Raw genomic sequence first — 144,179 nt, forward strand, 5'->3', positions numbered from 1 at the left:
TATTTTCTTTTTTTGAAAGTCAGAGCGAGGAAGAGACAAGGAGAGAGAGATCTGCAATCTGCTGGTTCACTCCCCAAATGGCTGCAACGGCCAGGGCTGGGCCAGGCCGAAGCCAGGATCCAGGAGCTTCTTCTGGGCCTTCCATGCGGGTACAGGGGCCCAAGTACTTGGGCCACCTTCCACTGCTTCCCCAGGCACATTAGCAGGGAGCTGGGTCGGAAGTAGAACAGCCAGGACCCAAACTGATGCCTATATGGAATGCTGCCACTGCAGAGGGTGGCTTAACCTGCTCTGTCACAGCGCTGGCCTCTGCTATTTTAATTCTTAATATATTTCTGACTATAGAGTGCTTTTTTCGTTTTTGTTGTTTCACTTTTTTTTTTTTTTTGACAGGCAGAGTGGACAGTGAGAGAGAGATACAGAGAGAAAGGTCTTCCTTTTTGCTGTTGGTTCACCCTCCAATGGCCGCTGTGGCCGTCGCACCGCGCTGATCCAATGACAGGAGCCAGGTGCTTCTCCTCGTCTCCCATGGGGTGCAGGGCCCAAGCACCTGGGCCATCCTCCACTGCACTCCTGGCCACAGCAGAGAGCTGGCCTGGAAGAGGGGCAACCGGGACAGAATCCAGTGCCCCGACCAGGACTAGAACCCGGTGTGCCGGCGCCGCAAGGCGGAGGATTAGCCTAGTGAGCCAAGGTGCTGGCTGTTGTTTCACTTTCAAAACACGGAGAGTAGATTTTGGATTCTATTATCTGAAACATCAGGTCCTTCCTTTTGTGCTCCCTCCTCGTTCCACTTCTCTACCATGTACAGGATGTGGCACAAGGCCCTCTCCGGGAACCAAGCAGATCCCGGTGCTCCGCTCCTGGGCGGCCCCGTCTCCAGAACTGTGAGCCAAAATTACTCTCTTCTCTTTACAACCTGCCCAGTATCCGGTATTCTATTACGGCAACAAAAAACAGACACCCAAGTAGGAATAGGAGGGATCCAAGTTTACCACTTCTAACCTGAGAAGAACAACAGGAGTCATTTAGAGAAAGAAATATTTGTCCTGAGGCCAGCAATACAGCCATTTGGGGAGTGAAGCAGCAGATCGAACACTTATCTCTCTCCGTCTCTATCTGTAACTCTGCCTTTCGAATAAATAAATAAATCCTAAAAAAAAAAAGTATCACCTCTCATTGATGACTAAGAAGTCATTTGAATCTCAAGTTCTAAACTTTAGAAAAAGAATGATCTCCAAGGGCAGAGCATTGTTAATGATTTTTTTTTTTATTTTTTATTTTTTGACAGGCAGAGTGGACAGTGAGAGAGAGAGACAGAGAGAAAGGTCTTCCTTTTCCGTTGGTTCACCCCTCAATGGCTGCTGCGGCTGGTGCACTGCGCTGATCCAAAGCCAGAAGCCAGGTGCTTCCTCCTGGTCTTCCATGCAGGTGTAGGGCCCAAGGACCTGGGGCATCCTCCACTGCACTCCTGGGCCACAGCAGAGAGCTGGCCTGGAAGAGGAGCAACCAGGACAGAATCCGGCACCCCAACTGGGACTAGAACTCAGGGTGCTGGCGCCACAGGCAGAGGATTATCCTATTGAGCCGCAGCGCCAGCCAATGATTTCTTATATTTAAAATATGGGTTTTTTAGGGGCTGGCACTGTGGCATAATAGGTTAAGCCTCCGCCTATGGGGCCAGTATCCCATATGGGCACCAGTTTGAGTCCTGGCTGCTTCATTTCTGATCTAGTTCCCTGATAATGGCCTGGAAAATCAGTGGAAGATTGCCCGGTTCCTTGGGTCTCTGAACCCATGTGGGACACCTGGAAGAAGCTCCTGGTGCCTGGCTTCAGATCAGTCCAGCTCTGGCTATTGCAGCCATTTAGGAAGTGAACTAGCAGATAGAAGACCTCTCTGTCTCTGCCTCTGCCTCTCTCTGTCTATAACTCTGCCTCTCAAATAAATAAATCTTTTTAAAAATATGCTTTTAAAAATTTTACTTATTTTCATTTATTTGAAAGGCAGAGTGACACAGAGAAAAAGAGAGAGAGAGAGAGAGAGAAATCTTCCATCCACTGGTTCACTCCCCACTCCCCACATGCCCCATAGACTGGGCTCAGCCAGTCCAACACCAGAAGCTAGGAACTCCATTCAGGTATCCTACATCAGTAGCAGAAACCAAGCAGTTAAGCCATCACCTGCTGCCTCCCAGGGTGCACATTAGCAGGATGCTTAGCCGGAAGCGGAGTAGCCAGGATTTGAATAAGGCTCTCAAATACGGAATGCAGTTATCCTCAGGGGAGTTCCAGCAGCTGTGCCACAATTCCTGCCCATAAAATGCAGGTTATTTAATCTTAAAGATTAAAGTTTTGAAGAATGTTGCTTCCCTGAGATCCCATTTTAATTTATTAATGATAGTCTCCTGATGGCTGGGGCCAGCACTGTGGCATGGTAGGCTAGGCCTCTACCTACAGTGCAGGCATCCCATATGGGCAATGGTTTGAGTCCCGCTGCTCTTCTTCTGATCCAGCTCTTTGCTTATGAACTGGGAAAGCAGTGGAAGATGGCCCAAGTGCTTGGGCCCCTGCACCCACGTGGGAGGCCTGGAAGAGGCTCCTGGCTCTTGGCTTCAGATTGGCCCAGCTCCAGCCATTGTGGCCATTTGTCAAGTGAACCAGCAGAAGGAAGACCTTACTTTCTCTCCCTTTATCTGTCTATAGCTCTGTCTCTCAAATAAATAAATAAATAAATCTTTTCAAAAATATCCTGATGTCTATCTACTACGGTTCAAAAACCCAATATGAGAATTATGGATAGGATTTGTGGGCCTGCAAGTCTAGCATCATATTTTGTTTAAGCTGAAACCTTAAATTTGAGATGCTGACTTATGATGTAAGGATGAGCAAACTCTTAAGCAGCAATTGCAAAAACTGGAAATCAATCCTGCCATTCAGTCCTTTAATAACTCAGCCAATCAGCCAGTCACTCAGAGTTGCACTGGCAGAATTCCCTATTAGAAGTACCTTCTCTTTTTTCTCCTTCTTGTTATATGAAGATCAGAATAAAATACACATCCAAGATGTCACTTCCAAATATCTTCAGCATATTATGATTATTGATTACTTTTTAATTGGTGGCTCACAGGAATTATATGCTCTGTTCTTTGTCCACAAATAAGTCCTTTCAGTCTAGCCAGGGGTGAGGTAGGAAACAATTCTAGAGTGCAGAAGTCATCAAGTATGTTTCCAGTGGATGCATAATGTGGACCTCCCAGCAATCTATAGCCAAGGCCCACCTTGCCTTTCTATAATGAAAGGGCAGGAATATAGCCAACATTTCCTTTCTCATATAAAGATGCTGATGAGAATTTTGTGGTTGCCTCCATACAACTGGCATCAATATTATATTGATTTACATTCTTTCATTCGAATATATGCCTTCAATGCCATTTACCTTTAGTTCCAAAAGAATACACATTTCTTGTAGAGTTTGGGAAAGTACTACTTTGTGGATAGGACTTTTACAAATATTTAAGTAAATGTATTTGACAATTCTAAATGTGACGTGTGAAGGGCACTAGACAGTAAGTATTTGTTGAATGAGTAAGTGGATGGGTGAGTGACTTTGTCCCTTATGTGTTCCTATGTTCTTTCTGCTCATCAGCTCCCTTGGATTGTAATCTGGTACTCTGCTTCTGTGTCTTCAGGAAGAGAATGGCCTCTGCAGTGGTAATGCAGCCCTACTGGCATAACAATTGCATTTCCCATAGGAATTTAAAAGTTGGCATTATGGTCTTATTTAAAGATACAGCTAGATTTAAATGCTTCTCCACAGAACCTAGCCTAGTGCCTGAAACTTCACAGACACATAATATATATTCAATGACTGTTCTCTGCTGTAGTCTACCTCATCGTCCCTTTCAGTCAGGGCACCACAGAACACATTCTTCCTTTAAGAAACTGGATAAACAGTCTTCCTAAAAATAAAAAATAAAATGAAATCGAGAGGGGTGGGTGGCTTATCAAAGGAGATACAGCAGATGGAGGTATGCTTATAAGCCTGCTCTCCATCTTCCTTCTAAATATATGTGTTCCACCAGGCCCTGGGGATGGAGCCATTTCAAGTGTGGGTGTGGGGCACTGGTTCAAAATAAACTATACAGCATGAGGCTGTCCTTAATGTCTTTACACAAGTGAAAATGGGCTGAAATGAACAACAGGGACACTCTTTATGGGAGACGAAAAGGAAAAGACAGCACAAATTGAACCACGTAACTTCTGGAATGGAGAAAGGGACACGGCCACTGTTGCCAGGTAGCCCCTACCATATGTGCTAGGACCAGCACATGCACTGTTCCAGTCTCTGGGTGGATAGCCAAGGGGGATTTCTCTCTTTCTGTCTCCCATAACAAGAATTCCCTCAGGCTTAGTTCCACATCTACCTAGTTCTTGCAGCAGCGCGGGCCCATAGATGCCAGAAATCTGAATCAACTGCACGTATTTGCCTTATGCAAAGGAAGCTTGGTCTTGGGTCATTATTTAAATATTATAGAATGCTTTCCACAGAGCCACTGAGTATCCACTGAACACAGACTGTGATGACACACAGTGATGAGGAGCCCCCGACACCGTTCCAGCACGTGGGCACTGGAATGAAGGCCCCACCTTGTTGGGAGCACATGACCTGAAAAGATACTCTAGAAAGAAAAAAAGGAATGAAGGCAGTGGGAAGCATCAGATGAAGGCTGACCTTTTAAAGCAGAAAAGAGAGTTGAGAAATGCAGCTTCCTAACCTTTGCCTTGATGTAGCTAGGGAATGAGGAAATGGATGTAGGCAGTCACATGACTCCAGATAATATTCTCTGACGACCTGAGTCTGTCCTAGCTCCAGCTCATTTCCAGGGAGCAGAAGTAATCTCCCTTCAACAAGGGCTACACCAAGAGAGTGAGGTCAGGAGAGAGTCCAGGACTCCCTCCTCCTGACTGACACCGCCAGTATGTTGATAATCAACATCTCTAAGAAGGATCCTGCAGCTTAAAGCAGTGTGGCCTTACCCGGTAGACCACAAGAAGGTAATATGAAAATAACCAGATAGCACAACCCTTAAACAACAGGAAAATTCATTCAATACAAGGCAGGAAGTAATCTTTTTGCAGAGGATAATATTCATTAATTGGACTTACATCATCATGTAGTGTTAATATTTAGCTAAAGTAATCTAACCAGACAGCTATATAATTAGGCTACGATCCATCAAGAAACATAAAGGAAAAGAGATACTTTACACGTGACATCCCTTATTTTTAATCCACTTTATGATACTTTTCACGTTGTACTATAACGGAGCTGTGTACTTGTCTGTATCTCCCACTAGGCCGTAGGTTCCTGAAGAGGGACCTTGGTCTCTCCCATACTCTTTGGTATTAAAGGTACCTGGGACATAGGAGGTCATCAAAGCACTGTTTAGAACGAGTGCCTCCGTGGAAAGTAAATAGATCGAAGTTTATACCAAATTCCCATCTGCAGGTCGTTAATGGAAACCTGGAGGAGAGACTGGGCGGCAGGGACTCAGCAGCGTGAATGGGAAAGACGGCTCTGATCTTAGATGCTCTGCATCAGAGCTGCAGTGCACCACTGAGCACAAGACCGTCCAGCCACGGACACAAACCGGGGCCAAAAGTCCAGTCCGGGCTTCACTTACCAAGCCACGAACCCCAACATTGCTCTGTATCTGCCCATAGGAAACAGGCCTACTTCCAAATTCCTACAAACTAGATGTGGCCCTGGTTTAAATAATGAGTAAGCTCTGATTACATCCCCAGGGACAAGAAAAATTGCCCTACCCAATCAGCACCACAAAAAGTGGTAAAGGAAAGTGAAGCCTGGGCCCGGTGCTGTGGCCTAGCGGGTAAAGCCACCACCTGCAGTGCCAGCATCCCATATGGGTGCCGGTTCTAGTCCCAGCTGCTCCACTTACAATCCAGCTCTCTGCTATGGCCTGAGAAAGCAGTAGAAGATGGCCCAAGTTCTTGGGCCCCTGCACTCACGTGGGAGACCTGGAAGAAGCTCCTAGCTTCGGATCGGTGTGGCTCTGGCTGTTGCGGCCAATTGGGGAGTAAACCAGCAGATGGAAAACCTCTCTCTGCCTCTCCTTCTCTCTGTGTAACTCTTTCAGATAAATAAATAAATCTTTTTTTTTTTTTTTTGAGTGAAGCCCATCTATTCTTGAGAACACTGAGATAGGAGATTATTTTTCCTCTGGATTTTCAATGTAGGGTGATGGACTTTTAAAAACTTATTTTTAATGTTTAAAAAAAATGACCCCAGAAAGTGCGTTATGAAGTCAGAAAATGCCTAAAAGAACTGGAAGAAGCCTTAAAGGTCACAGAATTGCGTTGTTGGTAGAGTTCACCTGGTTGAATAATTCTATTAAGCGATTTGCCAGAGTGTAGTCTGCAAAGCTAGGTCCAGTTCTTCCCGCCAGAGCCGGGGTCGTCACCATCATCAACACCGACTGCCTACCCACTGTGTGGGAGAGGCTGAGACATAAAGACCTAGTGTCCATCAAGGGCATTACAATGAGGTCGAGAACACAGGAAACCCATGTACTCAACGATAAGTAATAATAGGAGATGGCATATAAGCAAAGTCCAGACTCCAGCTGCTCGCGGGAGCCGTGACTCCGAGGTGAGTGTAGGCGTGGGGTGGAGTGCCCTCGTGTAGGCTGACCATTCTGGAGCCACCAGAAGCAGGTGGCTACAAAGTCCAGCTGAGGCCCAAGCCGAGCTCAAGGTCACAGAAGCAACGTCGACAGAATCCACCCGAGGACCCCGTGGGCTCACGACCCTCATTATAAGGACGAGGGGGGGGGGGAGCCTGAAGCCCACAGGGCGGGGGCGGGGTCTGAGCTGAGGAGGCCCAGGGGCGGCGGGTGACCTCAGCCGACCCCGCATTCTCGGCCTGAGGGGCCCGGAGCGGAGGTGCGGTGGGGGGAGAGGGAGCCGGAGCTTCCGGGGCGGGGCGCGCGGCCAGCGGGGCGGGGCCTGGGCCCCAGGCCCGCCCACGTCAGGCTGCGTGACAAAGGGGCGGGCCGCCGAACGCGGCTGCGGCGGCCGCGCGCCTCGCAGGGGGCGGAGCCGCCGCCGCCGCCACCGCCCGCCGCAGCCCTGTTCGGGATTTGAAAGATTAAAAACTCCCGGTGGAGAGGGCGGCGGCGTTGGATGTGTGGCGGAAGCGCTGGGGGCCGCGGCCGGGCCGCCGGCGGCGTCTCCACAGCATGAACTACGCGGGCCGCGGCTCCCCGCGGAGCCCCGAGCATAACGGCCGGGGCGGCAGCGCCTGGGAGCTGGGCTCCGACGCGGGGCCGGCGTTCGGCGGCAGCGTCTGCTGCTTGGAGCACCTGCCCAGCGGGGACCCGGGAGACGGCAGCGTGCCCCTGACCCTGCTGCGCGGGGAGCCCGGGCTGCACTTGCCGCCGAGCGCCGACGACCACGACCCCCACCTGGCGCTGGACCCCTGCCTCAGTGACGAGACCTATGACTTCAGCTCGGCCGAGTCGGGCTCGTCGCTGCGCTACTTCAGCGAGGGCGAGAGCGGCGGCGCCTCATCGCTGCACCCGTCGCCTCCGCCGCCGCCGCTGGGCCCGGCGAACTCGGGGGGCGGCGGGTCCGGGGAGAGGAAGCGCGCGCGGCCCGGCGGCCCTGCCGCCCGGCATCGCTACGAGGTGGTGACGGAGCTGGGCCCGGAGGAGGTGCGCTGGTTCTACAGGGAGGACAAGAAGACCTGGAAGCCATTCATCGGCTACGACTCGCTCCGCATCGAGCTCGCCTTCCGGACCCTGCTGCAAGCCACCGGGGCCGGGCCCCGGGCCAAGGCCCCGGACGGCGACCATGTGTGCGGCCCGGCCTCCAGCTCCGGAGAGGAAGACGACGAGGACCGCGCCTGCGGCGGCTTCTGCCCGCGCGCGGCGAGGCACGAGCCCGCGATGCAGGAGCTGGTGCCCATCGAGCCGGTGTGCGTGCGGGGCGGCCTCTACGAGGTGGACGTGGTCCAAGGAGAGTGCTACCCCGTGTATTGGAACCGTGAGTAGCGGGACCCTGCGGAGGGGTGGGCTGGGGGGCCTGGCCGCCGCGGGGAGCGAGGCGCGGGAGGCCTGGCGAGGGAGACGGCTGGTGATGGGTCGAGGAGCAGGTGGCAGGACCCAGGCCGCCGGGGTGGGGGTGGGGGGTCGGGAGATGAGGATCCCGCTGGTGCGTGTGTGGTGGTGGGCTGGCGGGTAGCGCCTCCTGCGTGCCCTTCCCTGGGGGGCGATGCAGGAACGGATCCCCGGCCCGGAAGGTTGCGTTTCTTGATCCCCACCTGGCGATCTGCTTCGGTCTCGTGGAGCCCGCACTGCCTGGGATTCAGCAGCAGCCGGTGCTCCGGCGTTGGGGGGAGGGCACCGGTGAGAGGATCTGCGAGAACCTGCAGTGCTGTTGAGGGAAGGGAAGATTGATCCCTGGCGGGAAAGGAAAGGCGATGGGTTTTCGCGCCCCGGGCGTGCGGGAGAGGCGGGCAGCGCCGCGGGAAGCGGTTCTGGCGAGTGGGTTCGTTCGCCCTGGGGAATACGTGTTTTGGCCCCGTTGCATATTTTTGTTTTTGCCTCGACCTCCTCATCTGTAAAATGGGGAGATATGTACCTACCCCAGGGGGTTGTTGTGGAAAGTGAGAAAAATACAACGTGAGGGTTTGCAGCCCTGCCTGGCGCCTATGTGCGACGTGAGTGTTAACGTTATTCCTCAGACAGCGGTCGCTAGGTTTATAATTCAGAGTAATGAAGAAGGGCAGAAGTGCGTCTGATTGCCCGCAGCAAATACTGCAGAAGCAACATGTTAACAAAAGCTGTCGGCCACCAGTAACTTGTAATGTACAGTTTTAATTTTTGTGAGCCTGGCGCCCCAACTCAAATATCTTCGTCGATTGTCACTACTCTTGGGCCCAACATGTGTCTTACAGGATTCTGCTTTCTGTTAATGAGACGTAGTGACGGCTTATTTTCCCTTTTGTATGTTTGGCAGCTTACGGTTGGAGTCCATCACCCTTATCTTGGACTTCTTGTAGGGCCTGGAGCAGTAGATATTCAACAACTGGGGATGGGATTGCATCAGTGATTCTGATCGTGTTAAAACATTCATATGTGAAGCACCAGTTACTCAGATAGCAGTGGCAACCTGTGCCGTGGGATCAAATAAGCATAGGAGGACATTCAACCACTTAGGGCACTTGAAGATGCCACTGCAGGCATTTGCTGCTATGTTTTAAGGTCAGGTTCATGTGGGATCTGTTCCATGACTCCTTCCTTTTGATTATACGCTAAGGACAAGATACACTTGTATCCATTCATGGAATCCTCCGATTCTGTTTAAGTTAATTGTGTGTGCATAACAGAAGCTTGGGAAGGCTCTAGGAAAGGTGGCATAAGGAAAAATCCTTACCCAGCCAGGGTTTCCACTTACGTGTTTTCTTCAAATGAACTAAGCATCACTGTAAGGGTTTTTGTGTGTGTGTGTGTGTTTTTTTTCCTTTTTTCCATGATCATAGAAGCACAAGGACTTGGTTTAGCCACAAATTTGAATAAAAATGCATGCCATCTTTGAAGCAAGGACAAGAAAACAAGAGATAAATCTTACCTTAGGTTAAATAAAGTATATTCACATAGAGTAATGTGTGTTCTTTTGAGCTATGATAAAATTGTAACTACGTGCATTGTCCGTCACTGTTTACAGAGTGATTTTTGGACACTGGTTCTTTCACAGTGATAAGAAGTTGATGTTAGCATTCTGTGTATGAGGACGTGGAGTCAGTGAAATTAATGAACTCGTTCAAGGTCACTCAGCTAGAAAGTGATGAAGCGGTTCTTTAGACTAATGGGGGAATCCAGGGCAGTATCTAAGGGTTTTCTCCCCTTCTAGGGTGAGGGTGTGAGAAGAATTTTCCTGAAAGGTTGAAGAAGGGCGAATTGGTTCCGACACAGGGAGGGAGGGAGCATTATAGCCAGGTGGAGAGCGAAACGCAAGGACACAGGTGCATGAGACCGCGCGGCATTTTGAGGAAATAGGGGCTGCCGCTGCAGGGGCTGAGACAGTGGGACGAGTTTAGGGTTCGACCTCCACAGAGGAAGGTGTATGTGAGCGCTGGTGTTTGGTCCTGGGCAGGATGGAGATTGTGTAGGGAGCACCTAGACATGAAAGATGCATTTGGGAGAACAGCTGGAAAAGGAATAGGGTGCATGTGGAGTTTGGACTTCATCTTGTGAGTCACTGAGAACCAGATAACTGAAGGTTCTCTCTTCCCTAGGCGTGAGGAGTGACTGGGTCAAGGTTGGATTGGAGGATTAGAAACAGAATATCGTTAGAATGCCACTGTTGTAAACCAGTCCGGAAATGGTGCAGCATGCGAAAGTTAACCTGAAGGTAGTTATCTCAACTCTTTCCTAAAGCAAATAACCCTTAAATTATTATTTGCTAACTAGCATAACACCAGCAGCACCTATTTTAGCGCCATTTTAGCATTTCCTAAATAGTTTCCTGGAGATGAACCTGTGAGTGCCCAAGGCCGTCTTACCTGGTCTACGGTGGAGACAGCCTGCTGTCTGTGGTGTCCTGTAATGTACCATTTCTCACAAAATGCCAGTCGACTTTGTTCTGTCTCTTTTTGTCTCTGTATTTTCTAAGTTTTCATGGCTTCTTGGGAGCGTTCAGTCCCAGTGTGGTCTCTTTGGCTTTTCTTCAAGTGGAAGAATGGTCTGCAGCCTTTGACCTCCCTCACAGCCCCATTCTACTTTTCCTTCTTGATCTTTTTGGAAACTTTCTGAATAGTGGTAATGACAGATTTGTACCAGAAAAGTCCACTGTGTTTCTTGGAGGATGGTGATAGGGTTCCATTAGCCATTTAGATTTTTGTCACCTGCTTTAGCCCTCTGCGTCTGGGTGTCAAGACCAACAAGTTAAGCTGTGCCTCTCTTAAAAAAATAGTAGTAATAATTTACTCTTCTTTTTGAACTTTACTAGCAGATAAAATTTGAAGTTAGGGCACGTGAGTCAGAAGAGGAACTGAATTTGTCTTTTACAGATATGAAGCCAACATTATTACATACTTTAAAAAAACTAGTTGTAGGAAATTTATTTTTGTTTTGTATGTTGAGATCCTCTTCTGACTGCATGTGGACATTTTAGATAAATACGGATCCTTGCTGAGTAATGGCTACGTGAACTCTCATGTCTCTGGTGTTCTTTCTGAGCTGCGCATGCTCACTTGGTAGGCTTGTTCTGAGGATTGTTACCTGTAACACACTTAGAAAAGTAGTTGCCACACAGTACTAGGTAGGTGTTAATTCTGTGTGGATCTCATAAAACCATACCTCTTATTTGTAGAATCTCACGTAAAGATTAATAAGGTTAGCCAAAGTAAAATTGTTGAGTGCTTAGCTTTTATTATCCTGTACCTCAAAGGTGAAAGAATGTTTATACAGAATATGGGCAAGGAAGTGGCCAGTAGCCGATGGGAAGGCTTTTTTGTGAGCTGACAAGTCTTTAAAGCGGTGCTGATGGCAGCGATGTGTGCAGTATGCACTGGGCAGTATGTAATTTCCATCCAAAGACTGACTTAGTAAAGTCCATTATTGACAACTTTTCTATGAGTGTGTAGTCTCCAGAAGCAATCATTAACTACAGACCACATTTTTCTTCTCCCTCCATCTCTAACCCTACATTTCTGGTATACTTATACGGCCTACTTGCATTAGTGTAATTTTAAACCATTTTCAGTTCTAAATATTTGAGAAATTTACCATTTGTCTTCAAGATACTGAAATGAAACATATTCGCAACAAGATGAGTTGGAAAAATTCAATTTTTTCCTTCAAGTACATGATGTTTACTAACTTGCCATAGATGTAACTGTGTTACTCATTCAAGAGTGAGTAACAATGCTTTATGTGGCATAGGGCATTATGGGAAAATAATGGAGTCCTGGGCAGTAGAAGGCACTCTTTCTTGGTTAGTTTCTGCCTCCAGTAAAGCAGGACTCTATAGAAACCAGGCATCATTGACACACTTGATCCCAAAAATGTTTTGGAAGCTGCAACTCTTTTTATCTGCATTATCCTCCGCTAACCCAGCCTGGAAAGCTGCCTTGGGTTGCATTGGAACCCTGACTGCTCGGGGTCACAGAACTTTGACAGAAGTCTCCTGAGAATGTACCACCTCCCTGACCAAGTGGGCTTCACAGTGCATTTTTCAGTAAGCAGCTGAGACAGTGCGAGCACACTACCTGGCCCAGACATTCGGGGCTTCTTCTCCCTTTGCCATGTGCCATTAGTTTACAGACTGATCAAATACCAATTATCCACCCATCTTGTTTGTGGATGGCTCCTGTGTAATAATACATGTTAAGCAAGAGCTTTATACAAATGTTTAATTAGTGTGCTTTTCTTTCCTGTTTCTGGCAAATTCTTTCTCTTTCTTCCTTTATTATTTTGTTATAAAAGAGATCCTGTGTAGTCTTCCCTCTTCCAGATTTTGTTTCCTGGTTTTTTTTTTTTTTATCACCACATCACTCCCGATAGTTTGTGTTTTGCTGTGATCTTTCATGTCTGGAACCCTGCAGCTGATCCTTTTTCGTAGAGACCAAAGGAAAAGCTGGATGTGGCCAAGGAATTCGCTGACTTGTGAACACTAGGGGGAGAATGGAGGGGGCACAAGGAGAAGAGGGAATAGGTGCGCTGTTCACAGAAGGCCTCAGGTGAAGGTTATTGGCAGAAGAGCCTGGAGGTAGGTCTGAAGTCCCTGGAAACTGGGGAATCTGATCTAAGTCTAACTTTTCATGGATATGATTGAATATAAACTGTACGTGTTATCGAGGACAGTTGTCAACACTGATATAGATGCAGACAGTCCCTTCTTTTTTGCCACAGTACATTCCTTTTTCTTTTTTGGATAGGCAGAGTGGACAGTGAGAGAGAGACAGAAAGGTCTTCCTTTTTGCCGTTGGTTCACCCTCCAATGGCCGCCAAGGCTGGCGCACCGCGTTGATCCAAAGGCAGGAGCCAGGTACTTCTCCTGGTCTCCCATGGGGTGCAGGGCCCAAGCACTTGGGCCATCCTCCACTGCACTCCCGGGCCACAGCAGCAAGCTGGCCTGGAAGAGGGGCAACCAGGACAGAATCCGGTGCCCCGACTGGGACTAGATCCCGGTGTGCCGGCGCCGCAAGGCGGAGGATTAGCCTAGTGAGCCACGGCGCCGGCTTCACAGTACATTCCTAAAAGCTCATTTAAAAGGTAGACTGAAGAAGAGCATTTTGGAGGCCGGAACTGGCATAAAGGGTAAAGCCACCTCCTGCAGTGCTGGCATCCTATATGCGCACCGGTTTGATTCCCGGCTGCTCCACTTCGGATCCAGCTCTCTGCTGTGGTCTCGGAAAACAGTAGAAGATGGTCCAGGTCCTTGGCCCCCTGTACCCACATGGAGGACCCAGAAGAAGCTCCTGGCTTTGGATTGGCCCAGCTATGGTTGTTGTGGCCGTTTGGGGAGTGAACCTGCTGATGGAAGACCTCTCCCTGTCTCTCTCTCTCTCTCTCTCTGCCTCTGTAACTCTTCCTTTCAAATAAATAAATCTTTAAAAAACAAAAAAGAAGAGCATTTTGTATCTAAAATATAAACCAAATTCTAGTTTGAGGCTGCACTGGCAAAAGGAAATTATGTCCTCAAAAGATGTTGAATCACTAACAAATGAGTGGATTAGTGGAATGAAGAGCATAATACAGATGCTTTTGATTACCCCTAAATTAGGGGACAAGTGAAAATGAAAAGTAGCAATTGCATGTGCCAGAGAACTGAAGAAAACCAAAGAAAATTGGACATGATCATGTAAAAGTAATTGTTTTATATAGCGCTTTCCATTTTTATCAGGTTGCCAACGAGAACAAATTATACACTCATTCATATGTATTATAATCTACAATTACATTAAGCTACATGTGGATAATCTTTATAATCATTGTTCTTGTATGTTAAGGTCAATTCTTTTAAATAATTGCTCAGGGCCAGGTCAGCCTTCAGAAAGTATGTTGTTATTGATATTTCTGTATCCGAAGGCATCAGCTATCTGGGAATCTTAGAGAAATATAAATTTCAACTGAAAGGATAGCTTTTTCAAATAGTTGGGGGTTAAGCTTTTATGAGCTAGGATATAATTTTAACCATATGGGTAGACATCTGTAGTGTGGCACTGGTATTGTGGTATAGCGGGTAAAGCTGCCGCCTACCATGTCAGCATCCTGTACAGGCATTTGTTTGAGTGCTGGCTGCTCCACTTCTGATCCAGTAGTCTGCTGATGGCCTGGGAAAAGCAGCAGAAGATGGTCCAATGGCCCAAGTGCTTGGGCCCCTGCACCTATGTGGGAGACCCAGATGCAGCTCCTAACTCCTGGCTTCAGCTTGGCCGGGCCCTAGCCAGTTCAGCCTTTGGGGAGAGTGAACCAGTGGATGGAAGATTCTTTCTCTCTCTTTTGTCTCTCTCTAACTCTGCCTTTCAAATAAATAAGATAAATCTTTAAAAACAAATCTCTGGTGTTAGTGGTTCTGCCTTTGGCTGCTACTCAGTGGGTCATCATTGTGAACATTGATGCAGAATAGCCCTTGAAACAAGTGCTGTGCTACAACTTAAGATTTCTAATTTTACACCATTGGTCGCTGAACAGGGAGCAGAGTTGGAATTACTTCTGAGCCTTAGCCGTAGACATAGTTAAGTGCAGTCCCAGCCTTGTAATATATTACTTATTACAGACGATCAACTTTTAGTTCACATCTTGTTGACTGAATTCATTATTTTCATCTCACTCTGTAGAACTGCTTCTGGCAAGGCCCACAGTTCCCCTTGTCTACCTGATTCACCCACTTCGACCTTCAGTAAAAATTGCATTTTAACATCTGATGTGCATTTTATTGTTAGGTATCCCCAAGTCTGTTTATAATTTGGAAACAGTCTTTACTTTGAATCAAAGGAGAGTCATCAGAAAGGGAAGTCTACTTCAAAGAAAACCGAAGAGATTGTTGAGCACCACTCAAACCGAGGCTAGCTCCTTGTGGCGGCCCAGGCATGCTCAATGGCAGTCTCCCAGCATGGCTGTCTGCTGCTGAGATCAACTCTTATTATATGGCTACCACTGAGATGAATGCCCGTGTCTATAAGGCTGATCAACAGATGCATGGATTTCTCAACATTGTCTTTGTACAACCAATCACTGTTCACGTGTCCTAATTTAGATTAGCACAACTTACCCATAGTTCTGCTCTTTGCCTTTACGTAGAAAACATTGATACCTCATATCTTAGGGTATCTTTTGGGATATAGTTGCAGTTTATTCTTTAACTGATTTACATGTTAGCATGTTACGCTATTTGTGTAAGGTAACATTACCTATTACACTCTTTTTCTTTGTTGTTGACATGGTGTGGAAGGGTATAACTATATCTCCTATATAGAGAATGGCCTGAATCCTGAAATGCTGGATTGACGTGTTTGGAATTCTGATTGCCTGGCAGGACTCTGCCTCTTGTGGAAAGAGCTACAACCATCAAAGATGATAAGCTACATGTAAAGGGCGGGCCTGGTTTACAACATTTGTTTTCAAATCACCTCTCACCCTACCACTGCTCATCAGTCTTATCTCTGCCACCTCCATTTCCGTTCTTGCTGGTTTTTCTAGAGAGGCAGAGTTGACAAGAGTTTAAGAATGTGAAGGAGCACTGGAACCGGACTACCTGGGCCCACATTCCAGCTCTGCCATTGACCATCTAGGTGACGTTGCACAACTTCAGTTTTCCAATGTCTTAGTTTCTCCTGTAAAATGTGGGTTACTCTGTCTGCCTCTTAGGGTTGTTTAGTGAATGAGTTAAAATATTGAAAGATCTTGAAATATCCCTTGATGAATAGTAAGTTCTGCATAACTGCTCACTGTTAACGACTTCGCCGTTTTCCTGCATTATAACCCACTTAACATTCTTGGCTCTCCCATTTGAATTTGCAGTCTCTTTCCTGACATGGCATTTTCTTGGCCTGCTATCTTGGTCATCAACTCTCAAATAGTCACAACCCTAGAGTTTCTATAACTGTTGCCTGCCTTTGTGGGGAGCTGTGATTTTATTCTTGTCTCTTTGGTTCTGGAAAGATCTGTGCTGTCTTTGCTGTCTTGCGTCTTCATGGTGCAGACCTCAGAGAGGTACACGGGTTATTCTCTTATATCTTTCCCATAGATGCATTCTGAGTTCTTGAACATCTACTTGCTTTTGGTATGCAGATCCTGTTAGCAAATGTAGGCGGTACTGACTCTACCCTCAGAGCTCATTTAGATCATCTCTACCAGCTACCAACGTTTGTGATACAATAGAGAACTTTACAGTTTTCTAAAAGGCTGCTCAGTTTTCAGTTGAGGCAGAGCCAGTAGTGTTCTTGGTTTTCTGCCATGTTGGCAAGAAAAATGGCCCACAATTCCTATTGTGCTGAAGGAGACCTCAGCATGAGAACTTTGAGAGATTCCTCTGAATTGACCTGTGTTTAAACCAGCAGTAGCGATGGCAGCAGGGTTCTGGCCCCTAGTATAAAACCTGACTTTAAATAATCTTGAATCTAACCTTAGTGGGGAGTTTGAGGCAACCTTCTCTTACCCAGAATTAACAGTAAAAGCCACATGGGCTCAAGAGAACAGATCTTTGTTGTTAAATTCCCTTAGTTTGAATCCTTGACTTAGTGTAGCTATGTGACTTTGGGACTACATAATCTGTATGACACAGTTTCTCCAATGTAAATAGGGATCATTCCTGCCTCAGTGTTATTATTAAGATGATGATTATTATAAAGATTGTATTGAAATTCGTATATATGGAATGCTAAGTGCAGTACTTAGTTCAATAAGTATTACCTATTATGTTGAAACCGGGATGACATACTTGCTTTGGAACTACAAGCCTGGAAGTTAAGAAGTGTATGGTAGGGACCTGTGCTGTGGCATAGTGGACTAAGCTTCCACCTGTGCAATTTGGGCACCAGTTTGAGGCTCAGCTGCTCCTCTTCTGATCCAGCTGTCCGCTAAAGCAGTAGAAGATGGCCCAAGTGCTTGGGCCTCTGCACCTACGTGGAAGATGTGGAAGAAGCTCCTGGCTCCTGGCTTCAAATTGGCCCAGCTCCAGCCATTGCAGCCATTTGGGAAGTAAACCAGCGGATGAAAGACCTTTCTCTTGTCTCTCCCTCTGTCTATAACTCTACCTCTCAAATAAATAAATAAAATCTTTAAAAAAAAATGAAGTATATGGTAGTCCTGTTTTAATTTGTAAAGAGAGTGGAAAGCGATGGTGCCACTAAAGTTACTGTAGCCTAAACTGATGGCCATAGATACACATACATTCTCACATACACTGTTGAGGGGATTTTCGTAGATTTAAGGGAACATAGAATCAAAAGATAAAATAAGCTTTATTTCTTAGCCTAAGCTCCATCAAGTTCAAGATACTTTTCTCAGTGATGATACCAGCCTTTTAGTCCATCCCTAAAGAATTAAGAGTCCTAGGAATGAAACCATGTCAGTGCAGTCTTATGTGTATTATTAACTAAAGTAAACTGGGGCCTTTTCAAGATCAGAAAACAAAAAGGAGTCAGAAGCAGACAAATCAGGACCATGATGATTTCCCATCAAAGCTATAGCACAGTTGCCCTTGTTTGATGAGAGGAATGAACAGGAGTATTGTGAAGTTTTCCCAGGTATTTTTTGGTTTTTGGTTTTTGCTGAAGCGTTGGCTAATTTTCTCTGTACATGCTCATAATTAACAAATGTTATTCTTGTTTAGCTCTCCAGAAAATGGACAAACAAAATACCTTCAACATTAAAAAAAACACACACACAATTGCTATAACTCTTGCTCTTTTATTTTTTTCTAAAATTTATTTATTAGAAAGGCAGAAGGGTTGGGGGGGGCCGCCTTGGTATAGCAGGTAAAGCTACCACCTACAGTACCAGCATCCTATATGAATGCCTGTTCGAGTCCTGGCTGCTCCACTTCTCATCCAGCTCTCTGCTCTGGCCTGGGAAAACAGTAGAAGATGGCCCGAGTCCTTGGGCCCCTGTACCTACATGGGAAGACCCTGAAGAGGCTGCTGGCTCCTGGCTTCTGATTGGCACAGTTGTGGCCAACTGGGGAGTGAACCAACAGATGGAAGTCCCCTCTCTCTGCCTCTGCCTCTCTATAACTCTGCCTTCAAATAAATAAAAAATAAATGTAAAAAAAAAAAAAAAAAAGGCAGCGATAGACAGAGGGATAGACAGAGATCTTCCATCCACTGGTTCACAAATACTCAGATGGCTGTAACAGGCTGGACCAGGTCAAAGCTAGGAGCCTAGAACTCCATCTGGGTCTCCCATGTGGGTGCAGGAGCCCAAGCACTTGGACCATCCGTCATTGATTCCCCTGGTGCATTAGCAGCTGGGACTTGAACCAGCAGTCATATGGGATCCTCGCATTGCAGGTAGCACCTGCACCACAACACTGGCCCCTGTGATCTTTGCTGTTGACCAGTCTGCTTATGCTTTGAATGAACCGTTCCCACCTTTTGGTAGCCATTGTTTTGATTATGTGTTGTCTTCAGGATCATACTCATAAAGCCGTATTTCATCTTTTATAATTTTTTCAAGAAATGCTTTAGAATTTTGATCTCAATTGTTTAAAATTTTAATTGAAAGCTTTGCTGTTGTCTACAAGTTACCTAAGCATGAGCATCTTGGCACCCATCTATGAAGCAGGGAGTTTTATTCAGCTTTGATTATTATATCAGAATATGTAAGCTGAACCAACTGAGATGTAAGTGGTGTTGAATATTGTTTCTGCTGTTAATCATAGATCCTCTTCAATTAGGCACAAGCAAGTTTAATTTTTCCTTGCAAATTGATGTGAGCAATCCATCCCTGCACATTGTATCTTAGACATGGTCTCCTCTTTCCTTTGTAAACTGCTGATTTTCTTGGGAAATAGCCCCCCCCCCCCCCACTTTTCCGAAAGAATCATGATTTCACCATCCTCGCCCAATCTTCACCATTGTCTGGTGTTTGTTCTGACTTCAATTTTAGCAGAATTCATGTTTCTTTGATAGTAGTTTTTTTCAAACTGATGTCTTTCCCTTTTTAGTGTCTCATCCTAGATCCTATTAAAATATAACAAGTCAGTGTGAGTTTTTTGACACACAAAAAATGTTGAAATCTGTGCATTGTTTTTCTTAGTGCAGATTTTCCACAAAGCTTTTGAAGACCTCCTGTCCATTTCCATGTGCTCATCTTAAACCTGCTTAATCACCCAGAGAGTTCTGGGAACCACAATGAAGTGTCCTATTGCAGGATCCTTAATTCCTCCTCTAGACTCCAAGTTTGAACAAAAAGATGCCTTTTTCAGATGAGATGAAGGCAGGGGAATGCCCTCAGCCTCTGAATTGCCTGTGGAGCAGCCTCCTTTATTAGACCATTAGTTTGCAGGTTTCATGGTCCAGCTGTTGCTGGGAAGATTGTTAGAATTGTAGATTCTCAGATTTCATTCCTGGAGTTTTGATTCAAGAGATAAAACCTGGGGCCTTAGAGGCATCCTTTTTTAATAGATATGCCAAGGAATTCTGATTGCAGGAGTTTTGTCAGTCTCACTTATTAACTTTTAGTTCTGAAAACCCTAGCCCCATCTATACCAGAGGTAACCAGTTCAGAGGCCAGTCTAAGATTGCATTTCAAGAGTTTCTAGAGGAACTTAGCCTTCAATGGTATGCTTGTCTCACCTGTGGTCTACCTATCACTGCATTGTCATTGCTTAGGTGAGATAGAGAGGGAAGATTCAGGAAGGCTTCAGACCTCCTCCAGCCTTTTCCAAGCTTGCACCTAGGAGGGCCTATATTTTCAGGTTTCCCACCCTTCCCCACTCTTTCGTGGAGACTCCTGGGAAGATCTGGGAAGAACCTGTAGGGGAGGTATGATTCCTTTTGTGTCAGAAGCCCCAGAGTTGTATATTCTCATTGTAGCCCACACTTTTTCTCGCCATATGTTTAGAATTTTACCTGAAGTCTTTTTACTGACTTGTGTGGCACCTGGTGTCTTCTCTCATTAAGCATATTGTCTCTCCCTGTCTGCCTTAGATACTGTATTAGTTGTCCTGTGAACTTAAGCTGTCTGAGCATCCCAGAGAAATTAAAGTTTTATGAATTAAATGTGGGTTTTGGGGAGGTTTGTTTTAAGGGAAGAGCAAAGTTCTTTAACCTTTTGATAACCTAAACAAATGCTAGGATTTGTTTGTTTTTGTGAGGATTACCCTAGGATTTTCCAAATTCATCTTGAGTTTATTAGTTAATTGCAGAAATTCTTGTTTCATTAGATGTAGTGTAGAAGGTACTTATTAGTCCTCTCAGCCTTTCTGCTATTGTTACCATACATTTTATTCTATTCTTATGTTAGAAAGCCCAAAACACATTCTTGGGGTTTTTTACTTTAAGCAGTTGCTTTAAAAAAATAGAGCAAGAAAGAGAAAAGATCCCCCAAACTTCATTTTTTCCCTCACTTTTGAAAAGTTTGCACTGAATGTAAATCAGATTGGCATTTTTGTTTTCTTCAGAACTTCAGACATGTCACTCCATTGTCTTTAACTTGTATGGTTTCTGATGAAAAGTTGCTGTTATTTTACCTTTGTTCTTCTAGATGTCATCTCTCTTTTTCCCAGTAACCTTCTCCCTTTGTTACTGACCTTCAGCAATTTGGTTAGCATGTAGTCATAGTGTGGTTTCTTCATGTTTCATCTCTACAGGATGAGTTAGGGATCTGGGAACTGTGAGTTTACAGTGTTCTTCAGATTTGTGAAATGCTTAGCGCGATCTCCAGATCAGTCTCCGTTCACCCTGCCACCTGTCTCAGATTCCTACTACATGTGAGTTAGTCTGCTTGATGGCAGCCCATGCATTCTGATGTTGCCCCACAGCTCCGAACTTCTTCCATTTTTTTGCTTGTGTTTTGTTTTAGAAGTGTTGCTGTTATGTGTTTATTGCTGTATTCCTGAATGAGTTTGTCCTGTTGGTTTTTCATGAACTTGAAGAATTTCACTGACCACTTCTTCTGTGACTTATGATCTACTATTGGTCTCATTTGGTATACTTTTCATTTCTAATACTGTGTTTTCCATGTCCAGAAGTATCATTTAGGTATTTCATTTATCTTTTCCCTTCCTTATGTTCATGCTTTCCTCTGCTTTCTTGAATCTAGGAAGTGTAATGGTTTAATGATTGTTCTAACATCTTTTTCCACTAATTTTACCATCTGTGTTTGAAAGTCAGTTACAGAGAGGAGAGAGAGCTTCCATCCGGTGGTTCACTCTAAATGGTCGTTCACAACGACCAGAGCTGGGCCAAGCTGAAACAGGGAACCAGAAGCTTGTTCTGGGTCTCCCGTTGAGTGGTAGGGGCCAGGGATTTGGGCCATCTTCTGCTACTTTTTCCAGGTCCGTTAGTAGTAAGCTGGATTGGAAGTGGAGCAGCCAGGACTTGAACTGCTGCCTACATGGGATGCCGGGGATGCTGGCAGTGCTGCAGGCGGCAGTGTAACCCACTGTGCCACCAGTACCCTGGAACTGTTTCTATGGATCATGTTTCCTCCTGGGTGTCAGTTTTGTTTTCGTGCCTCTTTGAGTACTAATGGGTATTCCTTAGATTCCTTTCATACGGTGGGGCTTTGTTCTCATGCAATTCAAATTAGTTGAATCCTATCAAGGCCTTTAAGCTGTGCTGGGGTCCTCAGAGCAGCTCTAGTATCCCCACTACTGAGGGAATACCTCTCCCAGGGTGTTAATGCCCCATGGCTTGCTTAGGTCTCTGTAGCCTGCAACTTGAGCTATTCCCAACTCTATGTCAACTTTGGAGATAATTCCACAGTCTGTTTCCAGTGGTTCTTTTCCCTAACTGAGGTGGGTTTTCTCCTTCATGTGCACAGATGAGCCGAAACTCAACGGGACTCTAGAGAAATCTAAGGCGCTTTCTTTCTGTGTCTCCCTCCCCTTTCTGGTATTTCCCCACGAATTCTAGCTACCTTGGATCCTCTGATCTCTGAACTGTTTGACAAGTCAGCAAGAGTGTCTGGTTTTCTGTGTGTTTAAGATGAGGCAGTAAATCCAGTATGTGTTACGCCAACATTGGAAATAATTGATTTGAACGGAGTGGGAATGCTCATTTATGAGCATTTTGCTTTACAGAATAAAAGCTGGAAAGCTGTTTAAAAAGTATGTATTCTGGACCCTGTCTGTAGAGACTGATTTATTAAGTTGTATAGAAAGGAATGGGAAAAACCCAAGTATTCTGATAATCATCCAGGTATGTAAACCACCACAGAAAACACGTAGAGAGGCCAGCACAGGGGATAAGCCACCACCTCCAATACCAGCTGCTCTACTCCCAGCCTAGCTCCCTGCTGATGTGCCTGAGAAAGCAGCAAAAGATGGCCTAAGTACTTGGGCCCCTGCACCCACATAGTGGACCTGGATGAAGCTCCTGGCTTCTGGCCCTGGCCTGGCCCAGCCCTGGCCATTGTGACCATTTAGAGAATGAATCACTGGTTGGAAGATATCTCTATCTGGCTTTCTCTATCTTTCTCTAACTCTGACGTCAAATAAATAAATGAATGTTACAAAGGTAGAAAAACATATCATGTAGAATATAAAGAGAAGGTAGACAAGTTTGAACGGTACTCTGCTGATTTGAAAAGTCCAACTATGTTAATATGAGTGTACTTGAGAAAATTTGTGGGAAAATAAAATTAAAATTTTTAATTCGTTTTTTCATAATAGACTTTTTCTGATAAAGTATGAAAACTCCTTATATTCTGCCCTAATCTAATATTTATAAGAAGTTGGGATGCACGTGCAGACACCAGGAGCAGGAATGCACAAAGGAGACCCTATGAGGACACAGCCCCTGGTGACCTCTGCTAGCTAAGCAAAGAGGCCTCAGAGGAAACCAAACCTGCCAACACCTTGAGCTTGGGCCTGCAGCCTCCAGAACTGTGAGAAAACGAATTTCTGTTGTTGAGGCCACGCAGTCTTTTGTTACGGCAGCACCAGCAAACCGACGCACGACGTAAAGCATTCAGCTAATTTTACAGTTACACTGCTGAAGAACTAAGACGCCTGTGTCCCAAAGCCCTAACAGTCTTTGCTTCTCAAATCAGAAGAGCTAGCAGTGCTGAGGGCATGGTTTCACTGTCCAAGCCTGCTCACATTTGGGAAATTGGCTCACATTTGGCACGCACTGACGTTAGCTCTTACAGAGAGAGATACAGAGAGGTCTTCCATCTTCTGGTTCACTCCCCAGCATCCTGGTGTTCCTGGTGTGCTGGTTACTTTCAGGTGTGATCCCAGGCGTATTCTGAAGTGTAGGTTTTTCTTTCTAAGATAGAATTCTGTGTCATCACTGGCTACACTCTACCCTTACACCTTTACATTTGCCACCAAGCTAAATGAGGAGTAGGATGATGATTATTTAATTACTTTTGCCCCACATTATTACTTCAGATTACAGATCCTGTCTAATGAATGAGCAAGTAACTATTCAGGCATTCAAGTGTAAATTACCATTTTGATATCTAGTTCCTAATTTATTATCTTCCATTCTTTTTTCTTATTAAACATTAATACAGTTTTTATCACCCACCTGAGTACCATCATTTTTTTAATTACTAATTTTATTGCAGAACATTTCAAACATATGAAATTATAAATAACATAACCAGTAATCAGTACACCTTCACCTAGCTTAAGAAATTAAACTTTGCAAATAAAATCAGAATTTACTGGACTGGCTTTGTGGCGTAGCAGGTTAAGCTGAGCACCGGTTTCTAATCTGACTCCCTGCTGATGCATCTGGGAAGGCATTGGAGAATGGCCCATGTATCTGGGCCCCTGCTACACATGTGGGAGACCCAGATGGAGTTCCTGGCTCCTGACTTTGGCCTGGCCCAGACCTGGCTATTGAGGGCCGTTTTGTGGGTGAACCAACTGGTTAAATTAATGGCTGTATCAAAGTCTTTGAAGACAGCTTTGAACCAGTTCTCTCTGTCAATCTGCCCTTCAAATAAAAAAGTAAATCTTTTTTAAAAGATAAAATTTTCGGGGCCGATGCTGTGGCATAACATGTTAAAGCCCCGACTGTAGCACCGGCACCAGTTCAAGTCTCAGCTGCTCCTCTTCCACTCCAGCTCTCTGCTGTGGTCTGGGAAAGCAGTGGAAGATAGCCTAAGTGCTTAGACCCCTGTACTACTTGGGAGACCCAGAAGAAGCTCCTAGCTCCTGGCTTCGGATTGGCTCAGCTCCGGCCATCAAGGTCATATGTAGAGTGAACCAGCAGGTGGAAGATGTCTCTGTCTCTCTCTCCCTCTTGCTTTGTCTCAGTCTCTACCTTTCTCTGTAATTCTTTCAAATAAATAAAATAAAATTTTTTTTAAATATTTTTATTTGAAAGAGTTACAGAGATACAGACAGAGAGGTCTTCCATCTGCTGGTTCACTCCCCAGATGGCTGCAACGGCCGGAGCTGCGCCAATCTGAAGCCAGGAGCTTCTTCCAGGTCTCCCACTTGAGTGCAGGGGCTCAAGGACTTGGGCCATCTTCTACTGTTTTCCCAGGCCATGGCAGAGAGCTGGATTGGAAGAGGAGCAGCCAGGACTAGAACTGGTGTCCACATGGGATGCTGGCACTTCAGGCCAGGGCTTTAACCCACTGCGCCACAGCGCTGGCCCCTAAAATAAATCTTAAAAAATAAAATGAAATTTTCTCTGGCTCCTCCCATTCCTCTCTTCTTTCTAAAGTAACCATCTTAAATTTGATGTTTAGTCCCATGAGTGGTTATTTATTTTTATTATTGAAGATGGAGAGTTCTATTGCTTAACTTCTGAAATGCCCACATTGGCTGTGTCTGTGCCAGGCAAAGCCAGGAGGTGGGAACTCAGTCTTGATCTCCCACGTGAGTGCCAAGTACAGAATTACTTGAGCCATCACCACTACTCCCCAGGACCTACGTTAAACAAGAAGCTGGAGCCAGGACTCGAACTCAGGCACTCCAGTATAGAGCACTTCCCTCTGAACCACTGGCCAAGACGTGTTAGCTGCATGTTTTTTGGGTTTTTATGCCACTGGTGTTATTCACTTGTTGTAACTGTATATAAACAGCTCCATCCAACCTGTGTTTTTGTTGACATTTAAGATTTTGAAATTTATGCTGACACATATAACTGTAGCTGTTTGGTTTTTTTTTCTCTGCATAGTGGTATTACATTGCATGAATCTTTATTTTCTTCTTTGGAAATTTAGATTGTATGCAGTTTTTTGCTGTTATAAACATTGTTTTAATAAACATTTTTCTATATGTCTCCTTGTGCAAATATGCAAAAACTCCTCTATATTTTATACCTAGGAATGGAGGTGGAAAGAGCTGTCTCAAAAGACTTTGATACAGCCATTAATTTAACATAGCTCCATCCATGTTGAACTAATCAGTGTAACTTCTTAAACTCATCTGGGAGTGAAACATTGCCAGTGAGCACAGTTGGTGGTGGGGGGTAGATATCTCCCATGGTCAAAATCCATTCAATCCAGTTCTCTCACTGCAGCATCTGGAGTTTCTGCAACAAGGCTCCCTTTCACAATAAACTAAAGCAGTTGGTAAAAAACCTGAAGTTATAGTCAGAATAATTTGTTTAATAAAGAAAGTGCTACATACTTTAGAAAGGAGTCTGTGTAGTAAGGGTTGGACTGTTAGCTTTTGGGACACTTGATCATTTGGAATATTACATCATCTTGATAACTAGGGCATTAGACTAGTCTTTATGAGAATTCAGGCAAAGAAATTATATCTGAGTAACTGAAACTATATATAAAAATTATATATATACATATTTTAAAAACATGAATTATTTTTACATATGAATTTAGTATGTATTACGTGTCAAGCATTGAAGTAAAAAATTCTTAGTTTGGCTGGTTAAATGTACTTATTTTGATACACAAATTTAAATATACTTCCACAAATACCAAGTTACCTAGTCCTTTCTTAATAATACTGAACAGCTTTTTTTTTTAAGTCATGTCTTCATATGTGCCAGGAATCACTGCCAATTTGGGTTTCCAGTTCAGAGTCCTGCTGCCTCTGGTGTTGCACAGGCTGCAAGGAAGAAGGGAGAGTGGTATTACCATTGCCTGCCATCCTCACTACTCTTTAAAAAAATGCAAATGTTTATGGGATATAGGTTCTGTCCTAATACAGAAAAATATGCTGGATGGCCTACATTATAACTCAAGGCATTTTTCTACAAGAAAACATTATAAAAGGGTGATTTGGTGGAAATGGTTTGAGTAGGCTTCTTATACACTATTCATAGCATTAATTCTTTAAGAATTATATTCAGAGTTTCCAGGTTATAAATTTACCACAAATCTTAAGAATGAGTGATAGCCTTTTCCTTAATTTTCAGCCTTTTTGTTTTCTAAATTCCCTTTCTTGCTTGCATATCTCCTTCTCCTTTTCTTGTATCGTCTTATCTCATTTTTTAAAAGATTTATTTATTTATTTAGAAGGCAGAGTGACACAGAGATAAAGATTTCTATCTGCTGATTCACCCCCAAATGCCCTCAACAACTGGGGCTGGGGCAGGCTGTAGCCAGGAGCTTAGAACTCCATCTGGGTTTCGCATGTGGGTGGCAGGGACGCAGGTGCATTATAGCAGGAAGCTGGATGGGAAGTGGAATAGTTGGGACTCACCATCAGTCTGATATGGGATGCTGCATTGCATGCGGTGGCTTAACCCACTTCACTGTAACACTAGTCCCTACTTTGCTTATTTCTTAATGCTTGCTGGTTTTTTTCTTCCTGTGAATACCAGTGCTCCACCAATTCTTACTTTCCCCAGATCTGTGACTTTCTTCCTCTTGAGGTCTAGTATGGTCAGAGTTAGGCTGTAGGTTTTCTGCAGCAGTGACCAGTGACCCCAGTGGGTCAAGCTAAAGGGGCATGGCTAAGCCTGAAGAACAGGTCCTCAAGCCTTCCTCTCTCAACATAGCATATTGCAAAACCCAGTATGAATATAAAAAGTGCTCAAAATAGGCCTTTAGAACTCATAGTTGTTTCCTTTAACTCATGTGTAAGAATGGACTTTTATACATAAATATCATCATTATGAATTTTTCCCTCCCTACACATCAGATCCACTGAAGTACTTGCATAAGTGAAATGTTCATAGTGGGAATGGATGTCAGGATTATTTTCCAGTCAGGAAGAATCTGTTTTCCTTTTGATTACAGTAAAGGCCTTTCTTTAATCATGACTTGTCTAGCATTGGTTTACATTGTGTATATATGCTGGAACATTGCACTGTGCCCCATAAAATTGTACAGATGTGTTAATCAAATTTTTTCAAGTTATAATTAAGAGAACATTTTCTGGTACATAGGTGACAGTGATTAGGCTTGTCTTTACATTAAATTTACATCAGCTTTGTTTAGCCATTTTTAATTATTCAGGGAGTTAAGGAGGCTGAACCTGGGCCCTCCAGACCCTGTGATAGACACCGTTGTGACAGAGCTGGCAGAGCTTCATGATGTCACCATTACCCAGGACTCACTCTCTCCGTGTTCCGTGGCAGTTAGAGGCCACTGCTGTGTTCAATGGCTTGACCTGGTATTCATTTTCCAGGAAGAAGGCATAAATTGATTTCCAATGAATATTGTTACAAATAAAAAAGTAATACTGTGCTTCTGTGATCCCAACATATTCTTTATATACATTAGCTTTGTGAAAGGTTTCTCCTTGGTGCCTTTCTCCGTGGTCCATCATGTGACAAATGTCTCCAGATTTTGCCCATTCTTTTTTTTTTTTTTTTTTTGACAGAGTGGACAGTGAGAGAGGTAGAGACAGAGAGAAAGGTCTTCCTTTGCCGTTGGTTCACCCCCCAATGGCCACTTCAGCTGGCGTGCTGTGGCCAGCGCACCGCGCTGATCCGTAGCCAGGAGCCAGGTGCTTCTCCTGGTCTCCCGTGCGGGTGCAGGGCCCAAGTGCTTGGGCCATCCTCCACTGCCTTCCCAGGCTACAGCAGAGAGCTGGACAGGAAGAGGAGCGACCGGGCCTAGAATGCGGTGTGCCGGCGCCACAGACGGAGGATTAGCCTATTGAGCTGTGGGGCCGGCCATTGCCATTCTATTTCTACAAAATGAGGTGAGGTTTAAAAACTATATATGTACAGGTATACATCAGTTATTATTAGATTCTGCTACACGTAATAAAAAATCTAAAATACTAGTGGCTGGGACACAAATGGGTGTATTTCTGTCCACATAAGAGAAGTGTGGGTACCTAGAGTCCCGTAGTCAGGAGCAGAACCTCCTTCTGTTATTCACAGAAAGAGTAACCATCTGTGTAGGTGACTTAGTCTTTTCAGGAGTTCAAGGTGTACAGGTGGCAGAAAAGGAGGAGGAGCAGCTGGAAAAGCTATTCTACCTGGCAGTTTCTACTGGGTCACATGGCCAACCCTAGCTGCACAGGAGACTGGAAGGAGGTTAGAAGTAGCCCTTTAGGAGCCAGTGCCGTGGCGTAGTAGGCTATGCCTCCACCTGTGGCACCGGCACCCCTTAAGGGCACTGACTCATGTCCCGGGCTGCTCTTCCGATCTAGCTCCTGGCTTTGGATCAGTCCAGCTCTGGTTGCAGCCATTTGGGGAGTGAACCATCAGATGGAAGACCTTTCTCTCTGTCTCTCCCTCTGTCTGTAGCTCTACCTCTCAAATAAATAAATAAAAATATTTAAAAAATAAAATAATCCTTTAGCTGTTTAAATTGATATTCTGCTAAAAGGAACAGGGGAGAGCAATAGAGGATGGTCACCCAGCAGTCCTTCTGAAATTTCCTTTTCCTTAATGTAAAACTAACCCATGTGCATTATAAAATACCAAACATTGCAGAAATATATAAGGTAAAAACAAAGTTTTATATTCCCACCTCACTGAGATACTCATTAGTAACAGCTAGTTTCCATTCTTCCATTTCTTTTAACTACTTACTGAATGTGTGGGTTGTACAAAAACAGGATTACACTGTTTATATATAAATTTGTTTTGTCTTCTGTTATAACAGTACTGTATAAACATAACATCTCTGGACTTTTTAGTTTTTGTAAAATACCTTCTGGAATTTGATAATTGGAAGTATGGATAGCTCTGAAAAGATAAGTGTTTGTTTTAAAAGGTACTCTTAGTCCAAGGTTGCCCAGCCACAGCGCTGTTGACATTTTGGACCCGATAATTCTTTGTTGTGAGTCGGAGAGAGAGGTTGTGTCTTTTGCATTATAGGCTATTCAGCTGCATCCCTGGCTTATACCTATTAGGGTTGGTAGCACTGCTTCCATTCTCAGTTGTGACTATGAAAAATCTTACCATCTTACCAAGGGTCCTTTGGGGACCAAAACCAGGTAACTGAGAACCAATACTTTAGCTCTCCCTTCTTTTCCTTCTACCCCACTGCCCCTCATTAGGCAGAGACAGCCTGATCTGGAACCTCAGAGTCCAGGCTGATGAGAAGTTTTTGCACAGCCAGCAGGAGGCCAACTAGGGTGAGAATGACCTTGAGGGGTGATGGTTAGTGTGGGACTCTAAGGTCACACTGGTTTAGGAGGGGACCCAAGGATGGGGGCAGCCTGGTGTGTGGTCTGAGCCAGTGTAAATGGGGAGCCCTTTCCTAAAAGGAGAGTGCTACCTGTATGTGACTGAGTCCCATGGAGGACAGATTCCCAGCTTGGGGATTCAGTGTCTATTACAGGATATAACTGGCAGATTATTGGTGATGTATATTATTCCACAGTATTTAGAATAATGGTAGATGTAGCTAGGCCAAGAACATCGCTCATAGCTCTCACTCACATTTGGCAAGTACTTTAACTGTCAAAATAATCCCACATTTATAACTGACTCAAGAAACCGAATAAAAGAGTATATCCTGTGTTGTGATCTCACTGTATAAATTTTTAGAAAGCAAGTATGAGCTTTTGGTGCAGGTGTTAAGATGCCAGTAGGGATGCCTGCACCCAAGAGTACCTAGAGTCAAGCCATGGCCTCCGCTGGATTTTAGCGTCCCACTGGTGTGTGTGCAGGGAGGCAGCAGGTGATGGCTTAAGTATTTGAGTCCCTACCACCCATGTGGGAGACCAGAATTGAGTTCCCAACTCCTGGCTTCAGCTTGGCCAAGCCCCAAATGCCGAGGGAATTTGGGGAGTGAATCAGCAGATGGGAGATTGATCTATCCATCTCTGTCCTTCTGCCTTTCAAATAAATTAATTTTTTTAAAAAAGAAAGATCCAGCACAGTGCATTTTGCAAACCATCTTTATGCCTAGTTCGTGACAGGTGCTCAGATGTTTGGTAGATGATTACATACTGAAGTTGCAGGGGAGTGCTGAAGGAGGCAGTCACAGGAAAAACATGAGGAACTTAAGTACCATCTCTTTAAAAAAAAAAAAAAAAAAAAAAAAAAAAGATTGATTTATCTGAAGGGCAGAGTTACAGAGAGGCAGATAGAGATCTTCAGTCCACTCTTTCACTCCCCAAATGGCTGCAGTGTCTGGAGCTGATCCAAAGCAAGGAGTCAGGAGCTGCTTCTGGGTCTCCCACATGGGTCCCAAGCACTTGGGCTATCTTTCCATTGCTTTCCCAGGCCATCAGTAGAGAGCTGGAGTGGAAGTGAAGCAGCCAGGTCTCGAACCTGTGCCCGTAAGGGATGCCAGCACTGCAGGCGGTGGCTTAAATTTACCCACTATGCCACAGTGCCAGCCCCTTAAGTACCATCTTAAGAAGCTTGGAGTTTATCTGGAAATCAGTAAAGGGTCATAAAACAGTTTTAGTATTGGAATAACATGCCTTTGTATTTTAGAATGATTCTTTGGCAATACTTAGAAAGATGGATTGGGTTCTTTTTTTTTTTTTTTAATTTAATGAACATAAATTTCCAAAGTACAGCTTATGGATTACAATAACTTCCCCCCCCATAACTTCCCTCCCACCCACAATGCTCCCCTCTCCCACTCCCTCTCCCCTTCTATTCACATCAAGATTAATTTTCAATTATCTTTATATACAAAAGATCAATTTAGCATATATTAAGTAAAGATTTCCACAGTTTGCACCCACACAGAAACACAAAGTGTAAAATACTATTTCAGTACTAGTTATAGCATTAATTAAACACCTAAGAGTAATTGTGTATTAATTACAGAGTTTAACCAATAGTTTTAAGTAGAACATAAAAAATACTAAAAGGGTAAAGGGTAAAGTATTAAGTTCTTTTTTTTTCTTTTTCTTTTTTTTTTTGTTTGTTATATAGTTTTTTTTTTATTTAATATGAATTTACAAAGTGCAACTTTTGTATTGTTGTGGCTCCCCCCCCCCACCTCCCTCCCTCCCGTGGCCTTCCCTCTCCCATCCCGCCCTTCATCGAGTTTCATTTTCAATTACCTTCATATACTGAGAATCAACTTAGTATATACTAAGCAAGGATTTCAACAGGCTGTACTCAACCGCACAAGGTATAGGGTATTGTTCGACTAGTAGTGTTGTTTTTTAAGTTTCATAGTAGAACACATTAAGCACAGAGATCCTACATGGGGAGCATGTACCCAGTGACTCCGGTTGTTGATTTAACAATTGGCACTCTTATTTATGACGTCAGCAATCACCTGAGACTCTTGCTATGAGCTGTCTAGGCTATGGAAGCCCCTTGAGTTCAGCGACTCTGAACTTGTTTAGTCAAGGCCGTATCACAGTGGAGGTTCCTTCCTCCCTTCAGAGAAAGGTGCGTCTCTCCTTGATGGCCTGTTCCTTCTGCAAGTTAGTGAAGGGTTTTTATATACCTGTGTGTTTTTCTGCTGCCTCATACACATTTGTACATAAGCATCGTCTGGTGGTGGTAAAAGAATGTTGTGGAATTTAAACTAGAGATGCTGCATTTAGACATTGAAATAAAGCAAGCAGGAAATGATGAGAGCTTGAACTTCAGTTATAACTGTAGGCCTGTCGAGTAAGAGATGGATTTCAGGATGATTTAGATTTCACAGTCAATACCTAGTGTCCAGTTACAGTTGTAAGAAGTGTTTGAGAAGGAGGCGTTTGGGATGATTTCCAGGTTTTACCTTGTGTGACCGGCTGAACGCTGTGGGTGTGCCATTCACTACTTAGGGAGCACGTGTGGAGAAACAAGTTTGTTTTCTGCTTTGTTTTCCTCTAGAAGCTAATGTGTTCCATGGCTATTTGTGGTTCAGCTAAAAAGCCTGTATTTCCAGGGGGGACTGCTATAAAGGTGTCCTTCCTGTTCGAGAACATAGGTTGCATTGTGTAATAGAGAGCTTGAATGAACTCTGTAGTCACACATTGGTTGCAGTCTTCTTGCCATACTAGCTGTATGCCTTTGAGAAAGTTACTTAGTTTCAGACTCAGCTTACTATTTGTAAAACCGGGAAAATAATACCTGTCTTTTAAGATTATTGTTGAGATTCAATGAAATGAGTTTCTGGTTCTGGAAGGTAATAAATAGCAACTGTTGAAATCTAATTCTCGTATAAGCCATAAAACCAAAAAGAGGCCGGCGCCACAGCTCACTAGGCTAATCCTCCGCCTTGCGGCGCCGGCACACCGGGTTCTAGTCCCGGTTGGGGCGCCGGATTCTGTCCCGGTTGCCCCTCTTCCAGGCCAGCTCTCTGCTGTGGCCTGGGAGTGCAGTGGAGGATGGCCCAAGTGCTTGGGCCCTGCACCCGCATGGGAGACCAGGAGAAGTACCTGGCTCCTGCCATCGGATCAGCACGGTGCGCCGGCCGCAGCGTGCTGGCCGCGGTGGCCATTGGAGGGTGAACCAACGGCAAAAGAAGACCTTTCTCTGTCTCTCTCTCTCACTGTCCACTCTGCCTGTCAAAAAAAAAAAAAAAAAAAAAGATTCCTCACACAGTCACATACACACAAACCATACATAACTCGCACCTTTGACATTACAGGTGGATGATGCCACACACTTTCAATTGTCTTCACTTAAGAAACATCAAATTATGGCCGGCACCGCGGCTCACTTGGCTAATCCTCTGCCTGCAGTGCCAGTTCCCCAGGTTCTAGTCCCGGTTGGGGAGCCGGATTCTGTCCCAGTTCCTCCTCTTCCAGTCCAGCTCTCTGCTGTGGCCCAGGAGTGCAGTGGAGGATGGCCCAAGTGCTTGGGCCCTGCACCTGCATGGGAGACCAGGGAGAGGCACCTGGTTCTTGGCTTCACATCAGCGCAGCCCGCCGGGCCATTGTGGCCACTTGGGGGGTGAACCAATGGAAAAGGAAGTGCTTTGTGTGTGTGTGTCTCTCTCTCTCTCTCTCTCTCTAACTCTGCCTGTCAAAAAAAAAAAAAAAAAACATCAAATTACAACAACTCCAGTTACTGCTTCAAACCTATGAGTGTGGAGAGTGGGACAGGGAGAAGATTAAGCAACTGTGAGAGGAAAGAAAAAAAAGAGAAGAAAGGAGCAGAGGTTAAAATATAGCACAGAGAAGATCACCCTCAGGAGGAGGAAATTCCCAACACTAGCTGCTACAATATAAACACAGACCTAGGACTTGGTAATTAAAGATGTGTTTAGGGGCTCGCATTGTGGCATAGTGAGTTAAACTACTGCCTGTGATGCTGTCATCTCGTATGGGCACCGGCTCGAGTCCTGGCTTCTCCACTTCAGATCCAGCTCCCTGGTAATTCGCCTGGAAAAGCAGCAAAGATGGCAAAGAGCTTGGGTCCGTGCATCCATGTGGGAGACCCGGAAGAAGCTCTGGGCTTTGGCCTGGCCCAGGTCTGTCCCTTGCAGCTATTTGGGGAGTGAACCAGTGGATAGAAGATCTCACTCTCCCTCTGTAACTCTGCCTTTCAGATAGATAAACAGATCTTAGAAGCAGAGAGAGATGTGTTTCCAGGGGAGGTTTGTGAAAGTAACAGGGCCTAGAAGTAGGAGCAATCAGAAAGCATTGCTCCTTGGAAGAGCAGACCCGGAAAAGGCAGCCCCTCTGGGAGGCTCGGCAGCTGGGCAAGGAGGGGAGAAGAATAGTGAAGGTCCTGGAGAAATGAAGGAGACACACAGCACAGCAGCGACCCATGCCCCACCTACCAGCTCCACCACAGCTTCATCCATTGGAGGAGCTCCTGTTTGCTAATCTACAGAAGGAAATATCCCTTAACTAAGACCCATATCCACAAATGCCCAGGAATACAAATGTATCAAATGCTGTACAAAACTGCTTGAAGAGGAGTACAGAAAATGTGAGTAAAAGCATTCCAGGTAATAAACAGTTCTTGTCCAAAAAGCAAATATGAACCAAAGTGAGCTCTGTCTCAACACTCCAGTGAAAATATCCTCAAATTTGTGGACATACTAGAAGAAGCAGATTTAGGAGCAGAAAATTGAGTATAACAACAAAAGAAAAAAGCCCAGGAAGGTGGAACTCCAGAAAGAAGGCAAAGAGAAAGGCAGTGCCATCCCAGAAATAAAGTATACATTAATTACAAGGTACCAAGGGAGAACAGGATCAAATAAGAGTCTAATAAGGCCACTGATGCAAGGAAGAACAACCAAGAGAATGAAAGGGAGATGCAAAAGTAAATACCTTCAAAGAAATGTGTTGAAATTTAATACAGACAAAAGAAAACAGTACTTACAATTGGAGTCCCTAAAGATGAAAAACAAATTGGTAGAAGAAAACTAATTAAATCATAATGCCTGGAAACCTTGCAGAAACAATAAGAAAATGGAAATAATCATATTAAAATGTCCCACCTTGAACTGATTGATCCATAATAATTTACACATAGCCTAGGAAAATGACTAGATTTTAAATTTTTTCCATATTTGTTTATTTGAACAATAGAGAGATTTCCCATCTGTTGGTTCACCCCCCCAAAATGGCGAGCCGCAACAGGTGTTACTGGGCCAAGCCCAGAAACAAAAGCTAGGAGCCAGGAAGTCAGTCTCGGTCTCCCATGTGGGTGGCAGGGACCCAAGTACTTGAGCCATCACCTGCTGCCTCCCAGTGAATTAATTAGCAGGAAGCTGGAATCAGGAGTGGAGCTGGGACTCAAACCCAGGCACCCTGATGACAGATGCTGGTGTCCCAGATAAGTCTTTGGGAGACTCCGGTGAGCCAAATCACTATCCTGAAACTGCTGGATATTAAAGATAAACCTTTTTTTCCCCCTGGTTCTTCTGGGGGAAGATCACATTACTAATAACAGAAAATTAGACTTTTTCATTAGAGTCCTTAAAAACAATATGTAGGGGCTGGCATTGTGGTGCAGTGGACTAAGCATCCTCCCATGATGTTACTATCCCTTATCGGAGCACCAGTTCAAGCCCCAGCCCCTCCACTTCTGCTTCTTCTCTCTGCTAATGTGCCTAGAAAAGCAGCAGAAGATGGTTCAAGAATTTGGGTCTCTGACACCCACAGAGAAGACCCAGATGGTGGTCTGGACTCCCGTCTTCAGCCTGGTCAGGCCCTGGCTGTTGAAGCCATTTGATGGAGATGGAAAATCTATCTTTTTTCCTTTCTGTCTCTTCCCCCCCATCTCTCTATCTCTCTGTCTTTCAAATAAGTAAAATACATTTTTTTAAAATGATACTTAGGGGGGCTGCTGCTGTGGCGTAGCAGGAAAAGCCACCACCTGCAGTGCCGGCATCCCATATGAGTGCCAGTACAAAACCCGGCTGTTCTACAATCCAGCTCTCTGCTATGGCCTGGGAAAGCAGTGGAGGATGGCCCAAGTCTTTGGGCCCCTGAACCCACATGGGAGACCCAGAGAAGGCTCCTGGCTCCTGGCTTTGGATCAGCGCAGCTCCAACCATTGCGGCCATCTGAGGAGTGAACCAGCTGGTGGAAGACCTCTGCTTCCTCTGCCTCTCTGTAACTCTCTTTCAAAATAAATAAATAATTCTTTTAAAATTGATACTTAGGGGCAGGCACTTACCCTGGCTGTTAGGATACCATTTAAAATGCCCACGTCCCACACCAGAGTACCAGGGTTCCATTCTCCTCTTCAGCTCCTGATCCCAGATTCCTGCTAATGCAAGCTCTGGGAGGCAGTGCTGATGGCAAAGATAATTGGGTTCCTGCCATACACATCGAGATCTGGGTTGCATTCCCAGCTCTTGGCTTTGGCCCAGGCCCAGGCCCAGCCACTGTGGGAACTGGGGGTAGAACACACATACTGTTGCTCACTCACACTCTCTTTGCCTCTCAAATAAAGTAAATAGAAACAATATTCAAAAGAAAGCTACAGTAAAGCAGCATTTTACATCAGAAAGGAAATTTTACTGAAAATGTTTCAGTTTGGGAGCATTTAGGATTTTAGGATTAGGGATGCTCAACCTGTATCACAAAGAGCAGAAATACTACATATGGATAGTACATGTGGTGATATAAAAGAATACAAAGTTGAGTTCAGACAAACCAGTCATATCAGTAAACATAAATGGACTTGATCTACCTATTAAATGAAAAAAAAAAAAAAGTACATGGCTTCATAAAGCAAAACCCAATTCTGTGCTGCATACAAGAGACCTATCTAAAACACAGTGAGAGGGCAGGCATTTTGCCCTAGGGTATAAGATGCATTTTCCCATCTGAGTGTGTGTGGATTTAAAACCCATTTCAGCTCCTGACTCCAGTTTCCTGCTAATGCAGACCCAGAGAGGAAGCAGGCAATGGCTTGAGTGAGTGAGTGCTGCCATCTCTGTGGGGGACCCGGACTGAGCTCCCAGCTTCAGCCGCTGGCCTAGCCCAGCCTGACTCAGCCTGGAGCCATTGTGAGTGTTTGGGGAGTGAACCAGCAAATGGGTGAGCGTGCTCTCACTCTATCTCTGTTTCTGCCTCTCAAATAAATTTTAAAATAAAACATGGTGATTTAAAAGGTTAAAATATCAAGGCAGATGGAAATGTTGAGATCAGGAATCACAGTCTCGAAAGTGTACAATCTAAGCAAAAAACTTTTTTGAGAGTGCAGTACCATGACAGAGTATACTTAGAATTTTAAGAGCCATAATTTATAATGGAGATATAATATGTTTTAGTATCTCTGTGCAAGATAGCACAGAAAACTGTAGATATCCCAGGATTGGGATAGCAGAATACAACTGAATGCAGGAAGCAATAAACACATACAGGAAATCTTTGCAGGTGACAGTATAAGTCTTGTATGGCCAGATGTTTCTAGATCATCTGGTTACAGGGGTGGGGAAGGTCTGGCCCCGTGGCAGGCTAAGGCCTGGGTCTGCCAGGCAACCACAGGTGAGACACAGAATTCGACAGATCTGTACCAGGCTGATATTTAAGTTGATAATTTTGTGTGGCCCACGAATTATGTTAGAAATATTCATACCACCCTTGGGAGAAAAAGGGTTTCCCTATCCATGAAGTACATTTCCTGGCCCAGAGCTGAAATTAGCTGTTTCTTCAAGGACTCTTGGTTTCCTTTTTGTGGAAAATGATACTGGAGATCACAGTTTTTATATTAGAAGTTCTCACTTACACTGGGTTTATCTTTGTTTCAATGTCTTTTGCAGCTAGGTCATTTTTTAAAGAGAAAGTACATCATTATTAGCTCATACTGACATAACTAATTGAAATTTGTAATTTTAAGGGACTTATTTCTTTTATTTTTATATTTATTTCTCATCCAGTGCTACAAATCTGAATTCCTAATATTAATGAAATTGACACATTTAACCTACAGTGTCAAAGTCACAATATCAGTATTATTGCTAATTACATATTTACTGCAGTTCTTTTTGTCCATAGCTATTTCCTGATATTTATGTACAAGTTACTTGTTTTAAAATTCACTTGAAATCATTACTGTTTATATGATTAAATTGTCAGCCCTCCTACATAGTTGGGTTCATTTGTTTCATTTCCTTTTCCTTTTAGGGTTTTGTTATTTCTGTTTTGATTTAATTTTGCTTTTCTTTTAAAAATACATTTTTAAAGAATCAAGGTGACTTAACTGGGGTGGGCATATAAATAAATAAATTTTAAAAAACTGACGGTTTTTTAAAGTAACATCTAAAAGTTATAGGCCTTTAGGAATTGTGTAGTCAAAGAAATGTTATTCAAAAAATTTTTTCTTGATTAATTTTTTTAAAATAGGTAAAGAAGTTACTATAATTAACAATTCCATTTATTCTTATATACTAACTGGGAGCCTAAAATATCCAAACAGCCCTAAGAAGTACAGCACACTACTACCACATATATTAGTTCTAAATACTACTTTTGCGGGGCCGGCACTGTGGCATAGTGGGTAAAACCACTGCCTGCAGTGCCAGCATCCCATATGGGCGCCGGTTCGAGTCCCGGCTGTTACACTTCTGATTCAGCTCTCTGCTATGGCCCGGAAAAGCAGGAGAAGGTGGTCCAAGTGCTTGGGCCCCTGCACCCACGTGGGTGACCCAGAAGAAGCTCTTGGTTCCTGGCTTCGGATCAGTGCAGCTCTGTTGTGGACAACTGGGGATGGAACATCTCTCTCTCTCTCTCCCTCTCTGCCTCTCTCTCTCTCCCTCTCTCTGCCTCTATGCCTCTCTCTCTCTCTCCCCCTCTCTCCCTCTATGCCTCTCTCTCTCTCTCTATGCCTCTATGCCTCTCTCTGCCTGTATGCCTCTCTCTCTCTCTCTCTGCCTCTCTTTCTCTCTCTCTCTCTCTGCCTCTCTTTCTCCATGTAACTCTGACTTTCAAATAAATAAATAAATAAATACTTTGGGGTTTTTTTTAATCAAGATTTTCTGAGACACTGAAGCCATCCCCAAAGCCTTGTGTGAAACGTGTCTTAACCCTTTAGCTTACTAGTTTTGGTTGCTCAGGATCTCAATTGTATAGATAACTATTCCTCTGACTTTCTGATGCTAATATTCACATAACAGAAGTTTATTTATTTAATGTAAATAAACTGTTGTAAAAATTATAAACTCTGCAAATTTGTATTTTAAAACTTTAATGATTGTATTGGGTCTTTTTTAAAAAAAAATATTTATTTGAGTTACAGACAGTGAGAGGGAGAGGAAGAGAAAGAGAAAGAGAGGTCTTCCATCCGCTGGTTCACTCCCCAAATGGCCGCTGCGGCCAGAGCTGAACCGCTCTGAAGCCAGGAGCCAGGAGCTTCTTCCAGGTCTCCTGTGAGGGTGTAGGGGCCCAAGGACTTGGGCCATCTTGTACTGTTTCCCTGGCCATAGCAGAGAGATAGATGGAAAGTGGAGCAGCTGGGACTCAAACCAGTGTCCATATGGGATGCCAGCACAGCAGGTGGTGGCTTTACCTGCTATGCCACAATGCCATCATGTATTGAGTCTTTTTTTTTTTTTTTTTTTTTTTTGACAGGCAGAGTGGACAGTGAGAGAGAGAGACAGAGAGAGAAAGGTCTTCCTTTGCCGTTGGTTCACCCTCCAATGGCCGCCGCTGCAGCCGGCGCACCGTGCTGATCCGATGGCAGGAGCCAGGATCCAGGTGCTTTTCCTGGTCTCCCATGGGGTGCAGGGCCCAAGCACCTGGGCCATCCTCCACTGCACTCCCTGGCCACAGCAGAGAGCTGGCCTGGAAGAGGGGCAACCGGGACAGAATCCGGCGCCCCGACCGGGACTAGAACCCGGTGTGCCGGCGCCGCAAGGTGGAGGATTAGCCTATTGATCCACGGCGCCGGCCCATGTATTGAGTCTTAAAAGTAGGTTTTTTTGTGAGAGTAGTAGCCAAATGTGATTGTGGCTACTATGTGTCTTTTTTTTGGAATGTTGGATTGTAAAATGTATAATTCTACGTTTTCTCTTTTCAGAGGCTGATAAAATACCAGTAATGCGTGGACAGTGGTTTATTGATGGTACTTGGCAGCCTCTAGAAGAAGAAGAAAGTAACTTAATTGAGCAGGAGCATCTCAGTTGTTTTAAGGGTCGGCAGATGGAGGAAAATTTTGATATTGAAGTGTCAAAATCCATAGACGGAAAAGATGGTAAGACCAGTCAGTACCTGTTCTGTAAATCATGTGAATTTTTGCAGCATTTGGAATAGTTCATATGTTTGATATGGTAGTTCAGGAAGTTTGGGAGTTTATAAAATTTGGATTCTTCAAAATACCTGATTATTAATCTAGAATTAAAAATTATGAATTTCTGAACTATCTCAACTTTTATTTTACTTAATGCTCAGTGGCCTGATGCTAGCACAATTTACTATAAATGTACAAATTATTATAATATACTCTCTAAATGAGTACTTTTTAATAATCAAAGTTAAACTTGCCAAATAAGTTCTAGTCCTGATAATAAAGAACAGTTTTGTTAATATTTTAATGTTTCTGTTTCTGAAGCTAAAAATATAATTACTTTTTGGATCTCTTAGTTGAATCCTATTGATAACCATATCTGTTTTTAATTTGAAACAACCTGCTCGTTACATTTCCCTAGCATTTGGCTATGTTTGCAGTAGTTTAAAATATCATGTAATAGCCAAGATTGCCATGTTTTTGTTTTATGTCTGAGTCTTGAGCAAACTTCAATATATGTGGTAAAGTTAAAAATTCTATTATTCCATTTACTGCAGGCAGTGGGATCAACTATTCTGGTGAGTATAACTGTACAGGTAGATTAGAATTTGTAGATTTCTTTACCTTTTTTTTTTTTTTCTTAAAGCGTTTCTTCATCCATGCTTGCCTTTATTTGGGAGGTTTCTTGGCAAGCCCTACTGAATCTTGGGAATTAAAAAAGTGAATTGAATGATTTATTTTCCTTTCCCTCGTGAAACATCTATAAAGCAGAAAAGCTCAATATTGATAAGGTAGTTTACAGAGGCAGCTTGAGAAAACATGTCATGTGGTTGGAAGTAATTGTTTATTATAATGTAACCAATGGGAAAACAGTAAGCATTAAATTAGCTGGAAATTTTTTTGTCTGCTTTTGTTACTAACATCCCATGTTTTTCTCTTCTACTCTTTGCTCTCTGTTATCTTATTCTGGCCATACATATATGCACATGTGTCATAAACAAGGAAATTGCATAGTTAGCCTAGACCAAAGTAAAATGACTTTTGTATCTAATTGATTAAAAGTCTGCGTAATTTAGGGAAGTGTGACTTGTGAATGGACTGGCAATTAAATGTAATATTTATATAATAAAAGTTTCTATTATGTATAGATGCTGTACTCTAGGAATTCTAAATAATCTCACTTTCCTAATCTGCAGAATCAGATATGAGTATTTCATATTTCACTGTTAAAATAAAGCTAAAGATTCTTACATATCAATATCTAAAGAGCAGTTCAGTCTAAGTGCTGTAACAGCATTCATGCCAATTGCCGTAGAAATAATAATTTGCTCTGGTTCTAGGAAGAATAGCATGTTTTCTATATCTGTGACACTATATTAGTTACTGAAATATTTTGTAACCTCCTATCACTGGTACCAGAATAATGTCTTAGGCCTACTTCATAGTGTTTGAATGAGCCACTGTTTACCATAAATAATTTCATTGCTTTTAGAGAAGGCTGAGTTCTGGATTCATTTTCACTTCTATTAATTCTTCTTAAGTTTTCTGCCTTGAACGTGGCAGTTCACCTTAACAAATCCAGTTTATCCACCTAGATTCCTTACTGTTAACACATAGAATGATTTGTGTGAGTAGATTGTTTCAGTTTGATTTGAGAATATGTGATTGTGTTGATTCCAGGGTGTCAGTCTAGGAAATAATGGTTTCTTTTGTTGTTGTTGCTGCTATCTTTTAGGATATATGTTGTACATTTTTGAGTGATAGTAACAAAATGGTTAAGCTGTTTAAACTCTTGCCTTATAGTCTTTTAAAAGTGATTCTTTGAGTTTCAGTAGAAGAAAAAATTGCTTTTCTTAAATATACTCTGATATCTAAATATTCAATATTTTGTTATTAACAGATTGTAAGTTCAATTCAGTGTATATAATTTTCACTCATTTATTCAGTTTTATATTAAACACATTTCTAGGTTAATATGTGACATTTAACTTGGAAGATTTTGTCTAAAAAGACACTGGCTGCAGGAAAATACCACACACAAATCTATAAAGGTTAAAAAAGAAACTTTTGTTTGTTCTGAAATATTGTACTTTCTCAGTTTGAGGGGAGAAAATACCTTCTCCACCTAAATTTTCTCATGTATGGGGGATAAAGCCTTGACTGCAGGTGGTTAGCAACTTTTGAATGCCCCTATGCACATAGCATTGTGCTTAGTTACTGTTGTAAAGGAAGTAGACAGGGTAGCTGCTCTCAAGGATTTTCAAACCTGTTAGAGAAGCAAAGCCGACAGAGGAAAAGAGATATGAAAGAGTAAGTACGATATGAGGTACACAGTAGACAGACAGTAGTACACATTACAGAGAAGCGAATTGGCATAAGGAAAAGCAGTGATCAGCGTGGAGTGGAGTTGTTCAGATAAGAATTTGTAGAAAAATCCCACTTAATAATTTTAAATAATTTCAAAATATCATAGAGATTATTATTAAGCACCCTGGGAGATTAAAAACAACTAGAGTCCTTGCCTTCAGGGACATTAACATAAGAATTTTTTGTTTTGTTTTGTTTTGTTTTGTTTTTGTTTTTCTGGCCTTGCTGTGTGGATACGGTAGCTATTTTCACAAATTGATTTGGGTGTGTTTAGTGTTTTCCTAGTAATCTCAAAATGAGCATTGATTAAAGAGATTATTGAAGGTTTGGTTTTGTGATAGCCCACAAAAAGATAATCACTATTTGTGATGTAGATGCTTTATTCTAAATTTAGTTCTATGCAAATTAAAATGAAAAATTGATTCTTTCCCACTCCTCTCCCTAGGCTGGAAAAATTTTCTCTAGCAGCCTAACCTATGAAAATCTTTTGTTTCATAAGGAGAGAATCAGACAGATGAAATGAGGTCTTCAAATAAGTGATTTGCTAAATACTTAAATCTAGTACTAGATTAGTGTTTCATTTACTTACAGTTTATCCCAGCTCCTGGTTCAAGCAGATGGGTTAGTGCTGCACATCTCTGGCCCAAAAATAAATAATCTCAATTGAATGGTTGAGAAATCATCAGACTCAAATTAAGAGCTATTCTACAAGATAACTGATGAGTACTCTTTAAAAACTATCGATGTCATGAAAGACAAGGCAAGACTTACAATATGTCACAGGGTAGAGGAGACTGAGAAGACAGGACTGCAGAATGCAATATGATACTCTGAATCGGACCCTTGAACAGGAAGACATCAGAAACACTGGAGAAATCTGAATAAAGTGTACATGTTGGTTGATAGTATCGTACCAATGTTAATTTCTTAGTTTTGGTAATTATGTCATAGTTTAAGTAAAATGCTAATGTGAGGGAAAGCTGGTGAAGAGTATGTGGTAACTCCATGTATTATTTTTGCTATTTTCTGTTAAGTCTCAAATTCACACCAAAACAATAAAGGCCAGCAGAGGAATTAAAATGAAATATTGAAAAATACCCAATTAATCCAAAGAAACCAAGAAAAGAAGAAAAAAGAAACAATGGGCAAAAGGGAAAAATGGATGAAAGAATGGTTGACCTATAAACTCACCACCCACCTCCAACACTGCAGGAAATATAAGCGAGCTAATACTCCTGTTAAAAGGCAGAGACTAACAGATCTGATAAGAATGCCAGCCCTGACTTTATGCCGTCTACTAAGTCATGTTGTAGTGTAAATTCACATATAGGTTGAAGGTAAAAGAAGGGCATTACTGGCTAATATAGGACATTATGGCAGCACAGGTATGGATGGCTCCCACGGGTTTACAACATTTAGCAATGTGGCGGGGAAAGTGTGTATTCTGTCATTGTTACTGGATAAGGATAATCCCATACTGTGAAAATAGCACTTCAGATTTCAATAAGGATGGGGCAGGCGGGAAGGCAGTGGAGGATGGCCCAAGTGTTTGGACCCTGCACCCGCATGGGAGACCAGGAGGAAGCACCTGGCTCCTGGCTTCGGATTGGTGCAGCACCAGCCGTAGCGGCCATTTGGGGGTGAACCAATGAAAGGAAGACCTTTCTCTCTGTCTCTCTCTCTCTCTCTCTCCCTCTCCCTCTCACTGTCTAACTCTGTCAAAAAAAAAAAAAAAAAAAAAAAGATGGGGTAGGGGGGTGGGAACCTTTTTAGTCAGCTTTCTTTCTAAGAAGAACCTACCTTCTAGCCTTTAGTTTTGTGATTTTGCAAATTTACCTAACTTAATTTCTCTGAGATCTAAGAAAGATGGCCAGTTTCCTTGTTACAGTTTTGAAATGTGCAGTGCTATTTCCCTGGGGCTGGAACTTCCCAGATTGCCAGCTTTTATAGAAAGTAACTGAGTTTTTCTCTCCTAGGGATTAGTGTGTCATTGGCAACCCGGTTTTGAGTATTCTGTTGCTTTCTCAATTGTTAATGAAGAAGAAAAGTTGGTTGAGAGATTTATTGCACATATTTTTAGTATTTTAAATGTCCTGCCTTGTTGTATTAGACTTTAATAGATAAAAAGAACACTTTTATTAAATGTTCCTGTTTAACAAATTAGCATTTTCAGGTGGATCTTGAGTTTATGCATACTTTAGCTAATGCTGCATAAGATTTCCTGAAATCCTTTTTTGTGAAAAGAGAACACTGAGCGTTGCGTTGTGGCCCTCGACTGCTGACCGCGAGTCCTGCTTTTCCTCTGCGCACAGCAGTGCCCCTCATTCTGGGCTGTGCTTTGGAGAAAACTAAGCTCTGCTTCAGGATGTGTAACAGATAAAGCAAGTGACTTTCAAGGGAAAAGAAGAAATGGGAGGAGAAGGTGAAGAACCATGTTTGCTGTGTGAACATGTTTTTCTGTTTTGAAATTATGTTTTTGCTGTGTATCGGAATGTTTCTCTTTTTTTAATCCTTAAAATATACTGTTTGTGTAGAAGGGAAAGTCTTTGTACTTATGTACTTTCTGAAAGTGTTTGTATGTTTTTACTGTGGCCACATGGTCCTTATAAGGTCTTCTGTTGGATTTCTTTTAGTAGACATGGAATTGCTTTGTATTTCTTTTACTACTAGATTTACACAGCCCAATGTTTATTTTTTTGTGTAGTAAAGTCTCAGGTTGATGTCTCTATGAAGCCTTGGCAGCCTTTTCCTAACAAATTTTTGGTTGAAAAGTGTTTCGTGGTCTGAGTGGCTCATCTCCTCCTGAGTAACTGACCAGAGGGCGCATGAAAGAAGAAACATTTTCCCAGGAAACTGCCTCCATTGTCATTTTCCGCCACTCTGCGATGCTGAAATATTCTTAGAATCCTGATGTAGCTCCCTAGCTTCTAGTCCTAGTCTGTAGTATTTACAGCCATCTCATGATGTGTAGTTGTAGTTACTAAAGTGCCATGTAAACATTTCTCAATCTCTTTTATTGCACAAATCTGAATATACTTCATCTGTATATACAGCAGATTTGACCTATTTCTAGTACCTACAACAAGAACTAAATATTTTGTATTTGAGCAGTATTTAACCTTTGAATGTCACATTAATATAGAAGGGAGTGAGGATGAAGATCAAATGTATTAGAAAATAAATTTAACTCATTCATAAAATTCTGTAATTTATTAACACAGCTGATAAGCTGATTTGTAAGGTTCAATTTCAATTGGGCTTAAATAATTGCTTACTTAAAATTGAGAAATTTACATAATTAGCAAAATTTGACAGTAAAAATGCTGACTTTAAGGTTATCTACTGATTTGCCAGATAGGAGATAATGTGCCTGGATTTGTGTTTTCTGCTCTGTGCTTACAGGATGTCACAGCATACATTTTTACTAATGGCGATTTCTAAATAATTTTGTCACTAGTAAATCTTTCCAAAAGGGACAGTTTTTGTAGATTTTGATTTTTGTTTTTTAGTAGAAATTTCATTCAAAAAAAATCGTTTAACACCTTGAGCAGAGTTGTAAAAATATTTCTGAGGGCAAGCTTGAGCCATTAACCTTCAGCAGTGGGAAGCACTTAGTGGAGTGTGTGCTGTGGTGTCTTCTCCAGGAAAGCCACCTTAGATGCTTGAAATCCTATGTGTTGCACTGTCAGTGTACTGAGGCTTTGGCTATGTCAGAGTACAAAGATGGTGAGAGTAAATAACCTTAGCTTTGTAAAAATGTAGTTCATAATCTCTCGAACATTCAAAAATGCTATGTTCTCTTTTACTCTCTCTATGCAAAAACTGATGATGATCACTTAGATGTCTTTGATTTATCAATTTAGCTATCATTTGCCTTTTTTCTAAAAATAGAGCATATATTTGATAAACATTAAACTAATGTGCTTTATTGATTTTAGAGATTACATAAATATTTAGAATAATGTTTATCAAATGGAATTTATTTTTCACAAATACAAAAGAAAAGGCAACACGACAAACCTCATCTAAAATTTACTTTGAAGCTCAGTGTTTTTGCTTTCTCAGTCGTCTACCACCTCCCTCCCTTCTCCCTCCCTTCTCTGTTCAAATGGAGAGGATATAAGGAGAATACAGATGCGGCAGGTCTTAAAAGAAAGCGTTCCCAAGGTACAGTAATTGTAGTTTTATTTCTCCCTGTAGTTCTATTCCTGCCTTATAGCATTCAGTTGTGTTTAAAGCATAGAAATGGTTTTTTTTTAAATGTGCCCATAATGCTATTTTGCTTAGTGCTATTTTAAGTGTATGTAGACCTTTGTAAACTATATGTATATTCCTGTAAGAGGGTGTTCACCCATATTAAGACAATGTGTGGATAATTTAAAGAGAAACGAAATTTGCTGGCTTAACATTTTTCTGTAAATAGTTTGGTCATATAGTTTTAATGTTGCTAGTGTATGCTGTTTTAAATTATTTTAATAAAAATGTGGTTTAGAAGCATTAGATAAAATGGCTTAAAGTAGTGACTTGGATCAGATAATTCTTAGATTTAGAAAATAAATAAATATTAAACTTTCAAAATATTTTTATTTTATGAAATACTCTTTTATTTAAAAAATGGCCTTATACATTATTTTCTTTGAAACTGTGAAGGTACTATTAATGTTTACTGTGTTAATTGAATTTTGATTTTATATTCAGTATTAGTAATGTGTCCTGGCAGGTAAGTACATATAAATTCTCACTTCATAAATTTCTGAAATTTGTTTGTAACATAATTAAGAAATAATGTTCTTATAATGTACTTTGTATTCTAGTATGAACAGATTTCTTAAAAATGTTTTATGATCTTTGATCTTAAAGAGCTAAATCTTTATATTGAGCTTGAGGTAATTTTAGTCATCTTCAAGTTAGACTCTGCCTGTTAGCTAGGTGGCAAGTCACTTAATCTCTTTGTACCCCTCTTTTTACATAAAATAGCATGTATGAATAGGTAGATATGTTAATGTCCATTTTCTCAATGCATTGCTTTCACAAACATTACTGAATCTGTGATATGTGCCAGGCACTATGCTAGGGCACAGTATTTAGGCTTGGGATGCAAAATGATGAAGATACAGTCCCTGTGTCACGAGAGCATGTAAACTCCTGAAGGAACACAGGTTTAGATTTCTGGTTTTAGACTTAATTTTTCCAAGCCTACTCCCAGTTACAGAAAGGCAATAACCATACTGATTTGAACATGAAGGTAAAAAGATATATCCCTCACTTTTTTTTTTTTTTAAGATTTTGTTTATTCATTTGAGAGGTAGAGTTACAAACAGTGAAAAGGAGAAAAAGGACTTCTATCCGCTGGTTCACTCCCCAGTTGGCCACAACGGCTGGAGCTGAGCCGATCTGAAGCCAGGAGCCAGGAGCTTTCTCCAGGTCTCCCACATGGGTGCAGGGGTCCAAGGACTTGGGCCATCTTCTACTGCTTTCCCAGGCCATAGCAGAGAGCTGGCTTGCAAGTGGAACAGCCAGGACATATGGGATGCTGGCACTGCAGGCAGCGGCTTTACCTGCTATGCCACAGCGCTGGCCCCAGTATCCATTCTAAAAGTACCTAATATTCTAATACATTATTCTCTTTCCATTTTGGAGGTAATTTTTTTTTTCTTCTGAGTTTTGTTCTGTCTTGCACTGAGTAAAAGTTTTACAGATGTTTTGGTATTTAGTAAAATCAACAGAAAACAAGGAACTTTATTTTCTGGGTCCAAATTATTGAAGACTTTCAAATAGGTAACTCTTAGACCTCAGGAATTGTCAAATAACCTGGGAAAGCAGCTCAGTAAAAATCAAAATAACTACATGTTGGTGATTAAATTATGGTAGGAAGCCAGTTAGTCCATGTTGTTTTCACTAACTGCTGTTCCTGTAGCATGTTTAATCATTTATAGGATTAAGTCCCCATCCATTGCTTGCATCATGCAGGTTTTTTATTTATTTACTTATTTGAAATGCAGTGAGAGAGACAGCTCACGTCCTTCCTGCACTAGCAGGAAGCTGTTACCAGGAGCAGAGTCAGGACTCAGTCCCAGGCACTCCAGTGTAGGATGCAGGTGTCCCAGATGGTGGCTGAATCATTAGGCCAAATGCCCTCCCCTAACTTTTTTTAATATAACAGTTTTTTTATTGAACTAAGTTACCATCAGAGTTGTTAGATAATATTGATTTTTAAAATCTAAGTATTAAAGCCTTTTCTCACACAAATGAAATTTGTTTTAGAGACCTTCAAATTAGTTTTTTTTTCTTTTTACCACAGCTATTCATAGTTTTAAACTGAGTCGAAACCATGTGGACTGGCACAGTGTGGATGAAGTGTATCTTTACAGTGATGCAACAACATCTAAAATAGCAAGAACAGTTACCCAAAAACTGGGATTTTCTAAAGGTAATAGTTTAATATCACTGTAGCATGTGAAAATTTCAGGAATCTGACTTTTATATCCAAATAGATGATTCAAATTCTATTTGTTGTTTTTTTAGATACGTACTAAATTTGGTGATGAGTATCCTGTTAAATTAACCTTGTATTAAAGTTACTGGGTTAACATGTATTCATCAATAATTAGATATTAATGTTATAAGATTCATATCTTATTTTCTATGTATATTAGGTGTACTTATTTTCTAAGTTACCTTTTCATGTCTTTACCCATATTGCTATTTGAATGGTTGTATTTTTATTTTTTGGTTAGTAAGTTTTTTAATATCTAAATTTGTAGGTATATTTTGCATAATTTTTCTAAATTTGCTATCTCTTTTATCTTTGTTCCCCACTTCCTTTTTAGATATAGAAGTTTGGAATTTTTCAGTGTTTACTTTGTCCACTTTGTCCTTTCTTAATCCTTTTGGTTTCAAGTTTTGGTGTCCTGTCCAGTTCAGTTTATGTCAGAGACAATTAATACACATTATCTTACAAATTTTCTCTACTCCCAGTGAGGATTTTTCTTAATACTCCTTTTATTTCTTTTTTTATGTAAGCATATTATAAAAATGCTGGGGTGTTTTGTTTGTTTTTCAGAATAACTAGTAAACATAGAATCATATTTTTTTCTGCAGCATCAAGTAGTGGGACCAGACTTCATAGAGGTTACGTAGAAGAAGCCACATTGGAAGATAAGCCATCGCAGACCACCCATATTGTGTTTGTTGTACATGGCATTGGGCAGAAAATGGACCAAGGAAGAATCATCAAAAATACAGCCATGTGAGTGCTTGGATGAATACGTTCTACATGGTGTCTAGAATCCAGACTTGTGTCCCAGTGCAGGAAGATTAACAAAATGCACTCACCCCACTGCCAGTTAGTCTGGTACCAAGTTACAGACCAAGCTTCAGGATCTGGTTCACATTTTATAAGTAGATAACTGATGATGATTGGTGTTCAATCCGCACGGTATAGAGGAGGGGAGTAGGAAGGCCCTTTTTAGCCTAATACATTGTTATGTGGGTTTGAAAGGAAGAAAAATCTGTGAAATGTATATCTTCTTGAACTTCAGGAAATAAGACGACTACAGAGTTTGCTTGACTCTGAACTGCCAGTTAGCTCAGACTGTCCAGAGGAAACTGAACTCTGAATGTTATGTGGAATGCACATGCCTTAGTAATACACCAGAAAGTTATTTACATTAATTTATGCTCAGCTTGATTCTAAAAGCTCTGTAAGGTGATATTAAGGTATGTGTTACATTCGTGTGTTTCAAAAACGTTAAAGACTGTTGCTGTGGTGTGAATGTGATATGTTGTCCCCTAAACAAGGTCCATAGCTTGGAGGCTTGAATCCCTGTGTGGGATTGTCAGGGGGTTGATGGAACCTTTAAGAGGCGGGCCTAGAGGGAGGTCCTGAGGTCAGTTGCAGTCAAATGGGAAAAAAGCTGTTTCTCAGAGGACACTGGTTAGTCCTGGAGAGGGGATTGTTACAAAAGGCTGAGTGGGCGCCACCTGGCATCTTGGGCTTCCTGCCTCACATGTTTGCTCTGCCTGTGTTCCCACCAGAACTGAGCCCATGCAGAAAACTGGAGCTCCATAAACCTCTTCTTGGTGAACTTAGCCTGCCTCAGGTGTTTGTTACACGGACACTAATCTGACAGATCCGGGTGCATTAAAAGGGAGGGTTATTGACCAAGCTCTGCTTGGTCACCCAGGTGTGGGTGGCAGGGATCCAAGTGCTCAGGGCATTTCTGCCACCTTCCCAGGCACATTAGCAGGGTGCTAGAACGGAAGCAGAGCAGCCAGAATTAGAATCAGCACTCCGATGTGAGATTCTGGCATTTCAGGCAGCAGCGTAGCTCATTGCACAACGCCAGCCAATGGGTTAAAGGGGAAGTGCAGTTCACTTAAACAAAAAAAAAAGCAAGTGTCAGACACCGTTAGGCCAACCTGATCCTTTCAGTCTCTTCCCTGTGATCCGACTTCTACTTTCTGCTGACTCTGCATTATTTCTCATTTTTATGTTCTTACGCGACGTTGCAAATCTTTTCTTCTGCCATCTAGGAGCCTGACGTAGGTCATTGGTATATTCTCTCTGGAGCAGTTGGTAAATGAGAAGTTATCAATTTGATTTCTTTGGGAACAAGTAGGCGAAAACCTATCCCACAGTCAACCATAAAAGGGAAGGGTGCAGGAGTGATGTTGTAAACAGCTCATCAGGTCCACACTGCGGTTTCTCTGTCCTCCCCTTCTTCAGCGTGGAGCAGTGTCTGACTTCTCCTGTGGTTTGTACCTGACGTGGTGTATGCCATCCTGTGTTCATTAAAAGTCTTTTTTTCCCGACATTCCCCACGAGTCTTTGCACTTCAGTGGTTGATGTGTTGCATCGAAACATCCTAAATCTCTTCACGTGGCCAGACAGGATCTCACTGGCCAGCTTTGTCATATTCCTACCCTAGAACGGGATGGAAATTGGCTTTGTCATTAATTGTAGGGAGTGGTAGAGCCACCGATAAAAATAAGGATCTACTACTGGACACAGGATGATAAATGCAAGGTGGTCCAGAGCACCAAGTGTACGTTACATATTGATTGCTGTAATTTCTTCAGGTTAATTTGATGGACAGTTCTCCACATAAATTAGTAATTGATAAGGAATGTTCATAGAAAGGAATTCTGCTTATAAGTGGATGAGAAAACCAAAGGAGAATGACTTATTCTTTTCCTGCTTTCTCCAATCCTCAGTTAGTTGTCCAGCTTTGTAAAGGAAGTCCAATCAGTTCTTCCTGTATCAGTGCCAGTCTGAAGCATACTTGTCCTTGTGATTGGATTTGGGAGAGCAGAGTTGAAATGAACAAGGTAGATGAAGGGGATACACACTCTGTTCAACTGGCAACCACTGATTCCCTAAGCTTCTTTTGAAATCGCATCTCACATACCTAGAAATAGAGGTTTTCCCTCTTACTTTATGTTACTGAACTTGCTAATGAATTACATTAGTTGTAATCACTTTGTTCCAGCGAAATATGTTTGTTATTAACATAGCTTATATTATTACACTATTGACATAGTTTACAGACCACCAGAATTGGCTTACTATATGGGATGAATATATTTCAAATAAAACTGTATTTACTTTTCTGTGGAGTTTTATCACAAGGAAAATCTTCATTGACGTTAAGTACCTAATGCCCTAAATTAGTAATTTAAAGCTATAATTTTAGAAGAGAATAAAGAAATTTAGTCATGATGGGTTAAACACATAAGCTTATCTTATTCCCTCCAGAAACCTCACTAAAAATGATGGCAAAAGGATTTTAAAAAAAGAAAGGCATACATTCAAAACTAGGGGAAAAAAAGACATAAACCCGTAAGTGTAGACAACTTAAGAGGAGAACCCATAGCAGACAAGAACATCAACACAGGGGCCCTCATTGTGGCACAGCAGGCTGGGCCTCTGCCTGCCTCACCAGCATCCCAAACGGGACCCAGCTGCTCGGATTTAGGTCCAGCTCCCCACAAGTGCTCCTAGGAAAGCAGCAGAGAATGGCCCAAGTGCTCACGCCCCTGCACCCACATGGGCGACCAGGAAAAGCTCTGGGCTCCTGGCTTCAGCCTTGCCCAGCCCCAGCCATTGTGGCCATGTGGGGAGTGAACCATCCTTCTCTGTCTTTCCTCTGTCTGGAGCTCTGCCTTTCAAGTAAATTCAAAATAAATCTTAGAAAACACATTTTAAATTTAGAGTAGGAAATACACTTGCCTGATGTACAAATCAATATATAAAAATGAATAGGCTAGAGGCCTGATTTTTATTCCTATCTACATCTTCCCCCATTATCCTTTGTCTTTATGTCTCAGTTTATATTCTTCCAGATTTTGTTTAGGTAAATACACATTTTGTTCCACATAAAAGGTGCCATACCAGGTACTTCTGCTTTAAAAAAATGCTTGTTTATTTGCATTGATTTATAATTCAGAGAGAGAGAAGTATCTTTCATCCACTGGTTCACTCACTAAATGCCCACAGAATCTTGGGCCAGTCCAAACCAAAACCAGGAGTTGCAGCTCCATCTGTGTCTCCTAAGTGTGTGGCAGGGACCCAAGGGCGTGAGCCATGATTACTGCCTCCCAGGGTGTGCGTTAGCAGGAGGCTGGAATCGAAAGTGGAGCCTGGGCTCCCTGACACGGGGTGCAGGCTTATCAACTGACGTGTTAACTCTCCACCAAATGCTGCCCATGCCCCCCCCCCTTTTTTTTTTTTAGAATTTAAAATATCTGTCTTGGAGATTATTGTTTATGATTTTTATTTCCACTCCTTTCCTTTAAAGTTTCCTTCAAAATTATTGGAAATGTAGAATATTTTTGTACTCTCTACATGAGTATTTCATAATGAGCATTTTCTATTAAATAAATTTTTTTATAAAAGTTATTTGAAAGGCAGAGTTATAGACAGGCAGAGGCAGAGAGAGAGACAGGGTTTTTCTGTCTGCTGGTTCACTCCCCCAAGTGGCCATAATACCCGAGGCTGGGCCAACCCGAAGCCAGGAGCTTCCTCCGGGTCTCCCACATGGGGGCAGGGTCCCAAGGACTTGGCTCATCTTCTACTGCTTTCCCAGGCCATAGCAGAGAGCCAGATCAGAAGTAGATCGGCTGAGAGTCAAACCAGCGCCCATATACAATGCCAGTGCTACAGACAGTGGCTTTACCTGCTACAGCACTGCGCTGACCCCTTTATTAACTTTTGAAAGCCCTTCCTGTGCATGGATTTCAAAAGATTGTTTACACCAAAATAAATCTTATAATTCCATTTTCCATGAACTTCTTGTAGGATGTGTATGTATATTTACCTATGTGTATAATATATATAAAATAGATATCACACATTATCTTTTTAAAGCCAATTAGTTTATCAGTTGATTTTTTTCTAGTTGAAAGAGATTATAAGTATTATACTTTTTAGTTTTTCTTTATGCCTTAATTGGATCATAACTGTCAGATATGTTTAATCTCTTCCTTCCCCTTTTGAAGTACAAATGAAACAAGCTCATAACAGGACTAAAATCATGATTTTTTTTTTAAAGATTCTATTTATTTATTTGACAGGTAGAGTTACAGACAGTGAGAGGGAGAGACAGAGAGAAAGGTCTTCCTTCCGTTGGTTCACATTCCAAGTGGTCGCAACGGCCGGAGCTGTGCTGATCCGAAGCCAGAAGCCTTCTTCCTGGTCTCCCATGTGGGTGCAGGGGCCCGAGCATTTGAGCCATCTTCTGCTTTCCCAGGCCGAAGCAGAGAGCGGGATTGGAGGAAGAGCAGCTGGGACTAGAACTGGCGCCTATATGGGATGCTGGTGCTGCAGGCGGAGGATTAACCTAGTGTGCCACGGCACCAGCCCCTAAAATCATGAATTTTTAAAATTTTTAAAATTTCTTTTATTTGAGAGGCAGAGAGATATTGGGTGAGAATGTAGTAAAGGTGAAAGAACAGAATGAGAGAAGGAGAAGAGAAAGAGAGGAAGAAAATGATGGACATTTTGTGGCTATGTCTCCAGATTTGCCTTGCAAAAAAGAAGTATGTGTTAATAATAGAAGAGGGGCTGGCTCTGTGCATGGTAAGATAAGCATCTACCTGCGGCTCCAGCATCCCATATGAGTGCTGGTTTGTGTCCCAGCTGCTCCTCTTCCAATCCGGCTCTCTACCATGGCCTGGGAAAGCAGTGGAAGATGGCCCACGTGCTTGACCCCCTGTACCCATGTGGGAGACCTGGAGGAAGCTCCTGGCTTCAGATCGGTGCAGCCCTGGCCATTGGGGGCAATATGGGAAGTGAACCAGTGGGTGGAAGACCTCTATCTTCTGCTCTCTATCTCTCTCTTGCCCTTGCCTCTCTAAACTCTGCCTTCAAATAAGTGAAAAATAACTCTTTAAAAAAAAAAAAAAAGCAGAAGTAGACAGATCTTCTATCCACTGGTTCTCATACCTGTGTGGGAGATCCAAAGCAAGCTCTTGGCTCCTAACTTAGAATCAGCCCAGCTCCAGTTGTTGTAGCCATTTGGGGGGTAAACCAGCTGATGGAAGACCTTTCTCTCTCTCTCTCCCTCTCTCTGTAACTCTACCTATGAAGTAAGTAAGTAAAGTCTTTTAAAAAATGAAAGGAAGAGGAAAATATCATTTTTTACATGGTTTTTACATGGAAAAGACATTGTGGGCTGACACTGTGGCGTAACGAGAAGCCACTGTCTGCAGTGCTGGCATCTCCTGGGCGCTGGTTCACTTCCTGGTTGCTCTGCTTCCAATCCAGCTCTCTGCTATGGCCTGGGAAAGCAGTAGAAGATGGTCCAAGTCATTGGGCCCCTTCACCCATGTGGTAGACCCAGAAGAAGCTTCTGGCTTTGGATCAGCGTAGCCCCAGCCATTGGAGCCAATTAAGTGAACCAGCGGATGGGAGACCTCTTTCTCTCTATGTGTAACTCTGACTTTTAAGGAAAGGAAAAGACATCAGCAAAGTTGCATGGTAGGTGATCAGTATACATAAGTTGATTTAGGCCGGCGCCGCAGCTCACTAGGCTAATCCTCCGCCTTGCGGCACCGGTACACCAGGTTCTAGTCCCAATCAGGGCGCCGGATTCTGTCCCGGTTGCCCCTCTTCCAAGCCAGCTCTCTGCTGTGGCCAGGGAGTGCAGTGGAGGATGGCCCAGGTGCTTGGGCCCTGCACCCCATGGGAGACCAGGATAAGTACCTTGCTCCTGCCTTCGGATCAGCGCGGTGCGCCGGCCACAGCGCACTAGCCGCGGTGGCCATTGGAGGGTGAACCAACGGCAAAGGAAGACCTTTCTGTCTCTTCCTCACTATCCACTCTACCTGTCAAAAAATAAAAAAATCAATTAAAAAAAGTTGATTTATGTAAATGCTGGAGTGGATGATCTCAAATGAAATTAAGAAAGTAATTCTGTTTACTATAACATCAAGAAGAAAATCATAAGTTTAACATCAGATGTGTGATTTGATACACTGAAAACTAGAACATATAAGTGGAAGAAATTAGACTTAGATTTAGCTACTGCAAAACTTAATCTTGGTAAGATGGCATTACTCCCAAACTGATCTATACATTCAGTGCAATTTCTGTTAAAATCCCACCTCTCTTGCAGAAATTGACAGGCTGATGCTAAAATTTGCATGGAAATGCAAGGGACCCAGAAAAGTCAAAATAGTCTTGACATGGAACAAAGCTGGAGGCATCACACTTCCTTATTTTTACCTTCATGTTAAACTGCAGTCATTGGGACATTGTGTTACTGGCTGACACAGAGGTAGACATAGCTCCATGAACCTGTTTGAGAGTTCAACTAATTTCAACAAAAATGCTGAGACAATTTAATGAGGGAAAGAACATCTTGTCAACAAATGAAGCTGGGACAACCTCATATCCACATGCAAAAGTATCAGAATGTATATAAAAATGAATGTAAGAATTATACCTCAGAGCTAAAACTATAAAACGTTCTAAAAGAAAAAATAGGAGAAAATCTTCAGTGCCTTGTATTAGGCATTGGTTTCTGAGATATGACATTAAAGCAGGAGCCACAAAATAAAGGCATCATATTTTGTCAAAATTAAAAACTTGTGAATGCAGGGCCCCGAGTCTCACTGTGGAAACTGGCTGGGCGTCTGCGTTGTCTGCATCTCGCTACAGGAGCCTTATACTGAAGACACCATCTGGAAGCTCCTACTTTGTAATTGTTGGCCACCATGATAATCCAGTTTTTTTTTTTTATTTTTTATTTTTTTTTATTTTTGATAGGCAGAGTGGACAGTGAGAGAGAGAGACAGAGAGAGAAAGGTCTTCCTTTGCCATTGGTTCACCCTCCAATGGCCGCCGCTGCAGCCGGCGCACCGCGCTGATCCGATGGCAGGAGCCAGGATCCAGGTGCTTTTCCTGGTCTCCCATGGGGTGCAGGGCCCAAGCACCTGGGCCATCCTCCACTGCACTCCCTGGCCATAGCAGAGAGCTGGCCTGGAAGAGGGGCAACCGGGACAGAATCCGGCGCCCCGACCGGGACTAGAACCCGGTGTGCCGGCGCCGCAAGGTGGAGGATTAGCCTATTGAGCCACGGCGCCGGCTCGATAATCCAGTTTTTGAAATGGAGTTTTTGCCCGCTGGGAAAGCAGAATGCAAAGCTGAGCATCGTCATCTGAACAAGTTCATAGCCCTCGCAGCCCCTGATCTGGTAGATGAGAACATGTGGCTCCCGAACAACAGCAGCAAGTACTTGAGGACTGTGGACTAGTTCAACGAGCAGTTTGTGTCAGCATTTGTCACGCAGAACGTATGAGATTTATTATGTCCCATGATAAAGGCAAAAAGATGAAATAAAAAACTTCTTTACTGATGTCTGATTTATAAGGTTTGTGATCCATTTTATGAACTCCGTTCTCCTATTCAGTCAAGTGCGTTTGACAGAAAACTTCAGTTTCTTGGGAAGAAACTCCTTTTAAGCTGAACACAGAAAAACTCCAAAACAGCGTAGCTGCAGTGGGGTATACTCGGAAATGTGTACCTTGGTAGCACAAGCCAATCCAAGCACCTTCATTTACTATAGCCCTTTATTCAAATCTGTACAAGCACCAAAAATTAAACATTATGCAAAGACTATGCACACACACACACACACACACACACGTATATAAAATAAGCTGAATTGTGTTCCCCTAAGATTCATGTTACAGCCTTCACAATGTGACTGTATTTGGACACAGGACCTTAAAGAAGTGACTAAGTTAAACAAAGTCATCAGCATAGGCCCTGATTCAGTTTGATGTCCTTATAAGGAGATTTGGTATAAGAGACACAGCTGTGTGTGTGCATGGGGGAAACCATGTGAGGACACAGAAGGTGGCTACCTGCAAGCCATGGAGAGCTTTCCAGAGAAACCAAAGCCACTGAACCTTGGCTGGACTTCCAGGCTCCAGAACTCTGAGAGATCTGGTGTTGAAGCTACCCAGTCTGTGTTTTGTTGTGGCTGCCCTAGAAAACTGATAGAGTATGCTTTCCTTCCCAGGAAATTGATACATAGGTGCCTCCAGAGATAAGAACTGAATGACAAGGGTGGATTTATTTGTTCCTTGGGCTTTATGATTTTGAATCATGTGACTAATAACTAAACAAAAAATTAACTACAATAGAAATCACTCCTAACCAAAAAAAAAAAAAAAAAAAAAAGCCTTGTTTGCCAAAGAACACTATCAAGAAAATGAAGACAGTCCTCAGGAGGGGAGAAAATATTTGCAAGTCATGTGTCTGATAAGATATGTAAGTCCTCATACAACTTACAAAAAAAGAAAAGAACCCACATGTTTAAATGGGTAAAGAATTTGCACAGACGTTTGTCCAGATAGGATGTTCCAAAGAGCCAGCAAGCGCATGGAAAGGTGCTCAGCACCATCATCTAGTAGAGATGCAATTCAGAGCAACAAACAGCACTGCACAGTCATAGGATGGCTGTAGAATATCTAAAAGGTGGAAAATACCCTGGGGTGTTGCTGCGGGAGTGTAACGTGGGCAGCTGCTTTGCAAAACAGTTTGGTGTTCCTCAAAAACAGAGGTGACAAGTGAGCCAGCACTCCCACTCCTAGGTGTATTCTCAAGAGAACTGAAAATACGTCCACACACCAGTGTTCACTGCATTATTCAGAATAACTTCAAGATGAAACAACCCAAATGTTCATCAGCTGATGAAAGGATAAACAAGTGGTATGTACGTACAGCGTAATAGTATTCAATGATAAACAATGAAGTACTGATTCATAATGCAACATGGGTAAACCTTGAAAACTTGCTGAGCCATTATTGAAGTGCATGGGATAAGCCACTGCCTGTGGTGCCCACATTCCATATCAGAGTCCCACTGTTCCACTCTGGGCCCCGTGCCCTGTTCATGTACCTGGGAAAGAAAAAGATGGCCTGAGTGCTTGAGATCCTTGCCACCCACGTGGGAGACCTGGGTGGAGTTCCTGGCTCCTGGCTTCAACCTGGCCCAGCCCCGGCCATGGTGGCATTTGGGAATGAACAAGCAGATGGAAGATCTCTGTCTCTATCTCTCTGTCTCTCTCTCTAACTCTGCCTTTCATATAAATAAATCAGAAGTCAATGTCATGCTAAATAAAAGACCGGGCACAAAAGATAACACATGTGATGCTTTTTATATGAAATGTCCAGAGTAGGCAGTCCTCAGATAGAAAGCACACTGTGGGTATGAGGAATGAGTGCTAATGGCTGTGGTGCTCTGAGATTAAATGGTGGTGATAGTAACACAATTCAGTGAACATACTAAAAGCCACTGAATTGTTTTGAAGAAAAACAGAACTAGTAAGGTTATGTCACATTCTCTGAAGCCAGCTTGAAGAGACTGACAGACCAAGTAAGGGAGACAGTTTGAGTGTTAGTAAGCATAATTGGAGTATGTTGTGAAACACTTTATGTATGTTTAAATCTGTGAGTAATAACATCAAAACATATAAAACATAAAAACTCATTTTGAAAACTTTTTTAACAAATGGGAAGAACTCTTTGTACTGCCTGTTCTAGATTAACCAATCCTCAATTCTTACAGAAGCAGTTTGGTCATACCCCAAGGCAGCCAATTACCTAATATGAGAGACAGTCTCTTTCTAGAAATATAAGCTTATAAACAACCAAATAAGTAGTGATAACATTCAGAAAACACTTTGTGTAGCCGTGATAAATTAATGGACTTAAGCAGTCATCAATTACTGCTAGCATCAGCACAGAGAAAACCGACTGTGTACCTGTGGAGTTGTAGTCTTGCCAAAACACAACTCGAGTGTCTTCAAAGCCCCTTTATCTCACTACCTAAGTACAGGAACTAGGGAGCAAGCATGTGAAATAGCACCACAGCGTGCAGTGAGTGAAAAAGTCAGACTCTGGGAAACTATAGAACAACAACAGCAAAAACTTACAAATAAAATAGGAGACAAGAAAGGAACCTATACCTTAAAAAACACAAGAGATTACAGTGCATGGATTGTATTTGGTATTCAAAGAAGTGTGAAGAAAATGTCTGATGCTATTGTAACTGGGGAAATGACTACTAAACCATATATTTGCTAAATTAAAAAATTATTTAGGAGGACAGCATTGTGGGGTAGCCAGTAAAGCCTCCTCCTGTGACACTGGCATCGTCTATGGTCTCCTGTTATATTCTGGCTGCTCCACTTTCACTCCAGCGCCTTGTTAATGGCCTGGAAGACAGTTGAAGGTGGCCCAAGTGCTTGGACCCCTGTGATGGAGACCTGGTTGAAGCTTCTGTCTCCTGGCTTCAGCCTGGCTCAGCCCTGGCCCTTGCAGCCACTTGGAGAGTGAACCATTGGATGCAGGGCTTCTCTCTCTCACTTCTTTGTCTCCCTCCCTCTCTCTCCTGACTTTGACTTTCAAATAAATAAATCTTAAAAAATAAATATTTTTTGGCATGATGATACTGAATAGGTTATATCCTTATATTTTAGAAGTCTAAGCTAAACTATTGGCAATTGAAATGATGTGGTATCTGCAATTTGCTATAAAAGAAGAGGGAAGGATGTGACTGTTGAAGGGAAAGCACAAGGTGGATTTGGGAAATAAACTGTTCTGTATCTTGACTGTGTAGTGGTAACCACAAACCTATGCATGTGTGAAAATTCATGTAACTGACACTAAAAGAGGGAAAAAATCATTTTATGGTACCTAGTTTTAAAAATAGTTTTAAAATCTCAGAGAAAGTGAGTGGAAGAATAAGTAAGATAGACTATGACTGCTAATGTTTGGAGCTTGTGATGACAGTGATACTATTCTGTGTACTAAAACTGGTTACTTATAATTATTTAGAATATAATATGAAAGCCTAGAATATTTGAAATTATTATAGGCAGCAAATCGAGAAAAAAATAATTTTGTGATGAAGGTGTCCTTGTATTGCAAACTTGCTTAGTGTGGCACTAATCGAAATATAATTGGATAAAGTTATGAACAGATGGAAATATTGTGATTAAAGATGTTTTAGACCATATAAATATATATGTGAAGTTACTTAAAGTTTTGTTATTTTGCTTTCTGTTTTTTCTGTTTTGTTGTTTTTTGATAGGATGAGAGAGGCTGCAAGAAAAATAGAAGAAAGGCATTTTTCCAATCATGCAACACATGCGGAATTTCTGCCTGTTGAGTGGCGGTCAAAACTTACTCTTGACGGAGGTATATTTTGTTTAAAAGTTGAATGATACATAGTCATTGGCAAACAACCGAAGTAAATGTAGAAAAACACTTGTGCTCCCTGGGGACAAAGTGTTTTCAATTTAGTTATTGTGAGGTATACTTACTCTTTGTTCTAGATTATTTAAGAAAATAAAATCCATTTATTGTTAAAACAGTTACTGACATATCATTTAGACCACGATGTAGACTTCACAGGTGGCACCATTTCCATGCATGTCCTCACTGGAGGGGAGTGAGGTGTATGTGGAAGGAACAAAATGTTTTCTAAACCTTTTTACTTTAAAGTCATTTGCTAGTGCATTAAAAACATTAGTTGTCCACAATTCCATATTAGCTTCCGTTTTCTCCTTAGTAGCTTTCATCCCCTATATTTGGAAAATAAAATTTCAGGGTTTTTATTTTCTTTTGTTGTTGTCCATGCATTCCCTGAGCTGGTGAATTAGACTCTTGCATAGAATTTGTGCAATATACTTGTCAAAATCATTTTAGTTCCTTTCCTTAAAGAGCTATTATCCAAAATAGGTATCTTTCTTTGCACAAAGTTGTATACACTGAATATTAAAACCATAAGGTAGGGGCCAGCATTGTGGCACGGTGGTTTAAAGTCCCAGCCTGCAGTGCCAGGATCCCATTTGGGCACTAGTTCAAGTCCTGGCTGCTCCACTTCCGGTCCAGCTCTCTGTTATGGCCTGGGCAAGCAATAAATGACCCAAGTGCTTGGGCCCCTACACCCATATGGGAGTCCTAGAAGTTCCTGGCTCCTAGCTTCGGATCAGCTCAGCTGTGGCCATTGTGGTCATCTGGGGAGTGAACTAGCGGATGAAAGACCTCTCTCTCCCTCCCCCTGTTTCTCTTCCTCCTTCCCTCTCTCCCTCTCTCCCCTTCTCCGCCCTCCCCCACCTCCCTGCCTCCCTGTGTGCCTCCCTCTCTCTCTCTCTGGCTTTACCTCTCTCTGTAGCTCTGTCTTTCAAATAAATAAAATCTTAAAAAAAAAAAAAAAAAACCCATAAGGTAGAATGTTCAGGATGATTATTTGTATAACCTGGAAAATGAGAGTTGTAAAACCAGTGCCATGCATGGAGCCCTTAACCACATACCTGACACTCTGCTCTGCCCTTTACACAGAGAATCTCACCACATTTTCCCAAAACTCCTTGAAATACCTATTTCATTTTACTGATAAGGAAACTGGAACTCTGTGGAACTCTGTAAAAGGTGAATTTAACTAAGAGAGGCAGACAGACTCTAAGCCTGAATGGTGACAGAGCTGCCTCCCTGAGTGATGCCCAAAAGATTCTTCCAGGTCTGTGACCCTGTCTCCTGGTCATTGGGGAATGTCAGTTACAGTTCATCAAACTAAAATGGGTCAGAAGTTGTAGAGAGTCCTCAAGGATGCTAAGCACAAGAAGAGATTTCAGTAGCAACAGTGCGTGCGTAAAGTTCTGGTGTAATAATAGCACTGTCCTTTGGGCTTTCCCTGTTTATACAAATAAATTTCAGGATGCCTGGAATATCAACATTATTATTAACATTTAGTAAAACTCTGACTTTTTGATTTCTGTTAGGCTTGAACTATTATGGTAGTTTCAGGGGCATTATAGTGAGTGAAAGAAGACCGTCTTGAAAGGCTACATAACTTAGGTTTCCATTTATGTGACATTCTGGAAAAGGCAAAACCACAGAGACAAAGAACAGATTAGTAGTTGCCAGGTCTTAAAGGAGGAGAAGAGGGCTTCATTCAAAGGGGCTAGATGTGCTGGAACAGTGCCATGTCCTGATCATGGTGGGGCACTGCTGTGTTTAAACTTTAAAATAATGAAAGGATGTCTGCCTATAGCAAATAGCAGTAGTGCTCATTGGTAGTAAAAACCGGAAAACATTTCCTTTAAATCAGGAGCAAATTAAAGATTTCTACTCTTAAGATTTTGTTTTAAATTTATTCCAAAGGCAGAGTGACAGTGAGAGAGAGAGAGAGAGAGAGAGATTCAGATCTTCAGCTACTGGTTTACCCCCAAAATGACTGCAAGAGCCAGGGCCAGACTAGGCTGAACCCAAGAGCCACGGACTCCATCCAGGTCTCCAACGTGAGTGGCAGGGACACAAGTACTTGGGTCCTAAATTCCCAGGCACTTGAGCAGGGAGCTGGATTGGAAGGAGAGCAGTGTTGACTTGAATTGTCACTCCAGTAGGGGATGCCAGTGTCACAGGTGTCAACTTAACCATTCTACTTAAAGTCTTAGTAGTGTAATTAGAAAAAGAAATAATAGTTATAAAGAATCAAAAACATCTATTTAGATTTGCAAGTCATATGATTATTTACTTAAAGAATATACAGAAAATTTATTTATTTATGAAATAGAAGATTTGTATATTAAAATAATAGCATTTCTGTATACTAACAGGTAACAGAATTGGCATCAAAACTAAGATTCCAAAAAATCTAATAAAAAATTTTTTTATATTTAGAGTAAAACTATTAAGAAAGTAAATTTAACTTAAAAGATAGTTTTCATAGATTGAATGATTTAACATTTTGGATATTGATGCTTCCAAATTGATTTATACATTCCAATCAAAACCTCAATAGATTTTTAATGAAACTTGACAAGTTAATTCTAAAGTTACAGAAAAGCAAATCACCTAAAGTAGCCAAGACACAGAACAAGTGATTCAAGGGTGGGAGACATGTTCTTCCAGATAGCCACACCTATTACTTAACTTCTGCAGTTAAGGCAGTTTAATGTTGGCACAAGGATGAACAAATAAGGAATTGTATACCAGATTAATGACCCTAAACAAATTTGTGCTTAATTTGGAAACCTGATACGTCACAGCTTGATGTAACTTCTCATTGGTGACAGGATGGCCTATTCTGTAAATAGTGCTTGGTGAAAAATGCTATCTGCTTCTACATGTATCAAAGACACACTATATGAAAGTCAAGTTCAAAAATTTTAGGGAAAAATACAAGAGTATTTTTATGATCTCATTACAAGCAAAGAATTCTTAGCACAAAAATACAACTATATGGGGTTGATGTGGCATAGCGGGTAAGCTGCTGCCCTCGGCACCTGCATCCCATATGGGTACCGGTTCATGTCTCAGATGCTCCACATCCAATCCAGCTTGGAAAAGCAGCCCAAGATGGCCCATCTGTTGGGTCCTGCCATTCACTCACGTGGGAGATCCAGCTGAAGCTCTTAGCTCTTGGCTTCAGCTTAGCCAGACCCTGGTAGCCACAGTCATTTGGGGAGTACACCAGCAGATGGGAGATCTCTCTGTCTCTCCCTCTCTCTCCTTGTAACTCTTAATTTCAAATAAATAAATCTTTTTTAAAAAATATAGCTATAAAGTAACAGGGATGATTAAAGTGAAGAGCTTCTCTGTCAGTTGACTATATAGACCATCAAGAACAAAAGAAGCCACAAACTGGGAAAAGATGTTGAAACAGCAACAGATATAACTTCCGCAGGTTTGACATCCAGAATAAAGAGCAGGAAACTTTAATGGGAAAGGACACACACACACGAAATGTATATCACAAGACATGCAAATGAAAACTACAGTGAAATATCATGTTCAACTATCAGGCAGAAATTTAAGAAAGTAATAAAACCATATGTTGGTGATTGGTAGCAGTGAGGATTCACATTAACTACTGATGGGAATATAAATAAATACAACACTTTGGAAGAGGAGTTGATATCACTTTGTAAAGTTAAGTGTATGGGTGCCTGCCCTGTGACACTGCAGTAACACTCCTGTGATACACACACTAAGAAAACTCACCATGTGCACCAGTGACTCCAGGCATCCACATGGATATCGCAAGGCCCAGTGTGCACAGCTCAAAAGAAGAAACAAGATGAAAAGAAAACTGAAAAGGGAGTCAGAGTTGGGATTGTGTCTTTTGACCCTTATTCCAGAATCGATGGCGTGTTTTTGGTCAGGGACCCCTGAATGCCATGCCAAAGCCAGGTTTTATTGATAATGGCCTTCGTTCTATGTTTTATTTTTTTACTACCTTTTCTTACAGTATTTTGCAGGAAGGAAAGGTCTGCTACAGCCAAAATTAGTCATGAGTTTTGGCTTATTTTATGTGGTATAATTTTTGTTTTGTAATTTAGAAGGATATTCTGTAAGTTTAATTTTGTTCTTTTTATAGACACTGTTGATTCCATTACCCCTGACAAAGTACGAGGGTTGAGGGACATGCTGAACAGCAGTGCCATGGACATAATGTATTACACCAGCCCGCTTTATAGAGATGAAGTAAGTGCCGTGATGATCTTGTGTCCTTAGTAGTGCAGCTGATCATTTTCAAACTAAGCATTAGGACTTTTAATAAAATTTTTAACTTGTAAAGTTAATTTGTCAAATTCTATCAAGCACCTTTGACACATTTTCATTTGTATAAGCTAATAAAATGACTTAGATCTGACAAAGGCAATAACTGGTAGTATTTATTTCAATTGATTGATGCAGATTTATGGGATAGTGTGATAATTATATATATATATATATATATGCAATCATTGTATAATGATCAAATCAGGGTATCTAGCATTTCTACTTCCTTAAACATGGTTGCTTCTTTGTGTTAGGAACCTTAAGACTCCTCTCTTCTAGCTCTTTTATTATTGTTTTAAGATTTATTTATTATTTGAAATGCAGAGTTACAGAGGGGAGAGACAGACTTATCTTCCACCTGTTGTTTCACTTCCCACATGGTCGCAATGGCCAGAGCTGGGCAAGGCCAAAGCCAGAAGCTCAAAAGTGTATCAGCGTCTCCCATGTGGGTGGCAGGGGCCCAAGCGGTTGAGCCATCCTCCACTGCTTTCCCAGGAGCGTTTGCAATGAGCTATATTAGAAGTGGAGCAGCCAGGACTTGAGCTGTTGCTCATATTGGAATGCTGGCATTGCAGGCAATAGTTTAACCTGCTATACCACAACTTCTAGCTCTTTTTAAAAATATGTAATAAATGTTAGTCATTATCATCACCATACCTTATTATAGAGTTTATTCTTAGGATTGCTTCTTTTTTACAACTGAATAATATTCCACCGTGTACAGTTATTACATTTTATTCATCAGTCAGTGGACACCTCAGTTGTTCCATACTTTGAGTATTGTAAGTAGTACAGGGTGTGCAGGAATCGCTTTGATAAGCTGGTTTTATTTTATTTGGGTATTTACCCAGTAGTGCAATAACAGGAACATCAGACAGTTCTAGTCTTAGTTTTCTGAGGGACTGCCATGCTGTTGTCCAGAATGGCTGAGTAACTGCATTCTCACCAGTAATGGTAATAGTTCCCCTGTCTCTGCGTCCTCACCAGCATTTGTTGTTTTTCCTTTTCAATTATAGCCTTTGATTTGAAGAAGGGAAACAGGGAAAAACTGGTTCTGTTCTACACCCTGGTTCTATAAATTGAGTGGACAAGAAAAGTGAAGTAGCACTGGATGTAGAGGAACGGTGCACCTGCGTGGGTTTGTGTTAGCCTCTAAGTGGAGGACAGCCTGAGATCAGGAATATGAAGGGAGCAGAAGCCAGGCCCTGGCACATCCACATGGAGGAAGTAGCTACCGGGTTCACGCTGGTCACAGAATCTGGGGAGGCATGAAATAGCCACCTGTGCTGGAGGTGAGCACCAGCCTCAGTGCCTTCTTCCCTTGCCTTCTAAGAGCAGCTACAGAGAGAGCCTGATTCTAACCAGCAAGGACAGCCTGCTTGGTGAAGTGGAATACTTCCCAGTTCTGTACACTGTACAGTGGGCATTGTAGATATGTCCTAAAGGCTAGAAAACTCAACCGCAATACTGCCAGTAAGCCAGGGAGGGAGAAAACTGGGACGAGGATGGCTGGCAGCAGATCCATGTGCAGAGAAAGAGAGGGGCGCGTACTTTTAATCCCTTTCTCCATGAACTGTTGGAAGTACCGTCATACCTACACCCATACCTCTGAGAGGATATCCTGATACGTTCTAGGCTAACTTGTGCTGAGCCATGTCCCTAAGAGTAATAGGAAGGGCTTTTTTGAAAGTGACATTAATAGCAAGACAAACTACCAAGAGCAGAGTTTCAGGTCAGAGCTCCGACCATTGGCTAACAATGACTGAGGAAGCCATCGCTTTCTGCTTTGCTCTCGGATCTGCAGAGATAATTATCCTCAGAATGGAACTGTGTGAAACAAGTATGCAGTAGGCAGAGGACCGATGGCTGGCTAAAGGAGATGGAAAGAGAACAGCCGGTGCTTTCGGTTCGTCTTTTGACCTAGATGATTTTACAGAAGTCATGCATGTGACTGAGATTCATCAGTGATCTTTAGCGGTGTTTCCCAAACATTACTGAGCTATCACTTTGAGTGCTTGTCAGAAATACAGGCAAAAAAGAACCCGAGGAAGGCAGGGGGTGCTGGGTTATCATTGTGAGAGCACATTTCTAAAATGTGCATTGAAGTGCATTTGCCGCTAAATCAGTAGTTACCAAAGTACCCTCTGCGGGCCAGCAGCATCCTCCTCTCCTGGGAACGTAGAGAAATGCACATCCCAGGCCCCACCTCAGAAGTTCTGGGGCCCAGCAGTCTGCTTCATGTGCCCCGAAGGGGGTTCTGCTGTGTGTGCTTTAAGTTGGAGAAGCCTCACCCTAGAGCATCGGATTTTTTTTTCATGTGCTGAGGGAAATAGTTGAACAGGTGAAGTGTAACCTTGACTTCCCTCCCAGAAGGAGAGGAGGCTTCTCGTCCTTCCTCATGCTACATCTCGTCTTATCCTCCTCTTTTCCTGGATGACTCTTTCCTCAGCCGTGGACTTGAACTAGACCCCGGTGTTACTGCATAGAGCCCTGAGGTGTCCACAGAAAGAACATCACCCCATAATCTGTGTTCTGCTGACTAACCCAGCCCAGTCACAAAGTGCTCAAACTGCTTTCAGGTTGTCAACAGGCAAAGAATGCTCAATACAAGTTAATGGAGGCTAGTTGTTGTCAAGTTACCAAAATTGAAAGTGGAAGCAACAGAGAAGGCAATACTTGCCTGACAGAGTAGCTCTGGCATGTTAAAAAGTACCAAACTGAGGGGCCAGTGTCATGGTGCATCAGGTTAAGCCACCTCCTGTGACACCGGCATCCCATGTGGGCGCTGGTTTGAGTCCCGGCTGTTCCTCTTCCAATCCAGCTCCCTGCTAATGCACCTGGGAAAGCAGCAGAGGATGGGCCAAGTCTGTGAGCCCCTGCCACCCATGTGGGAGACCCGGAGGAAGCTCCTGACCCAGCCCCAGCCACTGTAGTCATTTGAGGACTGAATCAGCAGATGGAGCATCCTATCTCTGTCTCTTTTACTCTGCCTTTCAAATAAATAAAATACATCTGTTAAAAAAAAAAAAAAAAAGATGAAAAAATAAGTACCAAAATGAGAAATGGAGTATCAAGCAGGAAATTTATAAATAGAGTAAGCAAAGTAGGAAAAGAGACAGGATTTCCTTAAAAACTGAGGGCCCACTATGGACTTGGACAACAGGAGAACTTTGTGGCATATTTTAGAAGTATTTCTCAAGGCTTGATGTTAAAGAAGGCAGTTTTACAGAGAAAAGTTACTAATACAAGTCACATTATCAACCTCTGAACTTAAAAGAATCCCTGCTTTACAGCCATGGAAATCAACTTATTCATACCTTTGTCACTAACTTAATGGCAATTTTGAAATGTCAAACAGATCAATATTGGCTTTTTCTTCCATTATGCAATGGCATTACATTACTCTATCTAAATGCATAATAATATATAACAGTACACATATTATCATGAATTCATAATATTTTTCTAAAATTTACTATGACTGAAAGCCGTTGTGTACAAATATTTAGAATTGTATATGAGTAAGTTGTAATGAAGAAATTTCCAGGGATCTTTGGAAATCTTACTGGAATCTGAATATAAATTTTTTAATCTGTGAAATTGCTAACTCATTTACATGGTTTAAGGATATGGTATATCTATGTGGGTATACCAACCTATATTTTTTAGTGATATGAACTAGAATATATATATGTATATATGTATATATGTATATATATATATATACACATATATATACCTTACTTCATTTGAACAAGGTTTTAAAACATCTCAGTTTATCATGGTATAAAGTAGATATATTTGATAAACAATAAACATTTTTCTTTCTTAATATATCTGAGTATAGAAATAAAGTTACAGCACTCAGGATAACTCTAATATGATAATATTTTCTCATTTCAAACAGCTAGTTAAAGGCCTTCAGCAAGAGCTGAATCGATTATATTCCCTTTTCTGTTCTCGGAATCCAGACTTTGAAGAAAAAGGGGGTAAAGTCTCAATAGTGTCACATTCCTTGGGCTGTGTAATCACTTACGATATAATGACTGGCTGGAATCCAGTTCGGCTTTATGAACAGTTGCTGCAGAAGGAAGAAGAGCTGCCTGATGAGCGATGGATGAGCTATGAAGAGAGAAATCTTCTTGATGAACTGTACATAACAAAACGACGGTAAAATATCCTGACCTTCTCCAAGAGTTTAAAGTGTTTGGAATTGAATGACTGGAACTCTGAGGAGATGAAAACCTTAAAGCTTTTCATGCTAAAAAGCACATTGGTTAGGATAGGAAGATTAGTAAATTACATGCCCAATCAAGCTAGAGATTTAATTTTCATGCTAATTATGTGAGTTTTCCTAAAACATAAAATAAATCGCTTTGTTATCCTTTTTTTCCTTTACCTTTTCTTCACAATTTGTTAGGAATGAAATCTAACTCTTATTCCAAACTGAGTCACTACATAGAATCCTTATTGAAAATGCTTGCCAGTTTGTAATCGTTTTTACTTTACTGATCTTTAGATGTGGTTCTCTTCTTTATTACTTTTATTCTTCTGAAAATAATTTTAAAACTCTTTGTTTTTCTTAACACATAGTTTTAACATATTTTAAATATGTATGTTCACAAATATAAACATAGATTTTAATAATAGTTTTTATAATTATTTGATAATTTTTTACCCTCCTAATCCATCTTTTAATTCTTTGCTACATTCCCATCTTCATCTGTAGTTGTAACATGCCCTATCTTTGTCCTTTAATGACATAAATTAATCTCAGTTCTGATAGAACACTGAAAAAAATCATTATTTTTGATAGTATAACTGTGTTATATAAAAACAGCCAAAGTAATTGACTAAATATTAGGAAGTCTTGGTTTTGTTTTAGTCTTGTAGAAGTTATATAGGGACTTCATTTACAATCTTAAGTAACCATAGGCTAGATAAATAAATATAGTATCAAGATAATTGACAGTTTTAAAGGAAAAATGTCATGTTTGGTAAGCTGTAGAGCAGCACATGTAAGTCCAGTAAAACTTTGTTTTTAAGAGCAGCTCTTTAATATTTATATATCTATTTATTTATTTGATAGGCAGAGTTACAGGGGTGGGGGGCAAAGGACGAGGGAGAGAGAGAGATCTTCCATCTGCTCATTGACTCCCCAAAAGGCTGTAATGGCCAAAGTTGGGCCAATCTGAAGCCAGGAACAGGAGCTTCCTCTGGGTCTCCCACGTGGGTGCAGGGGCCCAAGCACTTGGGCTATCTTCCTCTGCTTTCCCAGGCCATGGCAGACAGCTAGATCGGAAGAGGAACAGCCGGGATGCAAGCTGGCACCCATATGGAATGCTGGTGCTGCAAGCAATGGATTTACTCACTATGTCCCAGTAAAACTTTTTTTTAGAAACACTCTTAGAAAGTGAATGGTAGCATTAAAAAAATTATTTCCATTGTTTATTAGATGTAAGTAGACATGGAACGTGGTAAGGAGAAATATGTGAAATAACCCAAATGTCCATCAACAGAGAAGGGTTAAACTGGTTCCTTGTATGATGGATGGTTACACAGTTGTTATAAAAGTCAAAATTGATCAGGAAACAATAAAATGATTCATTTTTAATAGATTTATTTATTTATTTGAAAGTTAGAATTATACAGAGAGAGAAGGAGAGGCAGAGAGAGAGGTCTTCCATCCGCTGGTTCACTCCCCAGTAGGCCACAACAGCCAGAGCTGTGCTGATCCAAAGCCAGGAGCTAGGAGCCTCCTCCGGGTCTCCTATGTGGGTTCAGGGGCCCAAGGACTTGGGCCATCCTCCACTGTTTTCCCAGGCCACGCAGAGAGCAGGATCAGAAGTGGTGCAGCCGGGACTCGACCTGGCACGGCACTGCAGGCAGCAGCTTCACCTGCTACACCACAGCGCCTGCCCCAATGATTCATTATTAAATATGGAAAAGAGAAAAACATTTTTAAGAAGAAAAGAAAGCAGACAAGACTGTATTAAGCATTTGTTGTGTTTGTATATATGTTTAAGGTATATGCTTCACGTTTTACTAAGGGATTTTTTTTTCTTTTAAAGAAGCTGTTTACAGAGAAGTAGGCATTTAGTTAATAAGCCTGTGCTCCACCTCCCAGTGCCTGAGATCCACTCCTATCCCCGGCTCCGGACTCCAGCTTCCTGCTAACACAGACCCTATGAGGCAGTAGTGATGGCTCAAGTGATTTGATTCCTGCTGCAAGAATTTTCCCGACCCACGTAGGAGACCTCAAGTTCCCAGCTCCCAGCTTTCAGAATTAATCCAGCGAATGGGAGCTCTCTTTGCTTCTCAAATAAATGATTTTTTTTTTTTTTAGTAAAAGCTGTTAACAGCAGAATTTGTGAGGGGTGCAGATGATTTTTAAAATTGCTTTATAAGTTTTTACAGACATCCTGTGGAATGGCGGGTACATTTGATTAATACTGCCGGTAGGGAGTGAGAGGGATTCATAATGGGTCATCATGTGCTTTTTTTATACTTTAGTAAATGTCTAATTTGTGGAACTATAAGTAAGTGTGTATATACAAACTACAAAGGTGTGTGTATATAAATGTATAAAGATGTGTGTATGTAATCTCCTACCACTTCCTAGGCTGAGGGAAATAGAAGAACGGCTACATGGACTGAAGGCATCATCTGTATCACAAACACCTGCCTTAAGATTTAAGGTAAGGAAGGAGGGATCAGCTTTCTGTTATTTATCTGTTTTTTTAAATATCATTTGAAGCATGTCTTTAGAATTCAATGAAAGTTTAATTATTGTTCTTTCAAATGAATATTGATTATATATATTGTGTGTTAGGCATGGCTGGTTTCTAGGTTTTTCAAGGGAAAAAAAAAATGGACAGGACAGTTGCCCAGCCCTGGGGATATTAATGCACAGACTGCTGATGCCACTAACAGCATGCAGAGTGGCGTCTTCACAGAAGAGGGAGACTGTAATTTTGTCTGTACAGGTTTACAAAGGAAGGACATTCATACCTGGTCTTAGTCAATTAGATGCCATTGAGTGACAGAAAGGAGAAATCCTTTTCCATGTCAAAGAACAGCATAAACACAGGTCTGAAGGGACAGTAACTTCATGGGGCCTCCGAAAGCACCAAGGAAGAAAAACAGAGACAGATATTTAGTGCTGGGAGTTAACAAACCCTAGTGATCAAGTGTTTTGTCAGTGCTGAGAAAAAAGAAGTTGAAGAATATCAGTGATGATCTCAGGGCTGGAGAGCTGCCATTTCAATCCATGGAAAGTGTGTGGCAGAGCCCAGGAGGTGGACAGGGCTAGTCTTGAGCAGGATGAGCAAAGCCATTCGGCTGAAATACGCAGGAATTGGGGCAGGGGGGCTGAGGGAGAGCGGGAATAGTTGGAAATGGGTGATGGGAAGCCTGTCAGGGGTTTTAGTGCCAGCTGGACCAGCTGGCAGCAGAGCTGGAGTTCAGGAAGCCATAGGAGGGCAGCGCGGTGTCCGCGTCTGGAAAGGACCAGCCAGGGGACTTCTCAGCAGGAAGTGGGGGAAGCCCCAGGTTCCCTGCGCTCACTTCCTTTTGAGTGCATGTTCCTGTCTAGTCTACTTTATTACACCTTCTTGAAATGTGTTTGTTTCATCATAAGAATTTACCACAGATTTTAAGATGCCGAATGGAGTATAGTTCTTGGCATCCTCTCTACCATCATTATTATGTATAATCGATGCTAAATTTATAGAATTGATATGGTAGAAAAAAAAGTTTTATTTTCTGTTATGGATTTGCTACTGGAGACTTGAATGTTATACACTAAGTATATTAAGGGTCTTGAAATTCAGTATCTCATTACTAGAACTTACACAATATGAGTAGGTAGCCTTCTGATGCATAGTCATATAATCTAACAGGTGGGTTAATTGTCATTTAATTGTTCAGAAAAAAACATAAACATCTGAAATTTAGAAAGGAATACCTGATGGAACTGTTAAATTAAAGCTTAGGAATGCAGGGTTTAATACCTAGGAATCCAAGGTTCTAAAGGGAGTGGAAGTCTTCGTGCTTGTTGACCAGGAGATGGATTTACTGCCAGACTGCAGGTGTTAGTGGTGGGCATTAGCCTAGCCATTAAGATGCCCACATCTGGTACTGAAGTGGCTGAACTCAGGTCCACACTGTGCTCCCAGTTCCAGCTCATGCACACCCTGAGAGGCAGCCGCTGACAGCTCAACTTCTTGGGTGCCTGCCACCTATGTGGGAGACCCAGATTGAGTTCCAGGCTCCTGGCTTCGGCCTGGCCCTGCCCTGGCTGTTTTCATTATTTAGAGAATGGTCCAACAGAAGGAAAATTTATGTATGTCTCTCTCTTTCCCTCTCCTCTTCTCCCTTTGTTTCTCTCTCTCAAAAAAAAAAAAAAAAAAAAAAAAAAAAGTATATTGACAAACATTGGTATGGAGAATAGGGGAATAGGAAACTTTTACTCTGATCATGAGGCTTTGCCAGCAACTTGTTATGTAACATGAACCAAATCATTTAATGTTTCTGAATTCACCTGTTTATTTACACATCTGAATGACAGGGTTAAACTAGATGTCTCAAGCTCTGTTTCACCTTTAAAATAGTTAGATATAAATATCACTAAAGCAGGCATCACTCTTACTGGACAACTATTAAGTCCTTTGTGGTTTTTTTCTGTCAAGCTGTAATCTCATCATGGATAAAGTTGTTTATTTCAAGAATAAAAGAATTTAGCAAATATTAACAAAGTGCCTGATCAGTACATAAAGCATTTTACTAGGAGTGTGTGTGTGTGTGTGTGTGCGCGCACTTTAATGAAGCAGAAAGAATTTGCATAACTTTCCCCCATTTCTAACCTTTCTGCTTTCCTCAGTGTTTTCATCATAATTTAATAGTCTTCAGCCATCAAGCATGTTGAAGTCACACGATCCTTTAAAAATGTGCTTTTCTCAAACCTTTAACATAGAGGTACTATTTCAAAATACATTTTTTTTTTTGAGAAAAAAGAAACTTTCTAGAGTTTGGTGGGACAGTGGTAAAAGTCTATAAAATTGGATGCGAGGATGGTGTTAGAATACAGTCCAAGTAACAGGTGATGAGGTGAAGTGTCAGACTCTGTTAAACAGTGACTTTCTGATGTCGGGGGTAAAAGAGAAGGGTGAGTTTGGATCCCACTCACCAGAACGGGACAAGTGAGGCAGGATGGATCTAGACGAGAAAGTTGTTAAATTCTGTGCACAGTCTGTTGGCCGCCCTATTTTCTCTGGAGCCCTCTCCTCCCTCAGCTTCTATGACAGCACGTTATCCAGGTTCTTTTTCTCTCTTCATGCTCCCTCTCATAGCCCTGCCTCCTCCACTTGCTGATTAAGCGCAGCCATTCCTCCGGGTTTTATATGAAGCCCTCCTGTCATTCCATACACCTGTTAGGCAAGCTTACTCATTCTTTTGGTTCTGTGTGTCACTTCCATGATGACAACACATACATTTGGATGATGACATTTCTAATTCTGTCTCATACCCTAAATTTTCCCCTACATGTTACAGATACTTCAATCTTATGAACAAAACAGGATTTACATAGAGTTTCTTTTTTTTTATTTTTATCTTTATTTTTATTTTTTTGACAGGCAGGAGTGGACAGTGAGAGAGAGAGACAGAGAGAGAAAGGTCTTCCTTTGCCGTTGGTTCACCCTCCAATGGCCGCCGCAGCCGGCGCGCTGCAACCAGCACACCGCGCCGATCCGATGGCAGGAGCCAGGTACTTCTCCTGGTCTCCCATGGGGTGCAGGGCCCAAGGACTTGGGCCATCCTCCACTGCACTCCCGGGCCACAGCAGAGAGCTGGCCTGGAAGAGGGGCAACCGGGACAGAATCCGGTGCCCCGACCGGGACTAGAACCCGGTGTGCCGGCGCTGCAAGGCGGAGGATTAGCCTAGTGAGCCGCGGCACCGGCCCTACATAGTTTCTTATGACAGCTAATGGACCAGTCAGCCAGACCCAAATCTTGTGAATTGTCTCTTGATTCATTTAAGTGTAACTTTCTTATTCAAAACCTTAAGATTCTGAATATCACTATTCCTAGCTGCATTTTCCCCACACCCAGGTTTTCCGCCATCTCAGACTCTTTCTGTTGTCAGAAACCTGCCTTAGTCTTTCCTGTGTGTACATCAGTGTACACGGTGCAGTCAGCCTGGAATGCTCTCCTTCCCAGCCCGCGGCCCCAGCCTCAGCTGTGGAAATGCTTTTCGTCTTTTCTGGATGAATGCAGGTGCTGTCCCCTCTAGAACCGCCTCAGAGCCGGAACGGATTATTCCTTCCGTCACTGTCTTTCCCTTTGTTGTGCACTTGCTTTATTCTGTCTGCCCCACAGGGTGGTAAACTGCATGGATGCTCTCCCTTAGTGTCCCTGCTGGCCCGCACTGTCCATCACAGCAGCTAGGCTGTCACTTCACACGGAAGAATGGTTATATAAATCTTTGATTAGTGTTCAGGATCCCTTAGGCAAGGAAATGACTTCCTTCTCCCTTCTTTCTCTTTTCATTTTCAACTTTCATTAAATGTGAAGATACTCATGTTCTCCTGGAACTTAGTCTTTTATCTCTAAAACAATTCACAGTAGGCATATAGTTACCAAGTGATTCAGATAACATCTTGACAAAGCTCATTTAAAAAAGACAAACACACTTGGAGTTGATGTTTATATTTTATAATCTAATAAGTTATGGCCAAATCCCATTGAAAAATAACAACCCAGGTAGGTATTGGCATAGCAATTCAGACGCCGCTTGGGATGCCCACACGCCCCCTATCAAAGTGCCTGGTTCAAAGCCCAGTTACTGTGCTTCCAATCCAGTTTCCTGCTAATGCGCAGCCAGGGAAGTAGCAGGTGATGGCTCAAGGGCTGGGAGTCCCAGACTGAATCTCAGCCTCCTGGCTTTGGCCTGGCCTAGCCCTGGCTGCTGCAGGCATTCAGACAAAGAACCAGTACAAGGAAGATCTTTTGTCTCTGTCTCTGCCTTTCAAATAAATAACTGGTATTTTAAGGTTATTTGAAGTAATTCTGTTTAAAAATTTAAAAAAATAACACTTAACCATTTTTAACTTCATCATTTTAGGTTGAGAATTTCTTCTGCATGGGATCCCCACTAGCAGTTTTTTTGGCATTGCGTGGCATCCGCCCAGGAAACACTGGAAGTCAAGACCATATTCTGCCTAGAGAGATTTGTAACCGGTTACTAAATATCTTTCATCCTACAGATCCAGTGGTGAGTTGCAATGGAGACTTTATTTCCCTCAATCAGTTGTTCCTAAAGGAATATATGAGAAACCTTGCAAGGTACCATGAAAAGAGTTTTTATCTGATTATGTCTGTGAAGTTTGTATATTTAAAACACTCACAAAATAAAATACCGTGGGCCAGCATTGTGGTATGGCAGATTAAGCTGCCACCTGTGACACCTGCTTCTCAAATCAAAATGCTGGTTCAAACCCATGCTGCTCTGCTTCTGATCCAGCTCCTTGCTAATACACCTGGGAGGCAGCAGATGGTGGTTCAAGTACTTGAGTTTCTGCCACCCACATGGGAGACCCAGATGAATTCCTGACTCCTGACTTAGCCCCTGGCTGTTACAGCCATTTTGGGGGTAAACCAGCAGATTGAAGATATCTGTGTCTGTCTGTCTCTTTCCTCTGTCTGGTACTCTGCCTTTCAAAATAAGTAAAATAAGTCTTTTTTAAAAAACAAAATACGTTGGGAGAAAATCTATGTTATACTTGTAATATAAGAACATAATATAAAATATTATTTCTAGACAATTAATACAACACAGAGAGTAGTCTACTGGGCTTCTTAACCAATTGTCCATTAACCTAGCAGCATAGATCTTTAAAATCCTGCTTTTAGTACTTTTCTCTAAAGCATACTGCAGTAATGAAATGTGTTTGTAAAAACCTCTTAAAGTGAAAATATTCAAATGCTAAATATTAAACATGAAAAGGTAAAGCATTTATTTTAGCACAGTAGAATTGTTTAAAAAAAAAGTTTGGCTTGTTTCCATTCTCTATTAGGCTTGTGCTGCAAGGATTGCTTTATTTAATTTTTTGCGTAAGCACTCCAGGGATCTTGCATCCAGGTGAACAGTGTAATGCTAAGAAAGATTTTTAGACAAGAAAAATGCTTCCTTAAATCCTTTTGGGAACAAAGTGAGGTATGACAGATATTAATACAAGCTATGTTAGACAGCATTCGTCTCTGTAAGATAGGTTTTCATAATTGTATAAAGTCTTTTAAAAGATCTTTAGTACTAGCAAGCAAATACAACATTGACTCATCACTAGAATTCTTGGAAATCTTCCTTATTTAAGAAATAAACTGAACTGGCAGTATGCTGTTAAGTTCAAATACAGAATAAGCAATCTTGACCAAGTTACTTCTGAAACTCTGTGATGTAGAAAGTAGTATTTTGCTTCATAGAGTTGTAGGGTTAAGTAAAATATGTATGAAAACACTCAGAGCATTTCATTAATGTACATTCATTTTACTCATTCTCTTCTAACTTGCAAGCAAACTTGAGTTTATAAATGAACTCTGAACCCTATTCTTTGTATACATGAAACTTTGTAATATTATAAAGAAGTAATGTACATTTTTATTCATTTTATAGTTTTTCTGTGACTTTTTAAAAAAAAATTAGAAGACAGAAGTCTCCCATCTTCTGATTCACTTCCCAGATGGCCCAACAGCCTATGCTGGGCCAGACGGAAGCCAGGAGCTGGGAATTCAATCCTGGTCTCCTGTGCGGGCTGCAAGAATCCAAGTACTTGAGCCGTCACCTGCTGCCTCTCAGGTTTCACATTAGGAAGTCGGAATCAGGAGCAGAGGCAGGACTTGACCCACAGCCTCCAGTCAATGCAGGCAACCCAAGCAGCATCTAAACAGCTACACCACACACCTGCCTCTAGGATTTTCTTTAAATACTGTATGTCAAAACTGTGCTACACGGTTTTCACAAACATTATTCTTCATATCCCTGTAAGGGAGGAAGGGTTACCTCCTTCCTACAGCTCAGGGAGCCGAGGCCCTGAAACCTTGTGTCCTACAGGCATTATGCACTTAGTAAGTGACAGAGGCCAGAGTATGGACTTGGGGGATTCTGATGCAACGTGGCCTTGTTTCTGTATCCTCCGTGCCTCACACTAGGTGAACGATCTTAGGTGGCACTGAAGTTGTGCTGTTACATTAATCTGCTTGAAAACCTATTAGAAATAGTTTAAGAAGAACTCCTAGAATACTTAAAATACTTACTTACTGGTGTTCCAGATTACCATCCGGTATTTTGTTGAGGCTAACATTAATCTAATTATTAGATGATATGAAAACATAGTAAGAATTACTCCATTTCTACGCAAAACTGGTTAATGGACACTATTAGCCTAAATTAACTCCTCTTGTTTTTCTCTCTCTCTTTTTTTTTTTTTTTTTTTTGTCATAGTCTCATTGCTGATTTGGGATTTGGGATTAGACCAACCACATATTAACATTGAACAAGCAGAAATACATGTTTGAAATATTCATTGATTCATTGTATTTTTTAATTCCTTAGGGTCTATTTATCATACAGTAGAATAAGAACCGTTTACTAAAATTCAAGCATTCTTGTTTACTGTTGTGTTTCTTCAAATTTTTTTAATAAAGGCTTATCGATTAGAACCATTAATACTAAAACACTACAGCAACATTTCACCTGTCCAGATCCACTGGTACAATACTTCAAACCCTCTACCTTACGAGCACATGAAGCCAAGCTTTCTCAACCCAGCCAAAGAATCTACCTCAGTTTCAGAGACTGAAGGCATTTCTGCCATCCCAAGCCCTGTGACCTCACCAGTCTTGTCCCGCCGACACTATGGAGAATCTATAACGAACATAGGCAAAGCAAGCATATTAGGTAACTCATTACAAATATTCCTTATCTGTGAATATAATCATTTTTTATGCATACATTCAATCTGGGGGACCTAGAAATAATCACTGTTACAAAACTTGCAACACTTACATAATCCCCATGTCTGTATTAACCACTACTCTCACTGTTCGTATTTGAGGACTGTAGCCTCTACAGCACTCTGATCTTATCAGATCCTGTAGTTTCAGCCTATGAGATAGTTGGGTGGACCAGAAAAGCATCCTTCTAAGTTCCCAGTCGCTTTCCTCTTGGACCTGTCGCTTCCGGGGAGAGCTGAGCAGATCGCGTGGGGGTTGACGCTGTGCTTCCCCCTCTCTGGGTGTGCACCGTCGTGTTCTCTGATCTGGTCTAGAAGTCTCTCAGAGTGCAAGCTTCTCGGGGGAAGCATGTATATTTAATTTCCCTTTGAATGAGCTACAGCGTTTGCCCAGTGTTTGCTTTAGTCCTGAAACCCAATTTTATGCCAGTTGAATTTGTTGCTGTTACAAATTGCTCTAATATGAAATGCCACAAGATGGCACTCTACAGAAGCTTTATCTACTGTGCTTACTTGATACTTCACTTTGTCATACTCAGTTTATTGGTAGCCTTTTATAACATAACCACTTCATTTCAGTAGTAAGCATACCCATAATAATAAATATACCCGTGTCAATGGCATGGTTCAATGGGCAATGACTGATCACATGAGTGAAATGGAATTTTGTTTCCCTTTGTTGTGTATTCCTATAAGCTATACTCATGAAGTTTTCACAAATTTTACCATTTTTATTTAGAAACATACAGTATGAATTATAGTTTTCTTAGATTCCCACCCTGGAAAAACATGACCAGGGCCTGGTCCCTCTGCCAGCTGGCTGTAATGGTGGGTGGTGCTCTTCAGTGTGGTGTGTGGTGTGCCAACACAATGACTGGCCTGTTGTGTGGAATACAGGGGCTGCTAGCATTGGAAAGGGACTTGGCGGAATGCTCTTCTCAAGATTTGGACGTTCATCTACATCGCAAGCCTCCGAGACCTCAAAGGACTCCGTAGAAGACGAGAAGAAGTCAGCTGCCTCACCATCTACAACCACTGTGGCAACACAGACCCTGCCACAGAGCAGCTCTGGCTTTCTGGATTCTGCATGTTAGTTTTTTCCTTAAGTTTATATTGTGTCTTTTTACAACTTGAGTTGAGCAGGAATGTTTAAAATTTTAACACTAGCCATAGGCTGGTGCCGCGGCTCACTAGGCTAATCCTCTGCCTGCAGTGCCTGCAGGCGCCGGCACTCTGGGTTCTAGTCCCGGTCGGGGCGCCGGATTCTGTCCCGGTTGCTCCTCTTCCAGTCCAGCTCTCTGCTGTGGCCCGGGAAGGCAGTAGAAGATGGCCTAAGTGCTTGGGCCCTGCACCCGCATGGGAGACCAGGAGGAAGCACCTGGCTCCTGGCTTCGGGTCGGCGCAGCGTGCCAGCCGTAGTGGCCATTTGGGAGTGAACCAACAGAAAAGGAAGACCTTTCTCTCTCTCTCTCTCTCTCTCACTCTCTCACTCTCTCACTCTCTCACTGTCTAACTCTGCCTGTCAAAAAAAAAAAAAAAAAATCCCACTAGCCATCAACTCTGAGGTCTAAATCAAATCTAAATCACCATTTAAAGAAAAAGCATGTTTTTTTACATTTTTAAGAATGGTGTCCAGGTAAATACAGCTTTATTTTCTGCACTGAGGAATTAATATTCAGAACACTAATATCAGGGCCTTGTGACACCAGAGTCTTGAATACCAGGCGTGAAACAAGGCTCTGGAGTAAGTATCCCCTGTTTCTTATAAAGTAGATCTCTGTTCATGTGATCTTCTCTGACTTTTTTAAGATTCCTGTAACTGCTTCAGATCTACGCTGTGTCTGGTCTTGAGACTTTTTTAAGACTGCTGTGCCAAAACCATTCTGTTGCTAATTCCATAGTTCCCTTCATCCAATCTAATTATAGGACTGTCAGAGCTTAGCATTTGTACTGAAGTCACTATGTGGGTTCCAGTCCCATCACGGCTGTCGAGTGTGAAGGCAGTATTCAAGAAATGAGTGAATGAAAAATGAATGGTTATGTTGGCCTTAGCATTAGAGTGGAGCTTTAAGTTTTCCCAGTGAACATAAAAGGTGTAAAAGTTGAATAGTTGTGAAACACTAAGATGCTTAATATATACTTCCAGAGATCCACATTTAGACATTATTTTATTTTACAAAAGAGTTAGAAAAATAAGTGATGTCTTACTTTTCCATTAATGTCTATAAGGAAGTATAGATTCTGAAACTAGCTACTGCAAAAAGAGAACTTTGCTTTCTTTCTCTAAAAAAAATGTAAAGTTTCATTGCCATTATACCTCGCATGGTTCTCTGTGTCTGCTGCCCTGAATTTTAAAATGACCAGCACCTGTTGTCATCCTTAAAACGTGCTCTCCTAGGAAGTAAGTGCAGGTGAGTGCAAGTAAGTGCAGTGCTCAAGACCTCCACAGTACCCGCCCCCCATTCCAGGGTGAATTACCTCTGGAGTTGGACATTCCTGTTTGGGTCAATAGCACTTTTAATGTAATTTAGTCTGCCACACTCTTGAGTACTGAAAATTTTATAATTACATGTCTTTTGAACATTGCCCGGAGAATTCTTTTTAGACTTTGGTATTCGTGTTAAATGTATATTTTAGTTTTTCTGTAAGACCTCCTGTACTACCACTAACTTTTCTCTATTACTTAGTATCAGACATGTAATTGTGAAAATACAAAAATTTGTGACATGTCAATGTCAAAACTATAAAATCAGAGAAAAATTAAGTTCACAGAATTTTGTAGGATGACAGGTAAAAAGCAGAGTTCTTTGTAATGAAGTGATACTAGGAAACATTAGGATGAGTGAGGGAGCAAGAGGATCAGAATAGGAGATGAGCCCCAGAAAAGGAGTGGTGAGAACATGCCCCTAGAGTCTGAGGGGAGGCGGCTGTCCAGAGAAACCTCAGAGGTCAGTGGACCGCAGTGCTTAGTTGTGTCACAGCAGGATGTTTTGGTGGTTTTAACAAAATGCATACATATTCTGTCATTCTTGCATATAAATTCTTTCTAGTCCTAATGGTAGATTCCTTGTCAATATAGGCTCAACCAAATCTGAGTTCCTTGTTAGCCTTAGTTACATATACTCATCTCTAGATATAAATACTAACAACTAAAATTGTACTACTGCTCAAATAGATTTCTTCCTTTTAAATCAAATCCCCAGGACTTGCCATACAGATTCTTTAACTTGCTAAGTAATATGCTCTTCTGTGTAATCCTGACTTAGACAAGTTTCTTATAATTGCTGTCTTGGCTATATCTTGCAGATTATTCAAACTTTCCCTCCTGCAATCTTCTGGAATTTGGTCATTGTGCTGAGGTCATCCTGGCTGTCTTTCTTCTTCCTACTCACATTGATTGCCTCTGTTCTTGGGTCAGCCTGCACGTTGAAGCTGTGTCTTTGAATCTTGCTGAGATGAGATGGACATGGCCTTTGAGTTCATGAGCAGTCCGAGTTTCTTTCCAGAGCAGGTGTTGTCTGTTCAGACATCTGAAGCACCTCACAGAGCTATACTCCATTTCTTTTGAAACAGCTAGACTTCTTTTCAGGGATTTCCTGTTTCATTTCTGTGTCCTCCTGTGTTTGTAACATTAATGAAAAGAAAAAAAAAAGCTTTCTTTGAGCACTGTTTTGCCTATTGGTTACAACCTAAATGAGCTATAAATTTGAGGGATATTTGGGTGTTAACAAAGCATATGTTATATTTCAAAGTTAACTACGCTTGCATTTCCCGTGGAAGAGCTCGTGGCAGAAACCAATGTGTGTTTCTTTGTGTGTGCTGGGCTGAATCAGCTTAATTGGAAATAGTGTTCTTTCGGCCGCTGCGTCATTCATTGAAGGCCGTTTCTCACCATGAGCCAACCCTTTACAGCATATCGTGTTTTCTTTCCACAGATTTCAGACTTCAAGAATCGTTCTTTTATCTCCCACAACTTCTTTTTCCGGAAAATGTAATGCAGAATAAAGATAATACCCTCGGTATGGTATATGTCAGGAATAGCCACTCAGAACACCATGAAAATGATTTACTTAGCCTTCTTCTGCTCATGGAAACGTTGCATTGGTTCTTTGATGAGATCAGCTTCAGTATCACCACTGCAGACTATTTTATGTGTATTTTCCAGTCTTAGATTACAGTGTTCCTGAAACCTAAGTGTTGCTTAGCTACTTAATATGCTAAAATATTCCTGTACCTGCCTTCAAAGTAGGACCCTTTCAGAGAGGGGAGAAAAGCATCAGGGCCATTTTCCTCCTTCACAGATTTCAGAGAGGTTCACTCTTGTTTTCATGTAATCCCTTTGATACAAGGAAGTTCATGGTGCAGAGAGCTTGATCATTCACCGTTACTGAAGACACCTGTGCCTTAGCCAAAACCTGGCTCAGCGTAGCCATGCCATGTAATTTAGGGGGCAGATTCACTTTGAAAATAGTATTACTGAATGCAAGTGATATTGTCATTCTCTTCATTTTCAGCATTTTTTTTAAAAATTATTTACTTATTTGAAAGGCAGAGTTACAGACAGGTGGAGGCAGAGAGAGATCTTCCATCCACTGGTTCACTCCCCAAATGACCGCAATGGCCAAATCTGAGCCGATCCAAAGCCAGAAGCCAGGAGTTTCTTCCGGTCTCCAACATAGGTGCAGGGACCCAAGGACTTGGGCCACCTTCCACTGCTTTCCCAGGCCATAGCAGAGAGCTGGATCAGAAGTGGAGCAGCCGGGTCTTAAACTGGCGCCCATACGGGATGCTGGCACTGTAGGTGGCGGCTTTACCCTCTATACCACAGTGCTGGCCCCAATTTTCAGCATATTCTAAATGTATTACTAAGAATTAATCTTAGCATTTTTAAGTTATTTTTATGACTAACTTCTCATTCACAGCTTTTCTTGTCTTTTTAAAGAAAATACTGGATTTGTGGATTCTGTCTTTGGTAAAAAGCATGGTGTTCCCCCCTCCTTTGGCTATTTTAACCACACTTAAATTTATATTTTTGTTGCTGGTTTATATAAATATTTTCAGTTTTCAAAAATTTTCTTGTATTACTTGATTTATGTTCTAAAACCATGTTTTTTATTTAACGAGCTGGCTTTTGGCTTCATAGCATCAATTGATGTTGATCTAATTCCTTGAATTCTCCCCACAAAATGGTCTTAATATAAGTACTGTCTCTGGACTCTGCCCATGTAACAGCCGATCAGTTCTACAGTCAACTTCCGCAAGGGAATAGCAGTCACTTCTATAAAAAATAACTTGATTTAAGCTTTTTCCATTTTGAGTTTAGGGAAGGAAAATTAATCACTCACACATTTGTCCAGCAATCAAGTGGCCCTGATAATCTTAGCGCCAGCCCAATTCACCTATGCAATTAAACCGTTCCTCATAAGTACAGCAGATTTGCTAGGGGTATTTGTGTGGCTTCTGTCTTCATTCGGCAGATATTTATAAATGTTTACCGTGAGCCAAGATACCAGGATGACGCGCGCCATAGTTCTGCCCATAAAGATGCTGAGAGCTGGAATGGAAACTCTTGCAGAGGCTTCCATCCTGGCAGGGAAGGCAGAGGGCTGCGTAAATCAGTGTAGGATGTGGTAGCACGGATGAGCCACACGTGGAAGTGCAGGTGCAAGGCCTCGGGCCCCTGCTCTGCGGAATGAGAAATTGCTCCCACCTGGAGGCGCCGTAGAAGGCTTTGTGGGAGAGCCGGTGTCTGGACACGCAGGGAGGAGCAGCTCCACGAGCCAAACCGCGAGGTGTAAAATGCGTGCCACGTGGAGAGCTCTAAGTTGGTTCCCCTGAGAAAAACAGGATGGGGGAGAGGGAGTAGTTCTGAATACACATTCCAGCAGATCTGGCCATTTCATGGAGCTCTTTGTATTGTCAGATGTTGAGAACTGGAGTGTATTTCAGAATAAATTTTGGAAAAATTTTTTTCACATGATAATTGATCATAAAATGGAATTCAGGGGTTTTTTTTATTTAAAAAAAAGAAAAAAAAAGGAAGATTTGTTTATTTGAAAGACAGAGATCTTCCATCCAATGGTTCACTCCCCAAATGGCCAAAACAGCCAGATGTGGGCCAGACCAAAGCAAGGAGTGAGGAACTTCATCTGGGTCTCACGCATAGCTGGCAGGAACCCAGTACCTGAGCCATCTTCTGCCACTTTCCCAGGCACACCAGCTTAGGACTGGAATAGAAGCACAAACAGCCAGGACTCAAACTGGCACTCCAGTAAGGGATTCCGGCACTGTACACAGTGGCTTAACCAGCTGTGCCATGTGCCAACACCTTATCCTTTTTAGAGTAAAGGATAGTTGGAGGCTATTGTTAAATATAATTGCAATTACAGCAGTTCACAAATTATAAATATCCCTGCATGTCTAACACTTAAGCATGTGAACTGTATAGTTGCCAACAAGAACTCTATAAACATAATGTTTCTGGGTCGGTGCTGTGGCATAGAAGGTTAAGCCTCTGCCTGCCAGCATTCCAAACGAGCACAAGTTCGAGACCCAGCTGCTCCGTGTCTGACCCAGCTCTCTGCTATCACCTGGGAAAGCAGTGGAAGATGGTCCAAGTCCTTGGGCCCCTGCACTCTTGTGGGAGACCTGGAGGAAGCTCCTGGCTTTGGCGAGGCACAGCCCCAACTGTTAGCCATTTGGGGAGTACACCAGTGGGTAGAAGACCTCTCGTCTTTCCCGCTCTCTTTCTCTGTAACTGTACCTTTCAAATAAAAATAAATCTTAAAAAAGAAAAATTTCAGGGGGCCGGCATCGTGGCCCACTTGGCTAATCCTCCGCCTGCGGCACCGGCATCCCATATGGGCGTGGATTCTAGTCCCGGTTGCTCCTCTTCCAATCCAGCTCTCTGCTGTGGCCCTGGAAGGCAGTGGAGGATGGCCCAAGTGCTGGGGCCTCTGTACCCGCATGGGAGACCAAGAGGAAACACCTGGCTCCTGGCTTCAGATCAGTGCAGTGCCGGTCATACCGGCCATTTGGGGGGTGAAGAAGGAAGACCTGTCTGTCTGTCTGTCTGTCTCTCTCACTGTCTAACTCTGTTGGCCTAGGAAGACGCTATGCAGTGGCACTGGGAAGTGAGTCCTTAGCATATAACTCGACGGTCCTCACCAATATCAGTAGACGCGTTTCCTAGCCCTTCTGCTTCCCTCGCTTTCCTTTGTGACTAATGTCTCATTTGACTTCTTCATCAAGCTTGGGAATTCCAGTTTCCTCTTCTATTTTCATCTTCCCATCCATGTGCCAGGATGAACTTGCAGATCTGACACAAATGCCCTGTGAAGTACAAAAGATAAAAGATGAGGGTGTTTCCACCTCCAGGTCTACATAGGATTTTTGGCTGCTTCTGTCTCACTGTGGATTAGTTTATTATAACCTAAATGAGAAAAATTGCAACTGTAAGACTTGATAAAAAGCCTAATGTACTTTACAAGCATTTTACAGCCTCATTAGTATTCAGACTCCTAAGTGTGTAAACTGCCTCTAAAGGCGTGTGGTGGATCAACGACCATTCCTTGTCAGGAAAGCATAAGTGAATAAAAATACTTGTGCTCCGGCGCCGCGGCTCACTAGGCTAATCCTCCGCCTTGCGGCACTGGCACACCGGGTACTAGTCCTGCTCGGGGCGCTGGATTCTGTCCCGGTTGCCCCTCTTCCAGGCCAGCTCTCTGCTATGGCCAGGGAGTGCAGTGGAGGATGGCCCAAGTCCTTGGGCCCTGCACCCCATGGGAGACCAGGATAAGTACCTGGCTCCTGCCATCGGATCAGCGCGGTGCGCAGGCCGTGGCGGCCATTGGAGGGTGAACCAACAGCAAAAGGAAGACCTTTCTCTCTGTCTCTCTCTCTCTCTCACTGTCCACTCTGCCTATCAAAAAAAAAAAAAAAAAATGCCACCCCCAGAGTCACAAGATTCCCATGTGTGATCACCAGATCCCTAGTGTACAGCAAAAGCCGCCCCTGCCCCAGCCTTCTTAGTTCTTGTTGGCTTTTACGTTTCACACCGTTTGGTGCTCTGAGCAGAGCAGACTCTCAGTGTCTGATGGGTGGTGAGCGGGGTGCCCTTATTTAGTTTGTGGGAGAGGCTCCTTCAGAATGCTGTGTGGGCCACTGACCGTGTTAAAGGAGCTCCTGAAGATCAAAGTGCCATTTTTCTAAGTGCTCCTCTCTAAGGATTTGTTAGTGAGTCCATTAACATTCACTTACAGCAGAATTAGGGAACCTTTCTTCTGCCAGAGGCCATTTGGATATTTGGAACATCATTCACAGGCCTCTCAAAATTACCAACTTAAACATGAGCCTGCTGTGGATGTATTGAATTTCAAGTCCCACCACCAGTTGGCTTGGCACAGCCAGATCGAATGATTTCACAGGCTTTGTACTCCCCGCAGCCTGGACATTCCCCACCCCTGCCTCAGCCTTGATTTTTTAGGTGATTTTTCTCACACGTATATCGTAGGAACTTTCTGAGCATTTTACAGAAGACCATAGAGTTCACTGAATTGGTGAAGAAAGCACTGTTGGAACAAAGTCCTTCCCTCCAGGAATCCCTACCACTCTCCCAGGTTAGGTCTCCAGCCCCTACGTGGGTTCTTTTGTTGAGCAAATGTTGAATGAGAACTTGGGCATTCCAGGCGTGCTAGACTGAGCTCACTGGACTAGGTATGTGGTAGCTGCCCATAAGGAATTGAGCTTAGTGTGGAAGAAGGCGTTCTAGGACTGTAAAAATGAGCATGTTCCCCCACAGAACCCTGTGACAAACAGGGCTTTCCTCTGTAAGGAGCCATCGAGGGGTCTGCTCTGCTCCCATGGGCACTGTTGCATGCAAGCCTGCCCCTAATTCTTCAGGGGAGGCATTTTCCTTATTTAACAGACTAGCCACAAAGAGAAATGGTCATGCCAAGACTTGAGCCCAGTTTGGTTTTTTGGGGGTTTTTTGGTTTTTTTGTTTGTTTTGCTCCAAAAATATTCAGTGATACAAGTGAATTTTTCTGTCCCATATTGGCTTGAACATGCAGAATGCTGTGCAGAGGAGGCTCCTTTGAATGTTTTTCCATAAAATCACAGTGGAGAGTTTCTTAAAAAAAAAAAAAAAAGAAAAAAAAGAAAAGGAAAGGCAAGGCAAGGCAGTTACAGAATCATCTATTAGCTAAATTATTACTCTCAACTCTAATAAGTCTGTATAGAACTTATCTCATTGTAATCTTTACTCATTGGTTAACTTCTTTTCTTTCTAGTGGAGTTGGATCACAGGATTGATTTTGAGCTCCGAGAAGGCCTCGTCGAGAGCCGCTACTGGTCAGCTGTCACGTCGCATACTGCCTACTGGTCGTCCCTGGATGTCGCTCTCTTTCTCTTAACCTTCATGTACAAACATGAGCACGACAATGATGCAAAACCCAGTTTAGATCCAATCTGAACTCTTGAAGGACATTCATGGCCCAAAACTGATTTTTTTTTTTTTCTGTTCAACTGGTATGTGTCAAGATAAGGAGATTTCAGGACTGAGTTGTTTCAGTTTTATTTAGGGGCAAGAAATATTTGAGTTTAAAAGCACTTTATTTTATTTTTTTAAAAAAATGTTTCCCGTCCTGAAGAAGTTATTTATAGTTTGCATCATTTCGATTATGAATCTGACAGAACCTCCTGCAGAGTGATCACACAAAACCTGGAAAAGAAGAAAGTTTGGGTCAACTGCATGTGAACGTCACAAATCACAATCTGACTTTGCCCAAACACGAAGGCATATTGATGGATTGAATCTAATGTCCTAACCAAAATCTGCTAGAAATCTAAAATGGCCAAGGTCTAGTGTATTCTATGTAAAGATTACAAGTGGTATCATTGTTTAGATTTCTATGAAAGCTTGCATTTCCACAATTCCTTAAAAAAAAATAACAGATATAAAATGTTTTCAATTTAACTTGTTTAAAGAAGACTAATACTTAAAAAGAAACAATATTTGAACTACTGTATTTATAATTTATTACCTCTGACTAACTGCTTGATTTCAATATATGAAACATTACATTTTTTAATGTTTCCTTTGAGCGTAAATTAAGAGCCACATTTATTTTCTATAATGTTTAAGATCCTTTCTTCTCAGAACTCCATCCTTGTACTCTTCAGATGAATATATAGGCACTGTGGCATACTTTCAGGATTTTTTTTCCATTAAAAAGTTGTAGTTTCACATAAATAATACTAGTTCAATTACCTTTCCTTTAAATATTAGTTTTTCACATGTACCTCAGAGGATGCTAAAGCGTTTCTCAACTTGACACAGAGTACTCCATATTGGGTACATCTCATTAACTTTGTTAGAAAATTAATAAATCCTTTTGGAGTAGAGACTGTGACACTATTTCAAATTCTAAACATCCGTGTGCCAAACATTCAGCACGTATGAAAGATCGGAGTGCCAGTAACATTTTATTTTTGATGTGTTTAAGAAAACAGGCACAAGGCACAGCACCTCAGCACTCTGGGCACCAGCAGGGTTTTCCTCAAGGGCTTGCACAGTGCTTTTCATCTGAGGAGCTCATAGCCTTTAAGAGGTGTGCACTCAGTTCTGTGTGGTGGCTCCTCGAGGTGAGTGAGTGGATTCTTGTAGTCCACGCTAGCACACCAAGGCACCCAGACCCTCCAAGTGCCTTGCATTCGCTCACAGGGCAAGTCCACGTGTGCTCGGGCTGAGGCCAGGTTGTGTTCTTTGACACGCTATGCGGTGACTAATAGTTCGTGTGTGACCCCCTTAGTGATTGGCAGGCAGTAATAGCACGTCGCAGTTTCTGTTTGGAAGAAGCGGCCGACAAGCCGACGTGTTCCCATCTGTGTTCTGAGGCTCTCACCCTCTGGAGAGGATTGCTTCTGTGACACCCTCTGGGTTCCCCGAAAGGTGCTGCCCTTACCTACCTTGCAGGGAACGTCTTGGCTCCCAGGTGACCCCTGTCAGAGCGGGGCCGCATTGTCAGCTGTGCGCCTCACCCACTCCTTTCCCTGTAAGATAAGCCGTGGCCCGGGCGCACGTAGGCTTTCCCCAGCCCCATCAGTACTGTCAGCTCTTTGGGCCTCCCATTGCATTTGCACAACAGAAAGCACTTCTTCTTAGTGTTAAAAAAAAGATAATCCCAAGGCTCCATGAGCATGTGCATGAGTCACGAGGAGACGTTTGCTATAAAAGGCCTTTGGTGAGCAAAGCTGAAGCAATCTTTCTCAGACTTTGAGATTCCTATGAACTCAGGTCATTTTCGTAGCCCGTTGTTTTGTAGCTCTAATTTGGTTCTCAGGAAAATTAAACTCCTGTCACGACTCTTTAAAAGGTCCTGAGTGTTGGTTGCTGGCGGTGGTATCAGACCCAGATGCTGAAGCCTCACGGGATTCATTCTTTTCCACTGGAACGTAAAGGACCCTTTCCACCCGAGAAGAGTGAAAACTGTCAGAGCTTTGAGTTCGGTACCTTTTTTTTTTTTTTTTATGTGTTCCTATACCCATTGGAATGTCTTCTTCCTTTGTTCATACTGAAAAAAATCAAATTTAAACACATGGAGTTTATTTGAATTTTTGGAAAGAGCAACATCCAAAACCCCCTTTTCAAAGTAGATGTTCCAGACTCCTGGAGAGGTATTCTCTTTTCCATTCAGTGTTTCATCAGTGGAGATGACGATCTGGGGTTTTGTGGTATTCTTGTTTCCATGTCTCTGCATGTTATCATGAGATGTACTTGTATATACTCAAGGAATATACAGAATATGTGTAATTCTGCCTTGATTTAGAAGCTAAGTCAGTTACTGAGTAACATTTTGCAACTCTATTCCAGCAAGTACTAAATTGGCCCAAAAAAGTTCTGTTTTTGATACCATTAAAATTTTATTCTCTATTTTGTGTACTTGGTATGATGATTCTGTTAAATACTAATCAGATCATTCAACTAAGGTTAGAATAAGGAGTTAAGAATATTTTAGATTGAATCTTGCTTTTTTTTTTTTCCTTTAAAATTGCCTTGCTAGGGCTCTTTGGCAATTTATAACTTTATTTTCAGCAGTGATTTTGCTTATATTATAACCCCAGTGTTACTGTATTATAAAACATAATTGCAGGATATATTGAGTTTTCCAGTAACTGCTCCTTTACAAATGAAGCTAGGCTTAGGAATCCTGCATTCTACTTCTTTGTATTAAACCGTGCCTGTTAGCTTGTTGAAATATGCTGAGGGCCTCGGGCAGAGACCTGTAAACAGGCGTCAGCCTCTGTGTTTCCTTGGTGGGACCTGAAGCATGCGAGCCCCAGCTCTGCACCCCCAGAGAGTCGATGGAAGGAAGAGAGGTAAGTGTGGTGGCAGAATATGACCCGAGGTTAAACTTACCTTAGGTGTGTGTCTGAAACTTCCTGTTAGTCGTCGTGTTGTGGAAGTGGTGCTAAAGAAGCGCTGCAAAGAGAAGGCAGTGATCATTCGCTGGAAGACGACGAGAGTTTCACCAGACCAGGTCAGATGGCTGCCTCCTGTGGCTGCCTCAAGTTTTCTGTCTCTTACCCGTGACCTGCTGCTGCGCCTGGGCCCTGCGCTCTGGTGGTGCCCGCTGAATCTGCAGCTCCAGTCTCGCCTCAGACGTCTGCTCTCATAACTGAGTGCCGTGCGGGGGCAGCCTGGGCTCTGCACGGCCCATTTTGGTCTTTAGGAATTGCTGATGACCATTTTCAAAAGCCCTAAGATCTCAGGATGTCTACGGATGTTAGAGGTCCTCTAGTCTGATCCTGTTTTAGTTTTACGTAAGCATTTAAAAAGCAACAAAGGTCACAAGGAGCTGCTGATTGGATGCAGAATGACATGGTGACTGGGAACGGAGGTGGCAGAGTCTCCCAGGAAAAGAACTGTCAGTTGTGGAACTTAACCTGTCACCATCGAGTCTGAAATACGCTTAGGTCACATTTAATGCCTTCACTGTACAGAGTGTCATTCCACAAGCGACTGCTCCCACCCCCTGTGAGGACACGGCCAACCAGTGACAGAGTCATGGTTAGCACCCGCCCCCTAAAGGGCAGAAGCTGCCTCTCTTGCTTGTTGCCCCTCACCCTCACCCTCACACCTTGTGCGCGCTCACACTCACCTTGCAGCAAGCTGTTGACAGTGTGTAAAGGCTCACCGCCCCCGTTGGTCTCCCAGCCCCTCCTGCAAGAGCGTCCTACCAGGCCTGGATGGACTTCTCTCTTCCAGGAGCAAAAAAAGAGCAAACCAATGAAAAGCAAAAATAAGGGGGAAGCCAATACCCAGGAAGGATTTTATTTGTTTTCCATATGGTGACAGATGCGGACTTTGTCAGGACACAGGTTGCACGCTGTTGAATAGTGTGTAATGTTCCCTTGCGTGGTGTCTATTGTTGTCCTTTGATCCACTCATGACAAGTGGGCTGTTTCCACAATTTTGCCATCATCAGTTAATGCATAGAAATTTAAGTACCATACTTTTTGTAGACTAGAAGCGTTTTTGCATGTGTGTGCGTGTGCACATATATGTGCATGTGTGTGTGCCTGTGTTTCCCCCAAAAATAGTCCTTAGCAGATTGCTGGCGTGAACTTTCCCTTGGCCTTTGTGTTTGAACATGGGCGTGTGTGTGCTTAGTATTGTCTGCTACCTTATGGTTTTTCATTTATGTGTAGCAAGGGACAGCTTGCTTCCTCCCCACCCACAGTTGTCAGGATATGTCGGGAAGTACTCTTTGGGAAGATTACATCTGGTCTTGTGTTGGAGTAAGATGAGAAACAGGACGGTTGTCCCTCATCATCCATGGGAATTGGTTCCAGGCACCCCGCCCCCTAAGGGCACCAGAATCCACAGAGGCTGCGTCCCTCATGTTAAATGGTGTGGTATTTGCGTATAACCTGTGCTTTGAATCCTCTTTGGATTGTAATACCTAGCACACTGTAAATGCTAGGTGAGGAGTAGTTACACTGCAGTGTTTGGGAATGATGATGGAAAAGTCTTCACAGATTCAGCATAGTTTTTTTTCCAAATATTTTTGGTTCACAGTTGGCTGAACCCACAAGACCAGGAGGTTGTGTGTTAACACTTGACCTTTGATATTTTCTTCGGGAAGAATTCACGCATCACTCCCTCTCCTTGACCATGCCCACTCTGCTTATGTCTAAAACTATTTCACTGACTCTCTGTGACCTCTGTGACCAGCCGTTGTCTGGTTCTAAGGCTGTCAGAACCCAGACTGCCCAAGAGTCCAGGGAGACGGCTGCCTCTTGCTCGCAGACGCGTTCCCCAGACGCCGTGAGCCCTCGGACTCTCCTGAGACCCTCGGCGCTTGCCTTCCACTAGCAGGCCCTCTGTGCTCACCCCCTGACACTGCTGAATGTTATGGCTGACTGCAGGGACGGCCCCTGGAACTTGGCCTTTTTCTCATTGTCAGGGGTGAAGGCATTCTGTTTCCCTGGAGTGTGCATTGTTTGTCTTATCTCTGCAGTGGTCAGCTCGGATGGCAGAAAACGTAAAACTTTGATTCTAGCATTGTCCAGTTCTGCTTTTTCTCAGCTGGCACTGGTGCGTGCACCTTTAATCACTTAAAGCAGTGAGCGGGAGACGTGTTTTCCTGGATGACACTGTGTGTCTGGATGAATTCGTTTATTCTTTTGCCACAGAGTGCACAATCCCCAAAACCAAGTTGTTCTACACATTCTAGGGAATTCTGATCCTACAGTTTACAGTAACCCTCCCAAAAACCCTAGGAAGGCTATATGATACTAAAATCTGTAAGGAGCCGTGGCCACCAAACCTTGTCCCAGGAAGGATAGTGAGTAATTTCAGTATAATTTCAGGACTCCTCAGTGCAGGGTTCGGGAGGTAACCATGGAGACTGGGACCAGTGCCCCTCCGTTTGCACTCACCTTCCCATTTGCACCAGAATGACTAAAACGTGGCATTTGAGATACCAGATGTTTTAACATACCAGGAGTTTCAGTGCTGGACAGAAGGAATTCCCTGAGGTGGCACTGACCTTGGGTTGGGAAGGAAGTGGCCAGGATGAAGGGACCACATCCAGAACTGAGATGGGACAGTGTGTGTGGGCCGTCAGAGAGGAGGGGTAACAGGGAAGGAGAGAGGTCGTTGTGTGGTCACCACGGCCTGGCAGCATGGGCGTCCCAAGAAAGGAACCGCAGAGACAGCGTGCTGGACAAGGGGGCAGGGCCCCATGGGCCTGCTCCCCATGGTCATCGGCCCCAGCCCCAGGCGCCAGCTGTCATTCCAGGCTGCCCACGCACTGCCTGCCTGACTCGTGCCTCGTCTTCCACCAGCAAGCCCCATACCATTTTACTAGAAATGACCGCATTTTACTTGTAGCCCCGCCCACGCCCTGTAGTTAGGGGCCTCCCTGAAGCCTTTTCAACCCCTGGGTGGAAGTACTTTTTCTTTGTGGGGGTCCTTGGGCCATGGTTCTCTCCGTGTGAGCCATGGTGAGGCTCTAAGGCATGTTTTTTTTTAAACATTTATTTATTTATTTGAAAGGCAGAGTTAAAGAGAAAGATCTTTATCTGCTGGTTCACCCCCAGATGGGAGCAAACACTACGGCTGAGCCAGGTAAAAGCCAGAAGCCAAGGTCTTCATCCAGGTCCCCCACGTGGGTGGCAGGAAACCAAACCTGTGGGCCATCCTTCGCTGCTTTCCCAGGTACATTAGCAGGGAGCTGGATCGGCAATGGAGCAGCCGGGACTCAAACTGGCGCCCATATGAGATGCCAACACGGCAAGTGCTGGCTTTACTCACTATGCCACAGCGCCAGCCTCACCAGGAACTTTCTAGAAAAACAAAAATTCCTTGCTTCCTGGAGTTTGCATTCTAGCAGGGAAATTCTGTGATCAAAATTCATGGGATTGGCTGAGTTGGGAGAAGGAAAGGCAGACCCTGCCTGGACCCAGGAGAATCAGATGACAGGGACCTTTTTCTTTTTTTTTGACAGGCAGAGTGGACAGTGAGAGAGAGAGAGAGAGAGAGGTCTTCCTTTTGCCGTTGGTTCACCCTCCAATGGCCGCTGCAGCCGGCACGCTGTGCTGATCTGATGGCAGGAGCCAGGTGCTTCTCCTGGTCTCCCATGGGGTGCAGGGCCCAAGTACCTGGGCCATCCTCCACTGCACTCCCGGGCCACAGCAGAGAGCTGGCCTGGAAGAGGGGCAACCGGGATAGAATCCAGCGCCCCGACCAGGACTAGAACCTGGTGTGCCGGTGCCGCAAGGCGGAGGATTAGCCTAGTGAGCCATGGTGCCTGCCGGACCTTGCTTTTTCCACAACCAAAGAAGGCAAAGCCGACAGTCTTGGGCAGGAGTGGGAGGTCTGCTGGGAAGAGCTTGAAGGCAGAGCTGCAGTGGGCGATAGAAGACTGGTGGTTGCGTTAACCTGTGCCAAAGCAAAATGCCTTAGACGGTGTTTCTCATTACAGGTGGTCCTCACCTGTGCCCCTTAGTATCTTGCAGGCGATCTCCTACAGAGGCCCAAACGCCCCTCTTGCCCTGTGGGATCCTTCAACTTACAGTGCGTGCGCGCCTGTCTCTGCCTTTGTACTAGGTCTCCCCTCGGCCTGGGATGTGTTTCCCCCCACCTCCCCACCCCTGCTTGTAGAACTCTTACTTGTTCTGAAATCAGTGATCTCTGTTGGCAATTAAGAGAAGGGGGGAGCTTTCCAGCTGCAGCCTCGTCTCTGAATGCCAGGTACTCGTTGCTGCCGGTTCAGCCTCTGCAGCTGAGACCCTATAGAAGGGAATGGAAGCACGGGAGGCAACTGGAGCGTCGGTGACCACTGCAGGTTGGTGAGTGAGTTTGCTTTTTTAAAGCACACACCAGTTAGTTGTGCTTTGTCCCAAGTTTAAACTAAAATCTTCTTAACTTTAGGAACACAGCTCTTTTGGAAGCTGGGAAACACCAGCTTCTACCCATATCCAATTCCCTCCCAGGGTCACTCCTCACACAACTCCTGGCTGACCGCATGCCACACTGAAGAGAGAGGGTACCACAGCATGGGGCGGGGAAAGACTTGGGCAGGGGGAGGCACTGGGCCCCTCTGGTAGCGCTAAGTTGGAGAACACTAATTTCTGCTGCAGCAAAGAGTGGACTCCTGGCCCCTCTACACCTGTGATTGTAAAAGTCTGCTCCTGACACTTGTGTCAAAGATGTCTCACCTTCTCCCCCTCCCTCTGTCAGCTACAAAGACGTCAGGATACAGCCGTATCCATAGGGCTGGCACCTTAGCAGCTTGCTGAATGGGAAGAGCTCTGTTAAACTTCACCAAAGGGCTGCTGTCTCCGTGGCTCTGTTGCAGGAGCTTCAGATCGGCTCCCTCGCTCCGTGTTCCCGATACCCCTGCAAGGGAAATAGCTGTTGCCCAGCGCTGTTCACCAAGGCTCAGAAAGCTGAGCCAGGCAGGCCAGACACACAGCCACGCCATGATGGTGGGGCTGAGCTGGGCCCCTGCTTACCCCTGTGCTCTGCTGCCTCTCCCAGTCTCCCCTGCGGGGACAGCCTCCCCATGGGCCTTCAATCCAGCCAGACTCCACGTGGAAATCTGTATGAAAATGACGACGCCAGCAAAATTCTAGCCTTTCCCTTGCTGTGGTCTGGATTGCTGGTAAAAATAGCCACCGTGCTCGCCAGTGGGCTGGAAAGCAATGTAGTTCACACGGGAGAGAAACCGAATCGATCACATCCTCTTGGCCTGCCTTGGGGCCCTGTGCAGAGCGGCTGGTGTTTCGGCCGCCTCCCGTTGAGTGTTGTTTGCATAATAAGCGTTTTCCCATGAACTTTTCAAAGACCCCTAAATACATGGACTTCAAAAATTTTTGCACCAACACAAACATCTTTGAATTCCATTTTCCATGAACTTTTTTGAAACATAACAAAGGCGCACTCGGATCCTCAACTGTCCATACATCTCTAAGTCCATAAATCTTTAATAAAAAATTGTCATCCAAATCAACTGGAGTTCCCGTTAGCTTAAATCCTGTTTTACATTTCAGCGAGAGGTTCATCAGATTCGGATTTCCATTCACGTGAGATTTTCTGAATCCTCTAACCACGGCATATCTTTATTTTAGATTCTTTTTATTTATTTGAGAGGCAGAATTAGAGGGAGAGACAGAAACATCTTTCATCCATTGGCTCACTCCCCAAATGGCACAGCAGCTGGAGCTGAGCTGATCTTAAGCCCGGAACCAGGAGCTTCTTCCAGGTCTTCCACAGGGGTGGAAGCGCTTGGGCCATCTTCTACTGCTTTCCCAGGCCACAGCAGAGAGCTGGATTGGAAGAGGAGCAGAACCACAGCATTAAATAATACTCAGAGTTCAAGACTCAGGAGCACAGTGTTGTTTGGGTCAAATATTCCTCACGCATGTTGCTTGAGGCATTCAGCATGTAGGGAAGCATGAAACTTGTGTGGCTTTCCTACACTTGGAAATGCTGCTCCCAACCTGACGTGCCGTTTGCTTCGTTTAGGGAAACAATTTCGTCTTACTCCCACTTTGCCTCGCCTGTCGTTCATTCCCCGTGTATAAATGGTTTCGTGTCTACAGCCTAAGGTGTTGCCATTACGGTGGGAGTCAAAGGCGCTTGTTATCCAGCACGGTCTCGCCAGCTCTGTGCTGTGTTCTGGGAGGTCGAATTTCATATGTTTGGCAACCTCCGCGCCCAGCAAACCCGCTGAGGTCACTGACTGGAACAGCTATCTGCCTCACCAGCTCCTCTTTCTCCTTTTCCTCGTCAAATTTTACAACCTGGTCTCTGCCTCGATCATTGCCTGTTTCAACATGTATTTGCCTCTCAGTTCATGGCTTCAAACTTGCCCCCAGGTTTCTGCTTTTAGCCTTTGTCCTACTTTCTGGCCGTCACCGAACAAGCTCGGCATTCATTGAGCGGCACGCTGGTGGGATTCTTGCATCACATTCTAGCTCGGAACACAGTGGTCTTTCTGTTGGGGCAGGAGGAGCTAACGAACGTTCTGATTTTTATGGCAGCAAAAAACTCAGAATATGGCTTGGCTACGTGTATCATCCCACTATTAGGCCCTTTAAGGAATATTCTAAATAAGTGAACTGTTAATTACACCAGGCACTGAGGAGAGAAGTGTTGACTACAATGATGAATACGATATTTGTTTGGGAAATGGAATCCAAAAATACTCAGCTGTATGTCAACACGTGCTTGTGCCCTAAATAATTCAGCCACTGATTGGGCCCTCTCAGTTTGTCCATATTCACTAGAATGATGGTAGGAAGACACCCAATTTATCAAGTTTTGGCTGACCCTTCATGAGCTGCCATTTGTCAAGGGGAGGCATTAAAAATAGCTTTAAATCCGATAGATCTTTATTAAAAGTCTGGAAGATTCTCCACATGCAGCTCCAGTGTTCATAAAAGAGCACTCTCTCAAGGTCATTGCCTTCTGTAGTCCACAGCCCCTCTTCCTGGCTGCACCCCTGTGCCAAGGATTCCTATAGAGAACTCTTTACAACTGCAGTAGGTCTGTAAATCTTGATCCGCAAACCTTTGATCAGACAGAAGCCACTGATTCCCAATTGGAAGTCACGGATCCAAGGTCCATATTCAGCAAATTCCCAGGCATGACTAAACTTGCTACAAAACCAAAATGGGAAAACCTGGGAAATGGGCCAAGATCCTGGGTGTCATTGTACGATGGTCAAGCCAACTCTGGTTTCAAAATTCTTCTGAGATTGTTGCTTCATGATTGGAATGCAATCCACAGTGCCTGGCCACAGATCCCCACACAAGAAATACACTGCGGGATTGTTCTCTCATATGGCTAGCTTTGTGCATGGGAAAACTTAACCCTTGGCGTGAAAGTGGGTTTTTAATTTGCATAGATCTGATAAGGCATTGCCAAATGATAGACGTGAAACTTGACTTGGCCTTTCTATTGAATCTAATCTTGGGCTAATTGCCTGTCTCCTGTCTGACCTGCCTGTTTGCCAAGGTTGCTGTGAAGAATTCATAAGTAATATTTTAATTAAGGCATCCTTGTTAAATGCTCAAGGAAGATATGATTCAAAAGATATGGAAGAGAAATGGTAAGGCTTCAGTGATAAGCTTTAACAAGTGAGTAATTGTTTCTCTAAATGATCTATTAATGTGATGTAACTGCAAAAAAATGCCTCTGCCTCTGGTGCCCAGCGGGCACCCACGTGCGGAATGGAGGCAGAGGCTGCGTCTACGCCTACAACGAGTGGGCGGTGTGTGCTCAGTGTCTGCAGAGCCCACGGAAAAGCTGGTGGACGAGGCTCTGCACGCATTTCCAGGGCACGACATTGAGGCATTCCTAAAGGCCTGACGGGTGACGTCACCATGTCTGTGACATTGGGAGGATAGGAAGGAAGAGAGGCAACCTGACTCGGACCATCAAAGACTCCAGGAGAAAGTTTGAAAGTCTTTCTTAAGGCATCTGATGAACGCACGATGGAAGACCTGCAGGTTACGAGGTTGGAGGGCTTCAAACTGCCCAGTTAGATCTTGAATATGTGGTCAGCTGACAATTCCTCCCACTGCCTACACAGACAAGTCAATTTTTTTTGTCTTAAACATGGATAGCCAAGAACTCTAGAGACAACAAAATAAGCAGGTGGCAGAAGCAACTACAGTAAATAAAAACCTGTAAATAAAGAATATATTAAAAACTTCACCAATAGCCTCAAGAAACCAAGAAGAGATATATTCAGAAAGCAAGAACAGAATGATATAAAATAGGAACATTCAAGAACATAACGATACCTTTTGGAAATTAAGAAGCTGTTAGCAACCGAAGAATTTAGTAGAAGAATTGAAAGGTCAAATAAGGAGATTTCCAAGAAAGCAGAGCAAAAAGCCAGAGTTAATAAAGATTATAGAAAATATTGTTACTTTTTACTACTCAAATCTTATAACATCCATATGTGAAATAACAAAGTATTTCTTGAGTGACAAATTTTAGAATGCAATGGATTTTTTAAAAAAAAGCAAGCTGTTTCTCAAATTCCTATAGAAATTAAGAATGTTCAGTTAATTCCTATGGGAGAAATAAAAACCAAGAGGGCAGTTAGCCCTGCCACAGAGTAAGAGTATAGTGCTCATGTGATTAAAAAAAAATCACTATAGTAATAGCATATGAAGAGACAAAGAGACCAGTGGAATGCACTACAAAGTCCAGAAATATATTAAATGCATAGTCCATTTAATATATGAAAAATAACTTTAGAAGTCATCGCATAAGAAAAATCTATAAAGTACAGTAAAAGTCCACTTTCACCCATAAGACTGACAAAGTTCAAAGACTTAATAACATTCTCTGCTGGCAGGAATGTGAGGAAAAGGTGACCCCCAAACTTACAGAAACATGAACAGGTACAGCCTTTGTGGAAGGCAGTTTGGCAATATGTGCCCAACATCTACCCGGGAACCCAGCAATTCTCGTACGGATATCCCACCCATGACCCATGCCGAATGACCTCCACATAATGGAACTCATTGCAGAACCCTTGGTGACAGCAAAAGATTAAAAGCAGTGTAAGTGCCCATTGGTGGAGATGAATGAAGTAAATGACGTTATCTACATAAAGTGCAATGATGTACAACTTAGTGTTGTTTTTTTTTAATGAAAGTCCTGTATATAACAGAAAAGAAACAACCTTCAAGCTATATGGTTAGGTGAAGACCCAAATGCACCCTAGTGTGTACAGAATGTCGAGTGCTGAGTTTTTAGAATGTATGGGTAAAAATAAATTGAATTCTCTGCATGCTGGAGTGACAGTAAAATGCATCAATTATCCAGATGTCCCTGGGGAGGGACACAGAATTCAAACTAGTTTCCTTTGAATGTCAAAGAAGAAGATAATGTAGAAGCCATCTGGGTTCTACCTTCCTGCACACGAGACCTGCACCGTGGACAGTGCAAAGCGACCCCTCTGTATATCAACAACATTAAAGAGGTGCACTGCTTACCAGGAGTGAGTGAGGTGTTCGGCGTGACCCACTCCTTGCGCTAAGAGTAACTTTGCAGAGGGTTAAGCTACCCCAATCTCCAACAGTAGGCCAGGAAATTAGGCTTCTTAATATCTCTAATTTCTCTGGCCAGCGCCGCGGCTCACTAGGCTAATCCTCTGCCTTGCAGCGCCGGCACACTGGGTTCTAGTCCTGGTCGGGGCGCCAGATTCTGTCCCGGTTGCCCCTCTTCCAGGCCAGCTCTCTGCTGTGGCCAGGGAGTGCAGTGGAGGATGGCCCAAGTGCTTGGGCCCTGCACCCCATGGGAGACCAGGAGAAGCACCTGGCTCCTGGCATTGGACCAGTGCAGTGCGCTGGCCACAGCAGGCCAGCCGCGGCTGCCATTGGAGGGTGAACCAACGGCAAAAGGAAGACCTTTCTCTCTGTCTCTCTCTCTCTCTCACTGTCCACTCTGCCTGTCAAAAAATAAAAAATAAAAAAAAATATCTCTAATTTCTCCTAAGATTTCTTTGAATATCTGCTTCCTCTAAAGAACTCCCTGGATATATACTCACAAAAAGCTTCCCATGTTTTTGTCCAGGACTTTTAATTTCATTTACTTATCTGAGAGTCAGTGAGATAGACCAGAGAAAGAACTCTCATCCGCTGTTCACTGTCCACATGCCCACAACAGCGAGGGCTCAATCCACATCTCATGTGGGTGGCAGGAACCCAATTACTTGATCCATCACCACTGCCTCTCGGGGTTTGCATCAGCAGGAAAATGGAGCCAGGAGTGAAACGCAGGTGCTCTGATGTGGGACACAGGCTTCCTGTGTCTTAACACATAGGCTAACCACCCCCAGATCTAGTATTTTCATGAGTTTGCTTACATTTAAATTTTTGTTGATCTATGTCAAATTTTTTTCTGGTATATAGAGTAAACTAGGCAGATTCAACTGATTTTTTTTTAAAGATTGTTACTCATTTAATCATTTTTGCCTAAAAGCAGGATATAAATTTCTCTTTGTAAAGGTGATATGAGGGTCCAGTGCTGTGGTGTAGTAGGTAAAGTCCCCGCCTGCAGTGCTGGCATCCCATATGGGCACCAGTTTGAGTCCTAGCTGCTCCTCTTCCGATCCAGCTCTCTGCTGTGGCCTGGGAAAGCAGTGGAAGATGGCCCAAGTGCTTGGGTTCCTGAATCAAGTTGGGAGACCCGGTAGAAACTCCTGGTTCCTGGCTTTGTATCAGCCCAGCTCTGCTTATTGCGGCCATTTGGGGAGTGAACCACCCGATGGAAGACTCTCTCTCTCTCTCTCTCTCTCTCTGCCTCTGCCTCTGCCTCTCTGTAACTTGAACTTTCAAATAAATATTTTTTTAAAAGTGGCATGAGTTTCTCCTGTGGAGTTGTCCCCCCTCTCCTATTCCAAGAACTAGGGAGCTCTGGATTTGGCTTTATTTATGACTACTACCATTCTTTGTTAAAGATGGTGTGTATATTTCTTTATTTGAAAGGCAGAGAGACAGAGATTCCATCCACTGGTTGACTTCCCAAATAGCCACAACAGCCAGGGCTGGGCCAGGCCAAAGCCAGGAACTAGGAATTCCATCTGGGACTCCCATGTAGGTGGCAGGGGTCCAAGCACTTGGACCGTCATCTGTTGCCTTCCGAAGCACTTTGGAAGGGAACTGGGTCAGAAGCAGAGCAGCCACTCTGACACCTCACCATGGGAAGCCAGCATCACAAGGGGCAGTTAACCCACTGCACCACAGCGCTGGTCCCTCTTTTTCTAATTCCTATTTTTATCTTTGTGTATTTCTTGCTTTTGCGTATTAGGGGCAATAATTTCAGTTAATGCCTGATGTAGTAGTGTAGAAACTGTTTAAATAAAAATTAATAGACCTTTTCTATCACCCATTGAAGAATTTTTTTAAAGATTTATTATTTTTTATTTGAAAGGCAGAGTCACAGAGGGAGAGGCAGAGAGAGAGAGAGAGAGAGAGAGAGAGAGAGAGAGAAAGGTCGTCCATCTGCTGGTTCATTCCCCAAATGACTGCAACGGCCGGAGCTCTACCAATCCAAGGCCAGGAGCCTCTTCCAGGTCTCCCAGGTGGGTGCAGGAGCCCAAGGACTTGGGCCATCTACTGCTTTCCCAGGTCATAGCAAGGAGCTGGATCGGAAGTGGAGCAGCCAGAACTCGAACCAGCACCCATATGAAATGCTGGCACTGCAGATGGTGGCTTTACCCACTATGCCACAGCACCAGCCTCTTTAAGAATTTTTTTAAAAACAAAAAATTAAATTTTTTTGAGAAGTTGAATGAAGTCCTTAATTATTTTTCTTTCTTTTTATAAGTATAATTATAAAGTTAACTGTTTTGTACTCTTTGATTTTAGAATTGGTAACAGTTCATTTTTCCCAAACAACAACCTTGTATAATAATAGTTTTTTTAATGTCCTTTTTGTTGACTTTGTTTAAGCTGGTCCTCCTCTGTTCCCTTGACTCCTAATAAATTATTCTACAATGGTTCAAGCTGTAATTTCAGTATCAAGGAAAAATACACCCCCCACTTCTCTCCCTGCCAAAAAGTTACTTTATTTATTAACTTAATTGTTTAGATATCTAGCAAGTATTCCTTATTTGGAAGAAGTTTTGATATTTAGGTCAGTTAGTTTAGTTCCATTCCTTTTCTGGTTTTGGTTTTTGTGGGTTTTTTTTTTGTTTGTTTGTTTTGTTTTGTTTTGTTTTGTTTTGTTTTGTTTTTTGCCCCCACCTCCCAAATATCCCTAATGAACGGGTGGGCCAGTGCAGAAAGTGGGAACCAGGAACTCAATCCAAGTCTCCCACATAGGTGGCAGGAATTCAACCACTTGAGCCATCAGCGTTGCCTCCCAGGGTCTGCATTAGCCATAAACTGGAGTCAGAAGCCAGAACCCAGAACCAGGTATCAAACCCAGTATCAGACACGGTGTCCTAACGCAGCTTAACCTCTGGGCCAAGTGCCTGTCCTTCATTCCTTCTCATTCAAGTCAGTCAGCAGTCCCTCCTTCCCTCCCTCCCTCTGTCCACCTCCCTTCCGGCTCTCTATAGACGGTTCTTCTAAGCCTCATCCAGACTGCAGAGATGTGTCAGAGACAGGACAGGGAGTGATGAGGCTGGCTGAACCCACATCATTTGCCATCACTGCAACAGCGAGGAACAAAAGTTAAGCTGATTGATATGCAAGCTCAGTGGTCAGAGAGACCCTTCCAGCAGGCAGTACTTGTCCCAGCGCTCGCTCGCCTGAATGGAGCCCTTGTGTGACTGCCACCCGGACTCTGGAGATCAGGTTTCCCAAGGAGGAGCCTTGGTCCTCTGCGCTCTGCCAAGCAGGTTAGCAGTGGGAGGCTTCGGTTTCCCCACTGCTCTGAGTTCTGGGTGCCAGTGGATCCGGGTGCTGGAGCGCCAGTTTCAAGTGTGCCAGCAAAAGGGTTCATTACCTTCAGAGATGCTTGTTCCTCCAGAGGGGAAAAATAGCCTCGATTTTTTCAGTTTTTACCCTGTGTTCCAATTTCCACACTGAAGCTGGTGGGTGGCAGGGTGGAACCTGTGCAAGTAATCTATGGGTCTATCTAGGTTGATTGTTTCTTACTTTCAAGTTCATTCCCAGTAACAATGTGTCATCCTCCAAGGCTACACTGTTGATAGAAGTGCCTTTATTATGAAGTTGCAAGGAAGGAACAGAGATCTTGGTTTACCATTCATGTGAACCCATGAGAAATCGGAAGCCAAAGTGTTTCTTTTAACAGCCTTGAACTCACGCTGAAGTCACAGTGGGAGTAAGGAAATGATAGCACACCGTGGTAGACTGTTGGGCTGTTGCAGCCCATTTAGACTTTGTGTTTCTTCTCTGATGGAGTAGCTGGGGCGCGCAGGGTCTCCTGGGAGAGCCTGGTAGTTCATGTTGTGAACACTGATAGGGAGCAAAATGCACCCCAAGCGTCAGGGGCTCCGGGGGACAGTGTGTGTTAGTCTGGCTGAGTCCAGAAGTGGCCCCGTTAATCTCTTTCTACTGGGATTGGGAATTGGAGCCCACATAGCGCTCGTTCGTCTGCTAGTCCCATCTGGAAGGTCTCACCCCCCTCTTTCTCTCACTTTTTATGATGCGCACACAGTTCCGTACTCGTATGTGAGATAATGTTTTGCTTTGAAGGACATCTTGCATCCGTGTGTGTTCTATTATATTTTTATAAAATTATCTCAGTGGTCACAAAAGATTCTTAGGCGGTCTTTCCTGCAGCTTGTCCGAGTTAAATTCCTCCAGCTCCTCATTCAGAGACTCTGCGCCTCCCAGGTCACACTTCAGTCTGTCCCCGTTTGCTTTAAAATGAGACACTTTGAACAGGAGAGTAGACTCTCCTTGCCGTTAGAGAAGAGCGGAAGGAAGAATAGGCCGCTTCCGCGTTGGTCCTGCTTTGTAGGCCCCTGGCCACCGTGTCCCCTCACTGACACCTGCTACATCGAGGGCACTGAGATTCCGACGTCTCTCACATGGCTTGCCAAGCATCCAGGGCTCCTAAATGATTTTTGTGTCCACAACTCAGAAAGGTACTTGTCAAGGTTCTTGATTGTACATCAGAAACTAGCTACAGTTAAGTAGAGAGAAGATATTGTGGATGGGAACCTAATGGCCTTTTTTGCCAATTCGATAATGTTTTAATAATCCACAATAGTAGCAGATACATTAAAAGAGCTTTTATGACTCGTTACATCCTAAAATAATGCAACGTAGACTTTTTGAGAATGTGTGCGCTGACTTACGCCCTCTGTCACTCCTTGGAATGGCCTTTGCTGTAGCAGGTTCACCCTCCTTTCCTGTAGCAGGTTCACTCCACACCAAGCTCACAGGTTTGCCCCAGTCTCTTCTGTTCACAGTGAACAAACAGCAAGCAGTTGGATGGACAGACCAGTGAATTGTCACGTGTCTGCAGATGTGGTTGCAAAAGCTGCTAGGAGCCCTCCCACCGTGGAACTGGGGTCCAGAGCACCATCCCCCTCTGGGAGACTCTCCCCCACTCCCACCAGGCACTGAGAACATCCCAGCCTCTCTCTTCTCTGAGGGTGATGCTCCAGTGACCCGCCCACCTTCCATCAAGGCTCTCCCTCCGATGGGTCCCAATGCAACACCGCCACCCTAGGGACTAAACCTCCAACACAAGAAGCCTTCAGCAACAAGCCACGCGCAAACCACAGCAGGCAGGCTTATCAATCTGGTGGAAGAAAGGATAGAGAGGGGTCTAGTTTTGTCTGTGTGTTTAGCAGCCTTGTCAGCCCTATTGTTCCCTAAATATGTGATCTGAACCTCCTTAGTACAGGCTGCCCAATGAACGATAGCAATTGGAGTAGGGAGGGGATGGGCTTGTAATAAGGTAGTAGTTGTATGCTCACTGGCAATGGGAGTACCAGCGGAAGTTAGGGATCTGAGATGCCCAGATTGCGCCAGTAGCAAGGCAGACTCCAAAGGTATATCAGGAATCCGTGTAAATAGTGAAACTTCTTCCCACCAGGGTGCAGGCTCCAGGAAGAGCTCCAAGTTCAGCAGCTTGGGCCTCAAATGCTTCCTGTGGGCAGATAACCCAGGGATTCTGTTTCCCTGGGAATTCCATCTCCAGGAGCCATCCCAAGCAGAAGAAAGCCTGGATTGTCTAAAGGGGTCTCCGGAGGTCATTGTCACAGCTTTGAAGCCAGCACTGTTGTCACAGGGCAAGCACATGGAACGCAGCGCGCACCCCCATCATCAGAGGTAGCAGAGGTAGCAGGTGTCACCGGGAGGTAAGACGGCGGTGGGATCGGTCGGTAGGCTGTGTTCACAGATGAACCGGCACCGAGTGGAGAGGTGCTGTGTCATGGACGTGTGGGGAACACACCCAGTGTGGGGAACGCAGAGGTGAAAGGAGGAATCTAGTGTTAAGAATCCTCCTCTGTCAGTTAGGTGGCAGCTGTGGCCATTACACACAGACATGGTACATGCCTGCCACCACAGGGCACAACTGACATGAGAAAGATGCTACAGGACATAGCAGATGAGGAAGGCCGTCTCGCAGCCCCACAGTAATCCCATTATTCATATTTAAGCAATAGGGGTGAAAAGGTTTTGTCAAAATTAGGTAGACCGAGAGCAAGGGGTGTGGACAACACTAATTTTAAGGCTTTAAAAGAGGATCATGGGGTCGGCGCTGTGGCATAGTAGGTTAAGCCTCTCTCTGCAACACCAGCATCCCCTATGGGTGCTGGTTCGAGTTCCAGCTGCTCTACTTCCCATCCAGTTCCCTGCTTATGGCCTAGGAGAGCAGTGGAAGATGGCTCACATGCTTGGGCCCCCGCACCCACATGGGAGGCCTGGAAGAAGCTCCTGGCTCCTGGTTCCTGGCTTTAGATCAGCACAGCTCCTACAGTTGTGGCCATTTTGGGAGTGAACCAGCGATAGAAGGCCTCTCTCTCTCTGTCTCTCTCTCTTTCTGTAACTTTGCCTCTCAAATAAATAAATAGACCTTAAAAAAGAAAAGAAAGGAGAAAAGAAGAGGTTCATGGCCCTGAGGGCCTCCGAGATGGGACTTGGGAGGAGGCCACATAGAAGTATAGCAAAGTCTGCAAAATGAGGAATCCATTTGTGACAACAACCAGCTGCCCCTAGCAACTGATGTAGTTGTTTTCGTTTTAGGGAGAGAGATCGGTCAAATTAACACAAGACATTTTGGGAGAGCTTCTGAACGCCCTGAGATAGCACTTGTCCCAAACAGGTAATAGGTGTTTGTATCCCTGTAGATTTAGAAAAGGGCGGCTCTCTTCAGCTGGTGCCTATTTAGGTAAACAAAGGCGTCTCTAAGAGCACTTGTGGTTTTGGTTAGGAAGTGAGAGTCATCGGCACGAGGGAGAACGGAGCTCCGGGGGAGGCTGCAGGGTCCAAGCTGGCTCTGAGGACTCGGCCCAAACCCGAGGGGCACTGGCGATATCCCTGAGGTGTGGGAGGTGAGTCCAGGGGAATCGCCTCCCTCGTAGTGTGACTGCAGAGAGACACGGCAGCTCAGGGGAATTGAAAGCAGAAAGACAGCTGCGTTGAGGTCAGTTCCTGAAAACCAGGCCGTCCGCGGGAACTGTTGCTGGATTAGGGATGCCTGAGATACCACGGGGTTCATAGCTCTGATACCTGGTACAAATCAGATTTGATGCCGATCTGAACCCACTCTCTCTTCCTTCCTGGCAGGGTGGGGGAGGTTGTAGGATGAAGTAAAGGCAAGGACAGCCTGCTGGGAGAGAGTTTATCATATGTTCGGTTCCTCACTGTGCCGCTCGGAGCAGAGGCTCCCAGGCTCCTGGTGGACAAGGTTTGTTCCTTTTCCAGGTGATACATGCGGGTGATACATACATACATTGTGAACAAAGGGCTGTCTCGTCACAAAGGTTGCTGGCATTAAAGTCACAGGGAAGTCTCTGTGGGCAGGATTTGCTGGGGAGTGGTCAGAAGCGAGAAAGCTGTGAAGGATGACAGAAGGACTAGGGGTACTGGGGTGGCCTGAGAGACAAGGCGGGGAGCTCTGTTGCCCAGAGAGCCTGAGAACTTGAATAGAACCAGAGGTGACAGGTGGGGACAAATCCGCCAAGCGGATGATACAGAAAGTTGTACCAGGCTCAGTTAAGAAATTCAGTCCGCGTCTTCTACTTCAAGTGCAGTGTTGGGATCTGAGCCACAACAGAGGATCAGCCGATGCCATCCGTGAACGGGGTATTGCCGGGGCTGGGGAGAGGCTGTCAGGGATAGGGGGACTGCTTTTTAAGCTTAAGTACAAGACAGCTCTTCTCCAGTGTCCTGGATATTTTACATCTGCAAACACATGGAGGCACGCAGGGCAGGCTCCGTAGTGGGTGAGATAAGTGGGGGGATTTGATTGCCTCTTAGCGTCTTGCCCTTGGTCCTATGAAGACTCGATTCGCTAGGCGAGGGCTATTGGCTTTCAGTCCTTTCTCCTCTTACTTTCTGAAAGTTATTGGCAGAGAACTTCACGGCTGCTTCTAGAAATGTGCTGCAACCCTGACTCATGAGCCAGCCACACGATCCTGGAGTTGCCTCTCCATCTCAGGGAGATGTCCAGCCGGGGCAGGAACGAAGCAAGTTCCATGTCGCAGGGCAGGAACGAAGCAAGTTCCGTGTCGCAGGGCGTCAAGGTTGAACGCAGGGTGCCTCTGAAAGGTTTGTGTGCAGCATCCTCCTGAAGGTAGAAGTTCAAGGCGCAGGATGCTCTCTTTTTCTGACTCAACCTTGGGCGAATTCATTGTAGGGCAAAGGCCTGTGTTATTGCCCCATCCAGCTCTGTGGATTGGCCTCTAGCTGAGCTGTTTCCTGGTCATTTGCAGGAGAGTCTAGGAATTCTGGCCACCTGTTGCGGGGGGGCATATTTTCCCACACAGGGCCAAAAGAAACTTCCCTCTGGTCTGGGAAAGTTCAACAGTTAAGGCTGCAGAAAGAAAGAAGCCGGGAATAGATAAATAGGAAAAAGAGGCCAACAAAGTTATTTAGAGGGGCGTGCCCAGGAGCCCCTCAAAACCTGAGACTCCCAGGCTGGCGTGGTGGCATCGCGGGGGAAGCTGTCACCCGCAACACTGGCCCCTCACCCTGCAGCACTGATTCCAGTGCCAGCTGCCTTGCTTCTGATCCGACTCCCCCCGCCAGTGCCCCAGGGAGGGCGGCAGAGGATGGCTCGCGTACCTGGGCCCCTGCTACCCATGTGGGAGACCTGGATGGTGTTCAAGGTTCCTGGCTTCAGCCTGGCCCAGCCCTGGCCATTGTAGCTATTTGGGGAGAACCAGCAGTTGGAATGAGTCTCTCTCTCTCTCTCTCTCTCTCTCTCTCTCTCTCTCATCTCCCTCTCCCTTTCAACTAAATAAGTATATCTTTTAAAAAAAAAAAAATGAGTCTCAAAGAAGGGCTAAGTGGTTGAAGCTGAAAATAGCCTTTAGAGTCAAGGCTTGAGGTTTCTGGAAGGAGTTGGTGACAGAAAAAAATAGGGGCCTGGGATCTCTTGGTGGGGCGGGGCCTAGGCCCTAGGAGCGTGAGGAGAGCTGCACAGGGAACACAGGGAACAGGGTCTGTCTTGCTGTGCAAATATCTCTGGGCTGGCAGTCCTCGGAGGGGGCGGAAGGCTCAGTGACATAGGCGGGCACTCGTTCTCCTCCGTTGGATGCGATGATGGAGAGGAGCTCAGGGCGGCTGCACTCCTTCTGGGAGAACTCCCCTTGGTCAGATCCGGGAACTTCACAGAGAGCCGCTTCCTGTGCTGGCTGCTTTCCCCGCTCGGCTTGCCACCGCGCCATACTTCAGGGCAGCAAGCCCCCAGCACCCCCAGGGCCACCTGGCCCCATCACGACAGTGCACTCATGGGTGGGAAGACCACACCTTAGGAGCCAGTGCAGGTCTCCACTGTGACCCACCCGAAACTGTAGACCTACTTCCTGGCAAGTCCTAACCAGGGCACCGGAAGCTGTCAGGCGAAGGAACTGATGTGCAGCAAAGCAGGAGACCGCGGGGAACAATTGCCAGAGCCTCACTGAGCCCATGAGCAGGGGGAATGGGAGTGTTGTATGTTAGGGCAAGATGAAAGTGAGCAGGGAGGTTCTACACAGCACATGCAGGGGTGGGTACAAGTTCACGCAGGTGCAGTTCGGAAAGAGGCTCCATCACAGGTTGTGTTAGGGGCAGAGATGTAAGCGTTACCATGAAGCCAAGGGGGACCTCTGGGTACTTGCTGACCCCTCTGCCCAGGCGTGGGCCTTGCAGCAGGCTCTGGACCTGTGCTGGGTGGCTGTCCCTGGAAGGTGACTGCAAACCTGAAAAACAGCCTCGGAGGCCGTCAGGGGCTTGTAGGGTCTTCGAATAGAAATGAGTCAGAGTGAAGACTCTTGTGCTGCTCTGGGCACAGGCTGGTGCCGCTGAGCACCTCTCTGTCTGCTAGGATCTTCTGAAAGTGGGGACCAAAGGGCTTGGGAAAGATCTGCTGCTGCCCAGGGGACAGGCGTTCCTGGAAGTGGGGACCCAGGGGAGGATCCAGGGGGCACTGCCCGGGAGAGCGTGGAGCTGGTGACAGAGCCCAGAAAGAAGGGCCAGTGGTAAGGCCGAGAGCAGAGCGAGCCTGGCTGTTGTTCCTGGGGCCCCGGGCCTGACTCGGTCCCTGGCTGCCAGCCGGCACCCAAGCCCCGCCCCCGTACCTGAGGCCTGGAGCTCTCTGTACATCTTGCAGGGGAGCGGAAGTTAGAGCAGGGAGCTGGGAGTCTGAGTTTCTGAGGAGGTTGGAGGAGGTTTGGGAGGCACAGGACTTTGCTACAGAGATGGGGCTGATTTGGGGGAGTGGAGTTGAAGCCTAGAGATTGAATAGATCTTCTGGAAGGTCAGGGACAAGGACAGGGGGAGGGGTGGAGAAGGAGGATCTGTAACGGGCGTGGATTTTGACTTGTGTCCCAAGTCTGACTACTGTGTTTTAACCTTGTTCAAGGAGTCCCTAAGGCTCGATGTTAAATTCTCTGAGTCCTTTTCAAGTTGATCTTCGCACTGGCACCAAGAGGACATCTGTTTTGGATGAGAATTTTCTGAAACTTTGTCACATATCGTAGCTTGTCCCATTCCAAGCATCCATCATTGGTCGTTGGTGAGTCACATCTCCCAGGGTGTTATTTTTCCAACCAGAAAGTTTTCTATGGAAAAACCAGCGGGCAAACTTCCAGGCTTAGAACGGATATCCATCACACATGCAAGAGGCACCCCTAAAACAAGTGCAAAAGATGCAACCTTGGTTGCCATGGGCTGTGAGACCGGTGTTTATAGAAATGACATCTTCAGTCTCACAAAACTGGAGAGGCCTCCAGCCATAGACCCACTAGTCTGTGTCTCTGGGTGGGCAGGTCTAGGCTAGGGGTTCCCAGTGGCAAGGAGACATTGAAGGCTGAGATAACAGATGCTCCGCGTGAACTGAACCATCTTACTAAGATAAACTGCCCTGCGAGCCAGCGCTGTCGGACAGAGGGGCTCTCCTCTCCCCGCTTAGGGTCTCCAGCGGGGGCCTAAGAATTGACTCGACAGCAGAAGAGCGTACCGGTTTATCAGATTGTTCCGTATGCCCGGGAGCCTTCACAAGAGAACTAAGAAAGCTTTTTACACATTTCAGACAAAGAAATGACGAATTTGAAAAATGACAAAAGGCTCTGGGCTGAGGCGGTGCACTGTGCGGAAGCGACTCGGAGGTCCGTGGGGTGAGGGTCAGCGTGGTGGAGGGCAGGGTGGCTCTGGGCTTGCACAGGCACATTTCACTGTTGAGTCCAGGTCTCTGGTGGTAAATATATTCTTCCCTTCCTGGTGCAAGGCAGGCTCCACCTCAGGGCTGTCCTATGGCCTGTTTTTAGATAGATGGGGGAGGGGTCAGAGAACCTGTTCTGCATCTCCTCTTTCTCAAGTGCCTTCAGGTCCAAATCAGCAGTAGGGGCGAGTGTTTGCCTAGCAGTTAAAGCCCTTCTTGGGATGCCCGCGTCCTAATTCAGAGTGCCGGAGTCTGAGTCCTGGTTCCACTTCCAGCCCAGATTCCTGCCAGTGCATGGCCTGGGAGCAGCAGGTAGTGGCTCAAGTAGTTAGGCCCCTGCCACCCTCCGGGGGTCCTGGCTTAAGCTCCTGGCTCCCAGCTTGGGCTGGCTGAGGAGCTGCAGCATTTGGGGGAGTGAACTGGCCAATGAGAGCTAGCTCGCTCACTCTCACTCTCTCTCCATGCATGTATATGTGTCTGCTTTTCAAATAATAACAAAAAAGTTTAATAATTTATAAGTCATTACAGACCCTTGTCAATGGAGGAGGTGCCTATATGTGCATCGGTAGTATTCCCAGTCTGAGTTTGCATTTTTTTGTGCAGGAAACTGTGGAAGTCAAACTAGATGATAGACTAGGGGTGTTTTCTACATCAACAACCAGTTCTCTGAGTCTCTGACTCAGCTGGGTGTCTGATCATTCCATTCCATTCTGGTGCTATTGTGGGAATATGGCTCCTGGCTGTCAGATTCCAGGTTCTTGCCCACATGTGAGATACAAATTAAAAGTAGGGATACTGTGTCCAGTGCTGTGGAATACCAGGTTGGGCTGCCACCTGCAACTCCATATCCCACATGGGCACGGGTTCAAGTCCTGGCTGTTCCACTTCCAATCCAGCTCCCTGCTCTTACACTTGGGAGGGCAGCAGAGGATGACTCGGGTTCTTGGGCCCCTGCACCCATATGGGAGACCTGGAGGAGGCTCCTGGCTCCTGGCTTCAGTCTGGCCCAGTCCTGGCTATTGTGGCCATGAGTTTGCAAGGGGTTCAGTGCCCATGTTGTCCTCCGGGGAGGTTTTAATGTCATCTCCACATGGAGCCCGCTATACGCGTTTGTCATGGTGTCTTCAGGTGACAGACTCAAGTGCATCATGGGATAGTGCGTGAATCAGCACACGAGTGGGCAGAGTTAGGGCGTGGCGCTAGAGATGGAAACTGCGGGGAATCTCCCAGTCCCCTGGTTCCCTGCCCACGTAGTGCCAAGCCAAGTCAGCACAGACCAGCAGGCTAAGGACTCGGACCCACAGACCGCCTCCGCTTCCAGTGCCAGCCATGAATGACACTCCACGTCTTCTCTTCAGGATCAGTAATTCCCAGGAATGACGCATAGCGCGCAGAACAGCACTTGGCTCACGTTTCAAGGTGTATTACAAAGGCTACAACTCAGTCACAGCCACGCAGAAGGGGGCAGGAGGGATGAGGAATTCCATGCCCTCAGGACCCTGCTGGCACCCAGCCGGAAGCTCCGGAAGGCACCAGCTGAAATCTGAGTAACAAACCCTACCCTTGCTGACCGCAGCGATCCTGACAACCTCTCCATCGCCAGCACACACACCCAGCCCCCCCCCCACCTGCCCTGTGTCAGTGGACAATGGTGGTTAAGCCTGGAATCGAAGCTCCTGTCTGAGCTCTCCTTGTGCTCTGGGCACGTGTCACGTGTGCCTGAGGTATACACGCTGATCCACTGGCCTGGTTTTCTCCTGTTCCTCTGTATTCTGTTACAGGAGTCTGTCCCAGCTTGGAACCATGAAGAGCAGAGAAAAACTGATTTCCCTCCCCTATGGTAGGAACAAAGTAGGTAGTGGAGCTCAGGTAAAGATCTGATATAATGAAAAATGGAGCCCCTAAAATAACAAGCCCAATAATATCAGAAAATGTTCAAAATCCTTGTCTCCCAAGGGTTCATGCAATTGAAGTTTGGTCTCCAATGTGGCAAAGTTAAGAGATCCTGGAGACGAGGCTGGGCAGCAGTAGGCCGGTTGGAAGCCAGGAGCCAGGAGCTTCTTCCAGGTCTCCCAGGCGGGTGCAGGGGCCCAAACACTTCGGCCATCTTCTTCTGGTTTCTCAGCCCATCAGCAGGGAGCTGGATTGGAAGAGGAGCAGCCAGGACACAAGCCTGCGCCCATATGGGATGCCGGCACGGCAGGCGGAGGCTTAGCCTACTACACCACAGTGCCAGCTCCCCAAGAGGGTTCTTATAAAGAGGTGGAGCCTGGCCTGTGGCCTGCGCTGGCTCCCTGTCTTACCATACGGTCTCTACAGGCTCCTGCTGCCAGGCTCTCTACCACGAAGTCCTCACCAGAGCCTCGCCAAGGCCAGAGCTGTGCCCTTGCACCTCCAGAGCTGTAAATCAATCAGCCTCTTGGCTTTACAAAGTCACCCAGCTTTGTAGTCCCTATAACTCTTTGAAAGTAAATTTTCATATTTAGGACTTCAACATGGAATAGTCTACACTGAGACATATCTTTGCCTACCTATTGAAATTCAAAAGTAAAGAAAAAATTATTCAGGTGTTCAAACAATATTAGATTATGCACAGGGGACAGACTGGACTGACCTCAGGTTTCAATGTCAGAAGACAGTGGATTGGCCGGCGCCGCAGCTCACTAGGCTAATCCTCCGCCTGCGGTGCCAGTACCCCAGGTTCTAGTCGCAGTCGGGGCGCTGGATTCTGTTCCGGTTGCCCCTCTTCCAGGCCAGCTCTCTGCTGTGGCCAGGGAGTGCAGTGGAGGATGGCCCAAGTGCTTGGGCCCTGCACCCCATGGGAGACCAGGAGAAGCTCCTGACTCCAGGCTTCAGATCAGCGCAGTGCGCTGGCCATTGGAGGGTGAACCAACGGCAAAGGAAGACCTTTCTCTCTGTCTCTCTCTCTCACTGTCTACTCTGCCTGTCAAAAAAAAAAAAAAAAAAAAAGAAAGAAAGAAAGAAAGAAAAAGAAGAAGAATATGACAGTGGATTAATGAAATGACTAAGGGAGTGTAACCCAGGGATATCTTATCCAAATCAGTAGTGGTATATGGGCAAAACAGAGTTTCCCAAACGTGGGGGGGGGGGGGGGGGGGGCGGATCAGGAAACACAGGCCCATGATCTGTAGGAAACAAAGCAAACAAAAACCAACAACAGCCTGCACCGCGGCTCAATTAGCTAATCCTCCACCTAGCGGCGCCGGCACACCGGGTTCTAGTCCCGGTCGGGGCGCCGGATTCTGTCCCGGTTGCTCCTCTTCCAGGCCAGCTCTCTGCTGTGGCCAGGGAGTGCAGTGGAGGATGGCCCAAGTCCTTGGGCCCTGCACCTGCATGGGAGACCAGGAGAAGCACCTGGCTCTTGCCTTCGGATCAGCGCGGTGTGTCGGCCACAGCGCACCGGCTGCAGCAGCCACCTGGGGGTGAACCAACGGCAAAGGAAGACGTTTTTCTCTGTCTCTCTCTCTCACTGTCCACTCTGCCTGTCAAAAAAAAAAAAAAAAAAAGAAAGAAAGAAAGAAAAAGAAGAAGAATATGACAGTGGACTAATGAAATGACTAAGGGAATGTAACCCAGGGATATCTTATCCAAATCAGTAGCGGTATATGGGCAAAACAGAGTTTCCCAAAAGGGGGGGGCAGGGATCGGGAAACACAGGCCCATGATCTGTAGGAAACAAAGCAAACAAAATCAACAACAACTTAATCATGATATCCTGGCAATTCAGAGAAGAATTAAAGTAATAATAAAGCCATAGAAAAGGCTTTTGGTGAACACCAAATCCATTTAAATCCATTTGTATAGGAGACCTATACAAAACTATTGGGCTGTCATTGAAGAGAAGGTTTATGTTAAACTCATCAGGAGAAAAAATAATAATTAAAACTTGGAGAGATGTGAGGAGAGTAGATGCAAGAATTCTCATTTTTTTTTTCATAGAAGGGGTCAGTGCATGTGAAAAATTGAAACATGTGCTTCACAATAAAATATCCTGACTTTCCAAAGCTCTTCAGAAAAACTCTGTAGGGAGCTGGTATTTCTTTCTTTTTTTTTTTTTTTGACAGGCAGAGTGGACAGTGAGAGACAGAGAAAAAGGTCTTCCTTTGCCTTTGGTTCACCCTCCAATGGCTGCCACGGCCGGCGCACTGCGCTGATCCGAAGGCAGGAGCCAGGTGCTTCTCCTGGTCTCCCATGCAGGTGCAGAGCCCAAGCACTTGGGCCATCCTCCACTGCACTCCCTGGCCACAGCAGAGAGCTGGCCTGGAAGAGGGGCAACCGGGACAGAATCCGGCGCCCCGACCAGGACTAGAACCCGGTGTGCCGGCGCCGCAAGGCAGAGGATTAGCCTATTGAGCCGCAGCGCCAGCTTGGTATTTCTTATAAAGAGGAAAATTTTATGTGAATTTTAGCAATTCTTTCTACTTCACTTTGGTTTTGTTTGCTATTAAATCCAGGTTATTCCTTCCATGAAATCCAAATAAAACTGTTTTGAATATTATTTGTTCGATAGCAGAGGAGGGTTAACATGAGGCGGAGCTACACCCATAGGGTCAGGGCACGACAGGTGACTATGAAATACTGTCGACCCCCCACAAAAATGTACATTGATCTCATTGCATTCATGAGTACTAAGCCAGTGGTTTCAAATTAAGAGCTTAGAAGCATATAGACAGTTGCCAAAGCCCATCAAACCATCCCCTAAAAATGGCTCCATTTGTGATTTGTAAATTTGCCCTGAAGTTTCTTTAAAGGCATTTGTAAATTATTCCCCGTGGAGTCTCGGTGGAGGAGCAGGAGAAAGCCAAGGTGAAGGTGGGCGGGGCCTTGCCTTCCACGCTGGCCTGGGGTTCTCCCAGGAGCTGGGCGTTCCCTGCTCTCACACACAGACTCCCAGCGCAGGGTTCACAGCCTTAGGGTGGGAAAAACAAGAAGATGTCCGAGGTTGCTGTCGTAGTGCAGCAGGTTAAGCCTCTGCCTGGGCCATCACATCCTCTGTTGGAGGGCCTGGTTCAAGTCCCAGCTCCCCCCGGGGCACAGCAGGTGATGGTTTAAGTACTTGGGCCCCTGCCACCCACATGGGAGACCCAGATGGAGTTCCTAGCTCCTGATTTCAGCCTGGCCCAGCTCTGTTGCAGGGCATTTGAGGAGTGAACCAGTGGGTGGAAGATCTCTCTCTCTTTCTCTCTTGCTTTAAAAATAAATAAGTAAAAAAATAAAAGTACGCATTAGTGGACCTGAACATAAACTGTGCAGAGCTGAAGGCGATGGGAAGGGGGACTAGCAAACAAAATAACGCAGTGAATTTAAGCTGACAAACCCTGCCCGGGGACGAGAGGCGTGCTTCTGGGCCTGAGCACCGAGCCGCCCAGGAGTGGGGACAACACCCAAGCAGACCCGAGCCAGGGAGCGGCTGGCTGGCTCACAGGGGTCCTTCCTGCCCCGAACCTTAACGGCTCGGCTTTCCTGACAACGTTCCCCTCTTCCCCTCGTCCCTGCGCTGTTCCGGGCACTTGGAGCCGCAGGGAGACCCCCAAACCCTGGCAGATCATTCCGGAATGCAAAGCATTCGCCAAGAATCACAGCTGCGAGCTCCCAAGGGCAGGCGGTGGGCGCTGCGCCAGCGCAGGAGGTGGGACCCAGGAAAGAGCAGCGGAGAGGCCGGCCAGGGAGCAGCTGCCCAGGGACCCCTCCTCCCCAGTCATCCACCTGCTTCGCATGGCGCTGGCAGCCGGCTAGCCCCTAAAAATTTAAGTCCCCTCTTGTAGCCCACAGAGGGGCCACTCACTGGCACAGTCTCTCCCTGCCTGAAAGCAGGCCCCTTTTAAATCCTAGAGACAGCACTGGTTGTCAAAACATTAGCTCTTTTTAAATTTTTTTTCTTAATGCTTATGAATAGACCCATTCCAACTATTCACCTAAAGTACTCAAAAAAAAAAAAAAAAACCATAAAATAGGACAGCATCTCCTGGCTGCCCACCTCCTGCTCCATCCAGGAACCACACAGTGGTACTTGTTTCTTGTCTGTGTTTCCAGGAATATTCCCTGCATGCCCAAGCCTGTCTGCTTGTATAAGTGTTTTGTGTAAATAACATACATTACACAACATTCCCGACTTTACCGTTTTTTTTTTTTTTCTTAAAGTAACCTTGGGAGCTGTTTCAAGTCAGTACAAATAGAACTGCCTTGTTTATGTTCCTTTGGAAGAGATGTTTCAACAGCGCCCTGTTCATACTCAGGCTGGTTGCTGTCAGTCTTCCCTTGTTATAGGTAGTGCCGCAGTGAAGGTGTGTGACGCCCGTCACGTGCAGGTGCACATGTAGCAAAATTCCTCCAGGTGGGTCGCGAGGTCCAGGCCTGATATTTTGGTGGACATCGTGCCATTGCCCTCCATAGAGATTCCTCCAGTTTATGCTCACGAAGCAAGCGTGTGCCTGTGTCTCCCACTGCTCAGCAGTGTTCCGACGTCTTTACTCTCTCAGCCCGTGAGTGGTGCTGTAACAGAATACCGCAGACTGGGTAGTTTGTAAAGAAGCGAAGTTTCCTGGAGGCTGGGAAGGAGCTCACATCCGCTCAGCCTCTGGCGAGGACCTCCTGGCTGCACCACGACACGGCAAGTGTGTGAGCTCAGGTCTTAGGAAGCCACCAATGCCATCCTGTGGCCTCTACCCTCGTGGCCTCATCGAACCCTAATTGCCTGGCAGTTGCAGTAACGTATCAGTCAGGCATTGAGTTTCCAGCACTTGAACTTGGGGGAGACATTCAAACCACAGCGTCTACCTTTCCAGTGACAGGTTTTTAAAATGCTCTCTCATCATAATTCTAGTTGCTTTCCTCTTAGGAAGCTGAGCCTCTCTGCCTGTGTGAGAGCCACTTGATTTTCTGCTCTGTGAACCACGTTCTCTGTCCGTTTTATATTGCTGTGTCATTTTGGTCTGTAGAGCTCTCTCTGTTGAGACTGCCACTATGTGTACAGGAACTTTTTTTATAAATATTTTATTTATTTGAAAGTCAGAGTTACATAGAGGCAGAGAGAGAGAGAGAGAGAGAGAGGTTTTCACTCCCCAGATGGCCGCAATGGCCAGAGATGTGCCTATCCAAAGCCAGAGCCAGGAGCCTCCTCTGGGTCTTCCCATGCGAGTGCAAGGGTCCAAGCACTTGGGCCATCCTCCACTGCCTTCCCAGGCCACAGCAGAGAGCTGGATTGGAAGTGCAGCAGTGAGACCTGAATGGGCGCCCATATGGGATGCTGGCACTGCAGGCGGTGGCTTCACCTACCACGCCACAGCAATGGCCCCTTGTACAGGAACTTTTTTTCCAGTTCACTTCCTCTTCCCTCCATACTCTCAGTCTTCAACTCATGCAGAGTTCACTTCTGTTTTATGTCACTGAATTTATCTCTTCATCCTTGGCATGTAGCAAATTTAGCATTCATAGTAATTCCCTTGAAATTATTAAAATTTCTGCAAATATTTTATTTATAAGATTTAGCTATTGATTTGAAAACCAGAGTGGCAGAGATGGAGAGGGAGAGAACTTCTATCTGTTGGTTCATTCTCCAAATGGCCCCAACAGACAGAGACTGGGCCAGGCTGAAACCAGGGGCCAGGAACTCCATCCAGATCTCTCATGTGGGTGTCAGGGACCCAAGTACTTGGGCCATCTTCTGTTGCCTTCCCAGGTGCATTGGCAGGGAGCTGGATTGGAAGTACAGCAGCCAGGACTCAGACTGGCACTCCAATATAGGGTGCTGGTGTCACAGGTTTGGCTTAACCACAATGATGGCCCTTTCCCCAATATTTTCTACTCAAAATTTATTATTTTATATTCAAGCTTCAAATCTGCAATCCAGCCAGAATTTACTACAGTGGCAGACAAGTACAACTCTGTCAGTATCTTGCACCAGAGGGCTGTCCAATGATCCCAACACATTTATACGGTCAATAATTCAGTCACAGGTGAGCAGGAAACTCTGCTTCTAGAACTTTCACAGGAGTGGAATCAAAGTGCCATCAGGGCTCGAGTCTCATCTGAGGCTCGGCTGGGGAAGGGTTTGCGTTCAAGCTCACATGGCTATTGGCAAATTCGGTTCGAGTTCAAGCTCTTTGCTGGCTGTCTCCCACAGACCGCTCTGAACTCTGCCATATGACCCTCTGCACATGGCAGCCAGTGAGGGAGTGAATCAGTGGAGAAATTAGAATGACATCCTCCAATGTACTCACAGAAGCAGCCTTCCAGCACCTGTGCCATATCCTACAGATTAGGAGCCAGTCACAGGGCCCACCCGCATTATTACTCAGGGTGAGAACACGGGGAGGTGGGGCTCACTGGGAGCCTTCCAGCCACAGTGTATACTCTGGCCCCTGCTGATTCATGTCCTTCCCCTCTGCAGAATCCACCTGCCTGCTCTCAAGTTCTCAAGAATCTTACCCATGATAGCATCACTTTAAGGTCCAAAATCTTGGGGCCACTGCCATGGTGCAGTAGGTTAATCCTCCATATAGGATGTGGTGCCAGCATCCTATATGGGCGCCAGTTCTAGTCCCAGCTGCTCCTCTTCCAATCCAGCTCTCTGCTGTGGCCTGGGAAAGCAGTAGAAGATGGCCCAAGTCCTTGGGCCCCTGCACCCACATGGGAGACCCAGAAGAAGCTCCTGGCTCCTGGCTTCAGATCAACACAGACCTGGCCATTGCAGCCAACTGGGGAGTGAACCAGCGGATGGAAGACCTTTCTCTCTGTCTCTCCCTCTCACTGTCTATAACTCTGCCTCTCAAATAAATAAATAAATAATCTTTTTTTTTTAAGTCCAGAATGTCAACATCAAAGCCAGGCCCAGGCCCAGGTGTGGTTGAGTGCTGCAACTCATCAAGTCCAGCTCCTGGAGCACAGTTCCTCTTCAGAAATAAGCAAGTTCTGTGCCCCGTGCACCTGTCACTCAAAGCGTGGGGGCGGAGGGAACAAGCAGAGACATTCCCATCTGAAAAGAAATAAACTGGGGGTTTCGTGTGTTCAAAACTTCCATAGCTCAATTGTCATAGTATCCTATTGCATCCATTGGTTTTTTCTGCTCAGTATCCACATGGGATCGGTTCAGGGTCCTCTCCAGATACCCCAAGCCACCGATGCTCAAGCCCTTCCTATAAAATGGCTGGTGTTTACATACAACCCAGGCTCTGCTAACCGTGTCCTTTAAATCACCTTTAGACAGTTGACCACAGGTACTCCAATGTAAATGGCGCTTCTACTGTATTGTTCAGGGAATCAAGACAAGGAAAAGTCATGGTCATTACAGATGACTTTTTTTTTTTAAATAATTTTTGATCCACAGAGTATAACTTTGTGTATAAGGGAGCTTTAAAAAATTTGGTGGAAAATAAAAGATAAGTTATTTTGGTGCAAAAATTTTTGGAATCTATACAGGCAAAGGGTCATCCAGCAGTTCATGGGAAATGTATATTACAAAAACTGTGGACTTTTGCAGTAAAATAAACTTAATTTTTTAATTCCATTTCTCCATGAACTTTGACGTGCTCTCAAACACACAGTCCTTTTTCATTATTCATATTTTAATCACCATCATAATCCCTTGTACTTACTAAGTTCCAGGTATGTTTCTAAGTGTGTTACATACATTCACTCAGGCAATCCTCAGGGCAGTCCTGTGAGGGAAGGAACAGTTACCAGCTGGGGAACCAGCATTCAAGTTCATCCTGATCTCAAAGGGGACTCCTGCTGGGAGGGAGCGGGAGCTGGGCCAGAAGAAAGACAAGCCCCAGCAGGCTAGCAGTAGCCACACCCACACGCCCGGAGCAGGGAACCAGGCACACCGAACTTGGTGACACTGCCGTCCCAAATCAAAGCAATGGCTCCAGTCCCAGCTGCCCTGCTTCTGATCCGGCTCCCTGCTAATGTGCCTGGGAAAGCAGCAGAGGATGATCCAGCTGCTTGGGCCCCTGCACCCACATGGGAGACCTGGATGGAGTTCCAAGCTGCTGGTCCAGCCACTGCCATTGCAGCCATTTGAGGAGTGAAGCAGCAGATAGAAGATCTCTCTCGCTCACTCTCTCTCTTTCTCTGTAACCCTGCCTTTTAAATAAATAAAAAAACAAATCTTTAAGAAAAAGCGAAATGGAGTGTAGAAGGGTTAAGCAACTTTGCAAGAGCACACAGCTGATAAGTGGCAGAAACAGTATTCCTGGAAGAGCGGCTTGTAGGAGGTTTGAATGAAGGAGAAACTAAGCTGTCATCCTGGCAAAAGCTTCCCAGTCCTGGTAGCACAGGGTGTGTGTGTCTGTGTTTGCCTGTGACACGTTGGCCTTTTCTGTTCACGAATCGATAGCAATCAACAACTCTGAGACTGATCATAAGACACAGAAGTTTGCTAACTTGCCTCCCCGGCAGGCTGCTCCCTACGAATATAGCAACGCTGGGTTTCTTCATCTGAGCCGCCCTCCCCGTCCGCTCCTCCGAGTTGCCCAGAAAATCTTGCACCAGACCAGGCCTCCTGTCCCCATGGTGTGTAGCCAGGCAGTGCTGAGCCCCCCCCCCCCAACAAGCAGGTGCCCCATGCTGACCTCACTGTGTCCTGCAGCCCACCCTTCTTGCTGTAGATGAAGATTTGCAGGGTTTATCACTCTGGCTGCCCACTAAGTCCCTATTCCCTTTTCCCACCTTCCTAATGGAACCTTTCCTGTTTCAGGCATCAGATACTCCCACCACTAGCCTGGGAGATTTAGACATAAAAGGGTGTGCTCTCTCTTCTCACTCCAGGAACGGGCCGGGATTGGCCTCCATCTCTTGGAGCAATTCCCCCCTCCCTCTTTGGCTGCAGTTAGGTTTGGTGACTGCTGTGGCTGGGATATGGTTTGAGTTTGTTCCCCGAGGGGTCCTGTGTTGGGAACTCGGTCCTCAGCGTGGCAATGTCGAGAGGTGGGGGCTAGCAGGAAGTCCTTGGGTCCTAAGGGGTGTGGCCTGAGTGGGAATTGAGGTGGTTCTCTTGGGACCCCTGACTGAGTTTGGGCAAAAGGGTTGCTAAAAAGGAGCAAACCTTGCTCTCCTGCCCCATCCCCCCAGCTTCCTCTCCAGCCATGTGATCTCTCCCTCTTGCAGAGGCTCCTGTCTCATGAGCCACCTGTCATGAGGTCCACACCAGAACCATGCTGATGCTAATCCCAGCCCTGGAACCTTCAGAACCGTGAGCTAAATAAGCCTCTCTTTAAAAGAAGCAAAACCAGATTTTCTTTATTTAAAAAGCACAGTAACAGACACAGAGAGAGGAGAAAGAGAGAGAGAAGGAGGGAGGGAGAGAGAGATTCTATCTACTGCTTCATTGCCCAAATAGCCCCCGTGGCCAGGGCTGGGTCAGGCCAGAGCTCCAGCCAGGAACTCCCTCTGGGGCTCTCACATGGATGACAGCAGCCCAAGGACTTGGGCCATCTTTCCCTGCCTTCTCGGGCACGTTAGCAGGGAGGTGGACTCGGGGAAGAGCTGCTGGGAAGCTGTTGTCTCAAACAGTGCCCTAACCCATGCCACATCAACCCCATGCCTGATTTCTTTATAAAGTAGCCTGCCTCACATATTTCAACATAGTAAGGAACCAAGGCAGTAAGCTAGTTTGGAGCCAAACGGCACATGGCATTCCCTTTGGTGAGAGCTACTGATCCAGGGGCAGGCAAGTGAACAAAATTAGCCCAGCAGGACTTTTCACTTCTCTCCCGCCAGGTGGTTGCAAACCAGTGATTGTGTAGCCAAAACTGCTGTGGGAAGTCATATTAAGGCCATAAGGAGCATTTGCCTGCAAGTGTATCTTGTGGACAACAGGGCAGGGAGGCAAAGAAAAACTATCACAGTGATACTGTTGAGCCTCCCATACCTTTGGATTTCTTTTATGAGATAATATGTTTCCTTATTTTTATTTGAAAGGCAGAGAGACACAGAGACAGGCAAGAACTGTCCATCCACTGGTTCAGTCCCCATATGCCTGCAACAGCCAATGCTGGGCCATGATGAAACTAAGAGCCCACAGCTCAGTCCAGGTCTCCCATAGGGACAGGAGGGACCCAAGTACTTGAGCCTGCTGTTTTGCAGGGTGCACATTAGCAGGAAGCTGGAATCAGCAGCTGACCCAGAATTGAAACCAGGCACTCAGCTAGGGGGTGCAGCTGTCCCAAGAGGCATCTTAACCACTGCACCAAATGCCTAACCCAATCTTGTTATTTTTTATAAAGATTTGTTTATGTATTTTAAAGGAAGAGTTATAGAAAGGGGGGGGTCCTTCTATCTCCTGATTCACTTCTCAAATGGCTGTAATAGTCAATGCTGGACCAGGAGCTTCACCTGGGTCCCCTGTGTGGGTGCAGGGGCCCAAGCACTTGGGCCATCTTCCAATGCTTTCCCAGGTGCATCACAGGGAGCTGGACTGGAAGTGGAGCAGCCGGGACTTGAGGCTGCATCTAATATGGGATGCAGGTGCTGCAGACGGCAGCTTTACCCCACTGCACTACAGCGCTGGTCCCAATGTTATTGTTAAAGCCATGTGAGTCAGAATTTCTGTTACTTGCAATCAAAAGCTTCTTGATTCATACGGAATTAAAGGTATCACCTAATTTAACAGATGTCACTTGTAGCTCTTTTTGTAACTTCTGCCTCGAGTTGATTACAATTGCCTATTTTTACAGTATCTACTAATTCTAATTTCAAAACTAACTAGTAGTTCTGATTTCCTCTAGAAGCAGTATTAGTTCAGCCAGTATTTTAGACCATCAAAAAGTACGAATATCTCCAAAAATGGAGCAATAGCTCTGCCCAGGGAGAACTCAGCCCTAGAGCGATGATGGATGCCATGGGCAAGGGGCAGCCCCCAGCATCAGGGGCGTGTGCCCCTCCTCAGACTCAGCACCTCCCATCCTCCTTACCCTTTTATGGATCTGTTCGCCACCACTGGGGGTGCGTGGGCTGCTTGTCCACCAGTCTCGTGTCATGTCTGCTCCTTAAGAATGAACAGAGCAGTAACAAGCATAGACCGCCGCCCAACAGGCACACCCAGATCTCACAGTGATTCCAAGGGCCCAGGGTCTAAACATCCCGAGTAAATATGGGGGCGGGGGAGGGTCTGGGTGGAGGAAAGACTTCTGTGAATATTCAGTGTCACTCCCAGGGTGGACGGCAGGGGGCAGTGTCACTTCTGGGTTTGCCCCGCCATCCTTACTGACTGCCATGTGTGCTACATTTGCTTTATGGTGGTTACTTCTGAAGGTCTGAGTGGTCCTCTTTACTCTTCTCCCCGTGTTCCTCAGCTCTGCATGGAGGGTTGGCCCCAGTGAGCCCTGAGTGGAGTCAGGGAGGTGCGGGGGTCTGTGTAGGGCAGGCTGGGGCTGGATGGGTGCAGTTCCCCAACCCCGGGAAGCTGGCAAGGGGCAGCTTTTACAGGCTTTCTAGAGGGGACCAAGACAGGAGCCCTTTTATGCACAGATGAGCTCATCCTGGATTTACCGTAAGCCTGAAACCCAACGACCAGGGTCCCTGTAGGAGGATAGGAAGGTCCTAAACACAGGGACAAAGCGAGAGGAGGAGGCTGTGGGAAGACGGAGGCAGGGAGGGTAGGTAGGCTGCCCAAGCCAAGGTCCTGAGGCCACTGGAAGCCAGAGGGTCCAGGAAGGATCTTCCTCAGCGGGTGTGTGGCCCTGCCAACACCTGCATTCCAGACTTCCGGCACCCAGAACTGCGTGAGAGTAAATTCCTGTTGCCTTACGCCATGCAGCGCACGCTGGTTTGTGACTACAAACTCTTAGAGGATTCAAGACCCCGTTCCCTGGGGCTTCCTTTTACAAGTGACCAAGAAGGATAATTTTTATGACTTCCATAAAAAGTAATGACTCCCGATCACTTTTCATGATCCTACATGCCATGGAAAAAAATCCCATAAAATCATACTGCTAACTGCTTATGTAACTTTTTAAAAACAATCTGCTTGTGTAGACTAAGAATTCTGGCTAAATTCAGGATTTGCAAGAAGTAGGGTCATCTGATGCCTCTGGTGAGGGAGACTAGAATAGAGGAACAAAGGTGGGAGGGGAGCATTTTTAAATATATGCCCTTTTGTGCAACTGGGTTTTTATTTTTTGCCTTTCTTTTCTTAAACATACAATCACACAGTTAAGGAGGAAAAAAGTAACATGGCATTCCCATTGCTTCTAAAACCTCTCTGGTTTCCAGAGTTACATAAAAGTATCTTTTAGCCAACAATTGCTTAATCAAAACCAAACCATTAATTTGTTTATATAAAGAACAGTGGTATTACTAATAACGATTTGGCAAACAGCCATGAGGTTTTGGGTGCCTTATGATGTTGCTACTGCCTGAAATCTGTTGGCAAATCCAATTTGTTCTTTCTGCACTTGTTTAATTTCTTTGTTATAACTTTGTTTGGATTGATAGAGTTTGTTTGCACCCTCCTTAAAAAGACTGAATAAATGTGAATGCCTGCTGTGATGATTGTCACATTAGGTTCTCGTCTTTTTTAAAAAAAATAAGTAAGTAATAAGGGCAGTGACCTTAAGTCGCACACTGTTTGTTTTCCATTTGTTTATATATTTTTTTCCAAATAGAAAGCTGACACAGGCATGGTGTGTTTGTGCTAAGTTTCAAGAGAATGATTATTTTTGGATGCCCCAAATAGAACCACACTCATTATTTTCATTTGTTCTTTCATTTAAGTATGGGAGGGTGCTTGAAAAAGTTCATGGAAAATGGAATTAAAAGGTAAGTTTGGGGAGCAGGCATTGCGTTAGGTGTAGAGGTTATGACACCGCTTGGGATGTCTGCATCTCATTTCCGAGCTTGGGTTCCAGTCCCAGATTTGTTTCCAATTCCAGCTTCCTGCTAATGAGCACCCCGGGGGAGCAGCCAATGATGGCTCAAGTAGTTCGGTCCTTGCCATGTGTGTCGGACACCTGCACTGAGTTCCTTTGGTCTGGCCCAGCCCTGACTATGTGGGCATTTCAGGAGTGAGTCAGTGGATAGAAGATCTCTCCCTGTGTGTGTGTGTGCATGTGTGTGTGCCTTTCAAATAAACAAGAATAAATTTAAGATGAGCTTATTTTAGTGTAAACATATTTTGAACCGCATGCATAAGTTTTTCAGAATATGCATTTCCAGTGGCCCTCTTGAAGACCCCTTGTATATGTGGCTTGTGCCCTGAGGTACAAAGGCTGAGGACAAAAGCCACAAGGCAGGGGACCTGCTCTCAAGACCGGGGCAGACTTGGGACGGAGTGCAGATGATCCAGCACCATAGCCTTGCCGACAGCTCACGCTTAGCCACTGGATGAGTGGGAATGGTTGTGTCCGGGAGCTGCAAGGGGACAGCGCCTAGAAGCCAATGCAGTAAAAGCCACAGAAGAGATGGATCTTAGGAATGGGTCTTTGATGGACCACATCACAGTTCCATAACTACAGATCTCTATCGAAACAGACCAGCTTTGTTCCCCTGCCATTACCAGCTGTTTCATTATTGGCAGTGTCTGTCCCTGACGGGCTTCCGGCACCTTGCGAAGAGCAGGCTGGGCTTACTTACATGCTGGACGGGAGGGCGGCAGCCATCACATCAGAGAAGCAAATTAGAAGCAGAGAGAGGTTTCACTGCAAGGGAGGTGAAATAAAAGAAACTATGAATTTTAAAGCTAAAATTTTACATTCTCAGCCGATTCTTATCATTAGGGATTTGGTCTGTGCAACACACTTGGCCATTTTCACTGCTAGAAACCGAACACAAAATTTGCAAGACCATTCAGGGTGGTAGGGGTCTGGCAAGGATTTAGTCTATGATTTAGCAAAAAACGCTTTGCTGAAGGAGGTTGTTTTGTGGCACCGCTGAGATGCCAGCAGCTTCTCTACAGGGGTTCTCTTCCTCCTGGGTGACTGGCCTCCCCGGCAGAGAAGAGAGGTTGCGTGGCTGAGTCCAGCCCATGAGATGGACGCCCCCGCAGGCCTGGCCCTTTTAAACCTCCCCTGCTGGCTCCTTCCCTCCTTTGCTCCTAGTTGCTGGCTGGAATGGAGACTACCCTGGGGGCTACGTTGAAAGCCCCATTGATAAATGCAGCCTCGTGCAGCCTGGGCGCCCACATAACTGTAAGAAGGAGGCACCCCGCAGGGCTGCAGGGATTGCCCAGTGCTATTACAGGACCAAGGAATAAACCCCAAGGGGGCAGGCATGTGGTCCAGGGGATTAGACACCACCTGGGGCTCCCGCATCCCATGACCGAGCGCCTGGCTGGAGTCTGCAGTACAGACTCCGCCCCCGATTCCAGTGCCAGGCTAATGCAGACCCTGCAAGGAAGCAATGGTGGCTCAAGTCCTTGGGTCACTGCCACCACCTACAAAGGAGACCTGGATTGCGTCTCCGGTTTCTGGCTCCAGGCTCCTGACTTCAGTCTGGCCCAGCCACAGCCGGCTCTTTGGCTTTTTGCAGTCATTTGGAGAGTGAACCAGTAGATGACAGCTTTCTCTCTCTGCATATTTGACTCTCAAATGCCCCCCCTTTTAAATATTTTTTTCTTATTTTATTAGAAAAGCAGAGTGACAGAGAGGGAAAGAAAAAATAGATCTTCCATCCATTGGTTCATTCCCCCAAATGGCCACAATGACTAGAGCTGAGCCAGGATGAAGTCAGGAGCCAGGAACACTATCCGGGTCTTCTGTGTAGGTGGCAGGGACCTAAGCACTTGGGCCATCCTTCACTGCTGGGACTTGAGCAGGCACTCCTATGGGATGCTGTCATCGCAAGCAGCAGCTTAACCCACTGTGCCATGCCAGCCCCTCAAATAAACTTTTTGAAAGATTTTATTTATTTATTTGAGAGGTAGAGTTACAGACAGAGGGAGGGAGAGACAGAGAGGTCTTCCATCCACTGGTTCCCGCCTCCTCTCCGGTTGGCTTAGATTGCACAGCTCAGTCCCTATTTCCAAGTTTGAGTGTTTGTCCCGTGCCCTTAGCCTCCTGGACCAGGGTATGCTGTCCCCCCGGCTGCTACAGATGTGGGTGCCTGCAGCAGCCCCTGCACAGACCTCATGCCCGCACCTTCATGTTGGCCCTCGGTAAAGAAACCCTCCCAGAATGGCCATACTGCTGTGTGCTGTGTCTTTCCTGGGTGCAGTCTGGCGGAGACAAGATTGCTTTGTCCTGCAGACACTGTACCTAGTTCTAGGACCTCAAAAGGCAGTGGGTGCATTTTATGGTGGTCAGTGACAACCACAGGTCTCCTACGTGGATATCAGGAACTCGATTACTGGAACCATCACTGTTGTTTCCCATGGTCTGCATTTGCAGGAAGCTGGAGCCAAGAACCAGAGCTGATGATTGATCCCAGGCACTCTGATGGTGGTATGCAGGCATTGGAATTGCTAGGCTAAACACCCACCCTGAATTGAGTTGTTTTCAGTTGATAATATTTCCTCATGGGTCAGAACCTAAAGGTATAAAAAATTAGTTAATGAAACCCACACCAACCCATGCTCCTGTTTACCTAGTTCTTATACTCCACAGGAACCACTCTTCCTAATTTCTTACATATGTTTAGAGTGATACATGTACTTAAAAGCAAATTTTAAATATACAGTATTCCACTTCTCCCATTGTTACTAAAACATAAATAACATAAGTTTCCAAATTTGGGCATTTTTTTAAATTTTTATTTAATGAATATAAATTTCCAAAGTACAGAATATGGATTACAATGGCTTCCCCCCCATAACGTCCCTCCCACCCACAACCAAACCCTTTCCTACTCCCTCTCCCCTTCCATTCACATCAAGATTCATTTTCGTTTCTCTTTATATACAGAAGATCAGTTTAGCATACATTAAGTAAAGATTTCAACAGTTTGCTCTCACACAGAAACATAAAGTGAAAAATACTGTTTGAGTACTAGTTATAGCATTAAATCTCAATGTACAGCACACTAAGGACAAAGATCCTACATGAGGAGTAAGGCCACAGTGACTCCTGTTGTTGACTTAACAAATTGACACTCTTGTTTATGGCATCAGTAATCAACCTAAGCTCTTGTCATGAGCTGCCAAGGCTATGGAAGCCCCCTGAGTTCACTGACTCTGATATTTTTAGACAAGGCCATGGTCAAAGTGGAAGTTCTTTCCTCCCTTCAGAAAAGGTACCTCCTTCTTTGATGACCCGTTCTTTCCACTGGGATCTCACTCGCGGAGATCTTTCATTTAGGTTTTTTTTTTTTTTTTTTTTTTTTTTCCAGAGTGTCTTGGCTTTCCATGCCTGAAATACTCTCATGGGCTTTTCAGCCGGATCCGCATGCCTTAAGGGCTGATTCTGAGGCCAGAGTGCTGTTTAGGACATCTGCCATTCTATGGGTCTGCTGCGTATCTCACTTCCCATGTTGGATCATTCTCTCCCTTTTTTATTCTATCAGCTAGTATTTGCAGACACTATTCTTGTTTATGTGATCCCTTTGGTTCTTAGTCCTATCATTATGATCAATTGTGAACAGAAATTGATCACTGGGACTAGTGAGATGGCATTGGTACATGCCACCTTGATGGGATTGAATTGGAATCCCCTGGTATGTTTCTAACTCTACCGTTTGAGGTAAGTCAGCTTGAGCATGTCCCGAATTGCACATCTCTTCCCTCTCTTATTCCCACTGTTATATTTAACAGTGATCACTTTTCAGTTAAGTTTCAGCACTTAAGAAGAATTTTGTATTGATTACAGTATTCAACCAAAAGTATTAAGTAGAACAAATAAATAAAATACTAACAGGGATAACATATCAAGTTGCTCATCAACAGTCAGGGTGAGGGCTGATCAAGTCACCATTTCATTTCACTTTAACAGGTTTCCTTTTTGGTGCTCAGTTAGTTGAAACCTATCAAGGAGAATAAGTGGTATTTGTCCCTTTGGGATTGGCTTATTTCACTCAGCATAATGTTTTCCAAATTCCTAACAGGGATCACTTTTCAGTTCAAATTTAAACACCTAAGAATAATTGTGTGTTAATTACAGAGTTCAACCAACGGTACTAGAACAAAAAAAAAATACTAAAATGGATAAAGTATTACATTGTACATCAACCGTCAGGACAAGAGCTGATCAAGTCACTGTTTCTCATAGTGTCCATTTCATTTCAACAAGTTTCCCCTTTGGTGCTCAGTTAGTTGTCATTGATCAGGGAGAACATATGATATTTGTCCCTTTGGGACTGGCTTAATTCAATCAGCATGATGTTTTCCAAATTCCTCCATCTTGTTGCAAATGACCTGGTTTCATTTTTTTGACTGCTGTATAGTATTCTATAGAGTACATGTCCCATAATTTCTGTTTCCAGTCTACTGTTGATGGGCATTTGGGTTGGTTCCAGGTCTTAGCTACTGTGAATTGAACTGCAATAAACATTAATGTGCAGACAGCTTGTTTGTTTGCCAATTTAATTTCCTTTGGGTAAATTCCAAGTAGTGGGATGGCTGGGTTGAATGGTAGGGTTATATTTAGGTTTCTGAGGAATCTCCAAACTGACTTCCATAGTGGCTTGACCAATTTACATTCCCACCAACAGTGGGTTAGTGTCAAATTTGGGCATTTTTTTAACATATTCATTCCCAGACCTGTTGTTTCCTCATTCTTTAGACAGCTGCATAGAATTCTGGTGTGTGGATGTATCATAATTAATTGAACCAAACACTCACTGGTAGCCATTTGAGATGCTTCTAATATTTTTTAAAATAATGCTGAAATAATGTACCTTTTTTTTGACAGACAGAGTGGACAGAGAGAGAGGAGAGAGAGAGACAGAGAGAAAGGTCTTCCTTTGCCATTGGTTCACCCTCCAATGGCCACTGCGGCCGGTACACCATGCTGATCCAATGGCAGGAGCCAGGTGCTTCTCCTGGTCTCCCATGGGGTGCAGGGCCCAAGCACTTGGGCCATCCTCCTCTGCACTCCCGGGCCATAGCAGAGAGCTGGCCTGGAAGAGGGGCAACTGGGACAGAATCCGGCGCCCCGACCGGGACTAGAACCCGGTGTGCCGGCGCTGCTAGGCGGAGGATTAGCCTGTTGAGCCGTGGCGCCAGCCGAAATAATGTACCTTTAATCTTGACACAATGCTATAGGATTCGATGTAATTTTTTTAGTTTATTCTTTATTTCAAAAATGTTTCTTTCATCATCTGTGGGTTAAGACATACGTGACATTTACTAAAAGGCTAAGTGAAGAGCCTGAACAGTGATTCAACTTTCTGAGTTCATTTCTGGGCACTTACCCATAAGAATGCTCATGACAGAGCTGAGGGTGAGTTCATTTCAGTGGAACAGCAGCTATGTGCAAACTTCGCAGTTTCTGCCAAGGTCACTTGGGCAAAGCAGCATTCCAGAGTCCTCCCCCCGCGGGCCCTGCCCCGGGGAGAAAGCTCAATCACTTTGGTACTTTAGATGATCAATAATACTTTGCATTTCATTGGGGTTGCTGGTGCAGCAGAGGTTAATACAGAGGAGTAGGGCTCAGCCTGCGAGAACGATGAACCTTGAGGAGAAGGCACATTGCGGCAGTTCCAAGACTCTGCTCGCTCCAGAGGCTGGGAGGCCCCTTGTTGATAACCTGACTACTCCCCAGCACAGAACAGGAACTTGTGGGATTCTGTGTGTTTTATCTTACAAATCCCTGCACAGTTTTTTTCGTAATACTCATTTTCTGTGGACATTTTGAAGGCCCACATATGCATGGATTTAAAAATGTTTGCACTACCTAGTTATCTTTTAATTTTGTTTTGCAAGATTTTTTTTGAAGCTCCCTCATACCTACTGCTATGATGGCTGGTGTTCCACTGGGCAATGGGCAAATTCCATCCAACTATGCTCTCCTCTGTGGCCTGGTTGGTTGGGTTGTCTGGTGAAGGGGGAGCCCTCACCCCAGCTACATCTGCTCTAGGGCAGCGAGATGGGTTAGAAACGGCCCATGGACAGCCCTGGGACTCACTAAGCCTTTGAGAGCACATTTCCACTGTGCAATTCCATTTGCAGTCCACCTGAGGACTCAGCAAGGCCACAATACCCTCAGCCAAAGTTCTTGTGCAGGTCCAGAGACCTAAACTCATCTAAAGTAATGAGAGGTGAGATGCTTAATCTCTTTGATCTCTTATTTATTTATTTTTTTAATTTTTGAATGAGAGAGAGAGAGAGAGAGAGAGAGAGAGAGAGAGAGGCGCCAGCATTATGGTGCTGGGGTTAAGGTACCCCTTACAACACCAGCATCCCATATTGGAGTAACAATTTGAGTCTCAACTACTCTGCTTCTGACCCAGCTTCCTGCTAATAAGCCTGAAAAGGCAGCAAAAGATGGCCCAAGTACTTGAGCCCTTGCCTCCCATATGAGAGACTTGTATGGAGTTCCTGGCTCCTGGCTTGGCCTCGTCCAGACCTGGTTGTTGCAGCCATTTGGAGAGTGAACCAGTGGGTTAAAGATCTCTCTCTCTTCTCCTCCCCTCCCCTCCTCTCCTCTCCTCTCCTCTCCTCTCCTCTCCTCTCCTCTTCTTTTCTATCTCTCCCCGCCACTATCTCTGTCACTCACTCTGTTTCTGTCACTCTGTCTTTCAAATAAATAAATCTTTTTAAAAAGGACAAAGTTAGAGAGTATTTTCATCTACTGATTTGCTCCCCAAAATGCCCACCTTGGCTAGAGACAGATCAGGCCAAAGTTGGGAGGCAGGAACTCAACTCAGATCTCCCACATGGATTACAGAGACACAACTATTTGAGCTATTACCAGGATCTATAGTATCAGGAAACTGGAGTCAGGAGCTATAGCCAGATACTGAACCCAGGTGATCTGATACGGGATGCAGTGGTCTTTTTTGTTTATTTACCTAGAAACATTTTATTTAAGGTATACCAACTTTGTGCATTTAATATATACAAATTTAGGAACATAATGATTCTTCCCACCCACCCTCCCATACCTCTTCCCCCTCCCTCTCCTATTCCAAGCTTTATTTTATTTTTACTAAGATCTGTTTTCAATTAACTTTATACACATAAGATTAACCCTGACTAAGTAAAGAGTTCAACAAATAGTATGAAAAAAAAACTGTTCTTCAACAGTCAAGACAAGAGCTGTTCAAAGTCATCCCATCTCAAAGTGTCAATTTCACTCCTATAGATTAATTTTTAGGTACTCTATTAGTTATCACAGATCGGGGAGAACATATGGTATTTGTCTTTTGGGGACTGGCTTATATAACTAATGTTTTTCAGTTGCATCAATTTTGTTGCAAATGACAGGATTTCATTCTTTGTTACTTCTGTGCAATATTCCATAGTGTACATATACCATAATTTCTTTATCCAGTCTTCAGTCGACGGACATCTGAGTTGATTCTGTGTCTTAGCTATTGTGAATTGAGCTGCAATAAATGTGAGGGTACAGATAACTCTTTCATATGCTGATTTCATTTCCTTTGGGTAAAGATCCTGGAGTGCCAGGCTGGGTCATACGATAGGTCTATATTCAAATTTCTGAGGTGTCTCCATACTGTCTTCCATGGTGGCCTTACCAGTTTACATTCCCACCAAGAGTGGATTAGGGTACCTTTACCCCACATCTTCACCAGTATTTGTTGATTTCTAACTGGGGTAAGGTAAAACTTGATTGTGGTTTTGATTTGCATTTCCTGATGGCTAGTGATCCTGAGCATTTTTTCATATGTCTATAGGCAACTTGGATTTCCTCTTTTGAAAAATATCTGTTCAAGTCTTTTGCCAGTGGTTTAACTGGTTTGTTTGTTTTGTTGTTGAGTTTCTTGAGCTCTTTATATATTCTGGATATTGATCTTTTATCATTTGCATAGTTTGCAAATATTTTCTCCCATTCTGTCAGTTACCGCTTCACTTTGCTGATTGTTTCTTTTGCAGTGCAGAAGCTTCTCAATTTTATGTGATACCATTTGTCAATTTTGGCTTTGATTGCCTGTGCTTCTGGGTTTTTTTCTAAGAACTCTGCCTATGCCAATGTCTTACAGGGTTTCTTACATAGGCATTGCCTATGTATACAAAACCTATTGATTTTTATGTTTTAATTGTATTTCTTGCCACTTTATCAAACTCTTTTATGAGTTCCAATTGTCTCTCAGTGGAGTTTTTTGGATCCCCTATATATAGAATCATGTCATCTGCAAATAGAGATAGTTTGACTTCCTCCTTCCCAATTTGTATCCCCTTGATTTCTTTTTCTTGCCTAATGGCTCTGGCTAAAACTTCCAGGACTATGCTGAATAGTAATGGTGAGAGTGGACATCCTTATCTGGTTCCAGATCTTAGTAAGAATGCTTCTAACTTTTCCCCACTCAATAATATGCTGGCCATGTGTTTGTCATGTATTACCCTGATTGTGTTGAGGAATGTTCCTTGTAAATCCAATTTGCTTATGGTTTTCATCATGAAAGGATGTTGTATTTTATCAAATGCTTTCTCTGCATCTATTGAGATAATCATATAGCTTTTGTTCTTCAGTTTGTTAATGTGATGTACCAGATTGATTGATTTCCAAATGTTGAACCATCTCTGCATACCATGGATAAATCCCACTTGGTCCAGGTGAATGTTCTTTCTGATGTGTTGTTGGACTCGACTGGCTAGTATTTTGTTGAGGATTTTCACATCCATGTTCGTCAGGGAGATAGGTCTATAGTTTCCTTTCTCTGTTGTATCTTTTTCTGGTTTAGGAATTAAAGTAATGCTGGCTTTGTAGAAGGAGTTTGGGAGGATTCCCTCCCTTTCAATTATTTTGAGTAGTTTGAGAAGAATTTGAGTTTATTCTTTAAATGTCTGGTAGAATTCAGCAGTGAAGCCATGCGGTCCTGGGCTTTTCTTTATTGGGAGGCTCTTTATTACTAATTCAATCTCTGTCTTTGTTATTGTTCTGTTTAGGTTTCCTATGTCTTCACGGCTCAATTTCGGTAACTTGTACATGTCCAGAAATCTATCCATTTCTTGTGTTTCCTGACTTGTTGGCATATAGCTCTTTGTAGTAATTCCTGTCTGTGGTGTCTGTTGTTACATTTCCTTTTTCATCTCTGATTATATTAATTTGGGTCTTTTCCCACTTTTCTTTTCTTCTTCTTTTTTTTTTTTTTTTGGTTAGTTGGGCCAATGGTGTATCAATTTTATTTTTTCAAAAAAAAAAAAGCTCTTTGTTTCACTGAGCTTTTGTATTTTTTGTTTCAGTTTTTGCTTATTTCTTCTCTAATTTTAATTATTTCTTTTCTCCTACTAGTTTTGTGTTTGTTTTGTTATTTTTCTTCTAGGTTTTTGAGATTTTCATTTATTTGGTGGCTTTCCAGTTTCTTGATGTAGGTAGCAATTGCTATAAACTTTTTTCATAATGCTGCTTTTCCTGTATCCTATAAGTTTGGATATGTTGGATTGTTGTCTTCGTTCATTTACAGAAATTTTTTTATTTCTCTTTTGATTTCTTCTATGACCCATTATTATTTCAGGAGAATGTTGTTCAGTCTCCATGTGTTTGCATATGTTCTTTTTTTAAGATTTATTTTATTTATTTGAAAGACATAGTTACAGAGAGAGGCATAGAGAGAAGGAGAGGTCTTCCATCCACTGATTCACTCCCCAGATGGCCGCAACTGCTGGAGCTGCGCCAATCTGAAGCCAGGAGCCAGGAGCTTCTTCTGGGTCTCCCACGTGGGTGCAGGGGCCCAAGGACTTGGGCCATCTTCTACTGCTTTCCCAGGCCATAGCAGAGAGCTGGATCAGAAGAGGAGCAGCTGGGACTAGAATTGGCGCCCATGTGGGATGCTGGCACTTCAGACCAGGGTGTTAACCCACTGTGCCACAACACTGGCCCCATGCATATGTTTTAAATATTCTTGAGTTGATTTCCAGCTTCATTCCATTGTGGTCAGACAAGATGCATGGTATGACTTCGATTTTGTTGAATTTGCAGAGACTTACTTTATGGCCTAGCATGTGGTCTATTCTAGAGAAAGTTCTATGGGATACAGTAGTCTTAATGTGCATCTTAATAGCCTAGACACACCCCTACGTGTATTTTTCAGTTAGATGATCTTTCTCTAATTTAGAAAAATAAAACAAAAGGAAAAGATGCAGGTAAAATTAAAGGTCTAAATTAGAGGGAAATACTGTTTAAAAATATTGCGCTTTATGAGTAGTTTTCAAATAGCATGACTTTGTTTTGAGCTTTAGCCTTCCTAATCCTTTTTGCATTTCAGCTAGTGGTGGTATATTTATTTTATAGGTTATTGGGCCTCCCTCCAGTCAACTCACCCTACCTCTTCCCACCTCACCAGTCATCAGTTTAGAAACTCTAAGTTGAGTAAATTATATATTTCTGATATTTATTAAGTAAACTTTTAAATTTATATTGCAGTTTTCTTGTGTGTTTGTTTCCTGCCATGAGTTTCCAGTGAGTACCTATGTGATAGGCCCAGCGGCCTGAATCAGTGAGCAAAACTGGCTTTGATTTTTTTTTCCTTATGGTTGCGAATCTTGGGTAGGACAACCAATTGCTCCCTTTTGAACTAGGAAGTAGGGAGAGGGTCCCTTCCACTTCAAAGGTTGGGGCTTGGGATTCTCTATCTCCTACCAAAACTTACATCATGGGGTATTACCCCCAAATTCAAAAAGATGCCCTGTACTGAATATTTGTAATTTCCAAAAAGAGTGATTTATCAGCATCTGACCCCAGCTGCCTCTCTGACCTCGATTCCTACTCACTCAACTCCACACTCAGTGCAAAACCCCAAACATGTTCCTGCCGCAGGGCCTTTACCCACGCTATTTTCATGAAATGTTCTTCCCCAAATACTGATGTGACTACCTTTCTCACTTTATTCAAGTCTCTAAACAAATACTACCTCTCAAAAGACCTTTCCATAGCCCTTGTATCTAAATTGTCATCTCTTACCCCACATCCCTTCCTGGCTTCCCCCTGCCCTTAGCATTTAACATCCCCTAAGAGATTATGTACGTATTTTCTACTCTCTGTAGAAGGTAAGCTCTTGGGAGCAGGCCTTCAGTTTGCTTTGTTCCGTGTTGTGTCTCCAGCATCTAGAAGAGTGTCTGTAAAACAGTAAGTTTTCAATAAATATGTTTTGGATAACTGAAGACAGAATTGGCAGAACATTATCCCCTTGAAACACATTGGTTATACAATTGATGATGCTTTTTCTAAAAGTTAGTCCTACCAATATATCTGCCCATCGTGTGCTTTTCTCATTTCAAATTGTTAAACGACACAAAATGAAAATTTTTGATAGGTTAAAAAAAAGTGTTTAATTTATTGTTCCCTTTCCTTCAGCCCGGCTTAACCATCTGCCTCACAGGAAATTAGATAAGTCAAACAAGGATCATTTATTCTAAAACCATACCTTGGGCTTTGTTCTCTTCTCAGCATTTCCAAATGGATATGTTGCTGATTTATTGCACTGCTTCTCAAGGTACTGCTGCAAGCTTAATGACTTTCAAGGTCATATCTTTCATCCTTCATTCATGAGGACGTGAAGTTGGCCCTCCGCCAGCTGTCGGGGATTTATCAGTCCTCAGGAGCTGCCGCAAGTGAGGCAGCTCCACGGTGACATTAACTCATTTGTGATGGATCCCAGAGACGAGCTATCATGGATTTAACTCTGCTGGCAGTGCTCGCGTAGTCCTCGGTGAGCCAAAGTCATCCCCTGAGCATCTGCTGAGTACAAAGCTTGTGCTAGCTAGCTGCTTCCTCGCCGGCTTGATGTCGTCCCTTCTCGGTAGCACGGGTGGCATCAACCATGGAGTTCATCAAGTCCTCCACTGGCACAGCCTGGGCAAACAGGAAGCCAAAGGGAATCAATGGAACAGGTAAGCTCTTCATTTGATTTCACATTTGCATCCCTCTCCGGGGGCACAGTGCCCATTGTTGATAGTATTTCCCTGTTTGTATAACAATTGATGAAGACCATCTCTCATTTCATCCCTGCATTTACAGAACGCATACTTTCTGAGGCCTTATTCTGCACCTGGCATTATGGTTATACCGGTGAACCAAACAAAGTTCCAGCCTCAGGACATTTGCAACTAATTTTACCACCCAGTTTTTACAATTCTTGCTTTAATAACTACAGATAAACACAAAACATTTTTTTAATTTAATTCAAAGGCAGACAGGCAGGCAGAGAGTGAGAGATCTTCAGTCTGCTGGTTTGTGGTGGAATGAGGTGAAAAGGTCGTGCCAAGATGGCTGCTGACAACAGAAACTGCCTGGCAACAGGCTGTGATTGGTTGGGGCATAGACTGCCCCTTGACTGGATTGGCTGGTCTTGGCTATATAAGCTGTTGTACTAACTCAAATAAAGGAGTCTGCGGGCTGCTAGCCTCAGGCCTGGTTTCACCCGACTCCCGGAGTCTGTGTGGTGACTCTGAGCCTCTTGCCCCCACCATGCTCCTCCTCTCAGAAACGAATCCAGGCAACGAATCCACTGCAACATTGTTGAGAAATCAACTGCAACACTGGTTCACTCTCCAAATGATCACAGCATGCAGGATTGGCCAGGCCAAAGCCTGGAACCCAGAACTCATGTGGATGATAAGGATCCAAGTGCTGGAGCCACCATCTGCTGCCTCCCAGGGTCTGCATTAGCAGGAAGCTAGGACTAGAAGCAGAGTTAGGACTCAAACCCAGGCACACTGATATGGAATGTGGGTATCTGAAGTGGCATCATAGCTGTTAGGACAAATGCCCACCCCAATGGCTGGTGCTTTGACCCACTGCCCAGAAAGCACTGGACCAAAAATGAGCAAAATGGAAAAGGGAAGAGGAGGGGGCTGGGCCAATTCTTATTCATATTCTCCATCAAAATGGATCGAACACATGAGAGCCGATCTCAGTTTTCCAGTGCTCCCACTCCATTTTGCCCACCTGCGTCGCAGAATAATAACCCTTGCCATTTTACATGCTTTCCCTCAAACAGCGACTCTCGCTGTTCTGAGTCACCAGCCATTAGTACCAAAACATCCACAGTAGATGCTCAAGGGCTGTAACTGTCATCTTCTTCCACCCTTCCCATCCCGTCCCCTGGTGCCACCCATCAAGTTTCCAGGGCTTTGGAGCTTATTTTGTTTTGTGCCTTTTTTTTTCTTTATTGGTAGACTTGCATTCGTGAGCACTGAGCACACAGAATGCAAGTCAAGGTGTTTGCAGCACAGGTAACGCCGTGTAGTCTGAATGCTTGTGTCCTTCTGCAGTCCTACGCTGACACTTAGACCCCTGGGTGATGGTATTAAGAGGTGGGACTTTAGGGAGATGCTTTGCTCATGAGGGTCCTGCCTTCATGAATGGGGCTGGTGCTCTTAGAAAGGAGGCCTGAGAGGGGAGGAAGTTTAGCCTAGTAGTGGAGATGCTAGGTAGGACCCTCCATCCCATAGCATGGTTCCGGCATTCAATGCCCAGCTCCGACTCCTCACTCCAGCTTTCTGCTAACGCAGATCCTTGGAGGCAGTGGTGTTGGTTCAGGCACTGGGTTCCTGCCCCTGGTGTGGGAGACCTGCACTGAATTCCCAGCTCTCACCTCAGCCCTGGCCATTGTGGGCATTTGGGGAGGGAAGCAGCAGATGGGAACTGTCTGTTGGTCTGTCTCTTTTTCTTTCTCTCTCAAATAAAACTTTCTTTTATTTGAAAGACAGAGTTACACAGAGAGAGGGGGAGGGGGGGGCATCTTCCACCTACTGGTTCACTCCTCAAATGGCTGCAACACCCAGAGCTGGGCCAGGCTGAAACCAGGAGCCAGGAGCTTCTTCTGGGTCTCCCACATTGGTACACTCCCACATTGGTACAGAGGCCCAAGGACTTGGGCCATCTTCCGCTGCTTTCATAAATGGACTCAAACCAGCACCCATGTGGGATGCTGGCACTGCAGGCGGCAGCTTAACCCACAGCACCACAGCACCAGCCCCCAAATAAAATCTTTTAAAAAAAAAAAAAAGAAGAAGACAAAGGAGCTGGCTTGCTCCTTCCATCCTGTTGAGGGTGCAGATAGAAGGCTCCGTCTTTGAGAAATGGGCTCCACTAGAAACCCAACCTGCTGTCATCTTGATATTAACCTTTACAGGCTCCAAAACTGTGAGCAGCAAATGTCTGTGGGTTATAAAAGATCAAGTCTAAGGGAGCTTGTTATAGAAGCCTGAGCAGTCTAAAGCAAGTTGGAAGAAAGTTGATGCAACCTCCAAGAAGCTGATAAAAAGGATGCGTGGCGCAGGGCTGTGGCTGGAGCTTCGGTTCAGCACAGCAGACATTCCCGACAACATCTCTCCTTGTCTCCCACACTCTACTGCTTTTCTTGTCATCTCAGGGCCACCTCTTCTCAGTCTGCTTTTAGTGTACGGGTTGCTCCTGCTCTCTGTGCCTTCTGCTTGTTGGGAAGCCCCACAACTCAGTCTTGGGTCATTCTCTCCCTAAGTAATCTATACTCTACATATCTCCAATCTACGTATCTACACTCTCTCCGTGTCTCATATCACTCACGTGTAATAGAGAGAGCATATATATTACGCAGTGACTCCCAAATGCATGGTTTCAACCCAGCTCTCTCCTCTGAACTCCAGATCCACACATTCAATGCCTTCTTAGCAACTCCACTTAGATGTCTCAACAGCATCACCAAACACATCAGAAGTGATCGCATGTTCTCTCTCCTCAAATTCTGGTCTTTCTTTGCTCTGATATCAGTGGGTGGTGGTCCCATTCACCCAGCTATGCAAACAGAAAACTCAGACTTCTTATAATACTTCCATCTTTCTTGTTGCCCACACTTAACCCATCACCAAGTTCTGACAAGTTTATATCCTATATAGCTCTCACATCCACCCTCTTCTCCTCCGCTCCCATCACTTCAATCCATGGAGTGGCCATTAATCCTCTGGATTTGGTATCTGCCCATCTCCCCACATTCATTCTGGACTCAGACAGCCCTGCACATCTCTGGGCTCTGCCTCTTCTTCTCTCCTTCTGCTACTTCCTAACAATCGCTGGCCTTTTTACAGCCTCCACAGTTGTATCTTTTCTAGAGTGTCATACAGTTGGATCGTGTCATTATGCACCTGCCACTGACAGCATTTTCCTCAAGATGCAAGGATATATAGGGAGAAATGTCCCATATCCCTCTCCCTCGTGTCTTTTAGGGGATTTATGCTTCTATTTAGGTCTGAAAAAATCCAGTCCATAAGGTCAGCTCCACAGTTATTGCATGAGAAGAAAATATCTAAGCATGCTACAAGGCCAATAGCAACATGAGAATGAGTTATATAATAAAGGGTTGCCGTGCAGCTGTGGGCCCTGGTCTGGTTCACACCAATCATCCCCTGTGTTCTTCACATCCATCAGCCACTCTACTGGGCTGGGAGTCATTCTGATTGCCCAGTGCCCCTGTCATGCCGGTTGTTAAATATTTGGAGTATTACCTTTGAATTAGTACAGCTGTGATAAGATTGTTGTATTTTTGTCATTTAGAATCACTGCATGTTAGAGTTGAGAGGTGTTACTTTTTTTTTTTTTAAGGAAGCAAGGCAGGAATATAAGCAGGTGTTTAGCCCGGTGGTTAGGATGCCCACAATCCACACTGGAGTACCTGTATTAGATGCCCAGCTCTGGCTCCTGACTAATGCAGACCCTGGCAGGCAGCACTGGTGCATCAAGTACTTGGGTTCCTGCCGCCCACACCCACATGGGAGACCTGGATTGGATTCCTGGCTGCTGGCTTCAGCCTAACCCAGTCCTAACCCTTGTTGGCATTTGGAAAGTGAAGTAGTGGATGTGAACTTTCTCATTTCCTTTCTCTCTCTCTCAAATTAAAAAAGGAAGAAATACAAACAAAATTTTACTGATATAAAGTACCCAGGACAGTCAAATTAACAGAGACATAAAATAGAAGAGTAATTAATAAGGCCTGGGAATGGGAGGAAGAGGGACTTTCCTGTTTAATGGGCCAGAGTTTCACTTGGGGGTGATGCAAAAGTTGTGGAGATGGAGGCCACGTGGTGACGGTTGCACAAGCGGAGACCACAAGTGGAAAATGAGCTCATATAGATAATAAGAGGATAGAAGAACATGAAAGGCAATGGAAACAAATGGAAAGGGGATTAATTTCTTTGAAGAGAATGAAGAAATAGACTTCCTACTGGGAAATCGTTGGTGTATTAATACCATGTTGAAAATTTTAACCTTTC

The 144,179-nt window shown here is 44.1% G+C and overlaps 1 protein-coding gene and 2 long non-coding RNA genes across 11 annotated transcripts; 2 read left to right on the forward strand and 1 right to left on the reverse strand.

Annotated features, from left to right (window-relative positions):
- Positions 1 to 7,127: 7,127 nt before the first annotated feature.
- DDHD1 (DDHD domain containing 1) lies at positions 7,128 to 91,525 on the forward strand. Of its 9 annotated transcripts, XM_051822194.3 has the most exons (15): positions 7,128 to 8,066; positions 39,928 to 40,101; positions 40,692 to 40,712; positions 46,567 to 46,668; positions 48,803 to 48,931; positions 49,603 to 49,750; positions 61,107 to 61,213; positions 65,400 to 65,506; positions 69,492 to 69,754; positions 72,207 to 72,282; positions 76,707 to 76,856; positions 79,286 to 79,538; positions 80,491 to 80,682; positions 83,529 to 83,612; positions 88,884 to 91,525. In XM_051822194.3, the coding sequence occupies exons 1-15, from the start codon at positions 7,262 to 7,264 to the stop codon at positions 89,063 to 89,065; spliced, it is 2,793 nt and encodes a 930-aa protein (XP_051678154.3). In that variant the 5' UTR covers positions 7,128 to 7,261; the 3' UTR covers positions 89,066 to 91,525. The 9 variants fall into 9 exon arrangements, with proteins under 9 accessions (XP_051678154.3, XP_051678155.3, XP_008267888.3 ...); XM_051822195.3 differs by lacking the exon at positions 83,529 to 83,612; XM_008269666.5 differs by lacking the exon at positions 46,567 to 46,668.
- A 312-nt stretch (positions 91,526 to 91,837) lies between these two features.
- On the forward strand, positions 91,838 to 96,979 carry LOC149122975 (uncharacterized). Its single transcript, XR_016217808.1, has 3 exons — positions 91,838 to 91,971; positions 96,353 to 96,450; positions 96,842 to 96,979. It is a non-coding gene; the product is annotated as an uncharacterized LOC149122975 (long non-coding RNA).
- On the reverse strand, positions 95,122 to 96,393 carry LOC149122976 (uncharacterized). Its single transcript, XR_016217809.1, has 3 exons — positions 96,272 to 96,393; positions 95,919 to 96,040; positions 95,122 to 95,585 (listed from the first exon to the last, which is right to left on the reverse strand). It is a non-coding gene; the product is annotated as an uncharacterized LOC149122976 (long non-coding RNA).
- Positions 96,980 to 144,179: the final 47,200 nt, after the last annotated feature.

Source organism: Oryctolagus cuniculus, chromosome 12 (assembly GCF_051225735.1).
Source record: "Oryctolagus cuniculus isolate XC-2025 breed Fujian yellow rabbit chromosome 12, ASM5122573v1, whole genome shotgun sequence".
Taxonomy (NCBI): domain Eukaryota; kingdom Metazoa; phylum Chordata; class Mammalia; order Lagomorpha; family Leporidae; genus Oryctolagus; species Oryctolagus cuniculus.

Bases quoted from the DNA above. Each gene is read 5' to 3' on its own strand.
- DDHD1 (XM_051822194.3), top strand. From the start codon at position 7,262: ATGAACTACGCGGGCCGCGGCTCCCCGCGGAGCCCCGAGCATAACGGC. The intron at 46,669-48,802 runs GTACAGTAATTG...TTTTTACCACAG, and splicing joins TAAAAGAAAGCGTTCCCAAG to CTATTCATAGTTTTAAACTG. The intron at 83,613-88,883 runs GTATGGTATATG...TTTTCTTTCTAG, and splicing joins GAATAAAGATAATACCCTCG to TGGAGTTGGATCACAGGATT.